This window comes from Sprattus sprattus, assembly GCF_963457725.1.
Source record: "Sprattus sprattus genome assembly, chromosome: 2".
In the NCBI taxonomy this organism is placed as follows: domain Eukaryota; kingdom Metazoa; phylum Chordata; class Actinopteri; order Clupeiformes; family Clupeidae; genus Sprattus; species Sprattus sprattus.
Window position 1 is genome coordinate 33,706,149 of NC_137921.1, and position 124,393 is coordinate 33,830,541.

Consider the following 124,393-nt stretch of genomic DNA (forward strand, 5'->3'; position numbering starts at 1 on the left):
AGGACAAAGTCTGTATTCTGCTTTGTTTGTCTCACCATTATAGATAGATAGATAGATAGATAGATAGATAGATAGATAGATAGATAGATAGATAGATAGATAGATAGATAGATAAAAACTTGTATTAATCCCGTGAGGGAAATTCAATTGCCAAAGCAGCAAGGTAGTGGGAATAGCATTCAAGTATATACATCAACATAAATACAAAAATAAATTAATACACATTTGAAAAATAAATAGACAACATAGTGCATAGTTATCGGGCTGTTGATTCCTTCAATGAGTGAATTACAATGAATTAAACAGTGATGCTAGGTAGCCTCATAAGTGTCTCAGTGAAGCCTCTTGATTCAAACGTAGAACATTGGCAGCCATTAAACAACATGCTCTCAGTGAACAGAGTTGTCATGGCGAGGACATTATTCTGTACTGTGCCTCAGTTCAAGAAAGAGACCTTAACCCAGCCATAAAGTCCAACCTCCAGTCTCACAAAGGCGTAATTTAGTTAGCATTGCCAAGACTAACATCCTAATCTACAGAACCTTTTTTGAAGCTGTGAAATAGTCAATATTTATGGTGTGTTTACCCAACTGTAATCCTTTCTTCTGAAAGGAACCATGCGGCATTGCACAATTTAACGTGGTCATCAGTCACATTGAGTAGTACTGTGTCGGGAATGAGATCAACAGCGGAAAAGAATCTGGACAGTTCCTCATGCGTGACGTTGTCTTTTTGTCAAACAAAAAATGTTGACAATTCACACTCACCTTTGGTGTGTGTTGTATACCTGTGAGGGCAAGAAGTCTATCTCTCAAAAGTAGCGAGTGATTCTTCATGTTCCCCTCATACATGTTTACAGAGCAACGTCACATACAAAGCTCTACTGCAGGGGTTATACACAGTGTAGATGCTGTCAGAGTGTGTAAATATATCTGAAGTAGGCGGATATTACTTCACTTTCTTTGTTCAGGAATGAGTAAAAAAGAAGCCCTGAAGGTTAAAGGGGTCTCTGCCAAGACCTTGGCCACGCAATCAACTGCTGTGTAGGAACAAAGGAGAGGCCTTCTATATAATCCATAGACGGAAGTTCCATTGTGCTCCAGGCCAACCTGTTTTTTTATTAATCTACTCTCCCAAATGGCAGGAATAATTTTGGCTTGAGATCATCTCTGTTCTGAGCACACAAAAGGGGAGACGTCACCCAAGCACAGTTGTTGCAAGTCTGCGTGCATTGTGATCTGAAAGAAGCAGAATTCATTCATCCTCTCTCCCCCTTTTTTAGGAATGCTAGCCAAAAAAATACCTTTCATTACAAGATCAACATTGTTCGGCACAGTCATTGTGCACAAATAGTAAAATCGATCAATATTTTTTCTTTTAATATTTGGACATTTGCAAAACCAATTACTTTAATATATCAACTAGCAGCCCACTTGAAGGTTGACCAAGACCAGGTCTTCTGAAACACAGTGTGGTACTAGACGTCAGAGACTCTACAGTGGTAATGGAAGGCCGGCTGAAAACAAGAGTGGTATTTAGTCCAGGAGTAAGGTGTTCCATAGCACTGGCTAGGCCAGATCGTACTTCTGACTGAAGGGTGAGGGGTGCAGTTTCTGTATTTCTGGTATAACAATTCACTCAGACCTATAACTATTGGGGCGACAGTGGTACAGGAGGTAGAGAAGTCGTTTAGTAATTAGAAGGTTGCTAGTTTGATTCCCTGTCGAAGTGTCCTTGGGCAAGACACTCAACCCCTAATTGCTCCTGATGTGCAGTGTGCCATCAGTGTAAATGTAAAAAATGTGTAGACATCCTTGTAAGTCGCTTTGGATAAAAGCGTCTGCTAAATGAATAAATGTAAATGTAAACAACTGACCAATTATACAATCGCAAGGTCCAGTTGAACAATTTATTGACTTTTGATTGGACAAGAAGCATTCCGCGAGTGGGGATGTTCTGGAATAACCCCCACTCAGACTGTTCACCACTAGTAATCACTCTGCTTTTGATATTCTTCCACCAAAGAGTTTAGAATACTCTCTGGTTGAAGCAGAGGACTGAGGGGGAGAGCTGGTGTATTAAACCAATATGACCAGGGACGTGCACAGGAACTTTGAAGGGCAGTTGCTCTGCCCTGGAAAAAAGGGGCAACACAATATTTTTTTTCACCGCAGCTGCCACACCCCCGTCATGTAATCGCAAATTTTCACAATATCATTTTAAACTCTCACTTACCGCCGCAAATATATATATATATATTTCCTTCGGAGGGGCAACTTCAGTTGAAGAGGGCAAACAGGCAGTTGCCCAAGCAACCTTAGTACACTCCTGTGCACGTCCCTGACTATGACAGTCATGTTCATGGGCTTGGTAAAGGATATCCCCATGGCTGTCATTACCTCCGGCACTCAGCACACGGCCGAATCACAGCCGTTGGCAGTGGTGTAGTCCAGGGTATACGCAGGTATACCGAGTATACCCACTTATTTTTCAGTCAGCATTGCGTATACGCACTTCTCAAAACAGGGCGTTTATCCTGTGTTGTATGGGCTGCTTAAACAAAATAAGAGTATACCCACTTCTCCAGGGACCACTACACCACTGGCCGTTGGGATATATTTTACAAACCCCACTCTCACTCGTGTCATATTGCTTAAATAAGGGCATTGCTTACATCCATGGATACTACTGGCCAATGAGAAATCTGCCGACAGCACTACAAAGTCGTCCCTCCATTTTATCTTTTGACTGGAAATGACAAGGATAGTGCGTTTAATTGATGTACAGACACACTGACTGGAAGTAGAAACAGTGAGTCATGATACTAACAAAGACATCAGCAGATGTGATGTTTTTGAGATGTTTGTAGCACCTGTTGTCAGTCCATGTGAGGGCATCAGTGAATGAGGAGGAGTGACGTAACATGTGGGGAAAGTCAGGAGAGTGTGTTCTGAAACAGACACAAGTGAATGTGTCATGTCAGCGAGAAAACCTGCAGGCCATTCTCTGACCTGACTCAGCAAATAAATGCTTTAATTAATGTGTGTTGTCTGTTGACTGCACATTTAACCAAATCAACCAAATCTGCGATCTCTAAGTACCTAAGTAGGAGCATCATTAGGACAGCAGATATTCAAAACAGCTCATTAACAACAACAAAAAGTTTGTGATCAGATCAGTCTGAGGCCCAGAGAAGAGCTGTATTGGGCCTGCATGAGTCACTACTGGAGTGAGAGCGAGGCTCGCAGCTGAAGGGGTAAGGGAGGAGTGTTGGAAAGATCTCAACTGTTTCCTGTGAAATCTGGTTTTCAGAATGATTTGGCAGCGATCTCTGTGTTGAGTGAGTGCAGTAAAAATGTGCTTTCCTGCAGCAAACCCAAGCCATCCTCTGCAGTGCTGTCTGAAAGCAACGCACGTCTGGTTTTCAACATGACTGTTGTTAACTGACGAAACACCCATTCCACAAGTGTTACAAGCCGGCGCTACACACCTTTGACAAATGGGAGGATACAACTACAGGAAACATTTTTTCAGAGGAACACATGAATGTAATATTTTCTGAGGACCTTACTGTTGTATCATAAACAGTATATATATTTTGTTTAAAATGTCAATTATTCTTTCTCGGCAGCTTTTTATAAAGTAGCTAAATGTAAGGCTGCAGTGACTTGTTTTAAAAGTGTCCAAACCCACATGAACAAACATATGTATCCACAAACACATAAACACACTCATCCACATACACACACACACACACACACACACTCTCACACACACACACACCCACACATCCACATACACACACACACATACACACGCACACGCACACGCACACACACACACACACACACACACACACACACACACACACACACACACACATACACAATAGCTATTTTTCAGTGGTGTCAAGCTAAGTAAAGGTTTATTGACAATGTGCCCACATAAGTTATTGTTTTCCACCAATATTAAACAACTTGTAAATACATTTGATAAACATTCTAAGTTAGCAATGTTGCAATAAATATTTATAAATAATGTAAAATGTACTGTTGTAACCTTGTAAGAGGCTATGTGAATTTTGACACCTAATATTAAAGTTTAGGACAGGATAGGAAAGTTATTAATTACATATCACTTAATCATCTTTGATACCATGAAATTGCTCTATAACTTTTTACATTTACTTTTCATTGAAAGATCTTCAGGAAGTTATAAATGTACACTTGCTATTGGTTTATGCAGTAACAAATGGTTTGCATGCAAACACTGAAATTTTAAATAATGAAAAGAAGACTCAATACCAATACGCTACCTTGGTAATTATTAACAATCATCAACAAACTAGTTGTTAATGGATACGTTGCCATTCATTGTGGCCTGTTATTTTAAGACACACTCCTATTCTTATTGCTTTAGTAGAATTCATTTTTGGGTACAATTTTATTTTTAGTGTGTGTAAGAGATTCAACCCAATGTTCAATGCGTATTCAGTACACATAGTACATGTCCCAGTCAAAAATGAGAATGTGCTGTATACCGTATGGTTTGAAATCTGGGCAGTTCAGTTATTCAGCTCCCCCTCCTTCATCTGTCACAGTATCTCAGAATAATTTATAGTTATTCGTAGTATCCATTTTCTGTGTTCTCTATCCATTTGTGGAGTATTATTGTTTTCTAAGATGCCCTCCTTGGTGTAAAGTGTAATGGAGGTGGCCAGCCTAATCATCATAGTGAGGTCAGCTCAGCTAGGCTCAGCCAGAATGGAATTCTTTTTGTCCGTCCAGTGGAAAGAGATAGTCAGAGTACCAACCCCATCCCTCCTCAGAGACACCTGCTAGAGCCTGTAAAGTTGCTCGTAAAAACCATGTCAAAACGTCAAGTCAAAAGAAGTTCACCTCAAGATGCTTGCAAGTATGAGTGGTGGTTTCATTGTTAACACTGAGGAGACATTAACTCTTATATATCAACCTCTATCGCCATCAACCTCTGAATCCAAATCACCAAACCTTAAAATATGCGTTTCCTTTTCTTGGCCCTCTAGTTGACTCATTCATGAGTGATGCTTGACTGAATCGGAGGATCATGGCAGCTGACCGCCTGCCCATCCTGTGTGGAGAGGAAAGGCTGACTGTCCAGTCTGCGTGGAGGGGGGCCCTCTCTGTCCACGTGTGGTTATGTGCAGCACATTCCTGCCAGTGTTTACTTTCGGACCAAAACACTGATTCTCACGCGGAGCACATGGCAGCTTCTGCCGGAGAAACGCACAGATTGCACGGCGCTATCGCCTTCGTTGTTTCCGTTAAGGCCACAAAGGTCAGGAAAACACTGCCAACTCGCCAGTGCGTTGTCCCTCTGCGTTCAACTATCAACAGGAAACATCTTTCGCAGAACAGGAAGTGCTGTTCTCTAATTGGCCCGGCATGGTTCAGTAAGGACCAATGGAAGAGCAGTTATTTTTAGGAGCAGGTATAAAAGCTGCGTCCCCCTCAGTACTCCAGGCATTACAGAGGAGGAAAGTGTCATCCACCTTTCTGCTGGATCAGACTATATATTTCATTTAACAATTTAATATGGATTTTCACTCTAAAATATTAAAGGATCGGTGGTTTCAAAGTCAAGCCACAATGGAATGCAAACCCATTTATCATTTCTGATGGCAAATATACATGCAGTTTAGCCAATTTTGTTAATTTGACCACTTGTCTAAAGCTATTGAAGGGTTAAGTCGATCTGTAATCTCATCATGATCTCATCAATACATTTAATTTGTTAAGATTTTAACATGTTTGAGAGAGTATTTGACAGCATAACACCAATCCCTTCATTATGCCCTAGGTGGTCAGTCCCTGCAAATGTTCAATCTTCTGTGTAGTTGTTTATGATGAGGAATGGTCTTTTAATCTGTCAATGCTGTTAAAAACACCAGGCGCCACAGTAAAGTGTGTGTACACAAACTTGTCAGCATGATTAGGTATTATGATTACAAATCTGCCAAAAACTCAGAAATACCTTAAACTAGCAGCAGAACAGCAGCGCTTTATCAGTGGGGGGAGGTCCACTGTTAGTTTCAGGGTGACTCTAGAGCTGCCATGTCATGCCATTTTCCCACCCTGCAGGAGCCAGGCCTGTCAGAGATAGACTGCCAGAAGAGCAGGGGTACAACAGTAGCAAAGATGAAGGCCTCTAATTAGCAGATAAAAGAACTTTAATATGGCAAAGTATAACATTCTCCAATCTGTACACATTCCAGGACAAGCACTTTCAAAAACAATCAGAGGAGGCTTCCGTTCTGGAGGCTGGGCTTACTTCCCTATGATAATGGCTTAGAGATATCCAGTCTGCACTTATCTTGAGAAACACAGGCCACAACATTTACCCTTCTGCTACCACACACTCACAATACAGTAGAAGGGACTTTTAAATCACTTCCATTTTGTCTTCAGATTTCCGTTTCACTTTGTTTCTTTGTTTTTATTTACGCATGTGCTTGAATTGTTTACAATGTATGAAAACAAACAACGTGGAACTTTGTCGTCCACATTTTCAGTTTACAAGATATTCTTCATACTTCGTTACTTTCGACTTGAAACAAAAGCGACCAGAAAATAATGTATGGTCTCAAGTTGTGGAAACAAAAAGATTTTCCATCGGTCAAAAAGGATACATCCCTTCAAATCTTACAGTAAATTATCCTCAACACTTGTAAGCCCCTTCTTGCAGTACTGAAAGAAGGGTTAAATTTTTGGCACTGAATGAAAACTGCAAACGTCTTGGCATGAAGATCTCACCGCAAGCTGTGTCCAAATTTGGGGCCCCTCGTGGCATCCACAAAATGTGCGTGGGGTCAGAGTGCTGTGATGGTTTGGAGCGTGTGTGAGTGTGTGTGTGTGAGTGTGTGTGGGGTCAGAGTGCTGTGATGGCTTGGAGCGTGTGTGAGTGTGTGTAGGGTCAGAGTGCTGTGATGGTTGCCTTGATTCAGTGGAAAGCATGGCCAGCTAACAAGCCTAGCCCATGGATTTACTAGCGTACACCTGGACCCAGGAATTTTTACTGCGTCATCTGATCTTTGCCATCCCCTGGTCCTGGATAAAGGCAGTATCTGTGTCCAGCATGGTGGTAAAACGTGTAAAACATTGACCCCGATCTCTGGCCACATTCAGGTGTCCACTGCATGCCAGTGTCAGTATTTGCAAGCCAACTCATCCACACGAATCCAGCTAAACCACATAGGCACAGCACAATATGGACTCCTTTGGTGTTCATTGATCCACTTACAAAAGGTCCTGCTTTTAACTACATCAGGTCATGTAGCAAACAATGGCTGGTTCAGATCCGACCTTAACTTTCTAGCTAGTAGATTAATAACGCGTCAGATCTAAATGGTTTACTGTTAATAGAGGAAAAGAGCAAGACAAGACATGTCAAACTATTATCATGGCAGCCAGTATGCACTTAGCATCCTGTGTCACGCAAAGTTCACAGAGAAGAGTAGTGCAGGTTTCCCTGAGGGATATCAGTGTTATTAGCCTGTTTCATTAAACACATCACTAAACACATCTCAAGTTTGATCGTGTTTAACATCTTTTCAGGCCAGAGTTCACCTTCATTCAATAAACGCCTCCTAATGCTACTGCTTGAAAAAAAACCTAGAGTGAAGATAATACTCGGTTAACAACAGACCGCATGCTCCCCAGTGCTTGCACCTTGGGTTTGATCTGTCACAGATGCACATTTTGTTCAGTTTTTTTCTCTCGTTGTCTTGCTGAAACCACAGTGGAAAAATCTGAGGGTGACCTGCCTTTGTATGCTGTGGCAGGTGTGGGCTACCAGTGTGGTACGTGCAGCTGCACTGCACACCAGTAGGCACCAAGTGAGTTTGTGGCACCCACCTCATTTCTCAGAACTGATATGGCCGCCCTTGCAACAACAAAAAAACATTGCAAAGACAACAACACTTAACAAGAATTAAAACAGAAACGACCAGCTCGAAAAGAATGATAGCAGATGCTCTTGATTTTCTTCCAACACATGTTAATCAAACCTCGAGTTGCTTTGACCTGCATTTTTAGGTCTGAATAGACAAACAGTGTAAAGACGAATGTAAACTGTGTTCTTGTAGAAGGGAGGTCATTATGAATGAAAGTCCAAAGACAAATGTAAACTGTGTTTGTGTAGAAGGGAGGTCATTATGAATGAGAGTGCAAAGACAAATGTAAACTGTGTTTGTGTAGAAGGGAGGTCATTATGAATGAGAGTGCCAAGCACAATTCAGAGATTTTACTGATGAATTTACGAGATGGAATAAAATGGACCCCAGCTGCGAGATAAGGCCATCATGAGCTCACCTCAAACTTTCGCAAACGACTTTTGCAGAGATGTGATGTAACATTCACTAGGCAGAGACAGCATGGGAAGAGAGGGAAAGAGAGAGAAAGAAAAAAAAGAAAGAAAACGACTAAAAGTCAGAGCGTGCCAAACGAATAAAGCTTTTTGTTTATGAAAGACATGCATCGCCATGGCAACATAGGGGGAAACCCACACAGCTGTTTTCAGAGCGGTCGTCCTTACGGAGCTGCTTGGCTCCGGAGCGGCCCCGGCGCTAGCGGGCCAATCTGAGCGGCTCTCTGGGAGCCAGGCTGGGTTTCATCACTGAGGAGGCCCTAATGCGCTGCAGATGTGGAGCCAACGGGAGCTGCCAGCCCACTGACAGCAGAGGAGGGGGAGGGGGAGGGGAGTAATCCCTCACCCCATCCCCCAACCGTCCCCCCCACACCCGTCCCTTACCATATTCCTCCATTCGGCTCCACTCCCTATTCACCCTAGTCCCTGGTGCTAGCCTCTTTGGAAAGTCCCTCTCCTGTCTCCTACAGATGTCTACATGACTGCTGCCCCTGCAGTTCTGTACAGAAGATGGTGAAGCCATGGTTATTTGTGATTTCAACTTTCACTGTAAATGGTGGTGGCATCCAACACTATTATTTGGTTTTCCTTCATGGGCAGTCCTGATGTGAATGACACAAGCCAGTCTGGGCTCATCTTTCATCCTTTTCATGAGGATGAATAGATGTGAATGACACTGGAGTCTCTCATTCTAAGCTTACCTTTCCTCCAACATTATCACCAGGCCATTCTGGAAACTAGTGCTCAGATGCTGTATATTTTCTGTTGAAAACGAGAGACAAATATTTTGAACCTCACCAACCCATATGGAATGCCTCAAACGGGGCTGAAACAACACAGCCAGAGCGGCATCCCTCGGTGCCAGTGCGTGGAAGCCTCTTCATCCTGCTGGGATTGCACAACCTGTCCACCCTCCAGCTGCCTGAAGCTGCGGAATACTGGTGGAACTCAAAGGGAGAGGCCTACCGTGTGCATAACTATGGACTGACTTACCGTCTAAGGAAAGCAAACACATGCAGTTCGGTGGTCAAGAACAACTTTTGCTTTTGCTTTTATTTAGCTTTGTTTCGTTTTTAGTCAGGCTGAAGACAGAATTAGATTAGTGAATTCTGACGTGTTTTCTGTAGAATGCCTTGCCACACAACACCTTGCGACATGCACCAAAACTGGCAGACTTGTCTGGAAACAGGATCATGTTTCAAACATAAGTGATTAACTGTGATCAACTTGATCAACACAACTCACTCAAAATATTCTACATACACATGGCCGAAAAATCTACGAATGGACATCCAGAAATGGGGTAATCACTTCCTAAACGGCTCAAGCCAACAACACGGCATAATGGCAGCTCCAAGGGCTTTTGGATTGGTCTGGATTGCTTAAACATCCACTAAAGAAGAGCACCAATCATAACAGCAGGTGCTCCTGGCAAGTCTGAAACCACTAATCAGCAGTTTGCAATAAAATGTGTTCTACTTCTCCTAAACCAGCGACCACTTTGACTCATATAAAAGGCCCTGTTCCGTTGTGCAGTTTTGGTGTGGTTGCTCCGTCAACAGTGGTCACAGCAGGGCCTTCACAGTGACAGCTGTCTTTTCACTCCTGAAGGAAGAAAAAAAGAATGCGATCTGGCACAACTCTTTTTTTTTTCAATTTGTCTGTTGATTGTTTTCCTCATTGTTTGTTTGCCTCTCCCATTTCTTTAAAATCACCGGATGAAATGTCACCTTAAGATTACAATGTGATGATAACCGTGCTAATGAGTTGGGACGTAGTAACACATTGTGTGGTATGATTGAGGACAGTGAGCAAGAGCATAACAATGAATTAGTGGTGAAAAGCCCTTGGGACGATGCTAAAAAAGCACCTCGGCGAAACATGCTTGTTTTGCTGCATTGCTGTGGATTGAGACTCCACCACAGTTGTTGCTGAGTGTCACCACAGTGAAATAAGTCCTCGACCTAACTAGACTTCACTTCCTTCCATAATAACATTGTTCGGGAGACGTGAGAGACCAGAGAGGTCGGAAAAGAAATGCTAGGGGCCAGCTCTAACCAGCTTCCTCTGAACGAATTCACAACAGGCAACTGACCTGTCTTTAAAGTCCTCACCATTCTGTTGAGACACAACTTGAGATTTTCAATCTGTTGTTAAGCACATCTGTGCAAAGAGATGGATAAAAGAAATGAAGTGAGAAAGAAAGAAAGAAAGGCCACCAGTCAAACCAGGTGTGCACAAAAGAGCAGTCTTCACAGACACACTGAGACACAAAGGTGGTTACCGACATGAAAGAAATGCACAAAAAAAAAAACATACACATTCGCACGCATCTACCTTTCAAAAATGATACTTCATACTTATGGTACTCATAGTGTTTAGTAAAGAGACAACATATGGACATTTAAAGTGTTTGCTTATGATTTGGTTGCCGTGTGTCTTACAGTAAGAAGTAGGACTCTTTTCTATTGGCAGTGTTAAGTGGATGAGACTTACCTCGACTCCCATTAATGTCACAATCACGCATTATTGGTCTAGATTGTAAAGTATTTGCAGATTGAAGGGAAAGAGTCAAGCCAATCTGCCTGACAGGAATGGTTAGTTTGATGGTTCAAACTCTTCTGGAATTTCCGATTGCATTTACATTGAGGACATGTAGACGTTTTTCTTGAATACAGAGAAAGCACAACAAGGAGGAGTAGTCAACTGAATTTCTCATTTCAACTGGGTCAATGGGTAACAACAGCAGAGCTGGTAATGATCAAAAGCTAAGCTAGCTATGAAGAACAGATCAAATCTAACTGTACAAGCTGTTTTCACAGTACCATGGGGTTTCGTGCCCAGACCAAAACAAATAGTAAATAGCCTGGGTGGCTAGTGGGAATAACTTACTCTTGATCTCCACTTCACACAACCATTTACCATCAAAAAGAAAATCCAATTCAACAGCTAGATTTGATCCCAGGCCTAATTGGCTAATCGTTGCTCCTTATGCAGTATGGGGCACACTTAATGACCATTTATAAAACCAATCAGATGATACCACCCTATTTGGAAAGACAAACCAATGCTAGAAAGAAAATGTTCATAAATATCCATTCAGGAAGCAGTATAATGGCATCAATGTATTGTTGAGTAGCCCTGAATCAGTTGTGGCATTAAGCTTAAAAGCTGTGGGACTGTGAGTCAAGACATATGAATGCCATATAAATGTAATATCTGCTAGTTCTAATAACTGCAGTCATCTGATGTTGCATAGCGTTCATCTTCCTTAGGTCTGCCTTTCTTACTAGAACTCCCCAGCCTTATGTCATCCCTGCGTTTCAGTGTTGACATCCAAAGACAATAGAGAACAGTCTTAGTCCTCAGATGATAGCCATGATGTCATATCTCCCCTGTGAGAGACATCTGATCCCATAGAAATATTAAGGCCATGTGCCAAACATTTTAAGTCTATGAGATCAATAGTGGACAAAGCGAGACCAGCTGCAAAACATTGATCCGTGATAACTTTCCAGCTAAGAGCAGATTTGTAATGTACACAGAAATGTGGCTTGAGCTGTTTCACTACAGAAACAGGAAAGAAGATTCTGTGGGCCTGATTTACTAATATGCGAGCGCTGCTTAATCTGCGTTCGCATATTAACGCACGGTGTTTTTGCGCATTTTCCGTGGTATTTATCAAGCCAGATCTGCGCTGGGCGAACTGTGCTTACTCCGCCCTTTAAAGAGCCTGATTTACTAAGATTGATTTGCGAACGCATCTTAATCTGCGCCTTTGCCAGGCGCACATTAACGCACGGTGAGTTCCCGCATTTTCCGTGATATTTATCAAGCCAGATACGCGCTGGGCAATCATTATTTAGCGCACCGTTAAAAGACTGGAGAACTTGCCAGCAAGTTACTGCCACCATGGAGATTCGAGGAAGAAAAAACTAAGGTTCAGCGAATAGATAGCGAGATAGATATATTGGTTCACGTTCGCTCAATCACTGAACCTGATTCAATGGGTTATAGGCTATTGTTGTTTTGCCCGCCATCACCTACAGCGAGATGTTTAAAAGAACACGATTATAAATAATATGCTATTGGTGGCATTAATGCATAAACTGTCTATTATAACAATATAGATGTGTACATGGCGAGATTAATACGTTCTACAAGGGACATGGGTTCACTACAATATATCCCCACTGAAACAAATACATTTCCTCTCCAAAATCACCGTTGCTCAATCATGGATAGATGGCACTATTCCGGAAGATAAAACTGTCATGGACAGACCACTACCACGTAAGTAATGGTCATGTTGGCATCACATATGACCTGGACATTCATTGAATATGTGTGCTTTCTGTTTCGGTAAACGTGTTCGTGGATTGAAGGTGGGACTGTTTGCATGTGGGTGCGATCAATTTCTCCAATTACGTTCGGAAAGTTTAATTTCATATATATGAATATATGAATTATACGAGTTGAAAAAAATATTTCTGTTCGCTGTCTCTGTCTGTCTTTGCCTTGCTGCTGCCATATCAACGTTTTCAGACTCAGTGGAAATGCGCTTCCTGGTTAAGACGTGCTTTTATGAGGCGGAGAATTAGCCTGCAAATCAGAGATGTGCGCTCGCCGGGCAGTTTAGTAAATACCACGCAGTTCATCATTAGGCGCACTCCTCCCATTAAATAGCGCTTCACGCCTACGTTACCACCCACGTTTCCGAACCATCCCACCTGTTTGCAGGTACACACCCTCAAAGCGTTAATATGCGCTGCGCCCCCTTAGTAAATACCGTTTTATGTTTACGACCGCTATCTTACGCCAGAAATGGGCGCAATCCTGTTAGTAAATCAGGCCCTGTGTTTTCAAACAGTCTCATAAGGACAACGAACAGTTCTATATAAACTTCCCTAATGTAACAGTCTTCAGTATACACTACAAAAGGTCGAGAAACGGAGATGAACAGTTTCACCATTTTTCTCATATAGCACCATGTCCTTCATGAATGAATCTCCATGCTCTGTGTATTTGGAGCACTACCATATGCTTTTAAACAAAAAATATAACTACAACCTGAAAACAACTTTCTAAACAATTGTCTAACATAGACCATAGGGCTTGTAGAACCTGATAATGTAATAATTTCCCGATAATGTAATACAAATTCCTTCATAAGTCCCTAAAACATGTTATAAAACCTGATAATGTAATAATACCCCGATAATGTAATAAAGTGCATTTCCCAATAATTTTGCAAAACCTGATAATGTAATAATTACCTGATATTGTAATAACTTTGGTTGGTGCTGTAGCATCAGGTCTCCAGTTTCAGAGGTCCAAACAGTGAAGCTGTCCAGAGACCTGCTGCTTCACTATTAGCAGATACAGTATATATTTTATATGATTGCGAATGCACAATTTTTACAATGGTGAAAGGGATATTCAGTGGTAATCAACTAATAGAGAAAAAATAAGAACATTTTGGTATGTTATAGACCGGCAGCTAATGGGCACATAGAACATTGAGTTTCTAAGTCCTCATTGATCATCAATAGCTGACATTTCACTATTTGATTTATATAAAATTCTCTTTTGATTTTGTGTGGCAATGTCCAATGTCCCTTACACTGTACCAGGCCAATCAAATCGTCTTTTGTCATTTGTCAGTCGCTCGAATTGGTTGTAGCGCCATTCCTATTGCGTGGCATTGCGTGCAGAGGCAACTTAACAGACAACCGTTAATCCCGCCCACACTGAAAATCGTGTTGTGCCAGACCCTTGTACAGCTTCTTGCTGTACAGGTTTGGCTTGCGAGGATAAAGGCCTATACCATTGGGATCAAAATATGAGCAAAACAATAGTGGGTGGTTGTCTACACAGCATCACTACTTGGTCTGAATAACTGGTGTCCCAACATGTCAGCACTGACCAAAGTTTTTACAATATCAGGAATTTATTACATTATCAGGTTCTGCAAAATTGAGGCTAACCTGATAATGTAATAACTTCCAATTAATGTAACATTTTATTACATTATTGGTATGGCGATTGTTACATTATTGGGAAATGCACTTTATTACATTATTGGGATATTATTACATTATCAGGTTTTATTACATCTTTTAGGGACTTATGAGGGATTTTTTATTACATTATCAGGGTTATTACGTTATCAGGAAATTATTACATTATCAGGTTCTACAGGGCTGAAAGAACAATGTCTCCATGCAGTGGTGGGTAGTAACGTGTTACAAGGAACGCAAATGAGTAAAAAAGTAAATTTTTCGGGTAACGAGAACTTTTTGCGTTCCTTTATAAAGTCTGCACTTTTACTCTTACTCGAGTAAATATTTTAACTAGAATTCTACTCTTTACTCAGTTACATTTCCATTGTGCTTTCATTAAAATGAGTATTGTGATAAAAGTACACATATCTTTGTTTACTGGAATACAAGCATACACGGCAACCAGAGGGTAAAAACGGAGAGGTCAGTTAGCTATGCGTTATCGACGCGCCCTCCACAGGTTGCAACATTGTTGTCATTTCATAGCCGCGCAGGAGACAACTTCAGGGTGACCGTTACGACTATAACTTTAATCGCCGCCACTATGGATGAGAAGATGGACGAAGCTAGCTGGTCCTCCTGACAGTCCTGGGGCAGCCCCCACTCCAATGTAATAATATTTTTTGCAACTCACCGTCAGCATCATGTTTATTTACTTGGCTAGCTTGCAAAAGGCAGCTAAGTTATACTGTCAGAATTGCTAGCACGAATAAGTCAAAAATGTGTAAAATGGCAGGTGATTCATGGCATCTTTTTTCTCTAACCGGGATGATCTTGTAAATAACAATGCTTTTGCAGTCAGAAAGAGAGAGAGAGGGCATTTCTCTCCATGAGAAAGAATGAGATCTCCTACATGGTCAATATTTTTAATGGCCTACTGTTATTTTCTATGAGATCTATGAGATGTCTAATGAAAAAAAAAAAACATACATGATACAATGAAGCAACTTGTGAAGAAATGTGTCAAGAGTGCATTTCTTTCTGACTTACTCACGTTATGTTTTTCATTGATCCAAACACTCCAACACAAAAAAGTAACTTGCAATTTGAGTAACTTTTAAACAGAGTACTTTTTTACTCTAACTCGAGTAAGTTTTCCAATTGGAATATTTACTTTTACTCAAGTCGATTTTGAAGGAGGTAATTGTACTTTTACTTGAGTACCAATTTTCAGTACTCTACCCACCACTGTCTCCATGACGACTTCTTTAGATCTGAATGTCAGTGTGTTGATATTCTTTAATAGTATGTCTGTACTTTAAAGTGACAGCCATACAGTTTTAGGCAAATACAGTATCTTGCAGTCATAACACAGGTGGGGGAAGCAGACACGCTTTCATCAAAATTGTTTTGGACGGAACTAAATGATGTGCACACAGTCGTGCCACTGCAAGGCCGAACTACCACTTCAGCTTCATTTAGCAGCACTTAGCATATTAAGACAATATTATTTTCCTGTGCTGTGTAGTGTCACCCAGACTCAACAGTGCACCCTAGTCAGTGATTTGGCACAGACAGCCCTATACAGGAAGGGGTTGACAAACTTAAGATAAAAGAGGAGAACTGCGCTATCAAAGACAACAAAGGGGGAAAAAAAATAAGGAAAGACCACATCGACTGTTTGAAGTCATTAAATTGAGACGTTGAGATTTGGGCTGTAATAAGTGGGCTGCGGAAAGCTGAGGTCCCTCTGTTGTTGCTGTTGCTGTCCGACCCCCCATCACGTTACGGTGTAATTACACCACTAATAAACCAGCCCCCCTCTAGCAAACCACCTTGAAAGGAGGCTGGGGCAGCTCGTTGACTGCTCAGTGGAACACCCGGCTTGATGGCACGAAGCGACAGCTAGACTTAATCGTGACCTGTGTGCCTAAGCAAACCTGCAAGGCACAAGGCATTCATCACCACTTCCCCTCTGCGCACTACTACTCTACCCAGCCACATACGCGTTTAAAATGCATAGAGTCTTTCCACTTTGAAGTTTAAATGTTTCCACCTTTGCTGTAATGTGCAGTCGTGTGCACGGCGTTGCCTGTTGTGCAGGAATTTGGCAGCAGTCTCACCTTCGCGGGCTTCGATTTACTCAACCATTTAGTCACACAAAGGTCTTTCCTGGCCTCACAAAGCCCCTAAATATCTTTCATGGCTCAGACATAGAAAGACTGAAGGCAGTGTAACCCCTGATATGAAATTTGAAATTCTGATTTAAACACTCACGCCATTGTTCGATACAGTGGTATAATTTCATTCCTGCTATTTCTCCACATAAATCCCAGTTGCATGAATATGTGTGTTGTAACAATAACGTGTTTCTAGGGCATTTACTTGTTACTGAAATTTAGAAATTTAGATTCTGGAAGAGCCAAACATCTGTTGAGAGGCTAGTAACATAAACACTTTGGCAAATTATGAATCCCAAAAAAAATAATAATTATGAATCCCAGATGAATCTTGCAAGCCTTCCTATCAGTCTAATATTCTCTTGCTTGCTTTTCTACCTTTATGTCTCTTTGTGGAGGTGTACATCCATGTACTTCTGGCCTATGACTGAAATGCACTGAGGGAAAGAAATAACTACATACAGTATATGATTGAATAATGTTAGGCCTTTGAGCTGTACACACTGTATGTTTCACACTAAAGACCATAATTTGACACAACATATACATATTCAAATATGTAGGCCAATATGATGCACAATTATTAATTTTTTGAGGGGGTGTGGGGTTGGCTTGCTGTGGCACATAATGAGCGTTTTTGTCATCCGTCAGGTAAACATGTGCCCAAGAGAGAGAGAGACAGAGCTACGCTGGGCGTGTGTGACAGCGGCGGAAAGCCAGGCCACTGAGAAAAAGCTGGCCCGCTGTGAAACTCTCCTGTGGTTTAACAGACCACACTTCCTGTAGCTGCAAAACCCTAAGCACACGTTGCATTGAAACACCATTGTGGAGTGTGAGCACTGGAGGACGCTTAATCTGATCAAACACAAGTCAAACCACAAAAAGTGTATCTCAGGCTCACACTGAAAATGAAAAACACGGCTTTATAAGTGACATTGGTTTCTGCTTGCTTGAGTAAAGTAATAATATTTCCAACTGTCACACTTTCAGGTTCCGGGGCTGATTCATCTGAACAGTAATACTACTACAGTTGGTTAGAGGCATGTTTGTAAAGTAGGCTTTAAATTAAATAAAATAATTAAAGACGGATGTTTTCAAAATCTCAGGTAAGATTTGAGTTCACACATATGCATTTGGCCGCTCAACAAATAGCTACATCTGTATCAATAAATATTCAGATGAATACAGTCACAGTAAGTTTAAGAAGAAACAGCACTTCTTAGGAAGCCTGTCTAGAGCATGAAGAAACTGAGCATAAATAATACTGTACGCTCTTACGCATACATACAGGTATTAGAAAAAGACTGAATCTGCTCTATTTTAAGCCATTGATAATCCTGTAGCCTGTTGGTAGAGTTATCCTTAATGCAACATTGTGTTAGCCTGCAGCTATTCACACGGTGTGGAGCTACAGGCTGCTGTTAACACATTGGTATTTGATTCAGAAACAGAAACTGTGGTCATTATGCTATGTATGGTGACAACATGGGACCTGTATGTAAACTTTGGTCTATTTTCCAAATGATATATGGATACTAATCAGATAATAAATGTTAATGGGAGGTGTACAGAGGAGCTAATTTGATGTAGCCTGATGTAGGTATCACTCACTGACACAGTGATTAGCAAAGTCACAAATAGAGTTAATTATTATAATTGACCACACAGGCCTATCACCCTGTAGTATTGCCAAAAAAGAATGAGCACAAGTCTAAGTTTGATACAGTGTGAATGGTGCATATACAAACCATGAATACAGGAACACAGACAATGGCTAGTGCAAAACATCAGGCCATTTTGATGTGTTATATGTGATTTTTGTGTATGTCGGACATCTGACCTCATATAAGGCAGGAGGCCACTCTGCACATGGACCCAAACCCCAGGACCAACTCAGATTTAACCACTGATTTGGTGTGTCCTGTTCCCTGTTCTGCTTGAAAGTGAAAACTGTAAAGCTTACATTCATTTATTAGGTGCTTGTTTTCTTATTTGAGTTCCATGCAATGCACCAGGTGACGTCATGTCATCTTCATCACTGATAGGTTGGACCAATGACCATGTTTGCTGACTAATCCAGTGCTAGGCACTGCTTTCTGCAGACCGCAGTCTGCTAATATTCAATAATAGCCAATACTTTTGTCTGTTTTTATTTGTTCACCTCAATGAAAGGAAGGATTGTTTTCCGCTAGTCACCTAGAATCCAGGTATGAGTCCTAAGGAGCATATTGTTCTATGTTTCTGATCTTTTGTGTAAAGTTTTCAATCAAACATCATCGGTTTATAAAGAAACATACTTATTCTATTAATTTAAGCTGTTTTCACATTAATGTCAGTTATTTCACATAGTTATCACACCTCCGTATCGCTTAAAGTAACAGCCTAAAATTCCTAATGCTAAATATAGGTACTTAAAATGCAAGATGGACCCCATATAAATACTGTCAGTGAAACCAGTGAAAGGGATTTTCTTCACATGCTAATGTGTGATGAACAGGCTAGACATATCACGCAGTTCCTTTTTGGTAGGACAAACTAATTAAAGGGTTGATCTTATAGCACTGGCCTTGCCAAATCTGAGGTCAGGCTCCTGCCAAACTTCACATTTGTGTCTCATAGGCAGAGGATTTGAAAAATGTGAGCATTAGGCCTACAGAGATTTGGTATCTGAAAAGGGGCAAAGAACTGAAAAAACAACTTTCACAAAACTATGGTCCCAGCCCCAGAGTGCATTTTCCCTCTGTTTTACTCCAAGCAAAGCCCATTTTTCTGTATTTCTAGTGGAACACATGACAGACCAGATACATTATACATGTAACTCTTAATGAATAATGGCTATTCACTACGACTACATATTGTGTAGACAAACCATAACCTTCCAAAAAATACTTGCTGTATCTTTCGACCCTATAGCACACACGAAAGCAGATACACCACAAAAAACATTTGACTGCCTTCAAAAATGCAAAATACTTTTTAAAATAATATTCATCTTGGGATACTGCATTGGAGCCAAATGATTTGTGTTCAAATGCTCCTTTGCTGTACAGCCAAGGAATGTGTCATCAATTTGTGGTTAAGCACATCAATTTCTAGGTGTATACACATGGCATTACAAGCAGGGGTTGAATGATGGAGTTCAAAGTGAGTAAAAAAGAACCTGTGTGTTCGGCTCTGGCGCTCATATTTATGCAGCTGGCACAGTTTAAGGCAACATGTTCAAGTGTGTGCGAGCTTGTGGTTGGAGCTGTGTATAAAAAAATCCTGTGGCCTGCCTTGGCTTTAGAAACTCAACTCTGCATTGTAACAAATGGCTCTATAATTCCAACTCCTAAATAAAAAGGAACTGTTTTTGGCAGATCGCTCAACAATCCTGTGGTTTTGAGACTTATAACGATGAAAATCTAGAATGTTAAAATTACACAGATACTGCCAGGTTAAACTCAAAAACATTTCTATCCAAGCTTAAAATTTCCCACTCTAATGGTTGGATGATATTAACCTTGGATTTCCGAAATCCTTTTTTTACAAGGTCAAATGGTATGTGTCCACATGGCCGTGCAAATAAGCACCCACAATAGGTCACTAACAGTGCTAAATGCTCATTGGAATAGAGTATGTGTTTGTGCCTACCTTCTGCCTGGCTTTGGTGGTCTTGCACTTCCTTTGACAAATTCCATTTGCCACCACATGCATCAGTCTCCTTAAGGGAACTTTAAAATGAACATCTAAAAAGAGGCCATTTTGTCCAGTGCTGTAGGGCTTGTCATCTTACTTTCCTGCAATGGGATGAAGGTTGTGAGGGGAAAGGGAGTGAGATTCTAGAATGCTAAAGTATAACATGATACAAAACAGTTCCGGGAATACGTTTCAGTTTCTCTGGAAGGTCAGTTAAACATAAACACTGTTGATGGGGAATGCCGAGAAAGCACTCTGCACTGTCTGCTCTCACTAATTGAATAAATAGGCCCTTTCACTTGAGCAGAATGAAAACATTTTAACAGCCAGTGTCAGAGCCTGTCCGTAGAGTAATAACACGTGAATGATATGAGGTGTTAACAGCTAATAATTCGCTTGATTTTCCCATATGAGTGTCCCGACCAATTAGGTCCACATGTGAGGCATGCGAGTCCACTGGAGCTGACTGGCTTCATCTGATTTGTCTGCTCAGAGTGAAACACAGTCATTCTAACCGCACTTAGATTATCTGATAGTGTATCTTACCATGAGAAGAATAAACAAGCAAGTGGACCTTGGAAACTGGGATCTTTCAAATCTGGATAACGTCTCATAGTTCCATAATTATTTCGCTATTTGGTATTGGCTTTTGGGCATGGACATTTGCATAGATTTTTATGGCTGTTTTCAAGGGTAGAACAAAATGTACTTGAGGAGGAAAAAGACATCTGATGATGTTAAGCCCCTGTGATGATCTCTTTTTGAAGACCCCATATGTGTGTTTGTGTGTGTGTGTGTGTGTGTGTGTGTGTGTGTGTGTGAGAGAGAGAGAGAGCGGGAAAGACACAGACAGTGTGTCACTCTGTGACTCGGCGCTTGACCATCTGAACTCCTTTCCAACATACACAAAACACACACACGCACATACACACTCCCCTCACACTGCAGTGCTATCATTCCCTGATCCCCCTTTGAATCAGCCCCGTGTGCAGAGTAGGGAGGAAATGGAGCCAAACTTGCTTCCTGCACGGTCCTCAGAGGAAACGCCGTAATAAGCGAGGGGTGTGTGGTTAAAAATATCCCATATATAAGCTTCGGCTGCCTCTCCAGTCCAGCTCACACTCTCACTCACACCACTGAAGCCATGGGCACGTCTCTCTCCGTTTCCCTCACTCGAAAGGGCAGACAGCCCTCCCTCCCGCTGGGTCAAACGAGCAGGTGTTTCCAAGGCATTTCACAATGAAAAAAAAAGAGGGAACAATAAAGAGGTTGCATAAAAGGTATTTGAAGTAAATGCCTAAAAAGTATATAAAACAGAGAGATTTTTATCAGTTCTTAAGGAATGACCCTCCGAAAAGAGAACCCTGGCCAAACAACTTCATCGATGTTATAACTTGGTAAGTAACTGTGGTCAAGATGTGAAAAACATGTGAACAGTATATATTTCTTTCACACTAACAAAACAACCACTATACACAATCTTTCCCTTGTGAAATGCTACCTCAGAATGTGCAGCAGAATTAGTATTCTGAATGCATTATTGGTCTTTACACTACAGCTCCTCTACAGGCTTTTTCAGACAGATATTCTTATAGTTTACACACATCTGTAAGCAACACTGAATGGAAACCACAAGGAGAACCTAACCTGCCTCTCATAAAATGCAGCATACCTTCCACACTGGAAAGATTGTTTGTTGGGAGTTTCTCTGTATTCCATGTTGTAAAAGCCAAACTCACATACCTGAAAAGTAGACTGTGAGACAATGTTGTCTTACTTGGTGAAAATTCTATATAGAACAAATATCAAATTCCTTTGACTGGTAACTACATTACTCGTAATATTACAAAAAGAACAAGCTTACAAATCATAGTTCAATGTAAAGACAGTAGTCTACTCAACTTACTTCAGTTTTTTATTTAACATAGGCACTTCACTGTACACATTAATCGAGTTTATCTTACAGTCTATCAATGCCTATCAAAACAACTCAACAGGTGTACAACATACCTTACAAGCAATCCTTCCTCCAATCCTATAATTAATATGTTATGAAGTTGGCCTTGAGGGTGACAACTTTGATGTAAGCATGTAGCTCTAATCCCCTGTCTCACACTCAACAAACAAAAAGTTGTGTGTCACCACATAATTTGATTATTTGTGCAATAGACCATACAATTAAGGCTGATCTCTACAAGTTGATGAGATACAGATATGTCCATTGGAAGACAGACTGTTTAAAGTTGAGTATCTAACATTTACTAGTTGAAATATATGTAAAACATGTCACAATTTGTGGTTTACGGTGTATGAGATAAGGGTCACGAAACTGAAGTAATGTAGCCTAATTGCCCCGATACCAATATGAATGCAAACAGGCACAAAGCGATCTAAAGTAGCTCCTCGCTAGCCTTGCTATTTGCACCTGAATGGAGAATTAGATAGGCTTTAACAGCACATATTTAGGGTAGTGTTTGAAGAACTGGAGAGATTCAGATCTGGCGCCTAATGGCTGAGACGTTCCAAGACGCCTGCCGCGTAAAGAGAGTAGGTCCATCTTAGTTTTATTTAATCGCACATTTTTTTTTTAAATGAGCATAATTGACTTAGACATTCAGAATGTTGATTGTCATCGTCACATGTAGTCGGTGTGTGCATTGTTTATACAGCAAAACGCATGTCGTATATTCAAAAGATAACTTTTTTTAAGTTTACTGTCCATTTATCCTTTGTATGCGTCTCTTTTACTTGTTTTCTCTCTCTCTCTCTCTCTCTCGAACTCACACGCGTGCCAGGGCGCGCACACACACACACATCCACACACGCTAGGGGCGTGTCAAAATACGTCATTCGATGCGTACAATGGTCGGTAAAATGGTTTAAGTAGGAGCGGGTGAGGAGAGCAGAGGATAAGAAGCTTGCATAGGAGCATGTGAGCTAGCATTGACGACAGGCTCTCACTGAGAAATAGCCTTATATACCAGAGCTAAAATTAGGGGCGAGTATTGCTCTACCTCCATCCTGAACGTGTTTCCTCCGCTTACTACAATTGGTCCAGCTTTGCAGCGACGATATTTATAAGGTAGGCTCTCCTACCAATCCAAACTTACTTATGCGTTTGAATTACTGTACGAGAGTGGAGAAACAGATCGTTCAAATCAACTTATAGTATTTCTCAACGGAACCGAATTTGACGCACAGATTACATCTGGCAACTCAAGTTTAACTAGAGAGAAATTATTTTTCTCTTACAACTGCATCTTTTGGATATGGCTCTAGCCGCAACTATTTTGCCTTCAATCTCTACTTTTGCTGCTCAGAGGGAAAGATATTGGGATAGTGTAAGTATAAATTGACATGAAACTAAATTGTGAACTAATTTGTACTCTTTACATTTCTTAAAACAGACATCCATAATTACATTGAACGTAATTGTTTTTTTTTGTTTTTTTTTCAGAGGTGGAAGGGTGATATTGACAGGTCCATGCATTCCAGCTGCTCCATACTCGATACCACACTGAAAATGGACAGCCTTGGAAGACCGGAGGATGAGGATCTTGACAAGTATTTGGACTTGGATTTTATTCTGGCGAATACCACCGGAGCTGGAAATGCTGTCACTCCTGTGGCTGCACTTACGGGCGAGTACAGACTGCCAGAATCAAACAGTATGTACAACGAGGGGATCGCATCAAATTCGTACCCGATGCCCGAACTGAACACTCCTCCGCCACCGTACAGCACCAGTCTCATGGCTGAACTTCTCAGGTCCGAGGTGGATAACAACTATTGCCAGCTTCCTGGCAACAACATTCAAGGGAGATTCCTTGTCAGACCGTCCTTCTCAAGTCAGGAATTTCTGGACAACGTTAAAACAGAGCCCACTATGGACGGTTACGGGCCAGCCATAGGGATGGTACCTAAAATCAAGCAAGAGGCAAACGTTTCCTGTATGATGTCTTTTGAGCAACCGAGAGTTGCCCACTCTCCGCAGGCAACGGGGAGCATGACTCCACCTCTGAGTCCAAATGATCTCTTGAACTCGGACTGCCAGTCTCAGCTGTGCCACACCATGTCGTTTTCCCAGGGCTACCCTTCGACGGCTTTCCCCCACTCAAACGCGCACCCACATCACCCACCCCCGCCTCATCAAATCCAAATGTCATACCCAAGCGCGCATCATTACAGCATGTGTGAAGACGGACTCGGCGCAGCTATGAACAATCAAAGAGTTTTGCTAACTCCTCCATCCTCTCCGCTCGACCTTATGGATGCGAAACCCAAGAGAGGTCGACGCACTTGGCCAAGAAAGCGGACCGCAAGTCATGTTTGCACGTTTGAGGGATGTGGCAAAACATACACCAAGAGCTCGCACCTGAAAGCGCACCATCGGACGCATACCGGTAAGAACGCTTGTATCTATTACAAATACTGCCCGTGAAGATGAAATTGCACTTCACATCTGTGTTGTTAACTATCTGTCCTATTACACATGCTAAACATTGTGATTTGATCTTTTATAGGTGAGAAGCCATACCACTGTAGCTGGGAGGGTTGCGGCTGGAAATTCGCCCGGTCTGACGAGTTGACCCGCCATTTCCGTAAACACACCGGGCACCGTCCTTTCCAGTGCCATCTCTGCGAGCGCGCCTTCTCTAGGTCCGATCATCTGGCATTGCATATGAAAAGGCATATGTAAGAGGTGGCCCAGGACCATCCGATGAACTCTTTACACTGATGCAAGCATACAAGAAAGTATGCTTTTGAAATTTGCATTATTTTTTAACTCAGCATATTTAAGGATTTTCTAGGGATAAACAAACGTTTGTCAGTAGGCCAACAGACGGACATGGATACACTTGACATAGTATTCTATCAATCTGAATTATGTAGCTGGTACTACTTTTTAACAAATTATATTTTAAGACTGTTAGGCTTTCATCTGTCATTAACAGTAGGCTGGACCTAAGTACATAACTGACTGGAAACATACTGGAACCATACAGCAAACCTCTAAAGATTGTGAGCTGTTACTTTTCTCACCACATTGCCTTATTGTTAACAATGTATTTACATTCATATGAGTGCCATTGGATTTTTTGACAAATATATAGGCCTTATATTTTCGAATCTCTCAATTTTAAAACAGCACAAGAAATAAGCTTTAAGACAATGTTTTTTAACTAAAACTGCCTTCCAGTCTCAGGCTTGAACTTGGTGTTTCATATGTGCATTTGTTTCGAAGATTATAAATCAGGGTCTATAACTATGCTTTAACATGTTTTATGAAAATGCAATGCAAACTCTTTCTGTAAAAAAACATTCCAGACAGTCCCAGGTGTTTCATGTGACCAGGGACAAAGTGAATTATGTAAAATGTTGTATGTGAAGCCTTTCGACTTGTACATAATTTATACAATGTATAAATGTAATGTAAAATATAGTGTATTTTATGTACATCATAAACGTGATTGAACAATTTATGTCAGTTTCCTTTTTGCTTTTTCAGATGTGACGTATAGCCACTATACAGCTATAACACTTAAGCCTAACACATTACCCACCACACCTCTTAGCTGTATGGTGTCATATCTTCAACTGAATTTTTCAAGTTTGGAATATCCTAAATCCAACTCGCAATGTTACCCAGCTGCACAAGTGCCACTGTCAAAATCCTGTGGCTAAGCCTTTAAATACAAACATTACATTTACATAATTGCAGAGACTGAATAAAGTTGACTGGGCACAGGGGTACACCACTCTTTAAGAGAGAAACCCTGCCTCAATTTGGAGAAGAAAAAAGCAGAGTTGATGGAAAGGGACTGAAAGAAATACTAAAACAGTATAAGGGACACTAGAACCCTCGTTGCAATATGCAATATATTTTGGTTATCAATTTTCCTAATAAGTGACACGAAATCAGTACTTTTCAATGAAGCCAGAACCTTCAGAATAAAGAGTTTTTTCATACTGTTTTGTGTGTTCGGATGTTCTTAGCTTTTTGTGCACTCAGCAAAAACAAGAGGGAACACCTCTGTAAATGTGCTTAGAGATACATTCACGTGTTGACTGTTGGGCCTCTGTGTACAGCTATCACATTAAGCCCTTTAATTCAAATAAATGTTCACTCAAAATTGAATTTGAGAGGAGCTCAAAGGGACCCCAACTCCACCCACATTTTTCACTTTGCCTTCATGTTTTGCTCAACATATAACAGATAACAGCAACTAATCTAACACTAGTGCTAGGCAGTGGCACCATTTAATTTGCAACAGCAATGCACACAATTCTAGCCCTCATCTGATTGTAGTGTTTTCCTGTGCAATATTCAGTAAGTGGGACCTAGTGGCACATTCAATCTCCTATTAAAAATGCTTGCACACAATCTTTGTTAAGTTGAATAGCAATCAGCCTTGATGAACATACATGGTGCCTGGCTAGGTACTCAGCTGTAGCACGGCTTGTATGTTAGCTTAATGTGAAACTAAGAAACCACTCATAACACAAAGGGTGTAACTATCTCTTAGCGGCCTGCCAAAATATGCCTCAAACTGAGAGCCGCAAGAGGAAAAATGTAGAATACAGTATGTCAATACCACAAGACATGATGGCTTCCTCTTTTTCCCCAGCAGCAACTTTAATGCAGAAGCAGACCAAGCACTTTGTGAAGATTTCTTTACCTGTTGATCAGGGAGTGTAACATATATGTAAAATCACCTCATGACTAATGTTCAAACCTGGAGGAGCTATGCATGATATTTAGGTAGCTCCTCTTACAAAGAAGCTCTCAGGTTTTGTATACATACAGAAGAGAAGTGATGTGTTGTTGTGCAAATAAAGGTAAACAGATCAAAGTCTTTGGTGCCTGCTACAGACCTGAAAAAACTCCCCAGCACCTGTTCCAAACCTCGAACAAACAACCCTACAAACCTCCATGCTATGCTGGCTCTCAGGTAACACCGAGTTGAATTGAACTAAACCATGGCCATGTTAAGAGGAGAATGTTGTGAAACCAGGGTCTTCCTCTTCTACCATTTGTAACTCTCTAATGTTTTTTTTTTTTACAAACAGGTTACTTAATAAGATGGTTCAGTAACCACTCAGGTCCCAAGGGAAAAAAATCCAAGAGCAAAGTTGTGGCATGAGTGTGCCATCTGCAGGAGTAAGAGGGAAGTCTGCTCTGAAAGGGATACTGGAAACTACCCCAACACAAGAAACCGTAATCTCGGAATGGAAAGGTATGTACGATCTAACGTAAGATTTTCTTTAGATTATAGTCCACCAGTCTGAGACAAACACTGCATCCATGGAAAGATTTCATGATGATTGCTGAATTAGGCTGTGTGGTGCACTGCAGACTTGAAAACATGATAAACATCTAGGGGGGAGGGCTTTTAGGGGACACAGAGTTGGTTGCCTCTCGCCAGCTGCCATTTCAGCACACAACCAAATGAAAAGGTTTCAAGCCTCATCAGCCTTAGAAACTAATAGAAGATTACGCCTTGTGACATAGTAATGGAGGAGGTGCATCTGGACTGCATTAAGCCACATGCCTCTCCTGACAGTCCTGCTGGAAAACATGAGAATTTTTTCGTCTGTACCACAACGTCCCCGGGGCAGCCTTACAACGGTGAGAGCCCAACTCCCCTGCCCAGCTGATGAAATACCCCAAACCCCAGATCTCCACGTCTATTGCTCCAGAGGATCAGATTGATTACACATTAAGCATGGCACACAGGTTAGACCATTTTAAAAAGTTCTGCTTTTTACAAGAATGAAAAACAACCATCTGTCGATAGTTCTTTTTTTTCCCTTTTCTCTTTTCAATCAAAGGCTTGCTCGTATGGTCGCAGCAGGGGGAAGGCCCACAGAGGGGATCCTGTTACCTCTGAGAGGCGTAGAGTAGACCCCACTTCCCCTACAGGGTCACTAGATGTACGCACGTGTGGTGTGCATATTCACTCCCCGCCACACCCCCTGAGGCCCATGCACACCTGCAGCCACCTCTATGAGACGGGATACCCCCCCTCCCCACACACACACACACACACTCACCCTCTCATTTTCAGTTTGCTGAAGAGCAACCCTGTGGTATCATAGCAGTGCTGAGATCTGCTTTTGCGGACAGTACGGCTGTCTTTGTGATCATCCTTCAATCCAAGGCCTGTGAGGGTCGACCGTTGAGCTACTCATTTTCTGCTCAACTGAAAGACACAGGCATTAAAGTTTGGATATGAAAAAAAAATATGTCAAGTGTGGAGAGGAAATGTGTGGAAGTCATGAGTAAACACTGGGCACTCAGTCGGACATAATAAGCATAAGCAGCCGGAGCGGAATTAAGTCAGCCATGGCCAGTGAATCTACAAACCTCCATTCGGATTTAAGGTAAATAAAAAGTTACCTTGGAATTTCCTGTTATTTCATGCAGACATTTTCCACATTCCAGATACGGCAGAGGCTGGGACTAAAGTGAGTTGAGAGACAGACTTCGCAGAAAAAAGCGCCCCCCGGAATTACTGCCCAATCCTGGTATTCTTAATTAAATTATCCATGACACACACACACACATACTTACACACACACAAGGATCTTTGGACCCAAACCTCTAAGTGAGTTGCATGTAAACACTTTACTACCAATGACCTTACCATCTCCTAAAGGCTGTCACATCAGCAGAGTTTAAATGAAACAAAATACTTCAAGACATGCTTGTAAATCTGAAATGTAGTTATTTTTTATTCTATTGAACAATGACCACATACTGAGCATTAAACGTCTTTGAAGAAATCCAACCCTTTTTTCTAGTTGCTACCAATGAAGTCAGAAATTCTCCAAAAGTTACACATTGAGCAATTTTTCACTTTTTATAGGACAAATATAACAGACATAATATACAAGGTTTATGTATAGTATACTTTATGCATTTCAATACAACAGATGCGATTATTTCTTCTTCTTTATCTACAGAGGAAAGATAAGTCAAAGGCAGGCGAGGAGGAACGCATTCAGCTTCAGATCGGTCAAAATGCTTTGAAAACATAATTCAAAATGCCAATTTGTAACAGCAACTTGATAAGCATGTTTAAATACACCTAATGATAAAAAACACAACAAAAAGAATACACTGAATATGAAAAAATGTAAATCTGAATTTACATGTTTTTAAATGGAAGATAAAAAATAAACAGACTATTGCACTGTAGACACATAAGACAAATACAGTATGAATGATGTCACAGGGGAGGGAGTGGATGGCTGGACAAGCTAAGCCAAATGTGATTTAAACAGATGAATCTGACCTAGTATTTAAGTGGAATGATCAGTTCTAGAGCACTACTCAATCAGAACCATCAGAACCATTTAGTCACTAAGGGCCACCTAAGGCCCCCATGCCTTTTGATTTTGGCTTATTTTAGTCCTTCAGGGGGATAGCCTAGTGGCTCCACCTCTACATCAGATTCACCTGTTTTCAATTCAGTCATGAACTCAGTGATAGCAGAGAGAGACCAGAGCAAAGCTGAGAGTGCAGAGCTGAGGGGGGGGGGGTCCAGGGCCCTGTCCTGGGCAGATGACACAGAGAGGCTGCAACACAGTAGAGGAGTGTTGGCATCAGGACTTCATTAGTGTGATAAAGACTTGTGATTAAAACACCACAAGAGTGAGCAATGTGGCCTCGAGCAGAAGGACACAGCTGAAGCTCTCGCATGTGCAGGGAGAGACAGGAAAGACGTGAAATAAAAACAGAGCTGTGATTCTTGCTGGCGAGTCTTAATGCATGTAAACGACAGGGCATGTCAGTAACCAGCATAAGCATCAAACAATGAAGGATTTCAACCAAAACTTTTGCAATCGAAAGTGCCATTCACTTGTTATACTCTGACACCAGAATCTTTCAGTTAATACCGCACATCGGATGATTGATATATTACTGCCCTATAATGCAAGTAATAATAATAACAACAGCAGCAACAACACTAAATAATGACACCATCACACATGGCTCAGAAAGTAAAAGATCCCTAATTTAGTAACATTTCAATTTGGGGCTTGTTCATACACATTCTGGAGGGAACACAAACCACATATAGGTCAGTTCAATATTGACAACCTATAACTATTGTCACTCTATATTATTTTCAGTATAAAGGAAAAACAACCCAGGGTAACCAAGTGTGCCAACTAGTACCATTGGTAGACTTCAAGTAAAAATGAAATGTTGCCAGTAAAACAAGGTAGGGGGTTCAGGCTTGAATGGTTTGAAAGCTTAACACAGTCGGCACGGTGTACCAAGATTCACATGAATACGGCCATGAGGCTTAAAACAAACAAAACAAAACAACAAATAACCACCAAAAAAAGACAAAAACCCTGTAAAAAGTACTAACACTGCATGAGCATCAGCAATGGGATCACCCTTCCACCAGGTTTGTCCTTCAGTCAACCCCTCAGTTCTAGCAGCCAATTACTGAAAGTCATTTGAAACACACACAAGACACCAGTACGTTGTGACAACACTATGAGCATATTCTCAGAAAAGAGGGTTGTGGTTTTTCGGTAATATTAAAAGAACCTTTTCCTGAAATGGTAAACAGTGCTGGTGGTCAGACAAAAGAGCTTCCTCTGTTCCTGCTGCAGGAGAACACACAGTGACCACTAAAGAATGACTTCCCTCATCGGATCTCTTTCTTCCTGGACAACCCGCTTCACAGGGGAGAGGTCTTAAATACACTGCAAAATGTGACATGATTCCAAATAAACATTTCAGCCTCTCCTGCTGCCCCTGATACGTAAGCATTCATTTGGATCCATTCACACAAACACACACACACACACACACACACACACACACACACTGTCTGAAACAATCAAAAACAAAAAAAGAAAATAGAGTTTTTTCTGTACAATTTGCTTCCAGTCATGGCGAGAGAGCCACCCATTCACACATGCAGAAGACCATAACACTAGTTCTGTGTCCCTCAAGAGAAAAAAAAAGAGAAAAAGCGATAAAATCATCAGTTCAAACCACTACAGCGATATTTGTCCTTTTTTTACTCAGCTTGGTCAGAATTGCCGTCCCTTCTACGATCTATACCGCCTGCAGCCAGTCCAGTGTGAAGTTCCACCACGTCCTGCCACAGAACAACCTCACTAGCCCGACAAGAGGCCCACATTTCCCTTAAATAGCACACTTGGCCGACGACAGACTGTGCAGGTTATGCAGTGCATATACAGTGCATTAGTCGCAAAACAACCACAGGTTAACCCTCTTGCAATTGTTGATCACATTAAAATAAGGGGAGACTTTGAGTGTTGATTTATCACTACAACACCCCAAGCCAACACTCTGAGCTATCCAAACCCCTGCAACCCCCCCCCCCCCCCCCCCCCCCAACCCTTGTACTATTACCATTTAGTTTTTTGCTCGTTTTGCATTTGTACTCTAGTTTGACTTCTTGCATTGTGGTTAGTACAGCGTGAGGTGAAGTAATGTCGCGACAGGGATCAAGCCTCAGACATCTTGGTCTTGTTGAGTATATGGAGTGGGATGGGAGAGGGGGGAGGGGGTGAGAGGTCAGCAGTGACGCGGGTTGGGGGTAAGGGGTCTGGGATCTCAGCCTAGCCCAGAGTGGGAATGGTGGGCGGGCCGTGGTGGGGTTGGGAGTGAGAAGTGCGAGGTCACGCGTTGGACATCTCGGCCTTGCTGAGGGCGATGGCGAGCTCCAGGTCCTCCTGCTCCTGCAGTCGGAGGCGTTTCAGCCGCTCCCGCTCTGCGCGCTCGCTCTCCCGCTTGGCCCACTCCATCTGCTGCGCCTCATTCCCAAACTGCAAAGGGGGAAGGACATATGCGGGACTTTATAGAACTGCTTGCCAATGAAAAATCAAACACACACACACAGAGAACACTGGCCTTACCTCCACACTTAACACTCCTTGCACCCACACAAACACACCTAACACATCATGTCACATCCTCAGTGCTCTCGTTAGCTTTAAGAGGTTTTACGCAGACAACACCAACAGTCACTGCGGTGCACTGCGCCTGAAGACTTCTGCACCTTGCCACACACAGGAAAATGCATTCGACACGCTCACTCATACACTTTGGCTTACATAACAGACTGAGAAAAATGATCGTCACTTTGACTAGAGGAAGAAAAGAATCCAACAAACAATAAGATGATATTCGTCTGGCTCTGTAGTTTATAAAAAATTTAAATCTTCTGAACCTAGAGCCATGAACTAATTCTGAAGACACAATGATCTTTGTTGTTCCATGCATTTCGTATACATTTGAATAACTGACATTAAATAGCACAGTACAAATACATTGAAAAGAGTCTGAATCCCATATATAAGACATAGAGTGAATCAGAATGAATCATTGTGCCTTCAGATTTATTACTGAAAACAGCATAAAATAGCAGTGAAACTGGAACAAGAGAACGTGAGATCAGTTAAAACACACACACACAACACATAGAGCTTAAGTGTAATACTGATAAAGTGAAAGCCGTGCTATATCCACATCCCAAATAACTCCTTTCAGGAAATCACCCATGATAATGACAATAAAGTGTTTATTATCAAACGGATTCAGCGTGACAGGAAGTGCTGAGAGGGCTACATGTGCATCCCCACATCCCGATTGTTTTTATATGTGCTAGGACTCTGTGCAAGTGATCGTGTGAGAGTCAAGCATGTAACTGCACTATAGTATTCTACAGCGTGTGATCTACGTGGTGCATTTGGACCAAAAACCCAAGACTAGTTGGGTTGATGCAGCAAATTAACTGTACAGCTTTGCAGCAGCATCGCTCTCATGGTAAATAACTTTTTTTCCCTTTTTTTTTGGGCCAGGTCAATTTGTGAATGCCCAAGAGGCGGCTTGATCAAGAGACTGTGCAAAGAGTGAAGAAATTGTACATTTATGCAAAGTGTTGTCAAAACAAACCACAACGTCAGGGTGTCTTACCTTGACTCTTTCGTTTCCTGTGAGATGAAAATCGTGTTACAAACACAAAAGAAATACAGACATATTCAAACTCCATACAGCCACCTGTTACAGCCCTTATACAACACTCAAAGCCAAAACAACCACCATAGAGGACTGACAGACAGCAAACCCACACACACCCACATACATGAGAAGGACCGCTTTAATGGGTCAATGGTGCCCAAAATAAGGCACAACACATAATCAAACACGGCATGCAATGACAACAGGCAGAGAGAAGCTGAAAGAAACACAGGAAATGTGACATATGCCCATGTTGATGGAGGGGTGAATTAAGACTACAGTTACAGAGACTAATGCACACACACACACACACACACACTCTAGAGAATTGTGAAATGGTCACATGCATGGCACATGTGCTGGTGTGGAGAAGAGGCCTTGCTTAACCACTCAATGTGCTTATGTCAGCAAAGGCTAGGCAGGGTCACATAATTCTTTTTTTGTATTTATACGGCTAACCCGTATTCCATCATAATGTAGTAATTTCACTTGTACTACTCAACTGTAGCACTGTACTTAAGTGATGAAACTGTCTCAGATGACATCTTCAATACAGTAGATAAGTAACTTAATTAGCAGGTTTGCTATGACTATCTCCACATGAGATATTTGCATTGTGCAATTGACAGATAGGTCGACAGTGTTTTCATCATCATTTGCAAATCAGAAATGGTGTAGCAAGCTCCATGCCCCAGAGTCATGCAGGCAGAACACCACCACACCAGTGGGGGCATGGAGAGGATGGGTTGTGATGCATGGGCATGACAGACCAGACACCTGAAAGGGGTCTGCCTCGGTATGGTACTGAAATGCACACATTTACAACAGATATACAAATAAAAAAAATAAATACAAAAAAATAAAAAAACATAACATTACATGCTCGGTTGAAAACTCCGGCCTGACAGCTGAGTAGTGATACTGCTGCTTCGTGTGTGAGCAAACTGCACAGCTGTTGGCTTGGAACTATTTCCCCAAAACAACCACCTGCCCCCTCAGCTGGCATCCTCCCGTCCTCTGAGTATCAGGACCGCGCCGGCGCCACGCTCTAAAGCTCGGGGGGGGGGGGGGGGGCACGACTCCTTTCGCTCATCCCACAGCGCTCTGAGGGGAGTCTGGGAAGAGGAGCAGAGCAACATCGCTCTTTTCTTTAGCTCTAGCCTGCTCTGGTTAAGAGCGTTAGCTGAATAAAGTAAGTGAGCGTGGAAATGGGGAAGAGAATGGAGACAGTGCAGACTTGCGTGAGAACTCTCAGTGTAAAGTCTCCTCTCAGCGGACACATGGTCCTTTGAAGGTCAACTACGACACGGCCAAAAGGTACAGAGTACCAAGTGAGACATGAGAGGACTGATTTGAGGGGGTTTCTGTGCACACTGCGGATGAGAAAGAGAGAATGAGTGAGAAGAAAGGAAACCCAAAGAAGGTAGAGAACAATAGAGAAAGAATAGTTATGGGCTCAATATCTCTCATTCTACAATCTGTCCAGCACCCACACGAGAGGAGAGTGCTGGGGGGACACTTCATGCTCTTGAGAACAAGACAGACCAGCGTTTCACACGCCTCAGAGTGACCCTTCACACGTGCTGTGCACAGAGCTAGGCAGCTCAAGCAAACAACAGAATGTGTCAGGTGTGCCACTGCACGCCTGCAGGTTGCTTAGGGAAAGATAGTCCACAGGAACAGCTGGATAGTTTGACAGTGTCCATTTTGCACCCATTTACCCTAATGAGGAACTGGTAGAGATGTTTGGTCCCTGCTGGAACACTATTGAAACTCCCACCAGTCATTTTATGGAGCCAATGGATGTAGATATCCACCAGCTAACCACGTGGCATAAATGCTTTCATACCCAGCCACACTGTGTGTGTAGAGCAGAAGACTGCTAAGCATGATTCACCATTAACTTACGGCTGGCATTAGACCTGACTTTATGTTCCATTATTAAAAACTAGGAGTCCCCCAGTCAAAAACAAAACTTTCAGCTATAAACATGAGGTGTGTGGATCAAGCATTATAACAGACTAGCAGATCTTCAGAGAGATACCAATTCACACTAACTCTATTCTTATCTTTCCGCCCAAAATGAGGTGACACCTAGAAGCTTTCATTTTTAGTCATCTAATTTCACTGGAACTGAACTTGACACTTAACAGTTTGAACAAAAATATAAAACATCCCTTCCACCCTTGCTGCCTTCTCTGAGCTGTGTGTACATGTGTTGTCTTGTGTGGATTCTGGAAAGCCGGGGCCACCTTTGACAGGAAATACTCAAGACCCTAGACTGTGTTGAGAGAAAACATGCTCTTATGAGGTATCGAGTACATTTGCCAAGGGTCACTGTGGAGTTCAAAAAACACCTCCTATAGCCTCCGTCCACACAAACTATCAAGCGTGAGGAGTTACATACAAATAAAGAATGAAAAGTGGCCAGAATTAAGCGTAGCAGAGAGGTGGAAGAGAAGCTGGTGTACTATGCGCTAAGATTTTCTCACAGAAAGTCATGATTCACGGTGAAGCGCAAGAGAGCGAAATAAAGGGGTGTGCCGGACAGAAGAAGAGTATCACTGAGCTCAACTTACAGAGCTGAAGTCTGCAAAACCCAATGAGGAGTCTCTAGAGGCTTTACTTGAGGCAGATGGAGCAAATGGATCTTTGCCACTAAAGGGATCCCCTGGGACACCCGCCACCCCCTTTTTATTCTGAAAGGGGTCGCTGGCATCAGAACCGAAGGGCTGGAACGGGTCGCTCGGCTTGGAGGCATCCCCCGATCCAGGCAAGTTTACAGGAGTGCTTTTACCTGAAAAGAGTTCAGAGATAAACCTCGTTCATTCTCCAGCCATTCCCTGTAGTCATGATATAAAGACAGTGACATTAAGGGAGTGGTGTCGCGTGACACTCTGACAAATGGGAGATATGTGAGGTTGTCTGATCATATTGTTTCTGTATCACATTTTCATACTGACTGAAGCCATACCTACATGAAAAGGGGGAAAAAAGCTTGCGAGAAAGTCTCTATCTCCTTTTGAGGTGGTGTTGCGCAATCATTTGTAAAACAGGTTTCTTTTCCACAAAGCTTGGTTGTCCTCACCTGAACTGAGCAACACCAACTAGCGGACATCATCCCTGCCACCCACTGCAGTTTAACCTGAACACCACTTGTGGTGCACCCCAAGCCACATATGGGTTAGAGCTGTAATGTCACGGGTAATCTAACAATAACTGGGTTTCCATCTAACTTTTGCGACTGATGTGAATTTTAACCATTCGAAAAGGGAAATCCTGACCAGGGGAACGCTTTAAATTTGCATTGAACTTGATTTGCTAGAGGAGGTGGATTAATTTCCATTTTGCACAGGTTAGGTGGATGGAAACAGGTCTATTACGTACATTTGCATTTGTTGCAATTTTATTAGGTGTTTCCCTTAAAGCTGGCCTGACAACCTTAGGTTTTTGAACTCCTCCCTTGATTTAGAGAGTCTTCATGTTTAGTGGACAGTGGATGGAAATGTGCACAGACTCACTTTTTCTTGAACCGGATTTTTATGTGCTTAAAATATGCAAATGAGGTGGATAGAAACCCAGCTACCGAGCACAAATTTTTATATACACATACATATAATTGACGCTTTCACACAGGAACCACAATTTGCTACAAGTGTGCCCCAAATGTCTGATCTTGTTCTACATTGAGGGTTGGCGTGCTGCCCACTTAATCCCAACGACCTCAAAACTTCACCTCCTGCATCTGTAGTTAAGCTTCCTCAATACCCAAAGGCTGATCATGAAACTGAACTGACGCTCTTTTTAAAAACACACACTTTTCACCCCTGTGCTAATGTTAATTAAAGTTCTCAAGAGAAGTGCGTGGGAACATTTCACTAGTTGTTGTTCCCCATGTGAAGGTGTTAACCGCACGCCTACAATGGCTGGTACTTCGGTATACCAGTCCAGATTAACACATCTCAAAACACTAGCTGTCAAGTAATCAGTTCTGTTCTTATGGTAAATGGCACACGCAACCGCAAAAATGAGCTCCACCCTTTGTGTTCAAACATCAGCGCAAATTTAACATCCTCTCTGCATCTTCCAGGCTAGTGCATGCAAGCATGGCTGCACACATGGTCCCTTCAGTTGCAATAGACTGTTGACCATTGCACTGTTGTATTGTATTGCACTGATGTATTGTTTTTCACTGTTGTATTGATCTGCACTGTTGTATTGTTTTGTGTTGTGATGTATATTTTGAGTTATATGTGTAAGCACAGTGAGAGCCACTGCACCAAGACAAATTCCTTGCTTGTGCAAACTAACTTGGCCAATAAAATTCTGATTCTGATTCTTGACAGACCAATGAGATAAAGCATTTCACTGACAAAAGTGCTTTTGAAAATATCTTCACATTCACCTTTGCTTTCCTCATCTTCTGTCAGAGGTTCAATTATACCAGTGCATTTTCTACTCTCTGGCACAAGTCAGGAAAATAAATTATGCAGTCTAATAATGTAAAACATTTCCAAAAAATACAAGAGGATAGAAATGGATTTACAGGACAGTGAAAAGAACACTTCAGGAGACTGGTGTAAAAGTTTAACACACACACACACACACACACACACACACACACACACACACACACACACACACACACACACACACACACACACACACACACACACACACACACACACACACACACACACACACACACACACACACACACACACTACAAAGAGGAAGTGGGAAAGGGTGGGGAAAGCATCAACACACTGATGTTGCCAGCGAAAGCTAACCACACATCATCTGTGCTCCTCCATCACCTCCTACGCTGTTACCCTGAGACACTAACCGCTCTTAGCTGTCCCTTCAGCCCAGGCCAACTACATCTGCACAGCCTAATTTGCAAGTGCCTACCAGCCACCTGTGTGCACACATACAGACAAATGCATGCATGCGCACATATGCACACACACACTCTTTCAAATGCATTTATTGACATCCAATTCAATGGTTTGCTCAGTTCTGCTTTTTTATATGCTTGGTCTATTTTTTATTTCATTGTTTGGTCTACTGCTTCGCTGTACCTGGAGAGCTACTAGGACTGCTGCTGCTAATAAGGCGCCAGACTAACCATATACTCTGTCTATAATTGAACTGATGATGTTGTAGGAGGTTGTCTAGTGATGAGATATAGGAACAGATCCAGTAACCAAAAAACGTTTTCAACAAATTCCCATGATTCATTGCATTTGAAAAATAGCATGCCAAACACTTTCAGCTGCATTAACACCCTGCGGCTAACCCTGTCTTCAACCATGCATTTCTCAGACCACCCATACATTGTTTTCATGACACAAAAGGTGAGCAAATGGTAGTGCAGACTTTTTTTTAAACTGGACCTTGTTTCTGCATGCATCTTCTGCAAGATTCCAGTGATCAAAGGAGAAGGCAGTCCGCTTTTGCTTATCTGTGCCCACATTTCCTGTTTACTACGTCAAAGAGCTGCAAAAAAGCTGCACTTATGATACAAAAATGTTCTCATAAGAAACTGCTCTGTGGGGTGGCCATAAATAACATCCATCAGCGTAATCTCCACTGCCTCCCTCAGTGGTGTGGAGAGGAGCACAGACATGACTGACAGCCTTAGGAGAGATGAGGGACAGTTAAACACGCACCAGAGTCAGAAACTGTCATAATTCAATCTCTCATCAGTCAGAACTGGCAACTCTCGCTGAACTTCCAAAACAGGATATGGCTGTGAGCAGAAGGGTGTGGTGGAAAATGTGTGCAACTCAAACGGACATTAGTGTGCTTGATACTAAAAACAAGTCATGCTCAAAAAACACTGCCAAGTGTGTGTACTAAAATGAAGGCACAAACAGATTCATTACTTCCTCTGCATTGAAACGACCAAATTGGTTTCGAATGTATATGGACATACCACTAGGTGGTTTAGGTCGAGGTGGTACACCTTTCTTGGGTGGCAGTGCTGGGGTATCCTGTTTTCTGCTGAAGGGGTCATCTGCAAAGCCCTGAATAACAGGAGGCAACACAAAACGTTTAGAATGAGCCACTGTTTGGAGCCAAAGGCAAAACCATTCCACCCATAATTCAAGGTGGGGAACAGAAACATCAGTTGGCCATGGCCTAACAAAGAGTTGCACACAGACAGAATTTGCCATAAGGGTAAGAGTTTTATTCTAATGCCCCCTTGCCTGGCATAGGACTTTACACACAGGACAAGCTCTGTGAGGTGGGAGGGACTACTCTGCCACATACACACATGCAAGCCTTCCATGCTGTATGTACGCGTCTGATGAACACTGACGCAGACGTCCTCTCTAGAGGCCAGGACTCTGAGGGCTCATACTTACCTTTGACATTTGGCTGAAGTCTGCAAATCCACTGCTGCTGCCAAACGAGCTACTTCCAAAGGGGTCAAGTGTTCCAAAGAGATCTGATAGGATCCAAACAAGACAGACAGTTTTAGTTTACAGGGAGATTATTTGCAGGAAAGCTATTTGGGGAAACTGCACCTTTGAGCAAATTCAGATAAAACAATAAATAGATACAATTATTGTATACAGATACAAAAATATGCTAGTAATTCATGGTATTTGTGTTTGTATCTCATTTTATTAAAAGACATGCTTAGTTGGCTTTGAATGGAAACGGGATATGGGAAGGATTTAAACTTTAAGGGACAAGCCATACCATCTCATCCCAAGTACATTTATATGTAATTATAAGACTCAATTGCGTGATTCTATTACTTAAAAACTTTGCAAACAAGCTTAGATTACATTATGTACCTTTATTTAAAATAACCCACACCCTAATCACCACTGCCTGCACCTCACATACGAGGTGACTCAATAAGGTTTGACCTCTCCTATTTTCTATTTCTTAAATTCAAAAAGTTCATTTGAAGAGTGGTTGAGACACAACAGTATCTCCTTAATACACCTATATTTGTAAACGTACTTTGTGCTCTTCACTGTTTGTTCAACAACACAGTCCCTTTCTTCCCACAGCCATGACCTGTGACTGAGGAAGTGGCAGAGTCCTGAACCGTGAGGCCTCTTCCTCAGCAGTGGGTCAAGAATCCGCTTCCAATCCTACTCATGTCTGGGCAGAGGTAGTGCTGAGTTGCTCATATTTACACATAAAGTGAAAAAGTATAAATCATTTAAAGCTAGTATTAAGGTATTTCAGAAAAGGGAAAATATATGTTAAAGGCTACATTGCCTCTGTCTTTTGAATGGCTTTGGAGCGTAAAGGCCCTTATACAGTACTCAAAACGGTCGTGTCGGATAGTTGGACAGTGGGCGGGCGGCCGGATAGTACGTACTAGTTAGCATTTGTGTCCCTTTATAGTACTCCAACGGCTGTGGGTGCTGAAAACAATTCTCTTCCAGAACAGTAGGGGGAGTAACGGTTTAAGTGCCGAAAGACATGACATTTTCGTGCGATGGAAAACGTTAGTTGGCTTTCCCTCTCCTCAACTTTTACTTATTTCCCTCTCACCAGCTGTCGCTACTGAAATGCAACAGGTGTCAGCAGACACACACCTTTCATGCTTTGTCTAATGTTACATATACACCTGAAAGGGCAAACTTATCTCTTTCATGGTAGGTATTTTTTGTGGGAGAAATAGTTGCAATCTACAACAAAATGATATGCTTATCTTACACTATAGAAACTGTTAAAAAAGAGACGATACGATATAGGCACAACATCTGAACGACTGACAGTGTTGTACAAGTCCACACCTTTCATGAAATAGTTAAAAGTTCATACAAGTAAACATGAACTATAGTAATTATTTCCCCCAACGGCAGCGTGTCTCGAAGTGTGGTGGAAGCCCAACTTGTGGGTCGCAGAGACGTGACAGGTGGAGCACAATGAGAAGAGATTCAGGAGATTTTCCCGTTGCAATGCCTTCCTTTATATACAGTAGCCTAACTAGAATATCGCACTAAACAACCACACTCAAACAAAAGGAATATTGTAGGCCTATTGTTAGAACAATAGCAGGGCAGAGCACACGGATAATCCATATTCATCATCTTGGCAAATTGAGATACTGCGGCTGGCGCGATTAAGCATTGAACATTCCATATTTGAAATATCTTCATAAGTAGGCTAGTGAAGTCAACCTGTTGATAGTACTCCCAACTAATTTGACCTTCATTCTATCACCGTGTTTGAAAGGTATTGGTTAGGTAATAGCCGAGTGACAGCTGTTTTCTTTCTGATTTGACAGTAGCCTATAGGATATACTTGTGTGTTTTAAGCAAATAAAATGTGTAGCAATGTTTACGAAGGGGCAACTGCTATCGTTAATTATACAGTAAATACGTTGTGAAATGAAAGGAAAACACATCACAGCGAGTGCAGTGCATCACAGCGAGTGTGAGCGAGTGCATGTAGTATATGATGCCGGAGTTAAATAAAGGCAGGCTATTCATAAAATACGTCAATGTGTCAGTAGTATGAACAGTTGAGACATTGACTCCGTGGGGCTCAGGTCGTTTGGACAAATATTTTAATTGCTGTCGCTCGTGCTGGTTCTCTGGCAGTAGGCTACTTACTTTCAAGGAAAGGATCTGTACCTTTGACAGTGGCTGTTGTTCATATATGGATATAACAATGAAACAGGAAACGCTAGGTCCAGAAATGTTAGTTTCCGGAGCTGATGTCGTATGGAATTGATGTCGTAGTGGGCCAATCACGGCCAAGGAGTATCCGTCGCCATGAGCGGACCGACAGAAATTTTTGCGGGGACACGGAGAGCTGTCCGACGGCTCTGGAGAGCACGGAGAGGGCGTTTCAGCTACCTGAGAAGGCGTTCCAGCTACCTGAAGGCGTTCCTATGTGCCCAAAAACGTGTCGTACGGAGTACCATAAAAAAGCCTTAAAGCAAGATACACTTTCCCTGTATTTGATGGGGATGGTAGCGCAAGAAGAAGGACATTTTGGTAAGTGGAGGTATCCCTGTAACATCAACTATTTACAAAGAAAGTTAAAAGTTGTAAAGAGTTCCTCTAAACCTTGTTAAGATGACAGGATAATCCATTTAGTCCTCTATTGTGCAGAAGATTAAGAATGGAGACAAAATATTACAGTAGGCAAGAGATTTATCTGACTACCTTTAAAGTAGAGGCTGTAAGCGGTCAGAAGAAGTCTTCCTAAGGTTTCAAAGGGTGGCTATTTTTTCAGTGTTGTATCTGAAACTAAGGCAGTGGGGTGTGAAGACTGGCTGTCCAGAGCGTCCAGACGACATTTAGCAGACGCTTTTATCCAAAGCAACTTACAAGGGTGTATACACATTTTATTTTACATTTACACTGATGGCACACTGCACATCAGGAGCAATTAGGGGTTCAGTGTCTTGCTCAAGGACGCTTCGACAGGGTATTGAACTAGCAACCTTCTGATTACTAAACGACTTCTCTACCTCCTGTACTACTGTCTACAGCATTTCATTCATTTATTTTTTTAGCCACTCATTTTAGACTCATCAATGTTTTAATGTCTACTGTTGGCTACCGGACTAACAATAGACCTATAGCTTGTGCCTTGGTGCAAGATGGGTCTTTCAAAGTTTTTGTAAAGAAGGTAATAACTTCTTAATAACTTAAATCTTATTAGACAACCAAGCAGTCATGCTGCAGCTTAAAGACCGCCACCGTAATGTGACACGGGGAACTTTTTAAACCATCAGCTGTGGGAGTAATTTCCTGGAAAAAATAGATAAGGGTGTGTTTTTTTACCATTTAATTTCCATCTGCTTGCCACCAATACAACCCAGGCCACAAGTGTTTATCTTCAACTTCTTATCTGTGTACAGATCTGAGATGCTGACCTTGAAGCTGACTATGGATTACAAAGCAGCAAGTAAATACTTAAGTTGCAGACAGGAGATGCTGTTAACCATCCTTCAGCAAACACTGATTTTTTTCATTGAATTCACTGTCTTTTTTAATGATTTTCTAATAATTACAGTCCCAAAGATTGTGATTCCCATAGCCAGCCCTTCCTTTAGAACCCAAAAATATGTCTTATCCAGAAATACAGAAAAGGTCACATTACAAATGTTTCACCGTTCTACAGATAAGACACAAATCATTCCACAGATAAAAGATAAAAAGACGACAAAAAGTGTCATTTTTTTGGCAGCAACTTAACCAAAAGTCTCTCCCTTCTTTCATAAGACGGCCAGATGCAAACACGTCATGTGTGACCTGCCAGATAACTGCGACCTTTTGACCTCAATCTTTTACACAACTGAAACCAAATGCCTTCTTAAAAAATGCTAGTCTTGAACACAGTGTGAACAGAAATATAAGTATGACCTACTGGCAAAACTGCATGCTCAATGACTTGCTTCAAATGAGAGGCACTCCCATAAGGCATGAGCATGCACACAACCAACAGAGAATGTTGTTTCTGTCTCTTTTTTACCCTCAACCAGACAAACATTTGTTAACAGCTTTACCAGGAAATACCCTTTCACTCTCAAACAATCTAAGCTGTAAATAGTGGTGCAAGTCTTGATCTGAGATGATGCCTCTTCTCACCCACTGACAGAGAAGCACCCCACAGAGCATGTTAGTGTATAAAGGAGGACTACTGTTAATCTACTGAGTTTGGACTGGTTGAGAACCATGACCACTTCCTTTACGGCAGACCAGGATACAACTAGAAAATGCATTTCCTGAAGGAAATACCAGTGCATGAAATGCAAAAGTTAAGAAAGAACGAATAAAAGAAAAGTGAAAGAAGGAAGGAAGAAAGGAAAGAACAGTAAAAGAAGGAAAGAAGAGTTGAAGAAGGAAAGAAGAAAGGAAAGAAGAGTGAAGAAAGGAAAGAAGAGTGGAAGAAAGAAAGAAGAGTGGAAGAAGGAAAGAAAAGTGGAAGAAGTGAAGAAGAGCCGAAGAAGATAAGAAGAAAAGAAAGAAGAGTGAAAGAAGGAAAGAAGAAAAGAAAAAGGTAAGAAGAGTGGAAGAAGGGAAGAAGAAAGGAAAGAAGAGTGGATGAAGGAAAGAAGAGTAGAAAGAAGGAAAGAAGAAAGGAAAGAAGAGAGGGAGAAACAAAGTAAGGAAAGAAGAGTGAACAAGAGTGGCTCTGGATAAAGACAGTAAAGAGAGAGTGAAAATATTGAAAGAAGGAGAAAAAAAGAGTGAAGCAGAGAGATGGAGTGTGAGAGAAAGTAGAGTGAGAGTGATAGAGAGAAAAAAAAGTAGAGTATGGAAGGTGTCTATTAATATTCCTAGTAATACAGTTGAATGGAGAGGTACAGAGAGAAGAGGACCCTTGGAGGCTTGCAGCAGGTGTCAGTGAAGCACAGGTGCAAGCCAGTTTAATTACCCTATTATGATGTCATAATGGCCCAATGTAAGTCAATGGGAAAATTTAGATTCGTTTTTCTTTAATAACTTAAAAAGTATAAAGTTTAGAAAAGTGAAAAATACATAGCATAAGTGTCCTTTACAAGACCTACGCGACAAAGTTTGAATGAAGTTTCTACGTTAAGCGGTTCGGGCTGAATTAATCGCAGAAAAAGGTAACAAGAATAAGAAGAAGAAGAAGAAGCCTAGGAACTAGAAAATGCATTTCCTGAAGGAAATACCAGTGCATGAAATGCAAAGGTTAAGAAAGGAAGAAGAAAAGAAAGAAGAGTGAAAGAAGGAAAGAAGAAAGGAAAGAAGAGTGTAAGAAGAAAAGAAGAGTGAAGAAAGGAAAGAAAAGTGGAAGAAGGAAAGAAGAGTGGATGAAGGAAAAAAGAAAGGCAAGAAGAGTGGAAGAAGGAAAGACAAAAGGAAAGAAGAGTGAAGAAAGGAGAGAAGAGTGGAAGAGGGAAAGAAGAAAGGAAAGAAGAGTGAAAGAAGGAAAGAAGAAAAGAAAGAAGAGTGAAGAAAGGAAAGAAGAGTGGAAGAAGGAAAGAAGAAAAGAAAGAAGAGTGAAATAATGAAAGAAGAAAGGAAAGAAGAGTGAAGGAAGGAAAGAAGAGTGGAAGAAGGAAATAAGGAAAGAAAGAAGAAGGAAAGAAGAAAGGAAAGAAGAGTGTAAGAAGGAAAGAAGAGTGAAGAAAGGAAAGAAAAGTGGAAGAAGGAAAGAAGAGTGGATGAAGGAAAAAAGAAAGGCAAGAAGAGTGGAAGAAGGAAAGAAAAATGGAAGAAGAAAATAAGAAAGGAAAGAAGAGTGGAAGAAGGAAAGAAGAGTGAACAAGAGTGGCTCTGGATGAAGAGATAAAGAGAGAGTGAAAATATTGAAAAAAGGAGATAAAAATGGAGTGAAGAAGAGAGATTGAGTGTGAGAGAAAGTTGACAGAGAGAAAGATGGAGAGATGGAGAGAAAAAAAAATAGAGAATGGATGGTGTCTTAATGTTCCTAGTTACAGTTAAATTGAGAGGGACAGAGAGAGAAGAGGTTCTTTGGATTTGGCACAGGTGTCAGTGAAGCATACTAAGGCAGAAGGCAGTAACTTCTATTTTAAAGCTCAGTGGTATGATAACAATGGAATAATGACCCTATTAATTAATCAGTAGTAATACTATTTCATTTATCACAATTACCAATACAATGATTATCACACACACACACACACCATTGAATTATCACATTAAGCACATAAAACAATGAACTTGAATTGTCACATGAAACACATAAAACATCTATGTCAGTCCATTGGGGTGTGTGTGTGTGTGTGTGTGTGTGTGTGTGTGTGTGTGTGTGTGTGTGTGTGTGTGTGAGAGAGAGAGAGAGAGAGAGAGAACGATAGAGAATGAGGCCCATTTTCCCCCTCCACATGCCCCCGCTCGCCAAGCGAAGTTACCCGATTTAGATGCACCTTTTTCGGACTAGCCACAGGCACTGGGTGGGGGAATAGCCCGATAGCTTAGCATATCTGCCAGGCAATTCTAATGGTAATGCTACCTAGCTTGGTATGCTAACTGTCGGTAGCCTATACATCGTGAAATCAACCAAAATACTGATGTCACTGGCTTTAATTTGATAATGGCATGTTAGTAGTACATTTAATATCAGTACATTTGTTTAATTACTGCTGATATTTTACAAATACGTCAAAAACTCATTTTTGACCAAACTTGAAGTTACGGTCTTTTGCCTTAGCACGGCAGAGTAAAGCACAGGTGCAAGCCAGTTTAAAGACCCTATTATGATGTCATAATGGCCCAATGTAAGTCAATGGGAGAAATTTATATTCGTTTTTCTTTAATATCTTAAAAAGTATAAAGTTTAGAAAAGTGAAAAATACATAGCATAAGTGTCGTTTACAAGACCTACGCGACAAAGTTTGAATGAAGTTTCTACGTTAAGTGGTTCGGGCTGAATTAATCGCAGAAAAAGGTAACAAGAATAAGAAGAAGAAGAAGCCTAGGAATAACAATACAGGGCATTTCATGCACTGTAATAACAATACAGGGCATTTCATGCACTGTAATAATCTGGTGAGCCACTACACATAACATACCAGGTGTGAAAGCAGCCAAACTCGTACCTGGGCCTTTTAATTTGGGGCTGGTAGAGGTGAAGGGGTCATTGCTTGTGAACTGGCACGCCTGCTGAGAAAAGCAAACACAGGGAAAACTGTCATGGCACAGAAAGGCACAGAAAATCAATCAAGCTCAGTTCAGTAATCACAAACATGTCGGCAGATACAACACCGTGGTGAAAAAAAGCACACAGAGTACTAGGTTCACTTTTACCTTTGTGGGAAGCGTGGCACTTTTGCTGAAAGGATCGGGGGCACCAAAGGGATCCACCTTAACCGGCTTCTTGAAGAAGTCATCTGATGTAGTCTTGAAGGGGTCACTCTCTTTGAAAGGGTCTCCCCCAAAGGGATCTAGATGGGAAGAGATGGATACCTCTGTTTTATTTGATTTCTCCTCGTGCTTAGTGAAATTCTAAAAGACAGACCTAAGAAGAAGCTGATGCATAGACTCATGTTACACAGCAAACCAAACACTGTCAGATCTGTAGTGCATCAAATCTGAAGACCTTGGGTCAATTCCTTTATGAATACATAGCACACATATTTTATCACATCCATTTGTCAACAGAACACACGTAATGGCCTAGCCTATTTTTACAGAGAAAGTGAGAACACATTATACCAATACTTCACATCTCCACTTCTGCACAGAATTACCTGCTTCGCTTTTTAAATAGTCTTTTGATTATCAGTTCTTCAGCATACTGACTTCTCATATTGTTGAGTTTGGGGAACTGAAATCACTAATATTACAAAAGAGGGAAGTTGATTGGCAGCGTTATTGAACCTTGCCGTTCAGGTCATTGGCAGTGCATGGCAGAGGCAAGCACACTCATGTTGAAGAAGCTGCGGAAAAATGCATTCCAACTCGGGCAGATCAAGAGCAGTTCTGAATAATTGTGTATAAATACCTGTGGTGGTGGGTGGCTGCTTTGCAAACGGATCATTCTGGAAAGGGTCTCCTACGAGAGGGTGGCCAGAAAAAGCACGAGGGGAGAGTAGGTATCAGTAGCCATGCCAGAGGACAAAGGGAAAGCTGAATTCCAAGAGAACCAAAACCATTTGGGGAAAATAGATATTCATATCTCTACATTTGTGTTCAGGGGGCCGGTTGCCAAATGGTTATGGAATCCAAGTCAACTCATGCAAGTATGGAAGGGAGGGATCAAACAAACAAGACTGCAGTCAGTCAGGCTGAGGTCTACATACACATATCCCTGGACACCTCTTATGATCTTAGCAGATACAAGGAAAAAGATGAAGAGGCACAAGAAAAATCAAGTGGAGAGAAAGAGAGAGAGAGAGAGACAGATGGAGAGAGAGGGAGAGAGAGAGAGACAGAGAGAGAGAGAGAGAGAAAGAAAGAGAGACAGAGAGAGAGAGATAGAAAGAGAGACAGAGAGGGTGATAGAGCAGCACCTTTGAAAGGATCTGTTTTGAAGGGGTCCTCTGAGTGGAAGGGGTCTGTGTGCATCTCCTGGGGGTTGCTATTGAACACAGATGTCTTCACCTTGAAGGGGTCCTCCTACAAAAAGAGGCAAGACCATTTGTTAAGTCTAGGCTGAAAACCCACAGTTTATTTACATTCGTCTGATACAATTTGCCTTCCAGGAAAGCATTACCAGAAACAGTTTCACCTTCATTTCGTCTGTTCATTCAGTCTGCCAAAAAGAAAAAAAAAAAGAAAAAAATCCCCAGCTGACAAACATGTCTGCCGTCAAAAAATATATTTTGGTGGAAAATGATTTCAATAATGGGCCACTTCAGCTGATAGAGCTGCACAGGTCTGAGGAAACTGAGGCAGGAATGTCCATCTGAAGCAGAACACCAACCAGTGAGACCCTGGGGTTGAATTTCAGTTTAATAACACGCAGGCAATTTTCATTCTCCTGCAATTTGCAGTTCTCATTCTGAGTGGGCCCATTAGACTCAGCTGGTCCAAATGAAAAGGCTTCTCAAAAAGAAACAGTCTCCACCGGTCTCTAGAGGTGTCAGGTGTCGTCCCTCCCTCCCTCCACCTCCCCCTCCTAGCCCTGAACGTGGCTTCACATGCCAGGCGGCCCTCGCTATGAAAATGTGGCGTGTTGCATTTCATTAAAGCAGCCTTCTCATTTCAATAACAATCCTGACCCTAATCCCAGTTTGCTGCCATGACACAACTCAAAAGAAATGAATTAAGGGCACGAATGACTGGAGAGCAAAATCCCCTGGAAACGCACTGGTAATAAAGACTGGGATAATAAAAACACTAGCAGATTAAGTAACCCCGCCTCAGTGCGAATGAGCCTAATGAACTGCACGTTATGTGTTAGCTGTACAAGATGTGCAGGAAGAGAACGGAAAGATCAAAATCCCCATGGTAATTGCCTGCAAGGGTAACCAAGAGTACCTTTAAAATGGAGCAAATTAAATGAAGGAAATAATACCTGCACTGGAAAATGTTTTATAAAAATATCCTGATAATCTTCTCACTTCATGCAGCAATCTCAGCAGCTGGGTCCGATTTACCTCACAGGTGAATTTCATGCCATTTTGACAAGAGGCTCAATACATGACATGCAATGTGTTCATGACTTCTGGAGCTCATTACTGTACACAGATACCAGGAATTCTGGTTTTGACATTTTCATTCCAAACATGTGAATCTTGTTCAAAACCGTCGGCAAACATCTACAACCAAACCAAATCCCTTTTCCGTGATCTTTGCCGTGTCTGTAAACTCATAAGGTAATTTAAATTCACAAAGGTGTGGAACAGAACCAATGTTTGTGCTCCCTATGAAATAAACCCAGAGTAGCATTTATTGTGTTATAGGAGTTATATATTATAGGGGGCTGTGAGTTTGCTGCAATTCAAGTTAAGAATGAGTCAGGCCTCTGATGACTCATGTCGACCGTGCCATGCAACATCTCACTCCAAAGTTTAACTCTCTGTGCCCTCTTGTGCTTCCCCCGCCCCCTGCTTTGCGGATGTGATGTGCTGTAAGCACAGAGGTCACCACAGGGGCAAGTTGCATCCTGCAAAACCTGAGAGGGCGGTCGTCCACCACCCGCAAGAGGTCTTGAGGGGTCACAAGCACTTACCATGGCCCCGAAGCCACCATTCTCCCTCTCTGGGAAGCCCTCGCTCATATCGGCTAGGTTGGTCATGCTGCCCCCGTGGGTGCCGTTCAGGGTGCTGTTGTACTGCTCAATGCTCTTGGTCATCTCCTGTTGATTGTCTTGTATCTGGGAGAGCTTGCTGCGAGCCTTAACAACAAAGTTACAACCTGGTTAACACACATGCATCCTCCTGGCATTAACACATAAGACTGAGATAAGACAGTTTATTACAATCCGTTGCCACATCAATGGACCAAGCCAAGGTAAAATTAGCATTAGCGTCCTGACTAAAGACATGCGAGTCTTGAGTCTGCTGGGGATATGTTTGTTTCTAGTCATGTCCGCTGCTGTTATTTGCAATGTTGCCGAGTTGTTGTTGTTGTTGAATGCTGTCCATGGAGCAGGTATGTATAAGGCTCATATTGTCATAAACAAAATAAAAGTTTACAATAATAAAGATTACTAGAAAAGAAAATAATATAAAAAAATAAATACGCATGTATATTGCTGAGGTATTAACAATTTACAATTTACTAGTAACTAGTAGAACCACTAAAAGATCATCAAGAGTTCATCAGCCCCTCTCCTCAATGTTTCAGACAGAATGGCTTCTCAGGTAATGCAAGAGGCTTTTTCAGCCCTACTCTTGAGTGAAGGTGAATAAACTGACTTCACACCACGAGCCTTCTGCCCATTTGTCCTGAATGATCAAGTGAACCATATCATAACAGAGGTCTACAGGCCTGAGTGCTCCTCCACAAACATCAACCTTAAACTGCTGCTGGATCCCTTTACTCTCAAAACTGAAGAGTGTTTTTTGTATGATACGGTCAAAGGACTTGATACTAGGACTGACTGTGTGAAAGCAATAAGGTGTGACAGGTACAGACTGAGAAACCCTTCACACTTCATGGGTTTTCCTGTGTTAGAATTGTGTGAGGTGGCTTTTAAGAACTCTTAAAAGAAAGCTCTAAGATCCGTGTCTGCTGAGGATCTCCTCTCTAAGAAAAGGTGTCAAGGGAGTCAACCCGTTTCATGATGAAGCCAAAGTGACAGCCGTAATTCTGTAGTCAGCCGTCTTTCTGTAGGTATTCTGAGGAGTGCAGTGTCATCTTGCAAAGAGCGTGTGCATGTGAGTTGAGTTTCTGGTCGGTTAAGAAAAAAAAACATCCCTCACTTGTGCTAAAAAAGTGGGCCTGGAGAGCAGAAGCACAATTTTTGATTGTCTAATTCAGAAACTGACAGCAGGCACCCCGCCCAAGGAACAGGAAGGGTGTTGAGCACTCAAACATGAGAAAGTATGACAGGAGTGTGGTCGCATAATTACCCACTATATTTGGAACAACATTCTGATAATGATGAGAGTGAAGACAGATAAGCCAAATATGATGTTTCTAAATATTCAACATTGAGTGTTCAGTGCCAACATCATAGCAATAGTACTATCTTAATTAAACACTTGTGAAGGTCTCTATGATGGCCCATTTTCTGCAGTTGATTGACACATTAGTATAAAGGCACTTCATCTGCATGCCTACATACCCAGTAAGCATTCAGCCACGTCGACATGTGACACAATGCACACAATGCACATAATGCACATAATGCACATAATGACTTGCTTTTATATAATGACAAGCTTTTACATAATGACTAGCTTTTCCCCACAGCTGTTGTGTTAACTGTCCTGGTTTATAGGATTACTGGAGGTGAGCCATTTGATTCTTTGATTCACTTAATGCAGTGAAGTATGAACACTAACTTCTAAGAGACCGTTTAATATGTTTAGTGTGCACTACATCGTACTTGAGGAAATTTGCCCAAAGGGTACGGAGTCACAAAGTACTGGATGCTGTTATGGCACCCTCTACTGGGAATATCAGGTCATTCTAGTGATCTCTCCACAACCATACTTAATGGACAAGTCAGTGAGAGATTCATTATGCAAAGCAAATCTCGATTGTAACGCTTAATCTGCACAACGCTGGTTTTCCGGCACCATGCAGTCGTTACGGGTTGGGCAGGCCCAGGGCTCAGCTCCTGGGCGCGGCTCACCTGGTTGATCTCATCCTGCGTGGCCTTGAGGGACTTGATGATGGTCTCCAGCTGCAGCTTCCCAGCCTGGAGGCTCTGCTCCAGCTGGCTCTCTTCCTGCTGCAGCCGGCTCAGTTCGGTTTTGGCCCGGTCCAGCTCCTCCTCTTGGCTCTGCAGGTCCGTCTCCTGGGAGTGGATCTGAGTCTGCAGCGAGGAGATCTAGCGCCCCCATGGGGGAGAGGATGGAGACACAGCAGAGGAGAGGCAATGGTGTCAGAGAGATGAGAGAGAAGAGAGGAAGCAGGAGATTAACAATAAAGTAGAATCCTGAGTCAGATTTAGCCTCTTGACGTTTAAGGACATTATTGATTACTTAGCTGGGATATCACATTAGCATCCTGGCTATAAAATGCACTAAACACACACAAATGCTATACATAATCCTTTCATCCCTGAGTAAAGTTTTTATTTTTCCCAAAGCTCCAATACTAACTGGAAACATCACAATGTTGGAGTAGCCTATTTCACTCTGGCAGGGGGACTGCCAATGGAAACTAGCCTTTTGGCTATAATTGGGTGCATTTACATTTTAATATTCATGAATGTAAAATGTCCCTCTTGATCAAATGAACAAATTGATTGATTGATTGATTGATTGAGTATTAAGTGTCAACAGCAGCCATTTAGCCACTCTGCCAGCCTCACCATCTGGGACTCCTCCTGGCACTTCTGCCTCACGTCGTTGAGCATGTCCTCCAACTTGGCCTTCTGCTGGTCCATCTCCTCCAGTCGGTCCTGGGCGTCCTGCTTCTGGGCCTCCAGCTCTTGCAGGCTGCACGTCTCACGGTCCAGGTCATTCTGCATCTCCTGCAGGTCCACACACACACACACACACATGTACACATACACACACACACACAGACACAGACACAGACACAGACACAGACACACACACACACACACAGACACACACAAGGATGCAAATACACAGAAACACAAAAGAGTACTGTAAGACTTCATGTCCATGTTTGAATTCAAAATGACTTAAATATATATAAAAATATCAATGTAGTTAGCTATTAATGGCACATTGTTCAACTAATACATTTCAACACTGTGATGTCAACACTCCCAACTTATAACTAACTCTTAGCTATCTGGGACGTACACCCATCTCCTGAATCATACAACTGGCAGGCCAGTTTGGCTTAAGTATACTTTATTGAACGCACTACTGGTAAAAAAGAAATGTACCAGATGAATCAATGACATTATAATTAATAGCTAATACTGATCCATCACAATTAGTCAAGTCCTTTTATGATATTGTCTGATATCATCTAAAACAGTGTTTCCCAAACTTTGTACAGTCCTGTACCCCTTCAGACATCCAATCTCCAGCTATGTAGCATAGACTCTATAATAACTACATCACTACATCAAAGTCAAGCCTATTTCGGTGCAGAAGGTATGCAGTGTCCTAACCTGAACCTCAGTGGTCTTATGCCTGATGGCTTCTTCTGTCTCTCTGATCTCTTGCTCCAGACTGTACTTCTCTCTGAGGAAAACATCAAGCCAAAACAATTAATTCCTTCCTGCTTGTAATATTCACAATCATCATGGTGTCCCATTCTTGCCTCCTCCACACAGACCAAACCAAACCAAACCGAACGGAAAGAAGGGACAGAAACAGAAACCAAAACAGAAAGTGTGACTCCATAATAAAAGGGTTACCTGAGGGTCTCCCAGTGTGTTAAAGCAAGTGTGCTGAGGCAGCATGAGGAGTAAGTGGTGGAAACAAAAGATTGATAAAATCACACGATCAAGGAGCGCCTCAGAGGACCACAGAGGTCAGATGGGGGAAAGCGAGGATGGGGGGCAGTGGGGGGAGGGGGTGGGCGGTGAGGAGAGGAATGCAAAATCAGATCACCAAGATCTCATCCACCACCGATGTCTCCTCGGTTACCTGTCTCTTCCTTTCAGGCGTGCTTTTTATCAGCAGCACTCTACAAGGTTTTCAAAGGAGCACTCTCACTTTGGGCCAAAATAAGGCAACTCAAAACAAAACAAACTCAACAAACAACAACATGGACAGGAGGAGGCATCTGAACATGAAGGAATGGAGAAGCAACTGTTTTCTGGAAAAGAGGTCAATGTAAGTAAATAAACATATTTTCTGCTACTCTTAACATCTGATACTGAATGTCATTCGTGTCAAAGTATTTTCAGGTCAGTCTCTCAACATCTTTGAAAAAGAGTGGATTGTGTCTAACTGAAACTAGAGTGCGATCTATAGTGGCTGAAGTGCTGTGTGTAATAGAAGTAAAGTGACAAAAATGAAATATAATTATATTATTAATATAAGAAAAATTAACACAAATGCTTGAGAAAATGCATGTATCAATTCCATGTAATTAAGTGCATTGCACTTATGTTTGAAAAACATCAACTAATTTTGTGACGGCAATATTCGTACATGCTGTTATAGCCAGTAGATAGATATATACTTTATTAATCGCATGGGGAAATTCAGGAGTGTCTGTAATAACAATCTATTTTACAAAAGCTTCACCATTAAAAAGACACACGATTTTCCGAAAGCTAATCTGCTGTGTTTATTGACACACGCTGGAGAGAAAGACTTACCTCTGTAGCTGGGCGATCTCCTGGCTGATGTCGTCGAGCTCTTTGATGCCTGTGAATTCACCTGACCCTACCGAGCTGGAGCTGTCCTGTGAGCGAAAAGAGGAGGAGGATGAGGAAGAGGAGACTGAGCCAGAGGAAGGAGCGCTACAGCCCCAACACCACCACCAGGACATACGTACACCACCCAAAAAGGAGGTTGGAGGTTGGGGGGGATAATAGAAACGGGTGTCACCAGCACACAGGAGGAGGGAGTGGATGCACACAGGCAAACACATCTGCCCCATCTCACACCATACACTGGGAAGGCAGGAGAGCACACAGCCAGGGGTCACAGAGCACCGACTCAGGCTTTTGGCACAAATGCTTTTCAGAAAAACAAGGGCCTCAGCTAATGAGCCAGAGAAAGCATTTGTTTTTTTTCAGTTGTCATTTACATACCCATAACTTGAAAATTATTTGCTGATAATAGTGACACAACCCAGAGCATCAGCCGCAGTAAAATTAGAATAGAGAAAAGAGAGGGTTTCTCTTAAGATCTTGGTCATCTCATACTGTTTAGATTTCACAGGCCTAACACTGAGACGAAAGATGAATTGTCAATAGAATGCCGAGACACAGTCAACAGTCCTTGGAATGCTATGTACAAACTCCTGATTCAAGTGCACACATTCAAATGTATTAAGATCTCTTAAGTCTACATTCTATGACTGGAAGTGTCGTATATAAGAGGTCAGCCTACTTCAAGTGATTCAACAGAAGACCACAAAAGAAGCCAAATGCATTTCAAACTTTGATATACTGGCCAAAATAAATAAAATAATACAGTTGATGAAATAATGGAATTCAGCTCAAGTAACCTCTTTGTCATCACTCAAATAACTCAAGTCGTCAAGAATAAAGAGGTTTGATAGAAATTCTAACATCTTTCAACAAGTTGAAGTTCAAGTCAAAACAGTAAAAAGATGAGACCTTCTCAAAACTCAAAGATTTAAAAATGAAAAACCATGACATCAACAAAGTGTCAAACCACACAGACAAGATCAATTGACTTACACGCCGCATCTCTGAAAGAGCAGCCACTTCAGATCCCACGGGTGTCATGTATCCAGACAGACTCTGCAGGGAAATGGAGAGATGGCCATTTTAGCAGTAAAGAGAACATAATATAATTGCAGAAGGTTATTCTGGGAACTAAAAAGGCTGGAGGCAAGACTCGCTGAGACCAGAACAAACGGCAGCAATTTAGTTCCTTTTCAAAACCTACACAATAGCCAGCTGTTCACCGCATTTAGATGTGAACTGTCAAACGGGGTAAGGGCAGACTGGTTAAATGGTACACACCGGTACAGGAGTGCTTCGCTCAGACGGTGGCATCATCTCTGCGCTGAGAGCCTGTGGCGGGTCGAGGCCCTTACTGACTTTCTGCTGGATGAAGTGCATGGCCAAGGCAAACTGCTCGCGCGTCAACTTCCCCATCTGCCGAGTGTCCGCTAAGCCCCTGTGGACAGAGACACAGACTTCATTTAAACTGCCATGTTCTCATGTTCTCTTCTCCTGTGACCATGTTCACGAGTTGAGCAATGGTGGCTGATTCAAAAACTCATGCAATCTTCTCAAAAGTGTCATCCTTCTTGCTGAGCTAGGTCACACCCCCCCCCCCCCTCTTAATAATAGTATTCCTTAATAATAACCTACAAACATTAACACTGGAAGCGGACAAACAACTTCAATTGGAAGTGAAAGTGACTATTTCATGAAAGAGGACTTGCAACACCTGTGCAGGCCCTCATCTCTTATCGAAACGCAATCTCACCATATATGAGCCAGCATGTTCTGAGGGAGTCCTGACTGCATGAAGATGTCTTTGACTTCAAGGCCACTCACAAACCCATCAAGGTCATTGTCTGTTTTTAGGAAGATGTCATCATAGCGCCCTCTGTCTGCCGCAGAGACTACCCAGTTCACCGAGTGCTGCTTGCAAAGACAACATTGCACAATCAGACAGCATTCCTATACCTTTCAGAAGGATAGCTTGACTCCTTAAAGCTAAAACTAAACAAAAAATAAGGTAGGTAAAATAAAACATATTTTGATGGGAGTAATCCAGAAATATAGATAAATACTAGCTGTATCACATTCTATTGAATGTGTATCACGTCAGATCGTGCCTGAGCTTCAATTTTGATTAAATTTCACAAATGATACAACACAGTGGGTAAACCACTGAGTGTCCTGTCGCACGCCCTCTGGTGTACCTGCGAAGACTTAAGAGTGTGTTTGGGGGAGAGGCTGCCCACACTGTTGAGTGAGTTCATGCTTCCGTGGGAGGGGGTGGAGCGCAGGCTGTCTTTGGGTGGTGGGGGGCTAGCAGGCAGCCCAGGGACCGTTCCCGGCAGGGAACTGACAGACTTCTTCCTCTTAGAGGGGGGGATGAGAGAGGATGGCAGGACTGAGGGCACAGGCTCCTTCTCAAGGGCTCGGTACACCAGGTGCATGGCCTACCGTACACAGAACACAGGGCACTTTAAAGGATCACGAAGGATTATATGCCCTTATCATAAATAACACACATTCACTAATGTCATTTTACCCATGAGGAAATGTTCATTTTACCCTCTTTACACATTCAGCCATGGCGGACAGGTACTCTAGCAATATAATACTGGCTTGAAGGCTGATGATGATAAGATAAGTGTATCAGTGTGAATCAAAATTTAAATATGCTATATACATAGATCTTACCACTGCAAATTCATCTCTGTCCAGGTGTCCATCTTTATCAATGTCACTGAGGTCCCAAACCTTGATTAATCATAACATTACATGTGTTTTTAATTAAATAATTTGTTTTCATTACGATGAATATGGATACAACATATTTAAAAGAAATAGTATAATTATGTACCTTTCCCAGCACATCCAGAGGTAGTTTTGAGTTCATAAGAACAGGCTTTACTTTGTCTCCAGAAAGGAGTCCATTCACTGGTGCAAGGCTTTCAAATATGCCATCAAACTTACTCTTTTCTTCAGACTACAGACAGAAAAGGAAAAGAAGAATCAGTGAGGGCGTAGGGAGTCAGCAGATTAAGGTGTAAGTTCACCTCCTGCATCGGCCTTGCAAGATTCAGAATGATTTTAAACAGTAGATGGTATGTTAAGCCATTTTCAACCCACGAAATGCAGATTTTTATAAAAATCGGAAATGTTGTCAATATTAACACCAGAATTGATGTGTTTTGTCACAGTTCAGTCATATAATTTAGTTAACAGCTGAGCACACACATCTTAGTGTGCACTTACACTTTAACCATCATGCAATCATAATTTTGAACAAATGAAATGACTCACCCTCACAATCCAATGGCTTTCACTTGAAGCAGGTACTGTAGTGAGTGATGGACTGCTTGTGTCCTTCTGCCAATAAATAAATGCACATTGCAGAACCTCAGACAGTGTCAACACTATTTTATTCATAATTGGCTTTCCTCTTTTTCAACTATATATATCACCTTTATCAACTGACCACAGTGGAAGCTGGTGATACGACATACAGCCGCGGAAAAAATTAAGAGACCACTTCAAAATTATCAGTTTCTCTGGTTTTACTATTTATTGGTATGTGTTAAAGTAAAATTAACATTTTTGTTTCATTCTATTACCTACTGACAACATTCCTACCAAATTTAAAATAAAAATATTGTCATTTAGAGCATTTATTTGCAGAAAAATGACAATTGGTCAAAATAGCAAAAAAGATGTAGTGTTTTCAGATCTTGAATAATGCCAAGAAAACTATTTCTTATTCATTTTTAAACAACACAATACTAATGTTATACCTTAGGAAGGGTTCAGAAATCAATATTTTGTGGAATAACCTTGATTTACAATAACAGCTTTCATGTGTCTTGGCATGCTCTCCACCATTCTTTCACATTGCCGTTTGGTGACTTTATACCACTCCTGGCGCAAACATTCAAGCAGCTTGGCTTTGTTTGATGGCTTTTGACCTTCCATCTTCCTCTTGATCATATTCAAGAGGTTTTTAATGGGATTCAGGTATGGGAATAGGGCTGGCCATGACAGGGTCCTGATGTGGTGGTCCTTCATCCACACCTTCACTGACCTGGCTGCGTGGCATGGAGCATTGTTCTGCTGGAAAAAACACTCCACAGAGTTGGAGAACATTGTCAGAGCAAAAGGAAGCAAGTTTTTCTTGCAGGACAACAGTGTACTTTGCCTGGCTGAGGTTAGTAAAATACCATAAGGATTGAACCAAAGACGACTGGAGGTAATCTTCTCTGATGAGTCCAATTTTCAACTTTGCCCAACAAATGGTCGTCTGATGGTTACACAGAGACCAGGAGAGGCCTACAAGCCACCTACTGTGAAATTTGGTGGAGGATCGGTGATGATCTGGGGGTGCTTCAGCAAGGGTGGAATCGGGCAGATTTGTCTTTGTGAAGGACGCATGAATCAAGCCAAGTACAAAGTTGTCCTGGAAGAAAACTTGCTTCCTTTTGCTCTGACAATGTTCCCCAACTCTGAGGAGGGTTTTTTCCAGAAGGATAATGCTCCATGCCACACAACCATGTCAGTGAAGGTGTGGATGAAGGACCACCACATTAGGACCCTGTCATGGCTAGCCCAATCTCCAGACCTGAATGCCATTAAAAACCTGTGAAATGTGATCAAGAGGAAGATGGAAGGTCACAAGCCATCAAACAAAGCCGAGCTGCTTGAATTTTTGCGCCAGGAGTAGTATAGTCACCCAACGGTAAAGTGAAAGACTAGTGGAGAGCATGCCGAGACACATGAAAGCTGTGATTGTAAATCAAGGTTATTCCACCAAATATTCATTACTGAACTCTTCCTAAGTCAAAACAATAGTATTGTGTTGTTTAAAAATGAATAAGAACTTGTTTTCTTTGCATTATTCGAGATCTGAAAACACTGCATCATTTTTGCTATTTTGACCAATTGTCATTTTTCTGCAAATAAATGCTCTAAATGACAATATTTTTATTTGAAATTTGGTAGGAATGTTGTCAGTAGTTTATAGAATAAAACTGAAATGTTCATTTTACTTTAACACATACCAATACATTGTAAAACCAGAGAAACTGATAATTTTGAAGTGGTCTCTTAATTTTTTCCGCGGCTGTATATAACTGCTCTACCCAGGACTTTAAAAGTCTTGAGAGTTACTCATAAAAATACTCACAAATTTAGGTGGTGGGACAGTGAGGTTCAAGCTTGCCAGACTGACTTCTTGGCTGCTCTGTGCACATGCTACCAACCGCAAAGCGACATAAAATCCCTGAACAGGGAACAAATGGTTTAACAATATGGTAACAACGTCAATGGAAAAGAATAATTACTAAACACTTTACTCACTTTAATCACTTTAGAGAATTCATACATTTTAACTTATTTTCCTACCTGTTTGTCTAAGAATCCTTTCCCATCTGGATCTGCTAAATCCCAGATCTGGGGATAGATTTGATTTGGGTAAACTTTTTGTACTTTTGGCAAATCAAATACACTGCAATAACAACAAAGTTGTGTATTATTCCCATAATTCTCACAGTACCCACCTTTCCCAACGTCATGTCTGGAAGCCCAGACTTCTTCAGGAACAGGGCCGCTTCTGTAGGCCCTACTCTCCCTGTATTTCCTGGGTCAACCTGGAAGAGACAGACATTTATTTGATTGTGCTATGACATCTCCATGTTTACCAAAAATTAGTTAAGACTACATTAGATAAAAATCAGAATAGTATTGTTATTTTTATTGCACTGACAAAAAGGATCAGTTCTAGTCTGATCTCATCTGACCTGGATTAGCAATGAAGCATAACAACAATGCATATCTGAACTGATACAGCTAGAGTTAAGTTTTTATCCTGCCTGCCTTGAAAGAACCATAGACTTTATGATACACCTCTGTGAATGCAGGATTATCATATTTAAGGGTTAATATGTGTTCCAGTCACTCAGTTGCTTATACATCATCAACGACCTGAATAACCAGTCAGGACATATTTGTAACTGCTTTCACAATGCTATCTTATAAGGGATAACAGTATCTGCTTAAGGATTTGCAAGGAGTATTAATTCCCCTTTATCGTGTCATTACACCTCACACCAGGTTTCAAAACTGCACGTAATTTCAGTCATTAGAAGACCTGATCCCAGACATTGTCTACGTGTAAAAAGCTAAAATAACCTTACCTGTCTATAAAGATTTTCATATACTGGAGTCCCACTCGACAACTGTGTGAAAAGAAAATGCTCTGTTTAGAACATGTGTCACTGGCCCATCTACATGCAGATCATGTTTTAACAACTCTGTCGTTCGTGATTAGCCTCCTTTAAAGGCCAGTGTTAACCAAATTTGTTCAACAGATGGTAGCTCATGTACCTCTAACTACAAAGAAGCAGGACTGATTTAAAATCGTGGGGGCTGCAGCTGCAAAAGATATTACAAGAATAGCTACAGCTGGCTTAACGTTATCCAGATGAAGGTGATAAAAAAAGCCGTCCTGGCAAAGGCACAGCTAGCTAGCTAGCGAACGTAACTCCAGTTGTATCACAATGTTAAGCCGCTAATGTTGAATAATATTTTAGTACAACTGGCAGTAACTGTATTCACCCGAATTAGAAAGAATACACTATTGGCAATTAAGCTTAAGGTCTGGATACCTTCGGTATATCATACAGTGTGAAAATAAATACATTAAAGCTAGTAACCTAACGATATTTATTTTTTTGCACAGGATGTGATTTAACGCTAACGGGTTAGAATGCTAACGTCAACAGTAACTGAGACTGGTGAAGATGTACTATATACTTTAAACTGTCTGATGAAAAGTAAGATTAAAACTGAAAAGAACAGTATGCCGTTAGTTAACGGAGCTAGTTAACTATGTAATGGTAAACGTAATTGTATTCAACGATTGATAATACCAGATGGAACTTTACTAGCTAGCTGGGTGGGTTAACGTTAGTGGATTTAATATTACTATCCTAGCTAGCTAGCAAGAGGTGTATATGTTCGCATGCTAGATAGTTCTTCAGCTCTATACTTGCATAGATTCGCACAAATAATATAAAGTTAACAATATTTAATACGCCCCACACTGCTTATCTTATCAGCGACTAATCGAGCAATAGTAATAGTTAATGTTTATCTACAGTCATCTCCCATAATTGCATGCTAGCGATAGCTTGTAAAGTGAGATAGCGTTAAGCTAGCAAGCTAACTAATGCACACTGATGATTTTCAGTTAGCTTGGACGCCGCAAATAAATTGCATTGAGATGCAATTCAATGTTAGTATAATGTATCAAATATATATATGCGCTATATCTGCATGATCAACACCACCAGGGTATCTAGCATAATGTTCTAAATAAACTATGTTATCTACCTCCTCTGGGTAGGTAAGATAGCTAGCTAATGCGTCTATCCAGAACTAACGGTATTCTTTAGCAGGCTTGATTTAATTAGGCCTAGACCCATGTCATCAAACAGGGCAGATAACATGTCTTGTACTATGTCTTACGTTAAATAACAACATTGCACATATCTCCCTATGCAAAGGGCTATTCTCATTCATTAAGCATTATTCTAATATTACCAATAAATACATTCCTTGGTATTACCTGGGTGATAGATGTGAGGGCTGCCATCTTCCCTGTTGCTGCGGGAACACGCACACCCTCTTCCAAAACACACCCCCAAGTGGACGAATGGCTTTGAGTGTTATTTAGGGTTAGTCCAGTGTAGCATCCTCTGTGCAGGACCATTTAAAAACGGTCAAATTGACCCTTTGAACCTTACACATTTTGCATTTAGCGTCACGTTTCTTCATATCTACGATATTGATGGTTTAGTGTACAGGCTACTTTCAATTCTAGTGACTGCCCTGTGGCATTTCATTGTTCTGACCTACTCGGTTTAAGTTTTGGCTTAAACATGGCAATACATTCCAACAAAGATCACACCCAAAGACTTTAATTTTAAAGCTTTGTAAAAGCTATTTATTTCACATTATGCTGAAACAATAATCCTATGTACCATATAGCCAGCCCTCATCGTTGGTGTGTTAAGGCATCATTTCTTACAGGCTAACTGTCTTCTCGCCAAAATAACAAGGACAGTTATAAGAAAGCTACAGGTAAAACACTGTAACCAACCAGACCATGACACTGTGTTAAACCCCCTGGGCTATTTTAAAGGCATGCAGCTGTATAAATTCTCCTCGCCAACAATCTTTGCCATAAAGTGCCAACATTTACAAAAAATGTTCTCTTCCATTTTTTGGCCTAGGCCTTCAAATGAAACAAAAAGCAAAGGGGAGAATCATGTTTGTTTAAGCTAAGCAACACCTTTTGAGGAGAGACGATGATAAATATTGACATTGCAATCATAACTTGACAATAATGATACAATGATCGAAGAATAATTTAGTTCAAACCAACCTTTCTCTATCTTAGATAATTCCACTAAGCTGCAATTTTCTCATGAACTGAACTTTTTTTTACTAAAATAATTTAAGGCATGACGGAGGTGAGATGGTGCTACAGGGCGCAAAATAACTAACAATACAATAATCCCAAAAAATGTACAGTTATTTTAAAATGAGACATTATTCCTTACTCTATAATTCCTTACTAAATAATTTTGATAAGTAATCATTAAGAATATAGCACTATTGAGACCTGTTCATGTCATACAGGTTCATTTCAGTTCTCCAAATGCGTTGAGTTAGCCCACGTCTTCTGAGAAGTTACCATTATTGGACCAAATTCTGACAAACCTTACAGATGTATTCCAGGACCCATTTTTATGTAAGCTAAAGGACACTCTTCAGTTTAGATTGATATTATAGACATCATATGGTTCACGGTAGAGAAGCAAAATTCACTTGAATTAATTAAGTTGTGTCCTTTGGCAGAAATAAAATATAATTGCCACCTCAATCGTAAACACACAAAATACAAACATCAGCAATAGCAGCAGTGAAAGTTCACAGTTGAGGTGATACGGTTCAATAAAAAGGGAGTGGCTGTTATGATAAACAATATTTTCACACCATGGCTTTTTCCCAAGAGAAACCTTTGAAGACCAAATACCACTGGTCTTGCCCCTTACAAACACTGCACATTTACTTACTGTCTCTCTCAAGCACTCTCTTTCATATGTACCCACAAACACACAGACACACACACAAAATACTGTAGATCTATTCTCTTTTTTTTTGGCCATCTCCCTGACTATAACCATCTTAAACTGCAAAAAGAAAACAAAAAATCACTCATTCACTCATCATCAAAGTTCTGCTGGAGAAGGAAATTGGCAGCAAGATTCTCGTTTTTCTCACATGCGAAGTAAGCTTGAATGACCAGTCCTTCTGGAAACCCCAAGGCTTTTAACTGTAAAACAAAAAGATTTTGCACTTACTATATGATGCGTATGAAGTGATTATATCTCAAACAGTTATAAGGTTTCCTCCGGTAGGTATTGTTATCGTAGGTATTATTATTATGTTAGTGCCATGGGAGTCAATGGCAGCCCCTAGAACCATATGGTAACTTTTTGTGAAATTTGGCACACTCATTAAGGACAGTCCCTTCTTCATTCACACCAAGTTTCATGGCTCTCATTACACCACTCTAGCGCCACCAGCAGGTCAAAGTTGGACTTTTGTAACACACGCAACTTTCGAACCGTATGACCGATTGTCAAAAATAAGGTACCATTGGATTCCCTGGATCAAGACGAATTAAACCCACCCCATGGCGTCAATTTCCGGTTAGATTTCCCGCTATTTCCGGTTTTATCGAAAACCTTTGAAAGCCTACTCCTACAATTTTTGGCAAATCTTCTTCAAAATCACCAGAGATCTTCAGACCTAGCCTCACAAAAGTTATCAAACAGAATTTTGATCCTCACAACCGTTTGTCCGGTACAGCCACTAAAAATTCAGCAGAAAAGTCGCCAAACAGGAAGTGAAGTCATATCTTGGCAAATCTTTGAGAAATCAACACCAAACTTGATATATCACTGGAAGACACTACAACATGCTCCCATGTGCAAAGGCAACTTCATATCTTGAAAAACGATTGATATAAAGCAAATTGGATACATTGTTACGCTAAAATAATGCACATACACATCCACAGGTCAAAAAGTGATACTCTGATTCAATCACAAGTTCATGTGAAGACACTTGAGAATGTTTAGTACACAAAACTGAAAAAAAAAGTAGATTTTTGGCGAATATTTGAAACATGCATGCTTGGCTAATTTCTAGGGTGATTTTCAATAGAAGGTCTGCCTCTCTGCTCCTCTGCTCCTCTGCGCATCTCTCACACACTCAGGGCCTGATTTACTAACAGGATTGTGCCCATTTCAGGCGTAAAATAGCGGTCGTAAACATAAAACGGTATTTACTAAGGGGGCGCATTTGAGTAGAGCCGCATATTAACGCTTTGTGGGTGTGGAAGGGGAGGGCACGGAAATGTGGGCGTTAAGCGCAATTTAATGGGAGGAGAGAAGGTAAGCGCGCCTAATGATGTATTGCGTGGTATTTACTAAAACTGCCTGGCGAGCACACGTCTCTGATTTGCGGGCTAATTCTCCGCCTCATAAAAGCACGTCTTAACCAGGAAGCGCTTTTCCATTGAGTCTGAAAACGTTGATATGGCAGCAGTTATAAGAGCAAGGCGAAGACATAGACAGAGGCAGCGCACCGAAATAATTTTTTCAACTCGTATAACACTTTTTCAATTAAGCGAACCACAAGTCATTAGACGGTACAGGTTAACCAGCCACGCAATACTTCAATTACTGGACCAGATCAGAGACGACATCGAACCCTCCACCCGGCGATCACATTCCATTCCATCAGTTGTTAAACTCCTGGCAACATTTGCAAATATTGGCCTCCGGATAGTTTCAAACAGTTATAGCATCTGCAGTTGGTATAGCTCAGCCTTCACTCAGCCAAATATTCACCCAGGTACTCGACGCATTGCTACGGCGCACTTGTCAATATACATTTCCCCACTATGATAGCTGAAATTAAACTTTCCGAACGTAATTGGAGCTATTGATCGCACCCACATGCAAACAGTCCCACCTTCAATCCACGAACACGTTTACCGAAACAGAAAGCACACATATTCAATGAATGTCCAGGTCATATGTGATGCCAACATGACCATTACTGTTACGACCCGGCGGGTCTCCTTCCTTGGAGGCTCCGCCCCTTTTCTACTGCTGGTCTACTGTCTGTCTCCTGCAGGGTGCTGAGTACAGGTTTGATGGCGTTGGAGTAAATTGGCTTCGCCATAAGAGGGCCGGCTCTGGCGTGATGTCGCTCTCTCTCATTCTCCTACCAGCTCGGACGGGAGAGCTCGTTGGGAGCTCTGCCGAACTGGTTGCCCTTCTGGGGATCTCGCCTCCTTCTTTGTCTTCGTCGCCTTATGTTTTCTTTATCCATTTACCCCTAGACACATCTTGCATTACACTTTACTTTTATACACTATGCTGATCTTTTATACTATTTATGTCAATAAATGTCTAAAACGTAACGCTACGGTGTGGTCTCCTCTATGTTAGGTCTGCTTTGAGCCAAGCGGCCTTAACATTTGGGGTCTTCGTCCGGTCTTTTGCCGTGGGTATCGTGAAAATATTTCGGTTTTCTGTGATTTCGCGATAGTGTTGGAAGGGCAGCGCTGGTATTGTGCTATTGAAGCAAATGTCGGCTGCTATTTTTTGGTGAGTATCAGCTGTGATTGACACAGTTGTGCTTTAGTGGGGAAATCCCCTGTAGCGTTTCTGGATTGGCTAGTTTGTATGCGACGTACGGAGGGAGTCCCATTCGTCATTCATTCATGGTTTTGGGCCTGCGAGAAACATTTTGGAGCACACGTCTGTTTGTTCGATTTATTTGGTCGTTCCTGCTGAAACAAGGAGCGATATTAGCGAATTGGATTAACCTGGAGCAACGTGAACACCCTGCTTTAGGTGAGACCGCCCAAAAGTTTTATTTTGTTTCCAAACTTATTTGTTGTGTTTGCGTGTCGAACGGGGGGGAGCTGTCTGTAGCTCAATCGCGGGGGCACGTGAAGACGCAGGTTGTGGTAATAGGATTTTCTTTTGGGGGAAATAGATGCAGGACTGCTCCATTTTTTCGTTATTAGCCCTTCGTTGTGTCGGGAACAACCTTTATGGTAAAAGACGTGTGGCTTGGGGAGAAATTTGATGAGAGCTTTGTTTATTCGTTGTATTTGTTTGGTTTGGATTTGCGTTAACTTGGTAAGAGCATAACATATTTGTGGTGTAAAGATAGGCAAACTGCTTTGAGTAGGCTTTGTTTTCTGCGTCTGGCCTGTTAAGAGATGGACGATAAAGTCATTCTGTTTTTGGCTGCTCTGTCAGGAGATAAATTGAAAGCTTTGACAAAAGAGCAGTTAGTGCAAGTTGCTGTGCACTATAAGTTCGAAGCAGACATTCCCAAAAGTATTAAAAAAGACGATTTGTCCAAGTTCGTAATGGAACAACTGCGTGAAAAGGATGTACTTTCGGAAAATCCGTTGTCTGGGCGCTCAAGTTCACTTATGTCTTCGGCAGGATTGCGCGATAATTCGTCCACTTTCACATTTGAGCAGCAACTCAAATTAATTGAAATGCAAGTAGAACGGGACAAATTATTGATGAAGGAAAGGGAATTAGAACGAGGAGAAGAACGACAAGAACGAGAAAAAGAACGACAGCAACGGGAAAAGGATAGAGAGCTAGAATACCAGAAATTAGGACAAGAGCAAGAGCGTTTAAGGCTGTTGGCGGAGGGGAGAGTACCGAGTGGCAGTGTCGGAGGCTCTGCTTCTTCCCAACAGGGCCGAATGCCTTTGGAATTAAATCTGTCCAACTTGATTAAGCTCCTACCAAAATGTAATGAGCGCGACCCTGACCTCTTCTTTTCCTTGTTTGAAATTTTAGCCACTGATTATAGCTGGAGAGATTCGGAGCGTATTCTATTATTGCAGAGCGTAATTTCGGGAAAGGCTCAGGAGGCGTATATTGCTTTAAATGAGGGACAGTGAAAAGTTTATGCTACTGTAAAAGAGTCCATTCTTAAAGCATATGAATTGGTCCCTGAAGCCTATAGGCAAAAATTTAGAAATTGGCGCAAGACAGAAGAGCACACGCATCTGGAAGTAGCCCGAGAACTGACTGCACTCTTTACGCGCTGGAGAACATCTGAGAGCGTGGACACATTTAAAGGTTTAGGCGATTTGGTGGTCCTAGAACAATTTAAAAACATAATACCTGAACGTATTGCTACTTACATCAATGAGCATAATGTTAAAACGGCTGGGGAGGCTGCTGTACTTGCAGATAAGTATGTTTTGACTCATAAACAGGGCAGTTATGGTCAAAGAGAGGAGTTTCGTCCTCGTCGTTTTAGTGGTTCCAAGCGTGATCCTATTGACAGGGAAAAACCTGAAGCACGGGATACTTGTTGGTATTGTTTAGCAAAGGGCCACTGGAGAGATGAGTGTCCGGTTTTGCGGTCAGAACCACGTAGCAAGTTCCAAGTGAAACCTACAGGGTGCGCTGCCCAGGCCACTTCTTTTGTGTCTCATAAAAGTGAGTCTCCTAGAGGTGATGCCTCTGGGACCTTGTCAGTGAGTGAGAGCGCAGACACGGTCAAGGAGGTATTACTTTTAGAGCGTCAGTCTGGTTCTGACTGCAGTGATGGAGGGTATGGCCCTTTTATTACATCAGGGTTTGTTTCACTGAATGGGAGCGAGCATAAGGTGCCAGTGCACATATTGCGCGATACGGGAGCATCTGAATCTTTTGTGCTAGAGTCAATCTTGCCTTTTTCTGACAGTTCTGATACGGGAACTTGTGTTCTAATCCGGGGTATCGGGATGCACACCATCTCTGTTCCTTTGCATCAGGTAGCCTTGGAGTCAGAGCTGGTTAAAGGGGTGGTGGTGTTGGCGGTGCGGCCTTCACTGCCTGTTGAGGGTGTTCACGTCATTTTGGGCAACAATTTAGCAGGGGGCTTGGTGTGGCCGAAGGTGCCGCCGCCACCTGTGGTTAACACACAGTCGGTTATTCCCATGGGGTCTGATCAGTGTGCTACGGAATTTCCTGAAGTGTTCACCTCCTGTGCGGTGACTCGTGCCATGAGTCAGGCCCAGGAGGGTGGAAAAACATCTGAGGGTTTGGATGCGGACCCTGCTTGTCTGAATCTGCCTGTTTTACCAACTACTCTGTCCCGTGAGGAGGTGGTGGCAGCGCAGAAGGGCGATTAGTTGGCGGCGTTGTTATCTGTTGCCTTGTCTGAAGATGAAATAAGAAGTGCAGCTAATGGCTATGGTCTTGTGAATGACTTGTTGGTGCGCAAGTGGTCACCGTGTAATGGGGATGTTGTAGACCCTGTGGTACAAATAGTGATGCCTAAGCAGTTTCGCAGTGTGGTCTTGCAGACAGCTCACGGTGATGTGGCAGGTCACTTCGGTGTCCGTAAGACTTACCAGCGGCTGTTGCAACACTTTTATTGGCAAGGGATGAAAAGGGACGTGGCTCAGTTTATTAAGACTTGTCATGTATGTCAGCTGGCGGGAAAGCCTAATCAGGTGATTAAGCCGGCGCCCCTGTGTCCTATACCGGCAGTGGGTAAGCCTTTTGAACATCTGATCATTGATTGTGTCGGCCCACTGCCACCATCTAAGTCAGGGTGTGCATACTTGTTGACAGTGATGTGTTAGTCGACCCGTTATCCTGCGGCCTATCCCATACGAAGTATCACTACAAGAGCTGTAGTAAAAGCACTTACTCAGTTTCTCTCAATATTTGGCATCCCTAAAGTGATTCAGAGCGACAGGGGCACCAACTTCACTTCTAAAATGTTCCGTGACCTCTTAGGACAGCTACGTGTGAAGCAGCAGCTAAGTAGCCCATACCATCCGCAGAGCCAGGGCGCTCTAGAGCGTTTCCATCTCACACTGAAATCTCTCCTGCGGGTTTACTGCCTGGAACTTGGAAAGGATTGGGAAGAGGGTGTTCCATGGTTGCTGTTGGCAGCAAGGGAGGTGGTGCAAGACAGCACGGGGTTTAGCCCTAATGATTTAGTTTTTGCCCATCAAGTTCGTGGTCCCTTGTCCTTATTGAAGGATGGTTTGGAGGAGACCAAACCTCCTGTCAATGTTATTGATTATGTCCTGGATTTTCGTCGTAGGCTGACATTGGCATGGAAGATGGCCAGTGACAATTTGAACAAGGCACAAAGTAAAATGAAAAGGACATATGATGGCTGCACCATGGAGCGTGGATCTTCACTGTATTGCATTTGAAATGTAATATCCCATTGGTAAGTCTGCAGCAAGAATTTTTCTATACAGTGACAAATTGTCACAAAAATACATTTTTCCCTGGTTCACAATGTTTGGAGGAGGAAACCGCCATCGCTGCTTGCAGCTATATTTATTATTATGTTACATTTTTATTGTGTCCATCTTACCCTCTCTATTGCCTCTTTCTCCTGTGGGGTAACTTGGATGTAGTTTGTTTGTGGCGCCCCATGGGCCTCTGCTCCATCTCCATGAGGCTCGTTTAACATCTGGACAAACTGCTCCTGGTGCGCAGTGATTTGCTACAAACATATAAACAATTACTCTAAAAAAACGTATCTCTTTTTATAAAGAGGGAGGGGGCACAAAGACAAGGAAAAATTTGCAGCACAGCTCAACATTTGTCATACTGTCAACAATATGCAAATATGCAGTGGCTTGTTAAAGTATTCAACCTCCCTGAAAGTCATCACTATTTTCTTGTTTTACGAATGATATTTACACATTTTTCCCTGCAGTATTGCTATTGTGAGCACTAATGCTGTGGTACGTATATTTCTAAAGGCTAAATAAATAGGCTAATTTGTGTACAAAAATTACAAATAGTTAAAAACTAAAATATTCTGCTTACATAGGTATTTAATACTAGGCCATTATACATTCATAGTTGGTAGAGAACACTTCTGCTGCAATTATAGCCTTAAGTCTTTGCAGCCTTGTGCCTTGGGTAATTGTCCCCTCTTTACAACAGACTGAAACAGGTTGTCCCCAGTTCCTGCAGTCAAGAAATACCACCACAGCATGATGTTACCACTGCTATATTTCATGATTGGAATGGTGTTTCTTGAGGCATTGTCAGTATTAGATTAATGCCACACATAGCGCTTTGATGATTGGTCAAAAAGCTTTTTTTTGGTTTCATATAACCATGAAAATCTTAGGGCAACCTCCAAACATGCTTTTATGTGGATCTTCTATGACCATATGTTTTGCGATCCTCCAATACAGTCCAGTTTTATGAAAAGCTCCTAAGATTGTGGACTTCTACACCAGCACCCCAATCGACTTCATAGATTTGTCAGGGTGAGGTGTGGACAATGGTGGCCTCACCAGGTAATATGTTCTGCGGATGCTTGATTTGGGGGACAAGCTTTTCTACACAGTATCTGGGTGGTGTGATTAAGGTTTCATGGATCCAGTGGTGCTCAATTCAAAACATCAAAACACTTGGATCCTCTCTTGGAGTCTTTTCTTCACTTAAGCATTTGAATCACCTTGTCTCTTTAGTCTTCATTCCATCTGTCATTTCACAACCTGGCTGATGATCCTTAGAGAGACTTACTTTTATATCAAGAAGGAGGTATCTGCTTTAACCACTCATAGGTAGACTGAATTATATTATATCAGTTATGGTCAAATAAGTGGCACCTCAGTATCCTTATAAGCAAATACTGTAAGTAGTAGTAAATAGTTATATTACAGTTGTTAAATAATTTCTTTTTAACATTAGCAGACACTCATTTAGCCTTGGAAAATGTACTAGAGCATAAATGTTAACAATAAAAATACTGATTGAGAAATTATAAGTATCTTTTGTAGTTATGAGAATGGTGATGAGTTTCAGGGGGTTGAATACTTTTGCAAGCCACATCAGTACTCAGTCCTGTCAGTTGACATACAGTATACCGTATTCCACTAACCTGGAGCAACTGTGGGTTGTCTCTGCCCAACTGCTGGAGCAAAGCAGGGAGGAGGGCTGGGTTCTGCTGGATAATCTGTCTCATCTGCTGGAACTGTGGCTGATTCCTTAGGAACTCCAGAGGGTTCCCAGACGATGGCAGCTGAGATGGAGTAGCAGCTCCTTCTAAAAGCACACAATTTAGCAATTGTTTGGTGCTATCATGTATGTACTGCGCATACATCAGAAACTGATGTGTGCTTAGTCAATGATAAAGTGCTGTCCACCAATGAAAATGATAAACACAGAATTTCAAAAAGCTTTTAAAAAGTGTCTTGGTCAAAATGTGTACAATGACAATGTCAGTATGTCAGAACCAGCAACAGCAAGGTGTGCATTTAACACCAGAAATCATTTATTAGGGCAGGATTCACCAATGTTTTACCTCATAAAACAGGTAATTTATTCTACGCATTTATTCTGTACAACAGGTACCTCCATAATAATCACCTGGTTGGTCTTAACCTAAGCATACTGATATAGCAAGGATCAAAATAGAAGGTTTATAGCCTTTAAATAAACTTTCTAAATATGCTACTTATAGTGGCAGAATTGTTGTAGAATAGGTATTCCTACCTGCAAACTTTACTTTACCAACAAACACACTTTACACAGACACTTATTAGTTATGTGTTAATGGTTAACATATGCTCCCTAAACTACAGTGTTACCCAATCAGGGGTGCTCATATCTTAAGAGATCCGTATGGATTTTTAAAACCAAGACAGAAAAAACACCTGAAGTAGGAGGAGGTTGGGGTCTTTCAGCAGATGGGGCAGGTGGGGAAGTGGGGTTAGATGCAGTTGGGTTGGGTGCAGTTGGGTTGGGTACAGTTGGGTTGGGTGCAGTCGGGCGAAGTGCAGCGGGGTTGGGTGCACCAGCAGATCGTGTCACTTCCTGAAGTGGCTGCTCCGGCTCAGATGGAATGCCCTTATAATCACAAAACAAGTGAGATTATCAATTTGAATTCAAAAACATGGATTCCATGTCTGACTTCGGTATCAGAAAGAATCTTACCATGAGCAGGTATTCGACTGCACGGTCGGGATTGTTATAACTTGCTCGAAGAGCAGCAATCACCTGCTCTCTTTCATATCCCATGGACATGATTTCAGTTACAAGGTTCTCGTAAGCTTGCCCTGTAACTAACCAAACAAACATAAAAAACTGAAGTGACATGTAATATCTGAATCTAGATTATTATTATGTCTTTTGCTGACCATTATGTTCTTTTCTGACCAAGTTTTGGTCTTCATCTTACCTAAAATAGATGCCGCCTCTTCTAAAAGGCCCAAGTCATCAACAAGGCTAGAACAGGAAGCACCATACAATTATAATTCACATCACACAAAATCAACTACTATTACTGGACATTTTGAGAAGTACAACGACACAAAAGATTAAAACAAGTGGAAAGAGGAAGACCATGTGGTAGCCTTTCTCACCTGTAGGCTGAGAGAGCTGGTGGATTTGTGTCTGCTGGTTGTTCTTGGCGAACTTCCTGGGATCTGCCTTCAGGAGGTGGAGCAGAGACTGTAGTGGCTCCAGCTGATGTTGCTGAACCTGTACTACCTGCCCTGGGTCGAGGGACGGCCTGATCAGCTGTGCTTTGAGTCTCATGTGATGGGACTGGATGAGAAACAGGCGTGGACACGGGCACTGGAGCTGGAGCTAAGACTGGAGCTGGAGCTGGAGCTGGAGCTGGAGCTGGAGCTGGAGCAGGGGCAGGGGCAGGGGCAGGGGCAGGGGCAGTGGCAGTGGCAGTGGCAGTGGCAGTAGCAGGGGCAGGGGCAGGGGCAGGGGCAGGGGCAGTAGCAGGGGCAGTAGCAGGGGCAGTAGCAGGGGCAGAAACAGGAGGTACAGAGCTGGGGGTAGGAGGAACAATGTCTGTAAGGGGTGCAGCACCCGGAGCTGGAGTCGGAATTGAGCCAGGACTTGCTTGGACAGGGGGCAGAGTGGATTTTGGCTGCAGAGGAAAGAAATATGATTGCCCAGAGATTGATCAGAATATCTTCTAAATTTGACTAGTATACGAACAACAATCAAGCTGAATAACACTGATTGATTTCGATCCTGTCCCAAGGGCCTCGCTGCACTGAAGGTCTGATTAACATCAGTGTAACTAAAATGCTATAGATTGGCTGACTCAGGTGTGTTGAGATTATCAAGAGTGCCACTGATTAGTTTAGTCGGGTTTGCAGAGAAGGAAAAAACACAGAACGTGCAAGAGCAGGAATCAAAATCACTGATTTAGACAGAACAAATCTAATTGCCTTACCTTTGCCACCATGACCACAACAAAATTCTTCTCATCGATTTTGTAATCCTTTAAAGGAATGTCATCATTCAGAATTTTGCCTAAAAAGCGCAATCATAATAAGTCACAGACCCTCATTATCAACTATAATGACCATGACTAATTGGTCAACTTAAACATTTAGAATAAGCATAATGCTATAGTAATGGTATCAATAATAATGTGATTTTTCTCACCTGCATATATAAGCTTTTGGCCTGTGGCTGGATAGACATCTTTCCCCCTCTTTTCCTCTATCTTTTCCTTTAATATTCTCACCTGAAACAGTCACAGACACACCATCAACATGAACCACTAATGTACTGGTTGTAACTGTAACACTGTATTAGCTTCAATGCAAATACGTAATTTACTGTGAAGTCATTGCTATGTTATTATCATTTTTTGTGAAATCATATCCCATCTGTTGTTTTTATTCTACATCACTTAGCCTAAAGTGTATAGACCATTGACCATACATCTGAAGTAGTAACGCATTACTGTAAACCTTTAATTGAAAAGACATTTTAGCTTACTGGACTACTATTTGTGATCTACAGGTTCAGTACGAAAGGTGATAGTAGCCTTTTATTGGCTATGAATAGGAACACCCATGCTTATAGCCTATGTAGAATCACAATATTATAAGAAACATTTTAAAATTATTTTTCACATACTTCTCTAGTGGCAAAGTCCGAGAATGTTCAGGAAGCCCCCTCTGCATTGCTCATTTATTTGTCAGATTTTAAGCGATAGCTTTGGGAGTGAGGGGTGAAAGGGAACTCCACCGTGATATCAAAACAGACCTCAGGAAATATTGCGCTGTAATTTTGGAGCAGAAAGCTGAGGTAGCAAGGCGGGGTAGCAAGGCAAAATCATAGGACCACGGCGATCACGGAATGTCACTCCCGTATACCATGAATTGCGACATGGTTTAAAATAGTATCCCCCTTCAGTTTTCATTTGTTTACGCCGAGGCCCCGGTATTTCCCAGTCCCTCTAGCCCGGCCAATAGTCTATTTACTTGGGCATAGTGACTCCCGTGTGGTTACTTACCGTTACTTCTTGATCTATTTCTATCTTAAATGTTTGCTGCTGTAAAGTCTTCAGAGTGATTGTCAGCATTTTTGATGAGATTCCAGCTCGTGGAAAGCTCTCCACGATGCGCTTGTACGATGAATGTCCTGTTACCGTTACCCCAACACTTAGATGTGACTCAGCTATCTCACTAGAAGACAATATTATGATCAGACGCCATCTACTTGCTGCCAAGGACAAGACATGGTTTTAAAAAGCCCATGTGGTCACTGCCTCTGGGATATCCCTGGTTGGTTAACACAAACCTCATAGGCGCAAGCGTATGCTCAATAACAATGTTTTGCTTTTAGATTCGTTGTGGGGGTGGTAAATAAACATTCTGAAACATAAGGAGTTGTGTTTGTATACTGCACAGCACACCTTAAGGCGTATTTCTGGTTAAATCAGATCGGCCTACGTACACGGTATAAATTCACTAAGCCTAGCCTATAGACCCTTTCGCCGTTGGTAAACAATGCTCAGCGTTCTAGGTTGCGCACGCATTCTGGGGGCAAAAGAAATGGCTTAAGTTCATACCTGCGTTCGCTTTATCCTAATGATCTCGGAAGTTACGTTAATAAATTGACATTAAGTTATGGAATCCAACTTCCCGATCCATATTCGATCACGGATTGGATAGTTGACCCATCAAAATGGACAGATATTTATACATACTTAATAGAAAAACCCAGTGTTTACACAAAAGATACATTACGATCATTCAAGTCACTCGATGCCTATAACTACGTTGTCTGCGGGCATGTCCACTCCAGGATATTAAGTACTGCGACCTCAATGATGATTTCTGCGTCCTAAAATCTGAGGTGCTACCAAGCCAATGACAAGGAACAAAGACAACTAGAATGCGTTTCGTGAACGAACTGCGAGAGTGTGCTTGCTCTGTGACAGAGAGAACAAGTGCCTATGAATTAACATGTATTTACATCTACTCAATCAGTGTAGTGGGGCCTTCTTCCAATATATTTTAGCAAGCAACCAAGCTCAACCATTATATTTTGGCTCCACTGACGTTTAGACATATGAGGGTATCTCAGAGTTTCGTTATACTGACTTACTGAGCTAAGTGAATTGTTGAAATTGCTATCTTGGTAAAAGGAAACATCTCTGCAACAATATTAGAATGAATGCGGTTACATAGCCAGCTTTACTTAAAGTTTATTGTAAGATAGGCCTATATGTTAGACTTAATGCAGTTAGAGTTAGTCTGTAGGTGTAGTATCAAACGTAAGCAACACTTTTACTGTATAGATAGAGAGCACGTGTATCACATTGGTTTATAGTCTGTCAAATTAGTTCTAGTTATTGCTGTTCGTTGCCATACAAAGTTAGTCTTCTCTTATAAGCCTAGGTAGTACATCTGATTAGAGCTAGCAACCATGAATTGCAGATTAAGGGGTCCCCTATCTCAGTGTTCATTTTGGCAGCTATTTTTAGATTCCGTCTTAAGACAAAAATGCATATTAGTTTTAGTCACATTTAGTCATAGTTATCCTTCTTAGTTTCAGTCTAGTTTTCGAAAACTCATTACAATTTAGTCTAGTTTTAGGCACATTTAAAATTCCATATTATAGCCACATTAAACTCATTCCCTTCCCTTCTCAGGCCCAGGGACCTCCTGTGTTGTGTCAACTGCATAGTAGTCTAGCTTGCAGTACTTACATTGTGGATGCAATTAGTCTCCAAGATACAGATCTCATGCCTACAGCTGAATTCGAATTTGTTTGTAATAAATAATCGAATGTGATGATGAAGTACGGTACGCAGCGTCTTAACTGAAGCTCAACTCAACTATTACAGCAGCTAGCTTGCCGCTAACGCTAACTGAAAACACATCGGAACACAGTGGCTAGCTAGCTGCTAATAAGTAACATATATAAGTAACACATCAGCAGTAATGAATCAAGTGTACTGATATTAAATGTACTACTAAATGTACTACTAACATGCCATTCTTAAATTAAAGCCAGTGACATGATGGTTAACGATTAACGAGTTAACGATGGATACCGACAATTAGCATACCTAGCTAGGTAGCATTACCATTGGATTTCAATGGCAGTTATGCTAGCTCTGGCTATCCAGTCAAAGGAGCCTTGTTTCTGGACACGTATCACTTGACGAGCGAGGGCAATACAGTCATCTGGAAAGTTTAAAATGATACTAAACGAAGGGAAATCTACTGTATGGAGAATTATCTGCTCAGTAGACAATGCAGATTCTAATTAGGCTGGTGGATATGTCCAATGTAAGAAGTGTGAAGTTTTAATGAAATATGATTGATGCAACTGTCGTTCTCCATAACAACTTGGATTAACCTGGATGGCTGGATGAAGTTTCAGACCGAACGTCAAAGATCTTCAATGGTAAGACTTGTCGGTTGTGCCTCTGTTGGTGTCTCGTAAAACGTGAATTTTATTAAAGCATAGCGTGTGTATTGTGTAGCTATTTCATTCCGAGATTGCAGGGGAGTGAAATGCTCCGCTCTGCTGCTGGTATACAGACAGCCGGAAAGGTTAACAAACGGAATGAAATAGCTACACATTACACACGCTATGCCTTAATAAAACCCACGTTACTCACATACTGGTTAACACTGTTAGAGCGGGTGTATAAACTGTACCTGAAACTGTTGCCACTACATTCGTTTTAATATTTTGGAATCTCTATCTAACCACTTCTGGCATTTAAGAGAGCTTCTCCTATGTCAACTGATCTAATGTCAGTTGGCTAGAGTGCGTGACGTCACAATGGCTCAACCTTCCCCATGTTAGTCAATGAGAGAAAAAGGGGATGAAAAAGAGGGATAAAAAAGGAGTGGCATGGGGTACCGCCACGAAAAGTCATAGCAGCTTGCACCGGATCGGGCCGGACGTTTTGGTGTTTGAATGGCGTCTCTAGCTCAATCGGGCGAGGAGTAGTTAGCTGCAAGAAAAACGTACGGAATAAATAAATAAAGAAAGAAATAAAGAAAACTTGACGATAACAATACTGTGCTTCCCTTCGGGCAAGCACACTAATAATGTATAAACCATGTGTTTTTATCAACAAACCCACCAACGCTACCGCTTCACGTTAAATTGCACATGCATGGCAGAGTAAGTCGACCTTATCATAAACGTTTCATCGTCAAGGTTTACGTGTAGGAACTACATAACCATTGCAACCACGGTTAACTGTAATGTTAGCGAATGAGCTAATATTTACACTCTTTTAAGTCTCCTGTACGTCCAAGCCCAAACCTATTCTTGAGGTTTCAAACATTTTCCAGGCTATTTGGCATCTAACAAAAAAAAAGCGTTGTAACTCTTTATGCTACAATACAACTTATATTTGTTATGATAGCCACATTTAGTATACTCGTTTTTGTCTTATACCATTTTTTTTATCTGACATTGCAGGCTATAGGGTCTTGTTGCAGCAGTGCTGTTAAAGATTGAGCTCTATGTTAGGATGGGGAGGACAGGGAGGGCATCTTGTACATCAGGAGCATGTAAAACAACACAAGCCTGCATACAGTGTGAAAAGCCAGACTATGGTAAAATGATTCACTGTGTCCAATGTGACAGCCACTTCCACTACGGCTGTGTGCAAATTTAAAGAAAGCAGTGAAAGAGGTAAAAAAGCATGAGCTTAAGACAAGGTTCAAATAGTTTTAATTTAATAAAGAAAGTATAGTACATAGTCATTTATTTGTCTGAATATCATTTGTGGATTACATTTATCAGCAAACACAGTTCATTTTATATCATTTGGAAACAACAGACTTGCAGAGATTTGTGAGGGCACCACACACATTCACTATATCATCTAGGAGGTCAACTTGTGACACTGGAATGACCGATTGTAAGATTTTAAAATTCTTCCACCGGCCAATAACTCTTTCTATGTGAATTCTTACAAGTGAAAGTTGTCTTGATGTGTCAACCTCATTAGCTGGTAGTTGTCCTTTTCCTTCGGTGAAATTTGGAATAAGCAGGGTGGCACCATACGCGGCAAGCTCTTCTCTAATTAAAAAGCCCCTATCAGCTAAAATGTCATCTGTAGGCTCCAAAAGATCTAAAAATCCCATTGATTGGTAATCTGCTTGTCTGACACCCGGCCACCCGAACCTGGGGATAGAAAGGATATGGCCCCGGCGGTGTAATGCCAACTAAATACTTTACTGTATTGTGGTGTTTATATGTAGACCATGTCTGGGCCTGGGCAGTCAAGTTACTAGGTCTGTCTATAAAAATCTCTGTGCACTTTTGGGCATGTTCTATAAAACAGCAGTCTGACTTGGCCATTTTATAAGTGGTTTCAACACTTTAGCCATAGAAGGTAACCAGGTTCTCAAAATGCATGATATTGTGCTGTTCGATACTTTAAACCTAAATGCTATGTCAGTGTTAGTGAGACCCAATCTAAGTTTCATAAGCACAATCAGTAGGTGATCTCCCAGGGTACGTATTTCAGTAAACTTTTCTACATTGCCTTTTAGTTTTTTCAATAACCAGTCAAAGATTATAGTAGTTATTCCTGTGAGAAAAAGAAACTGTACACTGTTATTTCTGATTGAGTGGTAAGAATACTTGTTGTTCTGAAGCTCTTCTATTAGCTTCTTGTTTTCATTTTGGATTTCACCAAACTCTTGGTGCAGGCTCACATATTCAACCTGAATCTGTTCATACATGTGCCTCAGATTTTCATAATCTTTCTTTGGGCACATGGCATCCTCTTCCAATGGGGCTCATCTTCAACTGTAAGACATTAATGTGAAGACAGGAATTATAAGTTTTACTGACAACACATGTAAAACACAAATAATGAGTAGCACAAGTACATTTTACATGTTTGATTGAATTGAAAAGTGTGTTCTCACCAGGGCAAAGATCAGTAGTCAATAGGGAAGGTGATTTAACAGATCTCTCAGATAGCAGTTTATTCCTTTGAAAATCTGTAAGATTAGATTGCACATAATAGAGGTAACTACTGACTGCCATTTCTCTCAAAGCTTGCAATACAGAGCAGGCGATGTTACCTTGGATAGCTAGCTTTGATGCCATAAGTTAACATCACCTGCTCTAGGTTGCAGGCACTGTTGGCTGCTAACTTATCAAGAGCAAACACGCCTTACCTCTCCAATTTAGCTTCAGGTCTCTGGCGAAGGGACAATGTCGGGGCTTTCGTAGTTAATTGAGGCTTCTCCTACGAGTAAATTAAGCACAGACTCAACCCACGATCATTGTATGCATTGTATAATTGTATGAAATGAATAAATGAATGTACTATGAACTAGCTAACATTAACGGTTAGCTAACGTTAATGGTTAGATATCGTTAACGTTAAGTTAACCTAAAATTGCAAGGCTAAAGTTAGATATGGATAACATTAGCTATCTAGGGAGCTGTTTTGGCCAACTAAGTTATCTCAGATTTAACTAACACAATTTCAAGTCAGCTAACATAAACAAAATTCACTTATATTAAATTCACCGGATATAAAATGTGACCCACATATGCGTGCATTTTTAATGATGTCTTCAGTCCAGTCCACTCGTTTTATAGCTTGAAGCCAGAATCTACGCCTGTTTGCATTAAACAGTCTTTTCCCCGAAGGAATAACGGTTTCTTCGTCTCGGTTTAACGAAGAAACCGAGACGAAGAAATCCTTAGCTTTATCTCTCCAAAATCCTCTTGCACTGTCACTAACTATGGCTAAAATTTCCGCTTTTTTGCCTCCAGAATGTTTGCGCTTAACGTTTATGACGTAGGTCATAAAAGGGTCTATAGAGATTGCTAATGTGACGTCATGAACGCAACGCATTTTGGGAATCCGCGGCACAAACAAGTCGGCGCGAGCATAGACATGTACACTCACAGTATATGGATGCTGGAACCCAGATAGCAAATCATTTTGGCTTTGTTTTGGTATACATATGGCCTCTTTGGGCTTCTTTTGGCACATGAAAAGCTCCCTCTAAGTCTTTTGGGCGATCTGTGGCTTGATTATGATCTGCCATAATAAATAAAGGGCGCCATGTTATTCTGGCTTATTATACGGCTCTTCAGAATGTTCCAAAAAGTACCGTTGATTTGAATGGACCATCCCTACGTCATACCCATACATTAATTCCTGCTAACAGACCTCTGCGAAAGATAATCACCGCTGTCATTGGCAACGGGTTTTGTACTTCTAATTCACATCTTTCATATCATTCCGCCAGAAGTCCAGTCATTTTAACGCAACAGATAGAGAGTAATTTGAAGTCAGCAAGTAATGGGTTGCTATGCAACACCTGAAACTTCAAAGTTCTATTTGCTTGAAGAACTATTTATTTCTAAACGGGACACATGAAACGGCACCTAAATCATTAAAAAGAGCTATGTTGGAGGAATGTCTTCTATCGTTTTTGGCAAGTACCCGTATAATAAGCGGGATAATGTATTGTCCGTCGGTCATTCTCCAAAAATAATTTCCTTCAGGACGAAACAACACCCTCCGCTGCGCGTCGGGGCTGTTCGCCCCGTCGGGAATCATTTTTGGAGAATGACCTCCGGACAATACATTATCCCTTACTTAGTTATGGCTTATGTCTGGTTAACCAGGCGAAATTGTGATGAGCGGGACCGCATCTCATGACTTACGGGCGCGCTTTGGCATCTCTCTGGCTTGCCAAAAGGCTGCGCAAACGCCGGGAATTTTGAACATTCGATGCACAGCCCCAGCTACACATTACACCCGCTTGGTCGCGAGGGAAATAAGCAACATGCCAGGTGGTGGTGGTGGACATCCTCTGCCCTCCCTGGATGTGTTTGTGGAGGTCCTGGAGCATGTGGAGCATGGTCTTCTGCTGGTCTATAACAATTTGTTGGTTGACCAACACCTCACGCAGAAGAGCTGAAAAACAAAAACAAAACATTTAGTATTAAAAAGCAGTTTTAAATCCTCAAAAAAAGGACACATGTGATGTTTCAGCAGAAAGACATCACACAGTGATTGGGGGGGGAGAGATACGCGTGCATGTGTCAAGGCTGATTTATGGTCAGTTACGCAAGCGTAAGCGCAAGCGCAAGAGGCCGCGCAAGCCCCTTGGGCGACCCTTGCGCGACTTTTTACGTCTTGCGTGCGTCGGCCCCTTTTTCTAGACTTTCGCCATTTTACGCTAGCCTATTGTTCTGGGTGTGAATTGCTTAGCAACACCCCCAACGCAACGCGTAAGCACCTAGCAATTCATGCTCCCTTTAGAAGCATGCAAGGGCCTTCACTCTCCTTCATTTTTGCTGCGTCAATCGTGTGCATGGAGGCGCTAAGTGGCCTAAGCATGGGACAGTGCGTGACAGCCAATCATGAATTAGTCAATGTTCAAAATTCCCGGCGTTTGCGCAGCCTTTTGGCAAGCCAGAGAGATGCCTTGCCAAAAATATTTCCTGGCGAGGGTTAAATGGCAAAATAGCATTTGAGAAATTGCAGTTAAAGGCAGTAGTGATGGGTAAGCATTTAAACTCTTTATCACTGTTCACACAAGCATCCTGTTCTAGGCTCTGATCATTTTTTCCAAAGGCTCCATAGGGATATCAGGCTGAAACAATCATTCAACTGTCAGACAATTATTTTCTTAGTAGAATTTAACAGAACTGAACTCAAAGTATGTTTGCAATGTTTCTGTGGAAAATACAAAACCCACAGAACCCTCACACCTATCTTCCACATGATGAGTTTGTTTGGCAACGCTTACAGTTGGAACTTTGCATAGTGAAGAAGGTTGTAGCATGCATTATTTCTGTTTAAATCCAGTTACATCTGTTAAAATCACTGACACTGAAAACCTTTTTTGTGTATGTCCTCAATTTCAGACGCAGTGAGGCGCAACCCCACCTGCTCGACCGCTACTGATTTAGAGATTGCGGAGGCTGTGAAACGATGGTTTGACTGGGCTGGGGATAGGGAGGGCGGGAGGAAAAAACGCCAGCCGGCTCCCAACCAGGAGCAGCGAGAGTGAATTGTAATAAAAAAAAATATCAATTTAAAATATATTGTTTCATTTTTTTGTGCATAACACACACAGAACACAGTTTAACCATGTAACTTCATATATGAGCCTAGAATACTAGGACATTAAAGGTTTTTCCATAAAACCACATAAATAAATAAATAGGAACACTTTGGGTCAGTTATGGCATCACTCTGGGTCATTTATGGGGTCACTTTGGGTCATTTATGGGGTCACTTTGGGTCAGTTATGGGGTCACTTTGGGTCAGTTATGGCATCACTTTGGGTCATTTATGGCTTCTTTTTGGTAAGGTTTGGGGGGTTTTGGCATCTATTTGGGATACTTCTGGCTAAGGTTTGGTATTCCAAAATTGGTTTTGGCTGGGTTTTGGCCTCCTTTTGTTTTTCTTTTGGCACGCCTAATTTGGCCCAAATTTGGGCCATACATCATTCCAAAGCTTTGCCAAAATGGCATGCCAGTTTTGGCCCAAATTTGGGCCATAATGATTTTGCTATCTGGGAAATTGGGCAACAGGTTGATGTCCCCGGACCAGTCGCTGTGCTCATAGGGATCAACTCCTTTGAGTTTTTCGATATACCTTGTCTTTGCGTCTTTGTTTAATTTTAGTCTGTATGGCCCGACAATGTTTAATTTCTCTCGCTGCATTGGTGTGATTTTGAAGTGCTTGAAGCCGCTAACTGACCGCTTACAGCTACTGTATGTTCAATACGTATTAGACCGTTCGCTACTCGCTGCTTGGACTTCAATTGTTTTCAAGCAGCAAGCAGCGACCTGGCCAAACGTACCCACAATTCTATGCGTTTCATGACGTATATTAGCAATCTCTATAGGTTACTAAGGTGAATTGATAGATTAGCCTACTTTCAGTGCAGTACCTTAAATATAATGAAAGTATTTGGTTTCTGTCTTGTTGGCCTACTATGTGTGCTCTTAAAGATAGTCTTCTTATGAAGAGTATTTCTAAAAAATATATTTTATAGTTACTCAGGTAAACAAGATCCTTTGGTAGGCCTATACTTAAGGAAAACAAACTTCCTGAATTATGTGAAACAGACTACAAGTGTAGCTTCAAGAATACAAACAAGTAGCCTTCTGAATTTCAGGAAAAAAAACAATTAAAGTATAAATCCCCAAAATACTATTTAAATTGAACAATATACTACAAGTGCACTTCTGCAGTAATCCATTATATAATACTATAAAAAGTCTCAATACATTGAATGTATGTTCCTCAAAGGGATTGAACTGTGTAATGGGAAAGGTGGGGATGGCTCTGTTCTGAGACACAGAATGAAGTAAAAGACTAAACTGCTTTTCACATATTTCCAGATTCCATTAAAAGTAGGCCTACATATCACTGGCACAATTAAATCACAAATGTATCATTCTGTGTTAAACTGGCCAATACTTCAATACTTCAACCATCATCTCTCCAGTCATGACCATAATGGGCATCATAGAAATGGGGAAGTCAAAGACAAAAATCAAAGCACATGAGCCACAATAATGAATTGCTCTTAAGACCACTCCTACAAATATCTAAGGGGCTTCATCTCTTAAAGAGACCTTTCAGGTTCACAGTCCTTTCATATAGTTCCATATAATCGTGTAGTGTGTATGACACAGAGGAACACAGGAAACAGGACAACTCATGTCTAAAATGGCAAAGGGCCAGAATGGGTCAGAGAAGGGAACACGAGAGTTCCATAAGATCTTTGTCATTGCTGTTGCAACAGTAACAGTGGTTTTCAGGTCATTTTGTATACTTGCCACGGTGCACACAGCTCATGGACTTCACTTGGTGGACGAAAGATTAAGGAGACAATGGGCCTCATTCTCGACAGCAGTTGGGAAGACTTTCCGAAGGATTTCAGAAGGAACTCCACTTCGGAAACATTTATGAAAACATTTGCATTCTCGTAATTTTTTTCTTCTGTGCTTTCTTCTGAACTTCAGACAACTTTCAGAACTCGAAATAGCAGTCGTAACTCTACCGGAATCTTCTCAAATGGGATTCCACGGGCCATCTTGTGGTTATTTGAGGAATCGCGTTGAGGAATGACATTTGAAAAAACTCCGTATTACAGTATCGCTACAGTAAAAGGGTTAACGGGCGAATTTGTGAGAACCCGTTGGTGATTGCGTTCACGTCAACTCTACAGACATCCTCGGATTAAAATAATTATGATAATAATAAATACGAGAATATTTGTATCATTAACAATTACGTTTCACATTTATAGTCATAATTTTACGAGGTAGTGTTTATTGTTACACTAGGTCTATATGGCTCGTAGCTTGACTGTTCTCTCCCTTGTAGCCTACGTCACTTTGGATAAAGGCCGCGTCTGCTAAGAGACTGATTGTGAATGACATGAACACTGCAAATGTAAGTGAATAAATAAATAAACACTATGCTCCATCTTTAAGAACTAAGGTATGAATTCATTGCAATTTATACTACTACTGGTGGCCAGTCTTCACCCCTATGGTGGCTATTTCGAACAGCAGGACGGACAACAATTTATTCTCCTACTTGGGACCGGTCTTCACACCTATGGTGCTTATTTTTCGATTTAAAAAAAAAAAAAGTGACTACTTAAATGTGTTTTACGGACTTCGGACGTTCAACGTTATACAATATCTCCACCTTATTAATGAACACCTGTTACGAGGTGGATTCGGGAGATTGTGACAGCACACGTTTCTAAAATTGCGTCTCCTAATAAGGAGCTGGCAGGGCGTGTATGTATGCAAATCCACTTTCACGAGAACGCGCATCAATCTAAGAAGCTAATCGGAAGGAACCCAGCTGAGAAGACTTCGGCTGCTTATGAACACATTTTCAAGCGTGCGGGAATGCAACGGAAGCGTTTCTCTTACGTTGTTTTTGCGAAGTCGTGTAAGAAACATTTCTGAAGAATTACAGAAAAAGGTCGAGAATGAGGCCCAATGTGCTCCGAGGGGGCTGGTGTAAGACTGGTTTCTGCTCCAGAACTCGCCACAAGCCTTAATGACATGCAAACATAGATTCAGTGCTCTGAAGAAGGGTAAAACAGTGACTCAGAAGTTTAGAAAAGCGGTTTTCACATATAGAAGAGCTAAGCAGCCACAACGTACTGCCACCCTTCATGTTAATGAGGGGCATCACACAAAATCTAATTTCACTAATCAAATCTCAAAGCTTCCCTGGGTTCTGAGCAGTGGCGGCGCCAGGGGGGGGCTAGGTGGTGCTAGAGCACCCCCTAGATTGGCCATAGCACCCCCATAGCACCCCCAAGAAAATAATGGTTTATTTAGGCCTATTATTGTTATTTAATTTCATTCTGAGTTCTTAATAAAATGTATTGTGTAATAATAATATTTTAATCACAAAAGAAAATAACAGATTGAAATAAACAGATTTTTCACGTAGCACGACACAGACACGTTGCGTGAACGTGATTGTTCAATGAGTAGTAGGCAGTAACAGTAATCCTCGCGATCGGTCAATTCTAAGTCAAGCGTTCACAAAATCACGAAAATAGATCGGTATTTGATCCGCAAATTTCCTCGAGTTGAATAAGATGTTCAAGAGGAAGAAAAATGCAAGAGGTGTTGGATTCTGATTCTGATGTAGAAGAAGAGGAACATCCTGGTCCAAGTCGACCCTTCACCTCTACTGAGGGCGCTGCTAGCCATGCTGCTAGCACCCTGGGTGACTTAAGCATGAGGATTCAGCAAACAGGGGTAATGTCCGCGAGTTGCTATCTGTAATTGGAACATTTGATAAAACCGTTCAGAAAAAGTTAGATAACAACCCGTCAAATGCAAAGTATGTGCACCATGACGTGCAGAATGAGATCATCAATGTAATGGCAGAAATGATTAGGAAACAATTAAGGGATGTTTTAAGCATAGTTTTGTGCGCACTTTTTGATACACTTTTTGATCTCTTATTATTGTGGTTTCTACTGTTTGGTCTCATTCATGTTTTTATTGATTGTGACCTAAAATAATATAGCCTACACTTTTTGAAAGCATTTCTGACTCTTTGCCTTTTTTAATTCTAGTTAATTCTATCTGATATTCTAATCTGCCGTCTTTAGTTAGAAGTGTATTGAACTTGGTATGTTTAGTTTAATTTGTCGTATGGTAGTGGTGATCTGGTAGTCATCTGGCGCAAACTTTAATCCAGACACTGAAGTAAGTGAAGTATTTGGGATTACGTTATCTATAACATGCTGCATCCATTTTGACCGTCGGAGATGAACGCAGCTTTGTGCGCGTCCGTCAGAAGTAGCCTAATGATAATAATAATACGATCGATTTGAATGACGCTTTTTATGTACCCCAAAGACGCGTTAGAGATCAAACGTCTAAACATATGTGATGATATGGTGGGGAGGTGTTGTAGTAGAGAAAAATGAGACTCATATGCTATCACCCTAAATTCATAGCACCCTCAGTAAAACGCCGAGCACCCCCATAGCACCACCAGAAAAAAATCTCTGGCGCCGCCACTGGTTCTGAGGAAGTGTATTTGACATAACATGCAATTGTGCTCGATCATTTATGCAGGAATTGTCGTGGAACTAACGCTGAATCCTCTGCAGTGTGACAGGTAAATAGGTTAAATAGCATTGCATTATTCTATGCATGTTATCAACACCTGATAACACAGCAATTATGTCAACTGACCTCATTAAGGGTGTATGGTATTGTAATATTGACTTTTATTAATTATTAACAAAAGCTTTTCATAGATAATTAATATCCAAAAATATTCCTGAAGTCATCACTTTAAAATTATAGAATAGGCCATTATTTTTATTCTCTCAGTGTGCAATGCAATTTTCACAATGCAATGTTCCAGAATGAAATTTAGAAAACTTCAAAATTAGTGGAAGTCGAATCAAAATGCCCACAATGTTCACATGAGCCTGGACTAAAATAAAACACAAACATAGGCAGCCATGCAAGTACCAATTAGATATGAATTCTTACTTAGATCCGAGTTTTGTTTATTATGTAAATTAGGTTACTATTAGTCCTCATAGCAAATACTGACTGGCACCAATAAGCTAGAGAAGCTTCTGTTCCGAGAGACAGGGAGATCATTACATATTACAGCAGTATTTAGATAAAATAAGTAAACACTAAATCAATCTTAAATAAATAACTTAAAAGTGCAAATCAAAACTTCAATTTAGCCCAATACTTTTTCAACTCAAAGGGTGTAGGAGAAGCACTAAACCTATCCCAAACACAGAACAAATGGCGTTTCAAGTAAAAGGACAGAACAACAGGATCCCAAAACACGAAACCTTTAGTAAGGCAAATATTGCCTGGTCTACCCTCTTATTCCCAAAGGCTGAAAAACAGAAAAGGGTGCTGTGGCTTTTCCCCAGTGGCTAAACAGCCCCGGGAGATAAGACAGAGGGTGAACATTTTTTAGAGTTCATCTTTAGCAGGGACGTCCTCGTCTTCCTCCTCGTCTTCCTCCTCGAGTGGACTGGTCTCACCTGCAGTCTCCTCATCGAGCTCATTCTCCTCTTCCTCCTCCTCCTCTTCACCTACTTCATCAAGGCCTTCCTCATCTTCATCACCGCCATCGTGATCTCCACCAGCATCCTTACCCTCTTCTTTAATGTTATCCGTGTTGCTCTTTTCCTCCCTGTGTTTCCTCTCCTCCTCCAGCTGCTGCTCCCTCATTTTCTTTTCAGGCCCCTATAAACATCGTGAAGCATTAGAAACAAAAATGTCTGAGCCCAATTTCAACTGTATCAAAAAGGTTTTCGCGCCTTGATTTACATTACATATAGTGGCATCCATTTGAACAGTAAAAACAAATTACCTTTGTGACTCCCCAGGTCTCTCTTGCAAAATCATCTGCTGCCTTTACATCATCAGTAATGATGAAATTGTCAAAAATGGTCCCAGATTTAACCTACAAAAGAGAAACCGGAATATCATTCCAAAATACATTGTCCCACATATGATTGCGTGTACAATATATACAGCTTTTTCTAAGCTTTCCTGAGGCTTGTCACATGCTCTACTTCCTCACTGTAATAATGTAATAGTACAGTATATATGTGTGGTCAAGTTCACAGGAAATTCACAATGGTCTACAAAGAACTTAGCTCAACACTTTTAAGTTTCACCATTACAGAGACACTGAGAATGATGATGGTGAAAACGTGCCTGCCACAAATCAAGGCCAATCACTCCAATGTTGTCAAACTTGTAAATGGTGCTATCAGGCGTGTAGTCGGGGTTGTCAGCTTCAGGATGCACCCAGTTGCCTTTGTAGTTGGGATTATCAATCTGCTTTGGCATCCATTCTCCCTGAAACAGACAGGATGATAGAATAACCAATTACTGTTTCGTTTTATTAAGTATACATACAGTATATCAAAGCACTCATTTGAAGATTCAGGATTTACAAAAGTCTTGTCTGAAGTAGAAATTCAATGTCTTCGATTTTTTAGAAATGTTTACACAGACTTTCAGCATGAAGGGATATGGCACGTAATGTGCACCTTGTACTCTGGGTTAGGGATCATGGGTGGCTCCCACTCCCCATCCATTTCTTCATCCCAGTCTTCTGGCTTCTTGGAATCAGGATCAGGAATATTTTCAGACTTGTCCCAGTCCTGATAACAATGTCTCATTGATTACTGCCTGCAGTAATAATTTGCAATATTGCTCCATATTGACAGTCATGCAGTTTCACATTAAAATAATGACAAAATACAGGAATATTTGCGCAACCTTACTGACCTCTGGTTTTGCATCCTCTGGGTCATCTATTGTGACATGATCATCCCAATCCTCAGGTTTCTTGGCATCTGGGTCCTTGATCGTTTTGGGAGGCAGAAAATCCCAGTCGACCTCAAGGCTTCCCCATTCCAGCTTCTCATTGTTAACTTTGACTTCATAAGTCTGGTCAGGTCTCACAATCAGAGTATACAGGTGGGTGTGTTCGTCATCCTAAGGTTCAAGCATTAAGGTAACAATTCAGTTCTGATGAAACAAGATGATAGCATCCCACTTACACTTCATTACATCATACCATAACAGGAATGTATTCCCTTTGTGTGCGACACATAACTTTAAACAAAGGGTTTTTCTAAATGACATGACATTACATGATGTAAACGTCAAAGCCAAGGTACAGTACGTGTTTGCAATACAGCAGCAGCTGGTTGTATTTCCACTCCCCATTTCCACTGGCATCTGCAAATTAATTTCACTGGACTATTTATTAGTAAATGTTGATAGTAAAACCATTGATATTTACTCTTGCTTTGACTTCTTTCTTTATGAGTCGGTTCTGTCCCTTGTAGTTGAAAATGACATGAACTTTTTTGGTGCCGTAGCCACAGATATCAGGGCCTGTGAAAAAAAAAGCCAGGTGAAACATGAATTACAGTCAAGACAAAAAAGCATTGTTAGATATTAGTTGTTCAAAGGAAATTACCTGCCGAACTTACCAAACATAATGTAGTATTTGGAGTCTCCGTGCATATCTGCTTGGTTCAAGTCAGCTGGGAACAGCTTCACGTATCCACCACCACAATCTATTTGTTGTTCGTGTTTAACCGTAAACTGCACTACAAGAGCTTTACCCTCATTGCTGAAAGGTTCAAAACGACTTGAGATGGAATAAAAGTGAGCATCCTGATTAGTTTGAAGGCCTGTGGACACACACAAAAAAGCAGGAAGAATGAAAATTTAAAATGATGGTTTGCATGATGCCAATGTCCTCATATTTCACAGGTAAATTGGTGGAAGTGGTCAAAATAAACATTCGAACACAAAATGTACCAATTTAATTATCATTGTTGATGCAAATTATTACTCTGAATGAATACAGTTACCTTTGTCCTTTTCAGGATCTCCATAAAACTTCCCTGCAGTTAGTTTCCACTGGCCATAGTCAGACTTGTGTTTAGATACCGCCCAACGAGTCTTCCATCCATCTGTGAAGAGATGAGAAGAAAAAAGGAAGTATAGATAGAATCCAGTGCATACTAATACAGTTACATGTTGCACTGTCCCATACTACACTGCCATACATTGTCACCCTCAGTTGTAGAAAACTGAATAATTATTTCAGGACATTCAATTGTGCCAATACATAAACAGTGTATTATATTTTATATTTCCACTTGACTATCTGCTTTGACAATATCGCCAAGTTACTATGGCTAATTCTAAACAGAAATTGAGATGCAAATCATTCATGTATGTAGGCCTACTAATTCATGAATGCGTGTACGTAAGGCTACATGCGTTACCAAATCACTTTACCGGTGCATAATTGTGTTTTTATGATTGTGTCTTTCTTATATTAATAATAACACATTAAGATTGTGCTAGCGCTTCTCCATAAAATGTGTCTACTTCAGTCATGCACCATGTACCTCCATCCAGAAATTGCTCTTTGAAGAAAACAGTAGCATCTGTGGTAGCTAATAATCCAAGTAATGCAAACAATGCCAAAGTAGGTCGCATGCTTGCACTTCTCCGACGTGCAGGTGATTTTGTTTGCACTATGCTGATAGAAAATATAAATAAACACTGAGATGGTGAGGATATTTGGAAGATGTTGCTTAGTCCGGTTCCAGCACAGATGGCTGAAATCGATTGGTCTGATGCTTAACCAATGACACGAGACCACGGGTTGTCAGAAGATATGACAGCGCATCTTTTTTTTTTTTTTTTAAATCATCTCATTCATTGCGATTTTCCTGTCAACAAAACTTAGACTAGTATTTTGTACGAATTAAAGTTTGTACGAATCAAAATAATAATAAAAAGAAATCGTACTGAAATATGAAAGGCAAATACTGAACCTGACATCAAAATCGTTGACTGAATATAATTAGATTCACTAGGCCTACTTGATTGATCTTAATATTCAGTTCCAACAACAGCAGTCCATATTTCATACTAAATATAGGTTACGAGACAGACTACAAGGCCTGTAGCATAAGTAACCATATTGTAAATCGACATTATTTCCACCTATCCACCTTTTATGCGTTGGAATAAAACGGGATGAATGAACCTTATGACATGCCGTCGCCATGTGGCGCATGATGAAGTAGTCATCAAAGTGCGTATTGGCCATGGTTGCGAAGGACGCCACATCTGCGCCACATTAACCACAATCTCTGTTTACTATGTAGAATATGTTGTGATCTCTGGCTATAAAACTACAAAACTCTCCTATAGGTTAAAATCGTGTTACGAGAAACATGTATTAGATGTGTTATCACTTCTTCACAAACCTCAAAGTATGACTTTGAAAGTATGAATGAAACCCGTCGACACAAGTCAAACATGAGCGTCCGACCGACTTTATTTGGAAGCCTGCTAGCATCGGGATGATTCTAACATAGAATGTGAAAATAGGGCTTGTTGTTGTTGATGCATTGAGAAAGGCAGACCGTCTCAAGATGTGGAAGCAGGGAGGTAGCAGAAGCTCGGCGCTCGACAGAGCAATGGCTCAGCTCGCGGCGAAAAAAGTTGCAAGTGCTGGAGATTCAAAAATAAATGTAAGTAGCTGTCGGTGTGTGTGTGTGTGTGTGTGTGTGAATACATGTCTGACTATTGGGCATATATAGCCTGTTGAATTAGAGTTACTTTGGTTGATATGTCAAAACAATAAGAGAATGAAATAACCCAAACGGCATCTTTCACACACAGGAAAATGCGTCATCTCAAACCAACATAAATCTGAAAAGCATGTTGCCTGGTAGGCAAATGGAGTTCCAAGACTTGAGCGACATCTCCTCAGACCTAAATAGTGAAGATCATAAAGATAATGTCGCGCCTCCAAACAAAGCACTTGTGGAGAATGAGCTAATAGAGAGATCTAGAGTCGGTGGTGGCTCTAGGTTCTTAAAAAAGCCTTCGAACGCCGACAGACAATCTTCAGCACCGAGTTCACAACGCCTGTCGATGGAGAAGCCTATACGGACACCTCAGCGACGGTCCCAAAGTGCAGCATTAAGCCGATTTGCTCAGCTTGAGGAGCATTTCAGGCACCGAAAAGAGGGTAGTTATGCACAGACTACAAGTCCTGGCCCGCCAGCTCCTCAGGAGGACCCTCTTTCTGCCAATTCCAGTAGTGACCTCAGTATGAAAGGTGTACGTTATCTCAAGAATAAACTGACTTCATCTGTTCCAGAACAAAGTAAACAAAGCCACGTCCCACATATAGCTGCCAAAGCTCCTCCGTCAAGGGTTCACAGTAAAGGTGTTAGTTTAGACAGTGATGAAGAGGATATGGAAAGGCTTTTGGGGGAGTATCTCAATTCTTCAGCGGAAAGTCCCGGACCCAAGGTACTCCAAGTTTCTAAAATATCTTTGATAATACAAGACCAGCTACTCATTTTTGATACACACATGGTTGCATTTTTGATGTTTTCAGCAATTTTCCTATTATTGTGTTAGTCTTACAGGAAAAGTATCCACAAGAAGACCCCCACAACTGTGCAAGTCTCAGACACTATCAGACGAAGGACCCCACTAGCGCCCTCTAGTGAGCAGGCCAGCCCAGTACACTCTCTGAGAAGTGTGTCGATTGTGTATTCTCCATCTCCATCGCCCCCGAACATTAAGACATCTAGTAGGAGGTCTCCAAAAGTCAGGTTCCTTCGCCCCTCTCAGTCACGGTCATCTGCTTCAGTAAACAATGAGATTAGGTCCCTGGAGGAGCTTTTCACAGATACTAATGACACTTCCAGCCAGATAAGTGCAGCCTCTGATGGTAAGACAGAACTCACTATCATAAACATAGCTGTTGCAGGTGTTCATTGGTTTGCTCCAACAGAGTGCCCCATTTTGCTGTTTTTTTTTCAGCTGTCAAGTTTAACGTCATGACCTTGGATGATTTGATTCCTGCTGAACCCTTAGGACTACCTGCATCCTCAAAGGAGAGGGTTCGTGATTAAATTGCTGTATTAGTGTCTTTCAATGACTTGGTGAACATTTCACAAACATTTGAGGGGGGTTCAGGCTCTGGGCTCTGTAAAGCGCCTAGAGGCGATTGTATTGTTATGGCGCTATATAAATAAAATTGAATTGTGATATCCTTTAGTTTGTGACATCTTTGTATGTAGATACAGATTGGTGTTGCCCAGGATACAGGCACAGGAGACGACACAGTTGAAGATACTAGTGAGCGCACATTGGATGACTTTCTCCCAGAAGACCCACCTGAGGAGGATGCAGTGGAATATGAAAGTGATTTTGAGAGTGATATCAAGTCAGAGGCAACTTACAAGAGCGTAAGCGAGATACCAGAGCACCTGACGGATGACGACAAAGTATCAGAGGCTGCTGAGGATCAGTCTGACGATCACATTCACTACAGTCTCTCACAGAGGGACACAAACTCCCCGGAAGATGGATCAGAAAAGGACAAAAGAAAGTCTTTTGAGTCATATGATGGCAAGAGTAAAGATTCCTTCTCCAGGTCATATTCCTCTTATTCTCGGTCAGACACACTCACTCCCACCAGTGTGCCTCACAGACGTCATGTAAAAGAGGCTGCAGTTCAGACTGAGAAGGGACCAGCCCTCACCTGGCCGTCAGGTAAGTCATGCATCCCCACTTTAGTTTTAATATCATTGCAGACACACCAGTTGGTTAGAAGTGATCTTTTGTGGTTCATGTTTTAGGAATGGATGTGCTGGCCTCCACTTACATGGATCCTACGCCTGTGGCACGCTACACAGTCAGTGCAGAGGTTCTTGAAGGTATGTCTGAAGTTTTAGTTTTGAAAATGTTTGTCCACTTTGGAGGTGACACTTGTCTTCCTTAAATGCAAGATGTAGGCGAACAGTCCTCTTGAGTTTTCTAAGCGGTAGATGGGTAATGGCAGGAGACAGCTGGTAGTATTCCACTAATCAGCGACTGATATGATTGCTTTCTCAGCATTGACCTCCCAGAGGCCGGTTGAGGCAGCCCTCAATGACATGCTGAAGCAGCAACTGGCTATGACCAGGCACTTCATAGAGTCCAGCCGACATCTGTACAGCTCCTTGCTACAGTCCCTGGAGCCTCCAGACTACAAGTACACGACTCTAGAGGACACAAAAGAGGTAAGAAAGACGGACACGTGTCTATCTTGGTTTTAACATGTGTTAAGATGTATGTATTTTTTAACCACAGTATTTCAAAGAAATAATCACTGACCAGAATCTTGCTGCCGAGCTAAATTGAATGCTTGCTAATAATTACCACATTTTCTTCTCTAGTTCATACGCAAACATAGATCTCCCAAACTCTCGATGGAAAAGGCCTTGGAGGAAGTGCAACAGGAGATGAGAGAATATCACTACCTGTAGAAGACACTAGATGCCAAGAAATGAATGCCATTTGTGCCATTGAAATGTTTTATTATAAAATGATGTATTTTACGTTGAGGTGTTGTTTAATTCCTTTGAGCTCTGATGCAAGAACTTCAAACACATGATGCATGATTTTAAAAATATTTTTATTTGTCGTTTTGTGGAATTACTAGGGTGAAATCCTGATGTGAATACATGGGTTTAAAACATCTTCTTTCCACTACGGCTTTTAACTAGAAAACTGAATACTACAACACAAAAGTCATTTTTTTTTTTTTTTTTTTTACACAAGTTCCGTGTCATTCAGCACAAGCGCAAGAGGGGGGGACATTCATGAATGACAACTGTACCAGTGTTCAGGCTTAAAAAAAATGGATGGGGTTGAAATTGATGATTTTCATCATTCTGTTGGTGGAGGCTCCTGCGGTTCTCGATTGACTGTGAAGTAAAATGAGGGGGCATGTTAAAGTTTAAATACACTCATATAATTTCCCAGAACACTAGTTGTTCATGGAACAGCAATCTCCAAATGATCAAGCATTGGGGGCAATCAAAACAGGTTGGTAACCATTTTATTTCCTTATTCCAAATATAATTCTATAAACTGGTTAAAGTTCTTAACTAGGGTGTAAATCAGAGACAGATGCTTTGGCTTGAAATAAATCAGTTTCATCGTTTTCCAAAAATCAAAAAAGAGGCTCCTACCAGAAGGTCCCGTACCTTCTTCTCTGGCTTTCATCCGGGCCACAAAGTTGTAGCTTTTGTTCCTGCGGTAGTTCTCATATGGGTCATCCAGCGATACCCCTACGCCCTTGTACTGGTCCCACTTGTCCCGTATATCTCCCCCTTTGATGGGGTCCTGGATGCCCTGCTCCTTGGCTCCGAGTCCTCCAGAACCACTCCAACCTGTTCACAGGGTTTAAAGCAAAAAAAAATCCTGTGCCTGAACTTTTTTTGAATGTGGTTGAGTGCGAGGGGGTGTGTGGTCCGGTGGTGCACACATTTACAGGGTCAAAAAAAACAAAAAAACATTTAGAAATGAATGATGGCAGATTATGGTGGGACTTTTGAAACTGCAATCCCAAGAAGGTCAGCAATAGTACTCCACCTCACTACAATATGGTACTAACACATGTAGCATTTACGATTTCTCTTGATATCAAGTTTTGCTGCTAAGCTTTGTCCTTTCAAGATGACCTACAATCATAAGGTGACATGTTATAAGGGTATGTGAAATTCAGTCAGTGGAAGAAGATTTGATTTGCAACCATTTCATTGAGGATCTATGAAAAAGGACAGTGATCCACTTTTTAAACCGTTGAAGTGCAACAGTGTAGATAATACACGTAGATAATACAGATTTATATTGCAACAGTTCCATAATTACTTTGTTCAAAAGAAATAATCGTAAATTAAAATGTACATATTTTATTCTAGCAGTAAGTGCTGAGGCATTGGCTATATTCATGTTCCTGCCTGGCAAGTGTTACGTTTTGAATGCATTGTCATCTTCATCCAAAAAACGAACGAGGACATTGTCTATGTTGTTGTTGGTGAATTTGTCGACATTTAAGAAAAACATGACAGTTTATTCAAAGCAATTTTGACTTCAGCGATTTTTTGGCATATTCAACAGGGGTTGGGCGAGCCTGGAAGACAGATTGTGTTCTGCGATGAACGTACACAAGCGTATTTCAGGGCACATTAACGGTCAGTTATTGATGCTGGTACATCAGATGTGGTTGTAAAAGCGTTGTGTGTTGGATAGCGCGAACTGCTCTATGAGCGGGTGATGAAGTGGAAGCACTGGAAGCACTTTTCCCCCGCTAGTTGCATACAGAAGCTTTCTTGAGCTCAAGAGAGCACCTGCTTCTCTTAACTTCTTACACCGGCTACCAAAAGGCTTACCGTCCTTCCCCATCTCTTCTATCCATGCCCAGCGCCATGTATTTTTCAATCCTTTATCAACTAGGAGGGCATCATCCCAAGGATTCTTGAATTTACTCTGCTTCGGTGTGACAGTATCTCTACGTTTGTCTCTACGTAGCATAAGGCAGAGCCATATAGAAAAGCCGGTGCTGAAAGCACATTTTCACAAGACCCGCCCCAATCTACTTCTGATTGGCTAATAATGTTATTTTGAGCGCCTGAAAGTTGTGCTCCTTTCATATCATTGGCAGACGAACTCATAAACTCGAAAGTAATGGTGATGATATCGAGACGTGTGTTAAAAAAAAAAAAATATATATATATATATATATATATATATATATATATATATATATATATAATTATATTAGACTTTTTTTCCGCAGCCAAACGCCACACGCCGGAAATCCGGCACGGTGCCGGAATGCTTTAATCCCTGTGTTCAGAAAGAGTAATGAACTCACAAAATAGCACATATACACCCACAACAAACAGCACAAATAGACCCACAAAAAGACAACTAAGCTTGACCCAGACCGTGAAGGGCAACAGTGATGTGTCCACTCATACACACACAGAAGATGCTCAGGTGAATCATTTGTTTGCCAGTCCCAGTTTCACACTACTAGCAACCTCAAGTCTACAACACACACACACACACACACACACAAACAAAAACCACCACACACACACACACACACACACACCAACTACACAAAACACACACACAAAACACACAATGATGTCACACAGTCCCACCCCAGTCTTACCCATCTTCATGAGCATCTGATGCCCCTTGTTCTCCTCCCCGAGCCGCGAATCCACGGGCACCGATGCCCCTGTACCAAGGCCAGACGTCGAGCTGTTAAGAAACCATGAAATAGATTGCGGTCATATAATAATAGTATACCTTGAGTCTTGATATTTATTTAAAAATGTCACAACCTAATCAAAAAATATGGACTCATCCCTCACACATAGAGGACTTTGACGGTAGACTTACGGGGGAGTGGGGCTGCGAGATTTCACAGCGGGCACACCGGGCACACCGGGCACACCGGCCTGGTGTTTCTTGTCTGGTGATCGGGAGTGAGACCGGGACCGGGAACGACTGCGCGACGAGTGTGACCGACTTCTGCTTCTGCACACACAAGCATTTCATTTCAACTCAACCTTTACAACCTATCTCAAATGTACTCAATCATTCTTTAAAACAAAGGCTGAAGAAAAAAAAAAAAACATATTTAACCCAAAAAAGAGCCTCTGTGGGAAAGGTAATGTTTAAAGCAGGTGAAATCTGGCATCATTTCCAAACAACCCTTCAGAGGTTTTGTACATTTTCTGAGGGCTCTTCCATGTAGGGAATCTGTAAAAGCCTGAGGAACTGGCTTTAAGTGTGTGTACCTGGATCTGGATCGAGAGTAGGATCTGGAGCGGGAGCGGGAACGGGACCTGGAGTAGGACCGTGAGGACTTGGAAGACCTAGAACTAGAACGTGACGAAGAGCGCCCCCTGCTGTGAGAACGACTGCGGGAATGGCTGCCTCGCATGCTGAGGGAAAGGAGATGAAACCGAAAAAAGAGTTAATGCCAGTGAGAGAGAATAAGAGAAGAGTGAGAATGTGCAATGAGACACAGCCTAAAAGCTTCTCCTTACGTGCTGCGTTTCTCTTGTTCCTTTTTCCTCCTCGCTCTCATCTTTGCTCTGAAGAACTCGTACAGGCCATTCTGTTCCCACCCCTCACTAAAAAAATAATAATGGAGAAACAGACTGCAGATGGCTAACCTGAATGGGAGAGAAATCCTACTTTCGTATACCAACATTTGAATAATATTGCAACTGGGAGACCTCTCATTAATTACTACTCAGTATATTGAAGAGCTACAGTGCGTGACGTACATACAGTATGTCCAGCATAGTGTTCTAGTAATACCTGTTTCTGGGTCGGTCGTGTGACGGGGGGCTGTAGAAGGCCTCTACTGCAGCTAGGAGCCGCTCGCTAGGGGGCATGGGTGGTGGGAGTCGGATGTCTTTGGGATCCAGAGCCTTGTAGTCATGGTCTTCTAGCTACAAGAGGCAGATAAAGAAAACAACTTTAATATAGGCCACAAGGTGAATGTATTGAGCATTTAAACATTCAGACCTTAAAATGTACAGGACCAAACTAAATCAGCCATAAATATTTGATTAGTAGTTTGACAGTTTCTGGATTGCACCACAGAGTGAGCTGATAGCTGGTGATGATTTGCACCTTTACTAACGGAGCCATCAGGCCAGCTGGCAGGTCGAAGTAGGGGACGTTGGGCACTAGACTGGGGTCGTCCTGGCTGACGTGTGCAGGGGCTGGGCGTCTCATGTGGACTGGGGACTGGCCGTTGAAGCCATGGGGCGGAGGACCGAAGTCAGGGTGCTGGTTGCCCCCCCACGGTGGATGTTCAGCCATTCCTGGAGGCGGAATCCTCTGACTGGGGTGGTGATGAGGTGGTGGTGGCCCGATGTCTGGGTGAGGCAGGAAAACAAGAAGTCAGATCACTGAAACACATGTGAAAGTCATGCTGAACTTAGCTGCTTAATCAAGGCATGTTGTTTACCTCCTTGGAAGTCTCCCTGGGGGTAATCGAAGCGGTGTGGGGGGTAGGGGGGTCTATCAAAGTGGTGCCGTGGTGGGAAGTCATCCTGCATGAAGCGTGGAGGGAAGCGGCCAAAGTTGTGTGGCGGAGGGGGCTGGTTGAACGGCGGGGGCTGCTGGTGGGGTGGGAAGGGGCCCCTGAAGTGTGGGGGGCGCTGCATCCTAAACGGGGGCTCCCTCTGACCCCCCCAGGGGGGCTGATCCGGCTGGTTGCTCCAGGGCGGCTGGTCGTACTGGCCGCTCCAGGAGGGAGGGGCCTCGGACTGGCCGCTCCAAGGGCCCCCATCTCGGGAGCCACTCCAGCTGGGGTCCCTCTGCTCGTTCCACATGCCCCCCTCGTGGCTGTTCCACGGGGGACAGGGCGGTGGGGCCTGAGTAGGGTCGAATGGAGGCTAAACGTTGAAACAACATATAATCAGTGTTGACTGCTATAAACTGCAACTACTTAATCCTACTCAGAATGAGGTGAACGAGTAATAAATAGAAAATGGTCTTAATGTGTGGTTATAATACGTGTTAATGTATTATCACAGCTTTGTGTCTTACTATATTACATTGGTAGCAGAGGTGTGGCGTTTAACATAGCGTCTAGCATAACCTATAATGCTGCGTTCAAGACCACTCAGACCTCAAATATTTTCGACTGAAAATTGCATGTGAATCTCCCCGGCTTTGCTGAGGCGTATCATTTACTCAATTTTATCAATATGGCGATGAACCTAACAGAGACCCTGACTATATTAAAAGTTAAAAACTTTTTTAAATGCATGAGAAGATGAATAAAGAGGCAATGTGTCAAAATGAACGAGACAAAAGTTGTGTATTATTGATACCTAGCACATAGAAGGAACATTTCTATTTTTAATGACTGTGACGCAAGAGAAGAACAGCTTGTGGACTCCAAAACGAATGTTATCAGAGTAGACGCATGTACCAAAACTAAATTAATATTATAAAGTATAATAAAAGTAATATTGCAATATTACACTGCATCGATTTTTCTATCCCCACTCATTATTAAACACTCACACTTCTTCCATAAACTTGCAGCTCAGTCAACACTCACACTTCATATGTCTCTAGGCTCCCAGGAAGAGAGGGCCCTTTGTGTTACTTCCATCATATTTACTCATTGAAGCACTAAATACACAAAGATACAAACTACAGGCTAAACACATGGTTTTATAAGAGGTGACTCACGGGCTGCTGTGGGTTCCAGGATGGCATGTTGTGCTGGGGATCGAACCAGCCAGGCTTGGATGATGGAATGTCGGAGGGGCCGCTAGGGTTGGAGGAGTCTGGGGGTCTGGAGGGAGCGCCGTCATAATCTCCAGGAGGTGGGCCCGCCATAGGGGGCTTACCCTCACCTGGTGGGATTGAAGAACAAGGGTACAGGTTTACATTACAATACAGGCATAACTGGAACGGCCTGTCCAGTTAGATAACTGGCCAAGTGTGCACATCCCAGTTTGTGTTTCTATTTCTACCTTGATAATATCATTATGAAAGACAAGATAAACTGGAATATGGACATGCTAGTGGGATTACTTGAATGTGAAATGCCACATTTGTTTTGTAGCTCAGGGTACAAGACCCGCTAATGTGGTAACTAGCCTCCACTACCCCCTCCTGAATAGGGCACATGTGTACCTCTCGGTCTGTGAGGTTCACCTGGCTGGGAGGTAAGTGGCGCTCCTTGTGTCTTTACTTCTCCGTCCGCTGGGGTCAGCTGCCCGACCGCTGCTGCCGCCGCCGCCACTGCCACCGTCTGCTGCTGCTTCAGGTTGGCAATGAATTCCTCATGCTGTGTCTTGAGGGTCTGAATCTGCTGCTGGAAGGCCATCTGGACGGGCTGCACCACGCCAGCGTACTCCGTGATCAACGAGGCCTGGAGGAGGAGACATGACAGCAGCAGCTCAGTTAGCAGGAGGGTGGAGAAGGCATCAATTAACAGTCCCAGAACAAAGCACTGTATTACACATTATAGGCTGGTGCGCAGACTGCTGGCTCTTGTCATTTTTAAATCGTTAAAACCAAAAAAAGTCCTGCGTCATCTTGTCTTATGTATCTGTATATCAACATTTGCACTAAATTATCCTTTTTGTTGAGCGAAGATAGCAAGTCCTTGTTTGAGTCATAAATCTTTCAAATTAATTTTCCTTTTTTTAAAACGTCTAATAGCTGACAAGGAATTCATTATATAACAGGTCAGGTCTGTTGATCTGTAATTGTTGACACAGCTTGACAGGGCGCATTGACAGTGGTGGATGAACAGACAGTGGAGCAGCTCACCTGGTACTGACCCAGACCCACAGCTGGGTTTTTGAGCTGCTGGATAGTGAGGTCATCAAAGTAACCATTCTTTTCCCACAGCTGCAGTAACTGTAATATATAAAACAGGCAGTCAGTCTTCTGTGCAAAGCATATCCCTAACTCTACAACGTGACCCTAACAATTCGTTAAATCTATTTGATACATAATACTGCTACTAAAATAACATCAACCATTTGTTAAAGTCACAATGCAAGATTTTTTGGTCACCATACAAAAAACAAGCCAAATTCCAGTGACAGTGAGGAGAGAAGGGTGTCATCCAAAGGTACCCGTGTTATTTTCTGCTGTTTGTCCTCCTCCACAGCCAGGAAGCTGGTGCAGTAGATGGGCACCACCACCTTCTGAAGAGCAGCCAGCAGGTCTCGCTGCTGTTTCCTCTGACTGCAACCATACATAAATGAACAAACATCTGTATCACCTACACATACATATATATACATGAACAAACATGTGGATCACCTACACATACACATATATAAGCCTTGTGGCATGATTTGGCAGTCATGTTATGATTAAGCAGGGTCCTTCAATCCAAGTAAGTTACATTACAGTAAACATTTATACACCCGCAAAGGTTAGCCGAGAACTTTGGCTTGCTTGTGCATATCAGCCGAGCAGAGCAGCACAGGATCAATATGAAGTAACAAGGCTAAGGGGTTAGAGACGCACCAGTGATGAAGGACGTCGTTGGTCAGATAGATAAGGTGGAGGCGAAGTTCAAAGTGGGCCGTCTCTGCCGTGATGCGATTGCGGAGAAAGGAGCACATCAGCTCGCAGTGCGGAGGGGACTTAGCGTTATTGAACATCCAGTTTTTACCAGCCTTAAGAGAGACGGCCAAAGAGAAAAATACAAATCAAAAAATCTCAATCTAAACCAGCCCCTCGGAAGTGCAAGTGTTGAAGTGCTGAGAAAATAGTATGCCAATAACATGTAAGCATATGTTATCAAAAATATATTGAATGTGTACATACATCACACAGATTAGTCATATAACATGTTCATGCAACATACTGAGATGGCATCTTTTGTGCAGGTGTCGATGATTGGCAGTAGAAGGTTCTCAAACTCGCCCATGTCCAACTGAGACTCAGCAAGCAGCTTCTGCGTCTGTTGCTCCATGGCCAGAGTAATGGCCGCCGTCACTTGCTCCTGATAACAACAATAATTCATGTCAAGAACCAGGGATGGCCATAAAATGGTAGCAGTGAGCTGGTTGACCAGTATTACCATAAAAAAGCATCTAATATGTGACAACCACACCACCATGCAAACACTTCTAAAAAACAGATTACAATCTTTTTGAGGTGTGACAGGACTATGATGTGGTCTGCATGCCTGTCTAAGTGTGTTGAGGTGCTGTTCCTGTTGCTGCAGGTTCCACGTGCTCTGCTGGATCAGATCGTCCACAGCGGGAGTGGCAGGAGGGATGGGTGGTGGAGGAAGCATGGTTATGGGTGGTGGCACATCTAGGATCTCCTTCCCAGGGGGTTTGCACATCACTACAACAGAGCAGAGTTGTATCACTACAAGGGTTATTTCCTGCACGGGAAAGGCTGATATTTTGAGTATATTCTTTACCATTTTAAGGTGGGCTCATGAAATTGATTTTAGGACAGAGATATTCCTACATAAATGTAGTAGGCCGGAAAGACCAAACCAAATGGAACTTAAAAGTAAGCGCCAAAGCACGGCCAGTCATCAGGGGAAGGATCAGCACTGCGTGACATGCACTTGTCTCCAGGAAAGCCAATGTGTAATTCCATGTTTACTTCGTGGGAAGTCATGGACAAAAACAGACTACAACTATCACTTAATAGGGAATCTTCAGAGAAACATTTATAATAGGGTGGATGTGAGAATAAAAAATGTACTAATACGAACTCACTGCCAACTGCTAACCAAAACTATTTTGCAATACTGCAATGTATGACATGCAAGGATCTCTGTGACACTCCAGACCAGTGCAATTGCCATATTCTACATTATATACTTTGGTTCATGAATTGTCCACTATAGAAACAGCCTGCTAAACTCACTGTGATTAAAGACTTACACCATTAAAATAACAAATTAATTAAAACAACTAAAAACACTCATTTGACTATTCTGACCAAATAATTAATGCATTTGCAAATTAAATGCTTTATCAGTGACCCATTCCAAATCAGATCCCTAAACATGCATAATGCAAACAAATATGCAATCACAGCTAAAGCCCAACAAAAAACAACATTAGAACCCATATCATTTTTAAGCATGTCTAATGCAAAACAGTAAATATATGTTTGGGGTTCACTTTAATATTGCTTGGCATAATTTAGTAAATACCTTCCAAATTATACTCTTCACACTCGTGTGTGGAAGAATCTATGAAGAAAGAGGGATATCTTTAATACAAAACATTTGTTACGTTATACAACTTACAACAGGGCGGAGTTACACCAATATAATATCGAATCTATTTTCCAATCTCAGGTTCTTAGGTTACAATTACCCATACCTTCGCAGAGCAACACAGAAACTGACATAGATATGTGTATGTTACTTACGCTGTTGCGTTTCAATGGCAAGTTTGTACTTGTAGTATCCAAAGAACTCTCCCCCGAATAAGAAGGAAAATTTATGATTATCCTTTTGTTTCTCCATGGTCATCTTTTCAAACTCAGGACCATTGCGAGCTACAAATTGAGCCAGTTTGTCGATGACATTTCTCAGTTCTTGGTCTGTGAGATGACAAGCAAGTTAATAAGTGCAGTGAATGAAAACTCCAGGTAAGTCATCCCAGAGAAACGGTGTTGAGGGGTGCAACAAAGTTTAAGGATGTGCCAGCATTGAATGAAACTGACTATCGTCACTAAATTAAAAAGACATGAAGTCATAGTTATTGTTATAAATGAACCATCAACATGTAACCATATAATAGCTTAATAATTACTACTCGAGTGAAACGATATCACTGTGCTGCTAGCTACAGTTGAATAGCCTTATTTCGCTGTTAGCCGGCAATATAGGTAGCGAGTTAGCCAATTGGCTATAGGTAGCTGACGTTATGGTGATATTCTGAATGAAAACTTAAAGGAACATAATTGAAGTAATCGCACTTTCACTTTTACAGCAGATATCTGTGACACACAATGCTTTATGAATAGTTAACTTTGAGTATGTTTTCCCATGTTTAGAGCAGGTATCAATATCAAGATAACCACATCAATCAGCACGCTAGGTAGCCTGTTCAGCTCAGGCAAGCATACACTACGAACCTTCTGGAGGTGTCGAAATATCCATGATGATGTTTCAAGCAGAGCGAAGCAATGGTAATTGCTGACAGTGAGTAATTGACAAAAATATCACGTGTACCAAAAAGGTACACTCTTAAATTAAAACATACGCAAAATTCGTATTATATTTGGAAACAGGCGCTGTATTTCTTCAAGTTCCAGGCACCGGAAATACATCACACTGTTTCCGTCAGCGCCACTTCATGAAGAAGTTCTCAAAATGATAGTGCCATCTACCTGTGATGGGGTGGAAATAACCTTTCTAATCCATAGAAAAATTGGCCCGCCACGTTAATATAGTCGTAGGATAGGCTAGTAAAATGTTTTATGGTTTTAAGTCTGACTTCAGTGGTTCAAACAGACTATATGACAACTGTGAAACAATGTCTTAACTATCCTTGACGTATTCTATATACTGACGTATAGGTATCTTGAAAAAGTCACACTCTTAATGTTTTTAGTCAAAATAAGTAGGCTATGAACATGACTTATTTTTCCTCCATATTGTACTGATAAAATTAAAAGTAATGTACCTCTGAAGTATTTTTGTTTCATGTTGGAATCTTGTAACATCTGCAGATTACCTCCAGGCTTTTACCATAAATACACAGGTAAACCCTAATTTGAATAGATTGTGTTAATTTACCTGCATAGTCAGTAGTGAGTTTTACAAACTTTAAGGGGAAAAGCACTGATAAATACAAACGGTGAAAGACATATTTTAAGCATAGATGGCAGTAGAGCTCCTTTCGGCCATTCTCCTCACTTGCTGTGGAATGGTGAAATAAATGAAAGCCCAGGGTGATCCCCTAGTTTCAAAATGAATGCTTAGTAATCTAGTTATGTATGGCATGGTACTGCACATTTGGGTTCTATTTTTGGATTTTTTTTTTTTTGGGGTGTTCATAGAATTAAGTCCCCCATGCCCCCTGTGTAGATTATAGTGTAACCAGATTATCCAAATAGTTTTTGCCACTTGATTAATATACTGGTGTCAGAAGCAGTAGGTGCCCTCCTGGTTTCATCAATGTGTATTATTATGAATATACTATTAGGCCTAAATATTGTGCATAATAATAATAATAATAATAATAATAATAAATATATTAATTCTTCTAAGCCACATTGATAACCAGGTCTAATTTTGACAATGTCCAAACCAACAGTAATTTTACTTGTACACAGCAAATGTTAAATTCCTTGTGCTGTTGGTTGGGGACTTCCCACAGTGTCCCATTTATATAGCATCAAAACAATTGGCTCAAGGCGCTTAAGATCAGTCAAAATGTAAAAAAAAAAATACTATAAGTCTGTACTATAAGTCTGTTTCTGAGGTCAGCCAAGAACTGAAGAAACTGCATGATGGAAGTAGGTAACACACCACACACACACATGGGATATTAATAGCAAGTAAAATACCCTTTATGTAGCTCACAGAAAATTCTTAAGCCCTTTAATCAAACTTTGGTTACGACCCCAATCAAGGATTTTCTATAGATTTAATGGATGTTTCCAGAGGGAGATACAGGTGGTCATCCGAAGGATTGATTATATATATGTTTTCTATTACCTACATTTTTTGGGTGAAAAAAAAAAACAACATTAAAAAACAATGTATTTTAGGATTACTGGGACAGAAATCAAACAATACTTTCCAAGAGGCTAGTCTGGCTGTTTACTATAACCTGCCAATCACCATGTTCTCAACCAGTGCACAGCAAAAGAGGACAGCAGAAACTGGCGCCAGCCACCCAATCCACCACCTCCACCCCCCTTCCTCACTGACCTCCAATTATGTCATGCGAAAAAGCTGTCTCCCATTCAAAAGCTTCCTTAATCAAACCCAATTAATTCCGCTCCTTTCCCTTATTATCCCCACTGAGGAACGCGTCTTTCCAATCAGCCTGTTAACTCCAGCCCGGGCCTCATCTGAGGCCATGGAGAGGGGAACAAAATAATAGATTATGCAATTAATTAGTCGTTAGAGACTTAATAGTTCTTAATGAATAAATACCAGTCTTTGGATACTTGTGAGTGATTCACAGAGTAAGCCATTTTTACCTTTGTGCTCTACTAATCTCGTTGGTCAGTCACCTTCGGGTATTCCCAGGTTTTTTATGTTTTTTTATGGGCTTTTTTTTTGTACAGCAGCGTGACAACAGCACCCAGTAAATAACACACCGGAGTGACAATAAAGCTGAATCACTCTGGCCTGTCTCTGATGCCAATTATAGCCTTTTGAAAGCAATGAGGAGCTCCATCAACAAATGCTGGTCACTACTTCAGTTATAATCGCTGTAGTTCTAAAATAGCATGAAAACAGTGAGTTTTTCTGCATCAATCTTCTTACTGTCTGAGGTCAGGGATTAATCCAAGGTTTATGTTTCTTACCACCAGATGTGTGATGTGGAGTACATGTGCTTTAAAGATAGTTCTGCTTCAGAACAAACCTCTTGCATTGCAAATGTATTCTGATTTACTATTGTTATTGACTAGGGTGTTGTCATTGGTGTTTTCATATGGGTGTCATCGCATTTTATGTGAAGTACTTGAAATAATGACATCTTTTTCTACCTCCACTATCAGAGGTTTCATTGTTTCATTTTTGCATATCAGGCTATACGGGGAGAGATGTGGTTCTTTCCCACTGTTGTAAAACGTTTGGTTCTTGGATGAATTGTCTTACCTTCAACAGTTGTCTGCCCAGTACAAAGAAGGTCAGCTCTGACTCATCACATTGTCATTGTCAATCTAAAGCACCCCTATGGAGTCATGTGCTGTAACCAAATCAAACAATTTGGCTTAGGTTAGAAACATAAGACCTAGAGGTAGTTGGCCGAATTATGCCCAATACGAGCCTCACAGAAGCTTTTATGGTGACCGGCTGCTCTTTTCCCATGCTTCTTTTTGCGCCACTCAACCAGCTCAACGCATGCTTACCCCGGGCCCCGGCCACACTGTGCCAAGATGTCCAGCAGTCAGTGTCTACTCCGTCTCAGGCTGGGCACTAATCCCTGAGCTGTCAGGGAACCCCGCGCTGAACTCATCCTGGCCCGCAGGAAAAGGCTCTAATTGGGGGATTTTCTACATCATTAACCCTGATGAGCAGCCATCCCACCCGTGCTCCCGCCCCTCACAATTATTAATACTTCCTCCCAAGGCAAGAAGAAAACTTTACAGGCTGCACAAGAATGTTGTTTTAATCAGGCAGAGCCTTGTGTGGCTAGTTATGCATACTTTATGTTGCATAGAGGGGTACATATATCCAAGACATGAACCAAAACATCATGTGTCAGTCTTTGAGGGAAAGCTTTTTAAATCATTCTAATAAAACTAAAATCTTATTCTCAGAATCATGTCAGTTTCACAAGACTTTTCATCTGTGATTTGGATCCCTGTGGTTTTGAAAAACAGAACCTGATCTTGACGGTGGAAAGGGAACCAGAAGAAATATAGACATCACAGAACCTTAAATGTCACTCATATATTTAATTTCCCCATCTATCCATGCATGCATCTCAGACCCAGATGGCCCTGCGATGATAACCCCCCCAAAAGATGTCCTCCCTACCTCCCATCTGTCTGAGGGTGCAGTTCACACACTGGAGATGTGAATCCGGCAGGATTGGCTAGTTCTGAACATGTGCTCCAGCAGCAGCACCTGGGGGCAATTAGGGAGCACTGGCCCCTCTGCCCTGCTGCCCCCCCTGGGGAGCCTGATTGATTGGAGCCTCATCTTCCTAACGGGCTGGCAGGGTGCCACCAGTCAGGAGCGAGAGGTGGGAGCAGGGTAGAGGGAAGGGAGGGAGGGGATGCCAGCCCATCTCCTCTTGGGGTGTCTGACTGTGCCCTGTGCATCCTGCAAAGAGAGTTGGACCGTGTTTGTAAGAGCATACCGACACAGTTTACATTCAGTGCTCACATTTCTTTTTACTTGTTCTTCATTTGAATTCTGTTCTCCAGAGAAGTGTCAAAAACAGTCAAATCTATCAAACTAGAGCTTATTTTTATTCATAGTTGTGCAGGACATGGACATTAAGATGTCAAAAATGATCAAATGTCAACAGAATGTAAGACCATCTATACTACAGTATGTTCAACTGAGGACTACATGGATGGATCACCTGGGTATTTCACTCCAGGTGGAAGGACAGCTTCCAACTTTGGCTTACATTCAGTCCAAAAATGAATTTTGTCATCAAAGGCAGGAATTAGCTTTTTTCATGGCTTTGCGAATGACATTTTTTCCAGGATTGGTGTTGGTTTGGTATTTCTTTGCATTGGAAAAGGAGGACAGAGGTTAAGTGATGAAGCTTAAAAGGGAAAGAGAATCCAGGATAGCTCATTTGGTGTTCAAATAACTATATCTCTCCATAGAGTAGAGATACAACACAACAAAACTTTTAATATGACATTCTCCATTAAAATCAAAACAATTTTACCTCTTCAAACAGACTCTGTGTTCAGGAGCAGGAGTAGAAAAAATGTGGAACTGGCTGTGGACATTGTGTTTGCTATTGTCTGTCAGCACAGACTATATGAGTTTCCGCATATGGCACCTCTGAGTGGAGAAGCTTCTTCCCCTCCCTTTTGCTCTCTGTGAAAATACAGTACACTCTTCTTCAGGGCAGCTTCCAGAATGTGATGCTACACACTTAATGAAGCCATGGAGGACAATGGGGAATTCAATTAAAACAGATCACTACAATCAGGGTCAGTGTGCATAATTACTTTCACATGACTAATGTGATGAATAGTAGCGGAATTACATGTCAGTGGAGCTCAGCAAAAGGGCCCATACGGCCCCAGACCTTACTCCATCTTTCAGAGACAATGTTGTTTTCTTTTTTCATTATTCCATATCTGAATTGTGGTGCAGAAGCCTTGTAGTGTGGTCCATGACCGTTTTTCCTTAGGAACTTTAAACAAAGGAGATGGGCTTGGATCAATTGAGCTGAACAATGGTGGAGCCTAGTGGGGTGACACATCAGTCAGGTCCCCTTCTGCTCCTCTGCACGTACAGCCCGAGATGGCAGGGCCAAGCTGCCAACAGCCTTTCTCCTCTCATGACCACTGAAGCAAAGAGGCTTCTACGGGTGACCTCTGCTGCTTCATCGCCCCACTATTTAAAACTGCTTGTGACTCTGCTCTTGGATGCACCAGCTTGTTGAGCAGGATTGAGACCTATCCAGGACATACACTCTGCAGTGTTAAATGAGACCTATCCAGGACATACACTCTGCAGTGTTAAATGAGACCTATCCAGGACATACACTCTGCAGTGTTAAATGAGACCTATCCAGGACATACACTCTGCAGTGTTAAATGAGACCTATCCAGGACATACACTCTGCAGTGTTAAATGAGACCTATCCAGGACATACACTCTGCAGTGTTAAATGAGACCTATCCAGGACATACACTCTGCAGTGTTAAATGAGACCTATCCAGGACATACACTCTGCAGTGTTAAATGAGACCTATTCAGGACATAAACTCAGCAGATGCAGTCTTTATGCTTAAACCTTGATTTCCCACCCGCATCTCCAAACACCATGACAGATTCTAGTGATTCTTGTTTTGTCAGAGTGCCAAAGTAACTTGTTTTGCTTGCTGCCAATGATTCAGGTGTCGTCATTCATAAAAGTTTATTAGACCTGTGATATCAAGTATTCACATCCATCCAAAATACCAGGGTCAATTACTGTATGCAATTCCCTGAAAGGGATTTACCATCATTCATATTCTATCCCATCATTATTATGAAGCGTATCAAATTCCAATGCATGTTAGGCATTATTACAATATAACAAAGGTGACATATACCTGTACCTAACCTTGCTTTTTAAAAGGTATGTACAGACCTGCAAAGAGAATGTTCTTGACTACATCCCAAATCTAAAAACTCTATCCAGAAGTATTATACATGACAATCCAAAATGTAAATAATACAGTGTGGTTGTTATACCATACTGTAAAAAAGTGATTTCATCATTATGTGTGCTTTGCATAATGTAGTCTAACTTTAAAGTTGCATGAATTCGTGTGCATTTACTGGAGGAACTCAAAGCTTTTACGAGGAATGATTGTTTTGGAGTTTGGAAGATCTGTAGAATAGATTTATATATTTTCTTACAAAAGCATGGTATAAAAATATTTATGTTATCATATTCCTTACGCTACAGTAGATCACACCAAGAGCAACAGGACCATGATAGACCAGATTAATGTGTATCATGCAGCATACCGTTCTCCAACAGGGAAAAACCAGTAACCTCATACAATCCTCTTTTACAAAGTGAGGTCTTTGAGATAAACCATTAGATGAAAAACACAACCAAATGAATGTTGCTGGTCGGAAAGTACAAACTACTGCTGATTTAAAAACAAATCAGCACACAAATAAAATAAAATATCAAGATTTCTCATAAACCCGCCTGTTTTTAAAATCCCAATGGTCCCTTTCAGACGTAGCTCTTCTTCAGCTCAGATTCATTTGTTCCACAAATACGCATGGTGTTCAATGGCCCTCAAGAAACACGACACATTTCTGTAACATGCTCTCTCATCCAGCCTGTACACCAGTGGCTACCATGCACAAGATAGCTCCAACGGGAGCACGCTAGAAACACAGTTTTACTATTTCAATGCCAAAAACGTAAGCAGGACAAAAAATGTTCCCGATGCCTGCATCATGTGCTCTATAAATAGCCCTCTGGACAGTGACAGTATACAGTTACATGTGAACCATGTATCAGCTGATTACATGGGTTGCCATGTTTTGTCCATGGACTGAATATGTTCCTTGGCTCTCATCCTCAAAGAGGCAATACTGGAGCTTCGCTGATCCACGTCCTCCATTGGGTACTTATCAGAGTAAGCTGCAGGGCACTGGTATGGAGGGGGGGGCATCGTCTGCATCCCTTGGCCCATGGGCTGAGAGGTGTTCAGGTAACCATGGCTTGTATATCCTAGTTGAAGGCCCTGTGACTGGCCCATGAACCCTGGGATGCTGTGTACAGGCGTGGCACTGGTCAGCGGGGATGTAAGCCATGGATCCAGGGGCAAAGAGTTGGTCACTGGTCCCATGTTAGTGGGCATTGGTGGCCGATTGAAGGACAGCACCGGAGAGTCGTGGAGCTTCATACTGCTCGCGTCCATCTTCTCCTGGCGCCTCCATTTGGCTCTGCGGTTCTGGAACCACACCTATAGCGTAAAATGGCGACAGCTTTCAGTATCTCAGTTCAGTTTGTACATTTTTTTAAACAGTTTTAAACAGGGAAGCAAAACATGAATCTTAATTTGGTTTAGAAAAAGAGCAATCAGCTGATTTACCTTATAATAACTCTAAATTCACTGCTACAACAAACAATTCGATTGAGAGATAATCCAAACTAAAAACACTTCTCTTTTGAAGAGGGAACATCAGCGTCTGAATGAAATACATCAGTTAGATCACTGTTAACATCAACTCAAAAGACAGAGTCTAATTGTCTTACAAGAGCGGAAAAAGGTCCTCCACACGTCTAATGGGATTCAGACATGTATAGCCCATAATGAGACTTGAGAGGTGAAGACAGCAAAACAAACACACCTGCACTCTGACTTCTGGGAGGTTAACTTTCATGGCCAGCTCTTCACGGCTGTAAACGTCGGGATAGTGAGACTTCTCGAAGGCACGCTCCAGCTCGTGCAGCTGGTAGGTGGTGAAGGTGGTGCGGTTGCGCCGGTGCTTCTTCTTGGGCGGCTCCTCGTCGGCAGGCTCTGGGGATTTGTTGTCACTATCGACACCCTTGTGGAGTTCATTCATGACGCCGTCGCACTTGTTCGAGTACATGTTTTGGTCTGGTCAACCAAACGAGGTAGAGTATTAACATGCAGAAGGATACTGGACACAGTGGAATGCAGAGACCATCAACAGAATGGAGTCCATCAACAGAGACAACACACAATAGATGTTGCCCTTACTACTGGAATCAGAATGGGATTACAAAAACTTGCATAGAGTGCATAAGCAAATTTTGTGAACATTTGTGAAAAAATAGAAATGTCCCAGAAGGAACATCAGTTCAATCAAAATGCACTCTCCATGCCCCATAGTAGCATAACTGTATTGCCCAGAGGCTTTCACTTGAGTGTTCTCTACCTGTGATCCTGTGAGAAACAGATGCAGGCTAGTAAATCGTCTAATGGTTTCCATGTAGACTCAACTCTAATCTACCTACAAGCTTCTATACGTTGACAGCTTTGTCAGTAAACACCTTAAACATTTCCTGGAAGAAAAAAAGCCACAGCCAGGCAGTATGTCCATGGAGGAAAATAATTACATTAGCCAAAGAGGACCATTAGATCAACCAGGTACACCAGGATGCCATGTCCCTTCACACCTTGTGTTGTGGATAAACGTGCAGGCAATGAAGCTCAAAAGTTGAAACAGCTCTTTCAAACCATTCGTCTATTTAAGTTTTGATTTCATAAAAATAATTTAATGCTGGTGTAAAAAAGTAGGTCTGGGGCAGGTGTACTTCACCACTTTAACAAGTCATTTAACATCATTTGTGGCTGATATGAACATGCATTTGAGTGTGGATACATCAATAATTGGATACAGCTATTACATCCTTACAGCACATTTAAAAGTAATTATTATATGACTTTACTCTCATATAACTATGTTCTTCAATAAATGGCTGTGGTTTGGGTATTGTACTTTTAGGCTAATATGGAGCAAAACCGAAACCTTTATCAAATGTACTTGCAATCTTTTAACAGATACACAAGAGACACACGTAAGAAGTCAATATCATGATATCAGAAACATCTCTTTGTATCTTTGCACGGCCAACACAACAGAAGAGTTGTAGAGAAGAGAATATTCAAATGGCACGAGTTATGGATGCTTTACTGTATCTGCTTTTTTGATTTGTCTACGTATTCTTTAAGCTACTCCTTGATACAGTGATGATAGCAGGACATGTTATCTTCTTCTCCATAAACCCTCTGCAAGTATCATTCTAAACAAGCCTATGGCACTCTGAGCTGTTGATAAAGCGTGGAACACAAGTCTTTTCAAATATCTAATATTCAGCGCTTGTGTCGTGTGTCCCCTCTCTTCTTCAGCTGACACTCTGAAGTCACCTCATTATGTTCATGACGCATAAGTGCATTGACTTGGAGAACCTTACCATGAAAAGAGGCCTGCTCGGGGTTGTCCCTCAGGGTGGAGAGGTGTTCATAGGAGTTGGTTTGGTCCTGCTTTCTGGGGTCTCCCAGGCAATCCACTCCAACTTTATGGGGCCCAGCCTGACCATTGGGGTGAAGCAAGGGGTCCTGCTCCTTACTGAAGCCTAGGATGACATCAATGCTGTGGACTCGGGTTCCCACAGCCACCCCACCTCCTTTGACCAGCTCATGGAAGTTATTGGGCGAGAGGCAACCTTCGTCCACCATGTTCATGTTATCCAGTGATAAATGCATTCGAACGTTAGGGATTGTCCCAAGTCCTACAGGATAGAAAGTTGCACTTAAGTTGGCTCCAGCTGAAATCCAAATTTCAGAAGGACTCAAAGGGGTCTGCTGATATCAGAACCTGCAAAAGAAAATGAAAGATGTAATTGTATTGGACCCTCTGCCATGAAATGATTAAGGTTTTTTTTTCTCCAAATGACAAATAATTCTGAGGCACAGTTTTTGATCATGTCCAGATATACCAGTGTTTACATCCGACAACCCCAACGTTGATTGTTAGCTCATGACGAAGTAAACCATTAACTCACTGATAGAAATAGAATGGAAATATTTGCATCGCGAGAAGCATAGGCTACGGCGCTGTCAACAGCGAAACAATATTTTGGGGGACGCAAATAATTCATTCAATACTTCCAAATCACAACAGGTTTTTTTCTCTATATGCAAAATTAGATAAATCCAATCCAAACAATATCCGTTGTATCTAAATTCAAAGCTTTCTCATTAGAATACAGACTGACATGAAGACCTCAATGCATAAACTTTTATCAACCTTATTTAATATCAAAGTTCATAATTTCTATGCATCTCAAACTTCTAGACGTCGACTTTACTTGTGTTTTTTAATTGAAACGACAGAGACGTGAGAGTTGGGACCTACCTTCTAGCGGATTTGATTCCAATCTGAAGTACGAGGATATTCCACCTGTTCCTCTCTGGCAGAAGAACGGAACACGCCTTCGCTTTCGTAAAGCCGCTCAATCTCCACTTGGGAAGACTTTAGACGCTCATCCAAATTCATTTAAATCAACAGTTGGTAATATTCAATGTTTATAACGTCTGTGTTTGTTGCGTGCCTTTTCTCAACCCCACCGAACTAGACTGAAGAATGGCTCTAACACGAGGACTGAAGAGGTTTATTAATTGGAATCCTTCCCCTTTAAGAATGATTGACAGTTGTTTTCTAGTCAAGTAATTGCTCTAAATGTAGCTCGTATTCACCCCACAGGAGGAGGCCAGGGCTAATGAAGCCGACACAAGACTGTCTTTCAAAAATCTATTGTTTTAAAGACAATGGACTGACCGAAAGTTTTCGTTAATCCCCTCATTATCCCAGACTTTATACCTCTCTATATATAAACTTTCTACCCATGCATGTCATGTGTATTTGAATGGAAGAGGACATTTTATGATTTCATTCACTGAAAATGTGTTGAAACTTTATTAAAATCTCCCTTCATAATAGGCTGTCTGTTGTGCATTTGACAAAAAATAACATGTAATGCTAGTCTAGTGAATATCAAAATCTTAAACAAGTGCCATGTGGTCCATCAACAACTGTTTGACCACATTTGAGTTATTAGGGTTTAACCCCAGTGCGTGGCTTCTCAGTGCAAAACGAGAAGTCATGAGAAATAAACAATTACCCTGCCTCTTTCACAATCTGACTCTTTCATGTCGGAAAAGGTATCCTTTATCATGTAGGCCTAATGTATTATTTATAATTACTGGGATGATGACCCAGATATATTTTGCAGATGTTTAACAACCTTTAGATAGGTTCATAAATAATAATAATAATGCATTTTATTTGTATAGCACACTTTCACATACAAAGATGTCTCAAGGTGCTTATACTTTTACTTTCATGTTTATATGTCTCCTTGAGGGGAACTGGCACTTAAAGAGTGTGTGGTCATCTTGATATTTGGATGTCTTGATAGGTTAAAAGAGGTATCAGAGAGATCAGCACTGCTCTTACCGAGACCAAAAGCCAAACGGTTTCCTTATTTTCCTTCAGTTGAAACTAAAGATTTAATTTAACCCTACTGAAATCCCCCAAAAAGGTTTTAAAAGCCTTACATTTGTTTTAGGGGAACAAGTGAGGAATTGATGTTAATATTTGGCAATAATTATGTTTAAAAGTAAAATAACCAAAACAATCTAAGTAGCCAATGACAGATAGGGAAAGTATCAATTCAACTACAATATCCCTGTGCAAATCTACATAATCTCTAATGCAGGGGTTCTCAAACTTTTTGGGGCCAGGGACCCCTCAAAGGGGTGAAAAGAGTCTAATGGGGTTTGCAGAACAGATGCAATGACGTCAGATTTTGTACTTATTGCTCAGTCTTCAGGGTAGAGCAGTAAGAGGAAGACCATGTTTCTTGGAAGGCCTATAGGACTAGAGAACACCATATGGTCACTCACAAAATCCCAAAGGATCTGATAGGGAAGGGCAAATGTCATGCATCTTTTCAAAACGGCTTCGGAGCATGCCAATACAAACTTAGCCGTTCCTCAGTGCCCTAACTCAGTATGAAAGAAGATAAAGATAGGGGGTAGATTTCCCAAAGCTTTTTTAATGATACTCCAATTATGACAGTCCTTCTTTTACTGTCTATGATTGAAGCCGGGCTATGGATAAAGACTTAAAAATAGTCCTAATAGTGGACGTGAACTGTCCTGACATTGTTCTCTCCAAAGAAATAGAAATCAAATCTGTTTTCAAAGGTAGTGAACCAACAGCTATGCTCTTTGCTCTGGAGGAGATTTGTTTAGGTTTCTTGATGCATCCCAATAAGTGCATGCATGTCTCCACAGATAGGTAAAGAAGGTAGGAACAGTTTCTCCCTCAAAAAAGGTTTGCTTGAATAGATACCCTTTGTAGATGTGTAGACAGTGGGGGTCAGGGGGAAGGGTTAGGGGGTCCATGCTCAGTCTTTTGTTGGGGCCCCTGGAGTCCTGCACCCAGTATAATAAAAACAAATGTATTAGCTGCAAATTCAAAATAACATAATTTTATTTCCATACACAATTGAAATTAATAGGAAAAGTAGCTTAATGGACAGAGAGACTTCCTGTCACTTTTAATGAAAGTTCAAATGAGTGCGGGTGGCATGATATCAGAGTCCATCAAGGAAGAAGAACAGCTGTCAAAAATTAGCTATCTAGGTTTGTTGCCATCTTATGGTTGCTGTCTTATGGTTGTGTGGTTACCCTTGCTATTAGATGATGTGATGTAGTTGCATGTTTAGTGTTGAAGATGTTCTGTGAGAAGATCATTGCAGTCACCACAACTCCAGACTTGACAATGCTTTTAAGCAACAGTTGTGCTAAAATGTTATTATGCTATATTTTGCCAAGCTATTACATTTTAATCCTTTGTGAATTCGAATCTATGAGTAACACATAGCCTACAACCATCCTTATTTGGGAATTAAGTTTATGTTGACTTGCATAGTAGGCTATTACTTCTTGAAGATCTTTCTAAAAATGATCAACTGTGCTCCAATCTGGGTCATGTCCATCCTCCTCATCTCACGCATGCTCAAACCTACTGTATGTGACAATAATCGATTAGAGAAACATGGATTCAGCCTATTAAAGTAACACTATGCAACAATTATACTTCAGGATTAGGGTTAGGATAAGCAGTTTTACCTTAAAAAAACAACTTGAAAAAAATTGTGGCGCTACAATGACTTTTAATATGGAGAATCTCCTCCGTGCCATTGCCATACCAAGGTCCATAGGCATATAACCGCTAAATGTAAGACTGCCTAACGCCGCCCGGCTTTCTACTGTCTGCCGAACTAGTAAGTAGCTTATTTGCCGTCTTGCTTTGTCTTGTGTTGTGCTTGCTTAATGTTTGACTGTGTTAGGACAGTTGTTGAGTAACTAGTTTGTCAAAGTCAGCACATTTCAAGAGATTTCGTTAGTTTTAGCCACTAGCATATCGTTAGCGAATAGCAATTGATCCGGAATGCTTCTTTAAGGTTAAGGGTCAAGGTATGCTCTTAGGGGAACTAAGGGGAACAAAGAGCTGAGAGATGACATAATACATCGAAAAGTAAACAACTTTAGTAAGATATACCTTTCAAGTGTTCATAAAACGCTAAGAGAGACCGTTATTGGCAAACCCAGGATGTTTCTGTAAATTAGGCTTTACTGCACTGTGCTGAACTTCCCTATCCAGCTAAACCAACAGGATACGCAGACCATACTATACTATGCAGCTCAGCAGCTCATTAAGACAGGATGTCAAGAGCCAAGAAAGCTGGACCACAAAGGGTGACTTTCAGGATACTTCACACTATGGTGTCTTTTCAGATTAGATTGTTTATCTTTTTGCCACAGAAACTAGTCACGTAAAGCTGTAGACAATCTGTCTGATTTAGTTATCGTCACACTACACAAGCTATTTTCAGGAGTTTAGAAGGAGTAGGTGGCTCCTTGAAACAACGTGAATAACTCAGTAAAGACCTTAATGGCATAATGTATGTGTGTGCAAACAATACTTTACTCAGGATCAACAGATAGCATGACTCCATAGCCGCCTGGCACTTCGACCTAAGAACTTTCCTTGCCTTCCTTCATTCACCATCTTTTGCATGTTTATCCTAAAGGCAATTTAGCTGCATTATACATTAAAACCTAGATGTTATTAGGTCTCATGGATCTCCTTTCTGAGATCACTGATTAGTAGATGTACTCAGAGTACTCTGTGATCCATAAGAAATGGATAAGTGAGGAGGGAATCCAAAAGTCATCTGTGAGAGCACAATCAATCAAGCTCACGTATTTGTCCAGTTATCAGTGATTATTCCATCAAGCTTGTGCATTTTCTGAACTTCTACTGTTGTTTCCCCATTAGCGTAATTGAGTACAAATTGGTTAAGAAGGTGCAGCAGAGCTATCAAGCTGCTTAGGTTTATCAGATGACAAAATAAGCCCCTCTGATCCTATTAGGGACAAAGTAGCTAACGCTTAAAGGCGCTGTGTCAGCTTACAGGGGACAGGCCTTTGGAGAGAGGGAAAGAACATGAGAGGGAGAGAGAGGGGCAGACAGAGAATGGGGAGATGACTGGAATGGGAGTGAACAAATGTGATTCATACTGTCCACCAGTATTCTCCTCTTTGTGTAAACGCTAGGAAATCGTGACAAGGTGATCTCTTACAGGCACTGATAACTTCATCGGGTCTTCACAGCAGACACTTAAGGGTCACTTAAAATATGGAGTTTTTGTCCTGCATGGGAATTTGAATGGTAGAAGTGGGAGGTAAGCCACTTGCTCGTATGAGGGGTATTACCATAGAACTTTCCATTGTTGAGACCACAGATAAAAAGCTGTCGAGTGACTAGCGTGTTTAACACAATCATGACGACTCATTTAGAAGAAAGTATTGGAAGAATACTTTAAAAATGAATCTGATATAAAAAAAAATAAAATAAAAACTTCTGTAACATTATGATTATCTGTTATCTGTGTTTTGTTCATACATTGATTGAAGTCTTACTTCAATACTGTGAAGGGTGATACTTGATTATTTCTGCAAATGAAGATAAATATTTAATTTTTAATTAACACATGGTTAAATGAATAATTATGTTAAAATATAAAACCAAACTAGTTTCAGTACAACTTACTTTCACACAACCACAATGAGAATATCATATATTATCATGTCCACTGTAGTTACAGCATGTTAGGTGCTTTAAGAAAGTGCCTATATAAAATCTAGGTCTGTTTGACCAATGAGCAAAACACAATGAGGTTTGGCAAGATATAAAATCAGTTAACTTGATCAGGATATTTTTTCCGTCCACCTCACCTCTCAATGGCATTAGTTACGCTAACGAGAATGACTGACGTGAGTTGGTAAACAATTTTAATGAAGTTTAAAGAAGCTCTTTTAGAGTGAGTGCCCAATAAGATGCTCCTGAACACTTAAAATCGCCTGATGGAATCAGGAAGAGACTCCAGTCTTATCACTTAATCCGATACTCTTAAAGTTATTAGGGGAGACATTCATTGAGACAGTGACGTAGGTCAGCCCTTAATCTGTTGTTTAAGTGCCTTACCTGTCATTTGTTCACCTCCGAACCTTTCTACTAAGAAGACGAACTGCCTCTGTAGGGACGAGATCATGATGCTGATGTCACATACTGACGTATACGTATACGCTGTTTTGGGTATTACAAGAGGTAGCACAACACCTTCATTCCATGCATGAGGAAGTGATCATGAACCAGCAGGAACCAGCCGAAGGAGTCAATCATTCCAGCCACCAAACACCATCACTGATTCTGCTTGCAGCCTTAATAGGATTAAACTAAATCAAATTATAAATGTTTGCTTTTAAATCTGGGCCTTCGGGGCAAATCATAGGCCAATCAAGTTTTACCTCCCCTCTTTATCTATCTTGCTAAACTCACTTCGGTGTACTCACTGGGTGTTGAGATTTTTGGGAGCCCCAAAACTTTTCTCTAGCATTGGATGATTTATTGAAACAGCAGCTTTGGCTGATTTCAGCCATGCGTCATGTTCAAACGATGCTTAGTATTTTTTGGTGAACACTGATAGTGTTTGGCAGCAGTAGTTTTTCATTAACAAATCTTTGTCCTTCTGATAAGCCACCCATTTACGGGCTTCATTGCCCGTGGGGACACAGGTTCAAATCTGGCCTGCTGTGGTTCACCCAATCCTCTCCCCACTTCTTCTCCGCCTCGCTTCCTGTCCACAACTCTTCACTGTCCTGTCCCAATAAAGGCATAAAAGCCCCAAATAAACCTTAAAAAAAAAAAAAAAAATCTTTGTCCTCAGATGCCCTGGATCCATAGGAAATGAGGGGCAGATTTTGAAAAGGACGATTGAGTAGCAAAGGTCATGTTCGTTTGCTCCCCCCCTACACCCACAAAACGCACAAATTGGTCAAGCCAGCTGAGACAGTCTGCAGGTCCTGCAATGACATATTTTAATATCATCTTCCCTGTCTGATCACTTCCTCCTGGTCAGTTTTATGGCCCTGGATTATTGCACTCCCATAGGGGATTAGGAAGGGCACAAATCACAAGAAACACGCATAGATAAAAAATCACAAAGGGACACTGGGGTAATCCCCCTCCATATGAAATAAATAATTTATTTGTTTCATTATTTATTTAGATTATGTACATTTCTCTATATACATATCTATCTAGGTCTTTAGGTTGTACTCAAACCAACAGTATGCTGGATGTTACCACTTTCATTTTTAAATAGGTGACTAGTTTTGGTGTCAAATTCATGTTCAGCTCTCTTAATTCATTTTTATGGTGTATAATCATATGAAGGAAAGATAAAAGACAACTGTCATTCTGTGTGGATCAATTCATGACCACTTTCCTTAAATGATAAATTGCAATTTTGTGTTGTGAATGATGAATGAAAATGATGAACCATGGCTGTTTTCATCATATCACGATTTTTTTTTAGGAGGGGTTTCTCCTGATGAAGCAGGACATCTTCCAAAGAACAATTTCTCTTCCAAATTCTCCATAATTTCTTTTCGTTTTGCTAAAAGATTTTGTCAAAATAATTAAGTTAGCTTGCTTTAAACTCTGGTAACATTAAGATAAAGCTCTTTTCTGGGCGCTGTAATCAGACACAAATATTTCAACACATTCTGGCCATATACGTTAACAAATCAGATTTTTTTTTTTAAGATAAATGAATCCCTTCCTGCTCATTACAAGAGCGGAAAAGGAAAGCTTTTGTACTAAGGCCTTCCTCTACACAGTAGACTCAGCATTACTGTTGGATTTAGAAGTTGTGATGTCTTTTTCATAAAGGCATTACAGTATTATCACATAAATCAGCAATGGTATTGGCTTGATTCTATACCAACCTGGGAAATACAGTACATCTTTGATATCCATCCACTTTGTCAGAGCCATATTCAGGTTCTGTTTGCATGTTCTCTGTTATGATGCTAAAGATGCATTGGTGGGTGCAGAAACTGTCAGAGCATGCTATAACAAACACCATGAAAAAAAAGGGCCATAATGCTCACTTTATATCTACCGGTCACTAGCATGTGTTCTGACTGTTCAAAAATGTTAAGGGACACACGATCTTTGCCTGAGAGTCTAAGCAGGTGAAACGAGGTGTAATCCTTGATTGACCTCAGCAGTTTAATCCCTTTAAAACAGTGATAATAAGAGGAAACGTAAAAGAGGGTTTGATCCTGCATGCTATTGGGTAGTACAAAAGAATATGCTTTTGGGTTAAGAAATGTGCACTTTGATTGAGATTCCAAAGATTCATGTCTTAGAGTAAAAACTTTCCATGTTTCAAGATGCATTTCATGTTCACAACCTGTAAGCAGGGATACGGCAAGACCATGGAATCCCACGTGGTGTCTGATACCTGAAGATCACTGCCTCTCCGATACATGCCAGCTGCCAGCTGTCCATCCTTCAGAATGCGGCTGCTTACAGCAGGCTAACACCTCTGGCTTACAACTCACAAAGAACGAATTCTGGAAAAGAGAGCAACTTAAGCTGGGTGCAGTCTGCTGCCGGACTTCAGAGCTCAGTCAAGGTGGACACCCGCGGTGACCGAGGCAGCTCCTCTGAGAGGATGGAGAGACTCAATTGAAGAACTTGGCACAGTGTTGGGAGCTCTGCGTGTAGCCAAAGACAGTAACCATGAGGAGTTCACCTTACTGTGTCAACATGACCCCAGAGCTCTGAGGCATGACCTCCAGTCATGTTTCCACCCTGTTTATTCATCAATGGATATTTTGTGTTCAGCACAAGTACATAGTGGCACTACTGTAGTTTGTTATACGCTTTGTTTACTAATGCTGTAAGCATGCTTTTTTGATTTCAAAATGAATTGAACAGAGTTTTCCTGAACAGAACTGTTTTCTAGGAGAAACCTGAGAATGTCAAGGAAATTCCGAGTTGTATAGACTCATGTAATACATGCCCTGGATATGTCTCTGGCACAGAACATACAAGTTAACTGATTCATGAACAATCAGAAAATGTATTTATCCTGAAGCCATAACATCTCACTCTGAAGAAGGCAAATGCCCTTTTAAATCCTCTAATATGTTTGAAATTTTCCACTTGATTTTCATTACTTCTTTAAATATTAGATCTCATCCTTTTACAAGCTTTAGAAACACAAAGCAAATCCAACTCAGGCCCTATCGTAATGAAAAGAAAGAGGATAAAGACTCAATCTGTGGTCTATCCCATGGGTAAAAGACAAATACCAGGCTTACAAAGCATTAAAACTAATGACATATTTAATTTTGGATGTAACGTGACAACGAAACAAAACAAAAGGGGAAAAAAAACCTCTCCCTGCCTAAATCTTTCAAAATCTCATCAGTTCTATAGGACGACAGCGAGAGCAGGTTTCATTATGTAATGTTTCAAAGCTACGTGTCAAGTGTGAAGAGAGATGCATGAGACTATCTAAAAAAAAAAACAGCAAATGTCCCTCGGTCCCAAGAGGTCTTACAAAACTCTGATGAGTCAGAGGA

The 124,393-nt window shown here is 41.5% G+C and overlaps 7 protein-coding genes across 18 annotated transcripts; 2 read left to right on the forward strand and 5 right to left on the reverse strand.

Moving 5' to 3' along the window:
* The first annotated feature begins 23,210 nt into the window (after window positions 1-23,210).
* Window positions 23,211-25,662, forward strand: klf2a (Kruppel like factor 2a). 2 transcript variants are annotated; one of them, XM_080833717.1, is made up of 3 exons: window positions 23,211-23,345; window positions 23,721-24,666; window positions 24,787-25,662. In XM_080833717.1, exons 2-3 carry the CDS (start codon window positions 23,748-23,750, stop codon window positions 24,960-24,962), a joined length of 1,095 nt encoding a protein of 364 aa, XP_080689843.1. In that variant the 5' UTR covers window positions 23,211-23,345; window positions 23,721-23,747; the 3' UTR covers window positions 24,963-25,662. The 2 variants fall into 2 exon arrangements, with proteins under 2 accessions (XP_080689843.1, XP_080689842.1); XM_080833716.1 differs by having other exon boundaries at window positions 23,217-23,604.
* A 6,027-nt stretch (window positions 25,663-31,689) lies between these two features.
* eps15l1a (epidermal growth factor receptor pathway substrate 15-like 1a) lies at window positions 31,690-62,296 on the reverse strand. 4 transcript variants are annotated; one of them, XM_080860423.1, is made up of 25 exons: window positions 62,245-62,296; window positions 60,812-60,853; window positions 60,176-60,265; window positions 60,021-60,068; window positions 59,803-59,898; window positions 57,930-57,995; window positions 57,487-57,612; window positions 57,324-57,383; window positions 56,837-57,079; window positions 56,395-56,552; window positions 55,923-56,079; window positions 55,635-55,697; window positions 54,582-54,667; window positions 53,421-53,493; window positions 52,641-52,802; window positions 51,957-52,154; window positions 49,884-50,048; window positions 48,220-48,325; window positions 47,712-47,762; window positions 47,015-47,151; window positions 46,807-46,870; window positions 39,653-39,735; window positions 39,220-39,310; window positions 33,237-33,253; window positions 31,690-32,086 (listed from the first exon to the last, which is right to left on the reverse strand). In XM_080860423.1, the coding sequence occupies exons 1-25, from the start codon at window positions 62,269-62,271 to the stop codon at window positions 31,940-31,942; spliced, it is 2,556 nt and encodes an 851-aa protein (XP_080716549.1). In that variant the 5' UTR covers window positions 62,272-62,296; the 3' UTR covers window positions 31,690-31,939. The 4 variants fall into 4 exon arrangements, with proteins under 4 accessions (XP_080716549.1, XP_080716551.1, XP_080716548.1 ...); XM_080860425.1 differs by lacking the exon at window positions 33,237-33,253 and adding an exon at window positions 35,861-36,078; XM_080860422.1 differs by having other exon boundaries at window positions 46,780-46,870.
* Window positions 62,297-62,606: 310 nt separating this feature from the next.
* On the reverse strand, window positions 62,607-75,884 carry LOC308380338 (UV excision repair protein RAD23 homolog A-like). 6 transcript variants are annotated; one of them, XM_080857640.1, is made up of 11 exons: window positions 75,784-75,884; window positions 75,048-75,219; window positions 74,189-74,270; window positions 73,974-74,053; window positions 73,141-73,661; window positions 72,957-73,003; window positions 72,713-72,840; window positions 72,433-72,625; window positions 71,658-71,821; window positions 70,128-70,259; window positions 62,607-64,017 (listed from the first exon to the last, which is right to left on the reverse strand). In XM_080857640.1, the coding sequence occupies exons 2-11, from the start codon at window positions 75,114-75,116 to the stop codon at window positions 63,904-63,906; spliced, it is 1,530 nt and encodes a 509-aa protein (XP_080713766.1). In that variant the 5' UTR covers window positions 75,117-75,219; window positions 75,784-75,884; the 3' UTR covers window positions 62,607-63,903. The 6 variants fall into 6 exon arrangements, with proteins under 6 accessions (XP_080713766.1, XP_080713768.1, XP_080713767.1 ...); XM_080857642.1 differs by lacking the exon at window positions 75,784-75,884 and having other exon boundaries at window positions 72,713-72,834; window positions 75,048-75,261; XM_080857641.1 differs by lacking the exon at window positions 75,784-75,884 and having other exon boundaries at window positions 71,658-71,818; window positions 75,048-75,261.
* A 12,516-nt stretch (window positions 75,885-88,400) lies between these two features.
* LOC308383036 (calreticulin-like) lies at window positions 88,401-91,585 on the reverse strand (the record flags this gene model as incomplete). Its single annotated transcript, XM_080860621.1, has 9 exons — window positions 88,401-88,792; window positions 88,920-89,012; window positions 89,270-89,413; window positions 89,608-89,721; window positions 89,849-90,058; window positions 90,369-90,463; window positions 90,562-90,765; window positions 90,949-91,050; window positions 91,495-91,585. The coding sequence occupies 9 exons, from the start codon at window positions 91,583-91,585 to the stop codon at window positions 88,517-88,519; spliced, it is 1,329 nt and encodes a 442-aa protein (XP_080716747.1). The 3' UTR covers window positions 88,401-88,516.
* A 947-nt stretch (window positions 91,586-92,532) lies between these two features.
* On the forward strand, window positions 92,533-95,430 carry cUnh19orf44 (chromosome Un C19orf44 homolog; the record flags this gene model as incomplete). Its single annotated transcript, XM_080833101.1, has 8 exons — window positions 92,533-92,631; window positions 92,783-93,421; window positions 93,533-93,848; window positions 93,941-94,020; window positions 94,201-94,675; window positions 94,762-94,839; window positions 95,018-95,184; window positions 95,341-95,430. The coding sequence occupies 8 exons, from the start codon at window positions 92,533-92,535 to the stop codon at window positions 95,428-95,430; spliced, it is 1,944 nt and encodes a 647-aa protein (XP_080689227.1).
* A 171-nt stretch (window positions 95,431-95,601) lies between these two features.
* Window positions 95,602-105,751, reverse strand: cherp (calcium homeostasis endoplasmic reticulum protein). Of its 3 annotated transcripts, none has more exons than XM_080857805.1 (19): window positions 105,587-105,751; window positions 104,876-105,049; window positions 104,655-104,693; window positions 103,662-103,825; window positions 103,338-103,475; window positions 102,995-103,146; window positions 102,595-102,706; window positions 102,284-102,373; window positions 101,663-101,879; window positions 101,192-101,358; window positions 99,954-100,362; window positions 99,614-99,861; window positions 99,296-99,429; window positions 99,019-99,105; window positions 98,767-98,913; window positions 98,366-98,503; window positions 98,133-98,224; window positions 96,139-96,339; window positions 95,602-95,871 (listed from the first exon to the last, which is right to left on the reverse strand). In XM_080857805.1, the coding sequence occupies exons 1-19, from the start codon at window positions 105,609-105,611 to the stop codon at window positions 95,834-95,836; spliced, it is 2,772 nt and encodes a 923-aa protein (XP_080713931.1). In that variant the 5' UTR covers window positions 105,612-105,751; the 3' UTR covers window positions 95,602-95,833. The 3 variants fall into 3 exon arrangements, with proteins under 3 accessions (XP_080713931.1, XP_080713930.1, XP_080713929.1); XM_080857804.1 differs by having other exon boundaries at window positions 96,154-96,339; window positions 99,954-100,383; XM_080857803.1 differs by having other exon boundaries at window positions 99,954-100,383.
* A 6,615-nt stretch (window positions 105,752-112,366) lies between these two features.
* Window positions 112,367-115,081, reverse strand: rx1 (retinal homeobox gene 1; the record flags this gene model as incomplete). The annotated part of the gene is made up of 3 exons (XM_080833392.1): window positions 112,367-112,810; window positions 113,199-113,449; window positions 114,790-115,081. 3 exons carry the CDS (start codon window positions 115,079-115,081, stop codon window positions 112,367-112,369), a joined length of 987 nt encoding a protein of 328 aa, XP_080689518.1.
* Window positions 115,082-124,393: the final 9,312 nt, after the last annotated feature.

Coding starts and splice junctions, on each gene's coding strand:
- LOC308380338 (XM_080857640.1), bottom strand. CDS start 75,116: ATGCTGACAATCACTCTGAAGACTTTACAGCAGCAAACATTTAAGATA. Junction 73,004..73,140: donor CCAGCTCTCTCAGCCTACAG/GTGAGAAAGGCT, acceptor TTCCTGTTCTAG/CCTTGTTGATGACTTGGGCC. Junction 72,626..72,712: donor CAGTCGAATACCTGCTCATG/GTAAGATTCTTT, acceptor TGTGATTATAAG/GGCATTCCATCTGAGCCGGA.
- klf2a (XM_080833716.1), top strand. CDS start 23,533: ATGGCTCTAGCCGCAACTATTTTGCCTTCAATCTCTACTTTTGCTGCT. Junction 23,605..23,720: donor GGGAAAGATATTGGGATAGT/GTAAGTATAAAT, acceptor TTTTTTTTTCAG/AGGTGGAAGGGTGATATTGA. Junction 24,667..24,786: donor GCACCATCGGACGCATACCG/GTAAGAACGCTT, acceptor GATCTTTTATAG/GTGAGAAGCCATACCACTGT.
- cherp (XM_080857803.1), bottom strand. CDS start 105,611: ATGGATATTTCGACACCTCCAGAAG. Junction 103,147..103,337: donor GCACAAAAGATGCCATCTCA/GTATGTTGCATG, acceptor GTCTCTCTTAAG/GCTGGTAAAAACTGGATGTT. Junction 102,707..102,994: donor AACGACGTCCTTCATCACTG/GTGCGTCTCTAA, acceptor GTATGGTTGCAG/TCAGAGGAAACAGCAGCGAG.
- eps15l1a (XM_080860425.1), bottom strand. CDS start 62,271: ATGGCAGCCCTCACATCTATCACCCAG. Junction 59,899..60,020: donor AAGGATTCTTAGACAAACAG/GTAGGAAAATAA, acceptor TTCCCTGTTCAG/GGATTTTATGTCGCTTTGCG. Junction 55,698..55,922: donor AGCGAAGCACTCCTGTACCG/GTGTGTACCATT, acceptor ATTTCCCTGCAG/AGTCTGTCTGGATACATGAC.